Consider the following 144,179-nt stretch of genomic DNA (forward strand, 5'->3'; position numbering starts at 1 on the left):
GGAGGTGGCAGCCATGCTACCCGAATTAGACTGGCTGGCGACAGGAGATGAGGGTTTATTTTACGACCGTTCTCCAGGGAGCAAATAAGCCTTCCAGCTGCAATGTTTGGGACAAACTCCCACCTTGCTCGGCCACAGAGTATAAAAGAAGAGGGTAACATGCCAATATGGCACCAGTAAAACAAGAGGAATCTAAGCTGGTCCACACTTGTGATGTTCTGTGGGCAAAGCCCAAACTGGCCTTCAGTGAACTGCCACAAGCTAAGCTGTGTGCTCTTGCCCCCTGAGATGAGACGCGCCCCAGCGCAGACCAAGCATCAGAAACGAGCAGGCGAGGGCTCTGCCTGCGGTCTGTTTCCTGTGTCACTCCCATGGCCCTGATAAAGGCCCCTCATACTGATGTCTGACATGCACTTCTCCAACCAGACAGGACACTTTTGAGGACAAGAACCTGGATTCAAGTCTCCATATCCCTTAAACTGGCAGGGACTGTATTCCAGAAATCAGCATCAGGAAATACGCCCTTGTATGTATAAGTTTACTTACATGGTCAATGAGACAGAACGTTTGAAATGAAAACTGTTTCAGAAAATCCCAAGGGCAACACAGGTCCATATGTAATAAATATTTCTTCAATGGCCCTCAAAATTTTGTGAATTCATCCCTCACATCACAGCTGTTTGAGAATGTTTTTACTCTTCTGGTTAATATGCCTTTTCAAATCCTGTTTACAATTTAGGACAGAAAGAGAAGGAGGCATGTTTTCAGAGCTGCTTAAGGACCAATTCCAACCCAGCAGAAAGCTCGTGATCCCACAGATCTAATTTAGAAGAGGTAAGAGTGGCTTCCAGGGTTCCCAGACATACACCCTTACCCTGTGGAGCACTCTTTATTCAACAGAGCTGTTTGTCAGCCTGCCTTCCAAGTAGGGTCCAAAAGCAGGTTAAGGTTTTGCTGCTCCTCCAGTGGTGGGAGAAGCCCTTGTAAAGACTGGCTGGGTTGGGAGGCTGGAACAAAATCCCCAGGGGCCTATGTATAGCACAGAAATTGATTTCTCAATAGCTCCAGTCAGTGGAAAGCCATTTTCTCTGCCCAACTCCTGCTGTCCTTCTGAGCAGCGCTGATGGGATAATATTGCTCTTGGAGGCACAAAAGTGAACCACGAGCTCTTGCCCTTCCATCCACCCTGAGCCAGACTGTCTCCTCTCGCAAGGCTCCTTTCCCAACCAGCATCTGGTCAGCAAACCAAACCTTTCATGAGCTAGAGGCTTTCCTGCAGTTCCTCTTCCAGTTTCTAGACAAGGCAACTTTGATCGTTGCTAATTACTCGGACTCCCGCCTCACCGTGTGGATGGTTCCGTGTTTACAAACCCAATGTCTTCAAACATGATGCATCCAACCAGGGCCAGGACAGTGCCACAGTGGACTTGGACAGCAAACATGTTGTTTGTACAGGTGGGACAGCTTGTCCCAGCTGTCTCTTGGGACACTCCGCGCTTCGTACAAAACAATAAGGAACACTGTGTAGATGTAAATAAGAATTCCGGAGGTCACTGGAGGGAGGCAGGTACCAGGGGCAGGAAGGTCTGGGCAGCTGTGGATTGGGCAGGTGGCCCTTCTGCCAGCTGTCCTCCTCAACTGGCGCTTCTGAGTGGGGGCTGTTTGTCTGCATGAAATCCCAGTCCTAACAGCATACTACAGCCTTGTATCAGGAAGGCAACTTAAAGGAGCCTAGACCTGCTCTCCGCACATCACTACAGTGTTGCCTAGAATGTCCTGGATGGGCAGTGGGATGGTTAATTTTATGTGTCAACTTGACTGGGCGGAGGGATGACCAGGGAGCTGGTAAAACACTAATTCTGGGTATGTCTGTGAGGGTGTCTCCAGAGGAGATGAGCATCTGAATCAGTAGACCAGTAAAAGAAGATGGCGCTCACCAGTGCAGGTGGGCACCATCCAATCCTTTGAGGGCCTGAATAGAACAAAAAGGCAAAGGACAAATTTGCTCTCTTGGCTTGAGCTGAGATACCCACTTCTCCTTCCCTTGAGCATCAGAACCCCTGGTTCTCGGACTTTGGGACTTGGACCAATACTTACACCATTGCCTGCCTCTCCCCCCCACCCCCCAACCTAACTCATGGGCCTTTGGACTTGTACTGAATTACACCATCAGCCTTTCTGGTTCTCCAGCTTGCAGATGGCAAACTGTGGGACTTCTCAGCCTCCATAATTATGTGAGCCATTCTTATAAAAATACATATCCTCATATCTACCTCTCCTGTCTGTCTGTCTGTCTGTCTCTCTATCTATCTATCTATCTCCTATTGGTTCTGTCCCTCTAGAGAACCCTGACTAATACAAGTAGTCAACCTGAATTTCCTAGAATATTGGCAACCGGTAACTTCACCACGCAGCCAGCTAATGCTCAATTCGCTCTATTAACTTGAAATGAATGATGATGAAAGGTGACTATGGTAACTTCTCCTCACTTGCACGCTTCTTCAATCCAGCAATTACATGGAACAAATGCACTCATTTCCACATGACACTATTCAGAAATTTGATGACAGTTTTCGAATTAGCTTGTGCATCTCCTTTCAGAGACAAATAAGGCTATTTTTCTAATTTCTTATCTACATGATACAATCAGCTCTAGCATTGGCAACTGGATCAACAGGAGATCTAGTAACTATTTGGCTTAACCCCAAAGCTGCTTGGGCAGGTGTGTTCCACTTCATTATCTTCTGTATAGATATAAGAGCCTGTCCTTGGATGGACTCCTCAGGCCAAGGTCCTCACAGAATGCTGTGCTTTCCTTTCCAGGAGTAGACTCTGCTGAGTGGTCCCTAGTCTAACGGAGTAGCAGGGGTGGAAAGTCACTGGCCCCAGGGTTGGCAGGTCCAGAAGTGGATCAGTTTTGAATGACAGAGCACTGTGTCATTTATGTCAACACATAAATGTCCACCTCCATTGGATTTGGGAAAGACTCATTTAGCATGAGCTGAGGAACAAGCAAGCTGTGGGGGACAGAAATGTAAGGGAACTGCTGTGCCATCCATAGCCCACTCCCTGTAAGCACCATGACTAACCACAGTAACCCAGAGACCGGTTTTCACTGCCAAATATGATGAATGATGCTCACATGCAAGGTTCCCAGGAGATCAAGTGAGAGAATGCACACAAACCGGGCCACTCAGGACCTGGCACGTAGTCAGAACTCAACAAACTGCATTTTAATAGTGAAATTAGGTTTCTGTCCATCTGAACTCATTTTCACAAAATTTCAGATGGCTATTTGGAACGTCTGGGCTAAAACAGAAGCCACAAGATACATAAAGACAAATATGGGGTCTCTGAGATAGAACCTAAAGGAGGTGGGCAGTAATCCTACAGAGCAGGGACCTGAAAACTACAGCCTGTGGACCAGATCTGGCCTAACATTTTTGTGAATAAAGTTTTATTGGAACACAGCCATACCCATTTGTTTGCACACTGTCTACAAAGTCATAATTCTTCTTAAACCCCTCAGAGAACTGAGATTGCAGGGCACCAACTGGCCTGAATTCCAGGGGATGAAAAGGCAAATCCAGGGGAGGTGGAACACGAACTCTGGCTTACAAGGAGTCAGAGGGGTTGCCACGCAAGCAGGCACGTAGAACTGAGTCCAAAACGTTTAGTGAATTGCTAAAGACTGAGTGTGGAAGAGTCTAAGGGTTCAGAGCCCCCAGTGGCTGCATACTCCCACCAGCAGACTCTTTTCCACTGACCTCCACCAGGAACTCAGGAGAAAGTTGAGGGTGGGATCCTTCCTCAGTGGTGCAGGTCTGTAGAGGTGAAGTCGACACCATGGGATGGCACAAAGTCCTGTCTGAACTCTCCTCCCCTAAAGAATAAAGATCTTAAGATATTGGGGGAAGGGTAGCAGACCCTGGTGCCTCTTGAGTACGGATGTAGACTTTTGGCTAGAAGGAAGAAAAAGAAGACTTTGTCCATGGGGAAGCCTCAGGCATCCATCCCAGGCGCAGACCATACATAACAGGTCTCCTGATCCTAAGAGAGGGGCAGGGTCTCTGAGAAAGTCCCAACCTCCAAACCCAGGTTTCTGCCTTTCTAAGACTTGCTGAATCAGAACAGCAAAGCAATACCCTCCACCCCCAGGCTAGCAAGCACAGAGGAATAAGCAACAGCAATGCAAGACGGGGCAGGGGGAAATTAATGGAGGGGACAGTTTCCAAGGCACAGGTACCCAGGGGAGGTCCTAAAGTTGCAGGTAGAGCAGTAGCACTAAGAATAGCCCTCTGGCAAACCAGTCCCCACCTGAAGCACAAGGTAATGCTCAAAGAATGTGAAGCCAGTAACCATAGTAATAACAAAGCCCCAGACAAGCTCAACTCCTGGCTGGACTGGTTCAGTGCCTCAACATGAACAGCCCAGCAGGAGAAGGGTCTTGCTCTGTCCAAACATGAGTATAAACCAAAAGTTATGAGATAAAAAGACTGCCAAGAGACAAAATAATCAACTGAAATAGGCTCAGGAATGACTCAGATGTTGTAAATATCATAAAGTCGACTTAAAATAACCATGACTGATAAGTCAAAGGCTTTAAAGGAAAAAGAGGACAGTGTGCAGGGACAGATGGGTAATTTCAGCAGGGAGGATATAAATGTAAATAAAAATCATGGTAAAAGAGATGAAGAGTTTCTCAGATAAATTTATCAGTAGACTCAAAACACATGAAGGGGAAAATGAGTAAATTTGAAGACAGATCAAGAGAAACTGCCTAAACTGAAACACAAAGAGAAAAAAGAGTAGGAAAAGAAAAGTACAGAACACCTCAGAGCTGAGGGGCAAGATCAAAGAAGTACTTGAAGAGATAATGCCTGTGATTTTCAAAAACGTAATGAAATACATAAAACTACAGATTCAAGAAGCTCAGAGAATGCCAACCATAAAAAAAAAAAATCACAAAAAAGGAAGCCCTGGGCACATCATACTCAAACTGTTGAAAAACCAAAGAAACAAAGAAAATCTTGAAGGAATCCAAAGAAAAAAAGCACATTATATAGAGAGGAAAAAAAAAAAAAGAATTCAGACGACTTCTCTTAAGAAACTATGCAAGCCGGAAAATAATAGAATGAAAGCTTTAAAGAGTTGGAAAAAACTGTCAACCCAGAATTCTATACCAATTATAGATATCTTTTTGTAATGAAAGAAAAAAACCCGTTTTCTTCCAAATGAACAAACAGAACTTAGAAAATTTATTACCAGCTATCTTGCAGTAAAATATGTGTTACAGGAAGTTCTTCAGATGAAAGGAATATGGCACAGATACTTGGCTTTATGGAAAGGAATGAAGAACTCCAGAAATCGTTAAAATGAAAGTAAATATGAAAGACTATTTTTAATCACTTTAAAAGATAATTGACTACCAAAAATAAAAAGAGTATCAATTTATCATGGGTTTATAGCACACGTACAAGTAAAATGTATAACAAATATTATGTAGTTGTAAGTTTCTTACATAATGTGTGAAGCAATTCAATATCATTAGAAGGTAGACTAATTAATCAAAGGTGCATATTGTAGCCCTTAGGGCAGCCAGTAGGACTTTTATAAAAAGAGTTATAACGTAAAGACTATGTGATACAGCCCTGGTGTCTTTGCTATTCATACCCCAGGTGAACTGGTCTTCTAGAAAGAATTCCTGTAAACAACACCATTAAGTAACTCTTAACTCAGGTGTTTTCAAATTCTCTTCCTTTCCCTGGAGCAAACTTTATTGCTTCTTCACATGCCTGGTTACCTCTCATAATTCAGGCATGCTATCACATGTCATCTCATTAGAGAGGACGTCCCAAGCAACACCATCTAAATAGACCCCATCTAGTCATTTCTATCCCACTACTTTGTTTTACTTTCTTCCAAACAACAACTTTCTGAAATGATCTTGTGTATTTATTTCCGTTCTGCTTCCCACCAATAGGACGTAAGCTCCAAAGGGATCAGACTCAACTGATCTTTTAGTTTGTGCCCCTAGTGCCTGGAACAGTGCCTGCCGTAGCAAACACAATCAATCAATACTCAATGACTTATTGAAAGGATGAATGAGCTCTGTGCAGGGAGAATGAGAAATGAGGGTGACTAAACAGACTAGGTTCTACTCAGGACTGTAACAGGAAGACATGATAAATTTTGCAGGAACGGTTGGAAACCATGGATCAAATGTGGGTTAGAGCTTAGAGAACAGACAGAAGTTTGCTATAACTGAAATGAAAAAGGGGTATATTTCAGGCAAATGGGGACACTATAAATAAAGACAGGGAGACATGAAATTAAACAGTATGAAAGGGGGTTATAAGGACCCCTGGTTACAGAAACTTGCAACAAACAAGGGAGCAGCTGGTGTTTAGTCTGGACTGGGGCAGGTAAGGAGATGGCTTGGCTGTCTTGCTTAGGGAATTTGACATTGTCCTGGAGGCACTGGGGGATCATAAAGGTCTTTGATCTTGGATATGACATGATACGATCAGTGAGTCTAAAAGAATAATGCCGTGGCCATTGCAGAGGAAAGACTAAATGAACATGAGACCATTTAGGAGGCTCTTACAATAGCCAGGGTGGAAGAGGCTGAGTCAATGGGTAAAGAAGTGGGGAGGTGACATGGAATCAACATACTTCAGGGTCATAAACTACAAGGCTTGATGATTCATAAGATGTGGGCTGAGAAAAGGGATTGTCAAAGTTTTCTCAGAGGACTCAAGCTAAAAAGACTGGTGATGTTGCAATCCCAGGTAGGAAATTAGAAGAGAAACGTTTTGGAGGGGGAGGGTGGATGATGAGTTTGGGTTTTCCCGGAGGCTTCTGAAGTTCCTGTGCGACACCCAGACAGATGTGACCAGTGGCTGGTTAGAAAGAAGTGTTAGTAGTTAAAAAAAAAAAACTGCTATCTCGCAAGATATAAATGTGGGAACCAACAAAATTGAGGTTTCTATCATTGTTGTAAGATTACAGGAGATGACCCAGAGAGAGGTGGGTAGGTAAAGAATAGCGAATAGTATTTGCTCCTTTGTATTGTTCCCTAAACTGGAAACAAATAGATTTCTTACTTTCCCTCCAGCCTGTGATACTTTAATATATCTCTCCTTGCTCTTCAATAAGTACGTCACAAAGAAAACATGCAAATATGTCCACATGTAATTAAATATCTCCCAAGGAAAGTCGAGTTACCTTTTTATGTCATAGTGCCTTTTCTGCAGGCTGCGGTGATTGCCTCTTTCTTTTAAATATGGTTCATACTGTATCTGGTGCAACGTCTGTTCCTCAGTGGGTGCTCAGTGATGTTAGATGATGATAATTGCGTGCCTCACCAAAACAGCACTGCTGTAATAGCAGCAGCTATTCAATTCCATAATGTCAAAGTTTTAGAATACAGAAAGAGAACTTGTTCTTCCTTTATGTTATAGCACTGGGTCAGAACCACATGTTTCGAACTGAATAATAAAAGTGATTTCCTATGATGAACGTAAGGAGGATAATAGCATTTACTGAACACCTCTTATATGCCTTGCATTATATTGACATAGATAAAATATCGTGACATAATATAGAGATATAAATATATACCGTGTCGTTAGGTGCCTATCTAAATGGTGGGATTACAAGTGTTTATCCCTTTCATTTGATAAACTGTATTTCCTTTTTAATTTTTTTAAACAGAAATATATTGCTTTTCAAATAAATCTAAAGTCTCTCTCTCTCTCCCTCTCTCATTACAAGAGGATCTAATAGGATTCCATATCAGCATCTTCCAGCACATTCCACAACCTGAATTTGTCCTGGAAACATGATGGAAACTGACCTAAGATATTTGTGTTCTGCTCTGCTTTCTTGTGATGCACACTTGACTTACTTGGTCTTGTCTAAGACCTGTTCTTGATGGAGCTATTTGCCTAAAAGGATATTTAAGTCAAATACTAGGTTGTTTTTCCATCTCTTTCATTTTTAAAACATTTTTGCTATTATGAATATGACACATACAGAAAAGAGTAAAATTTTAAAATATACATCTTAATGATTGGTCACAATATGCACACCCAGGACACCACTATCCAGACCAAAGAATGGAATATTGCTTCACTGCAGAAGCCCCTTCCTGCCCCACCAAATCGCTTTCTCCCCACTCGCAGGAAGTAATTGGCTTTCCCATCTTTTATGAGAATCCCTTTCTTCCTTTTCTTTATAGTTTAAGCACACAAATATACAACTGTATCTATTACAGTTTCGTTTTTAAAATATTAGATACAAGCGTAGCATAGTTCATACTCTTTTGAGTCTGGCTTCTTCTACTTGATGAACAACTTCAGAACTTCCCTTAGTGCTGGCTTGGTGACGATGGGATCGCACAGTTTACGTTAGCTTGAAGATGCCTTTATTGCATCAGTATCACTACAGGTTATTATTTTGCTGGGTATAGAATTCTAGCCTGGAAGTTATTTTCTGTTAGTTCTTTAACACTTTTTATCTCACTGTCTTCTGACTTCTGTTTCTACTGTTGAGAGTTGTCAGTTTCAGTTAACTTGGGTTTTTTTGAAGGAAACTTGCCTCTTTTTTTCTGACTTTAAGAATTTAAAAATTCCCTTCACTTTTAGTTTTCAGAAGTTATACTATAGAGTACCTTAGTGTGTAATTTTGAAAAATTTACTACATTTGGGTTAGTAAAGCTTCTTAGATCTGTCAGTTTTGTGCTTTATTAGCTTTGGAAAGTTCCCACCAATGTAATGTTACTTCGGCCCAGTTTTCTCTCTCCACTCTTCTGGGTTCCAGCTACACATGTGCTAGTCCTCCTCTCAGCATCCTCAGTGTCTCTTCCACCCTATTCTGTTTGTCCCATAATTTGTCAGTTGATGATTAACTATTGACATTGACATCTGATCTATCTCTTACTTCACTATTCTTTCTGCATCCAACCTATGTTAAATTCATTGACTTGTTCTAAAATTTTTATGCATTTTTCTGTAATTTCCAAATGATTCTTCTTTTAATAGTTTGCCGATTCTTTGTAGAAATTCTCAATGGCTTCTACCTCCTTGAACATGATAATCATAGTTTTTGGCAAGTCCAACAACTCTCATTTCTGGATCCCCTGTTAATCTGTTTCTATTACCTGTATCTTCTACTGCTTCTTGTACATGTTGCCTCGCCATCTCAACGTGCTTGGTTATTTTATACAGTGTGCCAATCATTGTACATTTACAATTGTTTGTAAATGACTCAGGTCCTATTTGATTCAATTTATGTTTGGGATCACCTCAATCTAATTTCAAATGACTGAGACAATTAGACCTGGAGAGGCTGTAATGGCCTGTTGGTTTCTAGTTCACTTCAGTGATCGTAGACGAAAAGCAGCTCTTAATTTTAGCTGAATTTCCTTTATCTTATCCCACTAACTCTTCACTACCTTGTTAGCTTTCTGCCGTCTTCTTGGAGAATTTTTAATGTGTTGTATGCTTTTTCTAGCTGTCCTCAGTTTGAGGGTTGGCCTTTATTTAATCTTCCATTTAAAAAATGTTCCTTTATTCATCAAATAAATATCTGTTGAGTCCTACTATGTGCCAGGCACTACATCAGATTCTGGCTCCCCAGTGGTGAGCCAGAGAGAGAAAGAGAAGTCTTGCCATGTGAAATCAGTTGTCCAGTGTCCAAGGTTAATTACTGACCTTTGTCCCCATAGCACCTCCTAAGAGGAGATTTGAAACGAATCCAGAAAACACCATTGTGCCCCACTGATCTGTCACCATGAGCAGAGTCTTAGAAGGGTGCTGGGGTATCTTGCTGCAGATGCACAGACAAGAGTCCTGTTCATCAGATCTCAAGTGTGTGGCAGGGAAAGTGAAATACATCTTCTTATCCCCTCCTCTGGCAACACTGCACACCGACCACAATAACCACAGTTTGTCCAATCCCGACTAGTCCTACTTACGGTCTAATTGTGGGGAGAGGAGAGAAAGGGAGAAGTTGAAAGAACTTATTGAAGAACTATTTAAAATTTAAACACTGCTGATAGTCATAAAAGCCCCGTGGCGTTCTAAAGCAACATTGCTCCCTTAGAACTTTATTCCCACGTGTTTACACTATCTCTTCAAAGGCCCATTAGATCTAAACTCTTTGATGTACGACCAGCTACTTCAGTGGTAACTTTTTGTTAGCTCAAATCTATATCCAGTGGGGAAAAGGACAAATTGGCTCTTTTATCACTTTCCGTATCAACTCACAATGAATGGGGACATTTCCCTCCGCTTAAAAGCTACATGATGAGTTTATGAGCAGGACAAAGTGAATAAATTCAGCCCACGAGCTTGATTAGAAAACAAAGTCAGTGCTGCAGGAGCCAGAGCTGTCCACACAAGTCTCTTCAAGCTGAGTTTTTCTGACGTGCTCGCTCCCTGGGATCTGCGAGCACGGCCTGGTGAGAAGCCACTAAGCATCCACTGCTCCTCGGCCAGCAGGGAGGGCGTCTGGTGGAGGGTCCATGGTCCTGCGATGCTGCAGACATGCTGCCGAACAGAGTTTGAAAAAGCGTTCTTTTGCCATGTCTAGGAGGTGATCGTTACTGGACATATTTTTATGATGTGCAACTGAATGACCAGATCTCCAACCCACTTTATTTTCTCTTGGGCTAAACTACATGCTCACGTAGATGCTGCCCATGCCTTCTGTCGGGGGTCAGTGCTCTCCGAGCAGGTGGCACAGATAGGCCAGCAGATGTGCACTCAGGGAAATTCAGTTACCCAGCGAGAGCTGGCACCTCATCTCCTGGCCCTTCTTTGAAAAAAAAGTAGCATCCCTCTGAGACCGACTTTATCCACTGAAGAAGATTTGGAAGGGAAGAAATACAGTTCAAAAATTGGCAATAAAATAACCTACATGTCTGGAAGATACATGGGACATTTTGCTTTTTTAAAAAATCCTATTGTGAGAAATCCTTTTGTATTAGTCAGCTCAGGCTGCCCTAAAGCAGAACCACAGATTGGGTGGCTTACACTGCAGGCATTTCTTTCCTTTCATTCTGGAAGCTGGAAGTCCAAGATCAAGGTGTCAGCAGGGTTGGTTTCTTCTGAGGACCATGAGGGTAGGTTCTGCCCCAGGCCTCTCTCCTTGGCTTGCAGATGGCTGTCTTCTCTCTGTGTCTCCACATGGTCTTCCCTCTGGGTCTTTCTGGGTCCTAATCTCCTCCCCTTATGAGGACATCAGTCATAGTGAATAAAAACCCATCACCCCATTTTACCTTAATCACCTCTTTGAAGACCCTGTCTCCAAATACAGTCACATTCTGAGGTCCTGGGGTGAGGGCTTCATCATATGAAGTTGAAGAGGATACAATTCATCCCATAATAACTTCCTAAAATGGCACAAAACCCTAAAATAGACTGATAAATTTGATTGTTTGAAAATAAATTTTTAAAAATTCTACATGATAAAAATCAGCATTACAAAAAGTAAAAAGACAAATGAGAAAACGTGGAACACACTTGCTATTTATGCCACAAAGGGCCATTTTAAAAAAGTGATAGAGGGAGAGAGATGATAGACTGATGGATAGTTTTGGCCAGTTTTTTTTAAAAAAGTCCAGTGGAAAAATGGGCACAAAATACAGGGAGTTCACAGAAAATGAAAGACAAGTGGCTCTTAAGTGTATAAAATTTTGCTCGACATGAAACACAACTTCAAACAACCTTGAAATGACATTTTTTTAGTGATCACGTTGGCAACTTGACCAGAATTTGTGGATTAGATTCTTTCATACATTACCAGTGGAAGCACAAATTGATACGACCTCTATGTTGAACATTTGGCAAATCTATCAAAATTACAATTATACAAAACCTTTGACTTAGATTTCTTACTCCTAGAAATGTGTGCTAAAATGGAGTCCCACCTGTGTGAAATGATCTACGCACAAGGTCATCCGTGGCAGTTTCCTGCACTACAGCAAAATATTGAACACGATCTAAACATAAATCAATAGGTCTGCTTCCATGGAAATTTTCACAGCTTTTAAGGGGAATGAGGTAGCCTCATACCTTCTGATATGAACAATCTCCAATGTATATTCTGTGGGAATAGGCAAAGATAAGTCAATGTTTGTGATCAAATGCATTCCCAGTGTCTGCATTTGAATGTTTCTGAGAGCATACGCTGAAAACTGTTAGTCCTGGTTGCCTCTAGGGAAAAGGACACGGTGCCTGGAAGACGGGATAGGGACAGATAGGATGCCATATACTCTTTCCTCTCTTGCATTTTAAACCACGCAGATGCTTCAGTAAAGACATTTGCAGCAAATATGACAAAATGTTAATATCTGTTCAGAGGTGGGTGCATGGATGATCTGTTCTATTATCTTCTGTACTTTCATGCTTATTTGAAACGTTTCATAATTAAAATTTAAAAATAAAATATCACATCTTTTGCCTACTAAGTTCTTTTAAAAAGATTCCCACACACATACACCTAAATTTGTTCATATTTTTAACTGCCACATCTGTTTTATTCAGCACTTTCAGGGATGCAGGAGTAACACACACAACCCAATGGGCTTTAGCCAAACAGGGAGTTTACTGGCTCCCATTTCTGGAAAGCCCTGGGTGTCGCCTTCAGGCATGGTTGGATCTAGTGACCCAAATGATGTCCCTCTCACGTCTTCCTCCTTCTCTGGCTCTGCTGCATCGTTCTCTGGCAGGACCCCCTCTTGTGGTATAGACGGGCACAGTATCTCCAGGTTGATAGCCTGCTCATTTACTAAACTTTTGATAAAGAGTAAAACTCTTTCCCAGTAGTTCAAAAAAGAAAAAAACGTACTGGGTTCCCTAGGTCACATGACCACCCCTTTCCAGTCACTGCGAGTCTGGCATGGCCAGGTATGAGGTGACATCATCCTTGGTGTTGGGCTTGTGTCTCCTTCTTCCCAAAGCTAAGGATGGTGAGTGGGTGATGGTTGGTTCAGCAAAGGAACACAGAGGTCCCCTTACCCTCAAAAGGGAAAAGGGATGCGGGGGACAGGCCACAGTGGCAAATGTCCATTAAAAAATCTCTAGTCCCAGCCACTTCCCTGAGCACGAGGGCATAAGGATTAAAAACATACCATTGGCAGGTATCTGCATGTTAAACTCTGGTGTATTATGCCTACAGCTTAAGAGGGGTTGGGTGTTCCAGGCTTTCCGCTTTCCAGGAACCAGTCGACATTTACACATTGTTTTGGAGGCTGTTGTATTTAATTTGTCTCCTTTGTTCTAAACCCCCTCCCCCAACTCTTCGCTGCATGTTTATATAATGATTTTTCTGATACTATGTCAGATAGCTTTCAGAATGTCTTCCATTGTGGAATATTTGATTGCATTCTTGTTGGGACATTTAATCCTTTATCCCTGGATTCCCTACATTACGGTTAGCTGTAAAGTATTGATTAACTTTAGATTAAATGTTTTTTCAACAAGAACACTTCATGGGTGATGCTGTTTACTTTTTTTTTTTTTTTTTCAAGATTTTTTGATGTGGACCATTCTTGAAGTCTTTATTGAATTTGTTACAATATTGCTTCTGTTTTACGTTTTGGTTTTTTGGCTGCGGTTTTTTGGCCGCGAGGCATGTGGGATCTTAGCTCCCTGACCAGGGATCAAACCCGCACCCCCTGCATTGGAAGGCGAAGACTTAACTACTGGACCACCACGGAAGTCCCTACTTCTTACTGATTTTCTTTAGGAAGCATAGAATAGAGGCCTATCCTACCAATAGTCATGATAAATTTTACCACTTGGTTAAGCTTGTGACCTCAAGATTTATCCATGTGAATGTATATTTCTTTTTCACAAATAACAAGGAAAGTTTCGACATGTACTTTGGAATCGAGCAAATCCTTTCTCTGATAAGCTTCTTCCTAATGATCATAGCCGTCCTGACACTCCTGGGTGGACGATGTGACCGGGGACTGCAAAGGCACCATTTCCTAATTCTACCATTCCTTCCGCATCTATCTCCTGCCAGTTTTCTGTAAAGAGTCGTTTTTCTTATTAACTGAGGATAAACTGGTTCTGGGTAAATGCTTAATGCTTTCCCATTAGGTACCAATTTTCAAGGTAAGAAGTGGTTGTAGTTGTCACTTTCAGTAGTGGCATGTTTTTTTCTTTTATCATGTCACGATTTGGGTTCCCCACAATCTAATGCTGAGATGGATTTTGGGGTGCAGGATGCTCATTAGAGATCAGCCCCTGTGAAGGGAAGGGGGGCGGGATTGGGCAGAAGAAGAGATTAAACCACAGCACAGCCTGATGAAGCCTTGGCCAACGTCGAGGGGACTCTGGGACCAGCCCAGCCCTTCAGAATAGGGAACTGCCCAACCCACCCCAGCTGGATTGAAATGGCTGGACCTATACAGCCCCGCCTCGCTCAGCCCTCCTGCCCCCCACAGAGCATAACCTTGAGCCAGGCGGCTCCCTGAACTTGAGGCAGTCCTCGAGGAGCTGACAGCTGAGTGCCTGCCCTCTGCCGACTGCCGTCCCTGCAATGGGCTCTCAAACCCTTTTCTGAAAAGGAAGCCGGCGAGAGCCTCTCCTTCCTCATGTGCCACCCTCTCTGTTTGGGTTTTTTATTTTGAGTTTGTTCTGCTTTGTTTTGTATTTTAATAACATGAGGGACTCATGTATTTTATATTCTATATTTTACAATAAAAATGTGTTTGGGGGAATGCTCAAATAATCCCACATTTAACCACTGGAACTGCCTTTGACACATGGTAATATGTCTTTGAACCCTACTTCCTTCTAATGGAAGTGATTAGATCTGCGCTTGTGTGCTATTGCCCCAAGATATTATTGCTTCTAAACACTCTCACTGGAGAGAGCTAGGATGTGTGCGTGTGTTAAATCATGAGTTTTTATTACCATTTTCTATTCCAATTTAGCATGACAGAATTTATTTTCTTGTTTTTTATTTTATATTTTTATATATTTGTATACATTTGTACTAATAATATTAAGTTATTTATTCTAAAAGGTTCATTAAATGGTGTCAAAATTATGATATAAAAATTATTATAAAAAAAACACTGAGTGAATTTGAAGATTTCTCTGTAGTTCTTTTTATCCTTAGAATTATCATCACCAAGGATTTAGATTCAGGTTGCTGTTTTCAGAGATTACAAGGAATAATTTTTCTCTGTGTTATGTTACCACTTTGATATAAAATTAGGTTCATTTGTTTCAGCTTGTTTTCAGCTTGTAGGTTGACTTTTTCCCCCTTTGTGATTTACTTTTTTTGACTCTGTAAAGCATCTGCAGGCTTCAAATCACTCAGAATTCTTATTTTGACATTTTCCCCATTGAGATTCCTTTCTTCTTCCGTAGTTTCTGGGCATCTAAAACTGGCATATTTACAAATGTCTTATCTGGGTACTTGGCACTCTGATGTAGACAGGGAATAGAAAAGCATTTCCCCAAATGTGAATTATCAAACACCACATTCATGAGATGCTTCCTGAGAAACAAGTTTTAGAAACTCTGTGACTGCCCTGCCAGCCACACACACACAGATTCACTGGACACAATAGCAAATGAAAGGAGGTAAGAGTGCCTTCAGTAAGGAAGGGTGTTAAATTTCCCTAAATATGAAGTACTATGGAATGTTTGATCTTGGAATGGGTTTTGCATTACATATATTAACAGTCTATGGGATTAGTGCTCCGAGGTGTGTATATATATATATATATATATATATATATATATATATATATATATATTTTTTTTTTTTTTCCAAACTTAAATGCAACTTGTTCTAAGCAAAAATTAGAAATGTCAAGCCTTCTCATGACACCTTTATTATGACTCATAGGCCTTAAAGTAAGGAAAAAGCCAAAGTCATTATCTGTGTGTCTCTAAGAAAAGAGCTAATGCTTCACAGGCATATACTTGGAATATAAGCTTCTTCAGAGAAAGGATTTTTTGCTGCCTCTGCTGGAACAAAGAACTCGACTCCATATGGCACAACTTAGGCACCAGATGATGTTTGGTGTATGAAAGAATGAAGGGGCATTTGATGGGCATTTGTTTTCTTTGGGAACTAGAGCCTTCACATATGCTGACTAGGTAAAGATATCCTACACTTTTATTTTGTCACCTAAGTTTTTAAAAATACATAACTAAAAATATGCAAATAAGAGTCTTAATGATCATCTAAGATCTGGAAAATTACATAGGGAATTTCATAATGAATATCAAGCAAATTATTTTAACTTCTGATGTTCAAAACATACATATATAGTCTAATGAAATCTAGAAAAGAATAATGTAAAAAAGTATAGAAGCACATTTTAGATTATGGTATTATTTACCAAAACATATCCCAGGGAAAGCAAGATTCAGGTAGTGTTAACAAGTATCCACAAACGTCTTTATCCTTAAATAAGTTTAGGAATCTTTTTGTTGGACAGATTTGAACTAGTTTCTTTCCTGTAGAACTCTAAAATTAATTCATTATTGAATAAGTGCTCAACAGACTAATATCTAGTGTGAGTCTCTAATAGGGAATGGATAGTTTGTGTCATTCCCAAGTGTTTTATTTTTCCAGGTCAGTCATTTTACAGGACTCATGTTCCATTCGGCTCACTTTAGGAAATGTTTACAGAGCTAAACCACAGGGTCCAAAACACTGATAAAGTGGCAGACAGCTGACCGGATTTAGGTTATGACACAGATGTTGCGGATTCCTATCTGACTAGGAATTTAAAATAATTATAACTAGTAAGTCAAGGAAATCTGCAGATAAAATAGACAGCATGCAAGAATAGATGGGTAATGTAAGCAGAGAGATGGAAACTCTGAGAAAACCTCGAAAGAAAATGATAGAACTCAAAAATACCAAAACAGAAATAAAGAATGCCTTTGATGGGCTCAGAAGCAGACTGGAAAAGTGGAGGAACGAGTCAGTGAGCTTGAAGACATGTCAGAAGAAAACTTCCCAGACTGAAATGGAATGAGAGAAAAAGAACAGAAACCATAGGAACACCACCAAGAATGGAACATGTAAGATTGCTGGGATAATTTCAAAAGGTGTAAAATGTGAATATTTGGAAAACCAGAAAGAGAAGAAAGAGAGAACTGATCAAAAGAAATTTTGAAGTACTAATTATTGAGAAATTTCCAAAATTAAAGACAGACACCAAAACACAGATCCATAAAGCTCAGATAATGCCAAGCATAATAATAACCAATAAATCTACACCTATGCATAACATATTCAAATGGTAGAAAACCAAAGGCAAAGAAAAAAATCAAAAGAAGCTAAGAAAAATGGTGGATTTCTCAACAGAAAGCATGCAAGAAATAAGAATGTAGTGAAATATTTTAAAGGTTGACAGAAAATACCTACCCACCTAGAATTCTATATCCAGCAAAATTATCCTTCAAAAGTAAAGTAGAAATAAAGACTTTCTCAGAAAAACAAAAACTGTAGGAATTCATTGCCAAAGGACCTTCCCTACTTGAAATGGTAAAAGAAACTCTCCAAGAAAAAGAAAATGAAAAAGATCCAAACCTCAGATTACATACAGAATGGGAGCGCTTCAGAGAAAATATAAATGAAAATAAAGTATTATGTTTCTTATTCTAAATTGATCTAACAGATAACTGTGTTTAAATTAAATGTTAAATTAATACTAGTAACAAAAATATTGGGTGATTACAGCGTATGGACAGTGAAATAAATAACAATAGTGTCATGAAGGATGTGAGGGAGAAACTGGGAATCCTGTGATATAAGATACCTGTAGTACAGTGTTATTTGAAGGCGGGTGTAGATTAGTTAAACATGCATATTGTAAATCCTTTAAAATATCTTTGAAAAAAAATTTTAAAAGAAGTATAACCGATAATTTAAGAGATCAGATAAAATATAATCATATAAAATTCTCAATTCAGCCAGAGAAGAAAGAAAAATGGAGGGGATGTAAAGAAATAAAGAACAATGGCAACAAAAGGAAAACACATTGAAATATGGTAGATATGAATCCAAGTCTATCAGTCATTTTAAATGTGAATGGTCTAAATACATTAATTAAAAGGAAAAGGTTATTAGGGGGTATTAAAAAAATAAAAACCAAGACCAGACTACATATTGTCTATAAGATACCTACTTTAGAGAGAAACACTAGGGTATGTTCAAAGTAAAGAGATGGAGAAAGATATGCCTGTTAACACAAATAAAAGACATTTGGAGCAGCTATATTAATGCCAGACAAAGCAGAGTTCAGAGTAGGGAGGTTATTAGGGATAAACAGAACCATTATATAATGATAAAGCAATCAATTCTCCAAGAAGAAACATAGCTGAACCTTGAAAACATTATGCTAAGTGAAAGAAGACAGTTACAATAACCATATGTTGTATGACCCCATTTATATAAAATGTCCAGAGTAGGCAAATCTATAGTGACAGAAGGTACATCAGTGGTTGCCTAGGGCTGGGAGATGTGAGGTTAAAAGAGAACGACTGATATTAGGAACAGGGTTTCTTTCTGAGGTAATGAAAATGTCTGCTATTGATTGTGGTGATGGTTGCACAATTCTGAATACACTAAAAACCATTGAACTGTACGCTATGAATGGGCAAATTGTATGGTATGTGAATTACATCTCAGTAAAATGTTTAAAAATGATAGGGGAAATTGGGTGTGGGACATGGGGAAACTCTGTGTACCATCTTCACGTTTTTTCCATAATTCTAAAATTCTTAGCATAAAAGAAAAACATTTATTTAAAGAAACAAGTCATCCCAGCTCCGATTCCTGGCTCTGTGGTTCTCTTCTGCCTTCCAACTAAATGGCAGTGACAACAGGAAGTTTCCAGAGCTCTGCACTGGCGGAAACTGTCTCCGCCTGATTGGACTTCTTTTCCCAGAGAAGAAGCTTCCTCCTCAGCATTAACTGCTCTGCATTCAGATGGCGGAAACGTCACTGGGTGTCACACTGCATTGGGTCTCTGAGATGGAATAGACACCCGCGGGCAGCCTCCAGAAGTCGGTAGCTGAGTGAACGCAAAACTCTATCAACTATGCATCTGCACGAGAATGAAAGAGAGCAAACTGTGCAAAAATACATCATTTGCAAAAAATATTTTTATTTGCACCTAATTTTCCAATTATGCATGTGCTTGGAATCACACGGCATTTGCTACTTACAAATTGCTTCCTCTTGTTCACAGCCCTACAGTACATCAATGAAAAGTGTACCAAAACATAATTCTATTGTATTTAAGCTAAAAAAATCAAAAGGAAGACCTAATGTATATATATATCTTTCAGCTGGAAATTTTAATTTAATCGATTTCTCCAAGCCGAGCAAACGATGCATGAACACGTGTCTAGATTCAATGTTCAAATTCTTCAATAAAAAGGGAGGGGATGTGGGGAGGCTGTTCCAGATGAGTCCTACCAGAAGTGAAGAATTACGGATTCTGCCTAATATTACCAGGGATTTTCTCCCACTTTCTATCAAATTGCCAGACCTTATCAAATGGCAGGATAATTAAGCCAGCCCAAGGGAATCCTATGCGCATTGCTGGAAACGCCCTTCGTAAAGTCCAGACACAACTGTCAGCAGTTCTGGGGCCCAGACCGTTCCACTCGCTTTCCTTGGCAAACGCTAATCAATGACCCAGTCACAGTGGATCGAAGGCAGCCGTGATGAAATGCCACCTTATGAAGTAATTGGCTTCATGGATCTGCCCAAATGAGTCATAAAACTATTCATCAATATCCTCCATTGTGCAGTCCTGGGCTGACATGGTTAACTCGAGGGATACTCCGATCAGAAAAGCTTACTGTATGATTGCTTTGGCAACCCATTCAGCACCTTCACCTTCCAGGAGAAGAGGGTGGGAAAGAAACAAATACCATTGTCATCCCTAAACCGGAGCTCAAGGCACTAGTTTCTATGCCAACAGAGGTGCAGAATCTAAATACGCTTACAACAAGAAGAGAGGTGTCATTGTTTTCTATTTTGAAATTCGTATCTCTCCCAGCCTCTATTTAGTGTTGGCCATAAAAACCCAAGTGCATTTAGAAAAAGCAGTCCTATATGTGCCCCTCTTCTGCTGATGCCATTTTTCTGGAAGGTAATGTTGTCTGTGAGAGAAATTTCACTTGCCCATGTTCCTGAGCTATGAAATCTTCCTTAAGTATATTCTGAATGAAGCAGGGGTATAACTGTGAGGGCAAAGGTGTAGGTGTCACCCAAAATCCTGATGGTTGATGATTAGCCCTCGGAGACGCAAAAGCAATTGCCCAAACTCCACAGAGATCGTCCTTCTTTCCACTTGCTACCACAGACAAGCAGGTATTGTTTTTGAGGATTTTAAAGTGAGATCTAGTTGTCAATAGATTTTGCTTCAGAGGAAGATTACTTGAATTGGCACATCTTCGATATTTTAAAACACATGTAAATTCCACAGTCTACGACGCATATAGACAACTTAAATTTAACTCTGGAGTTGAAACACAGTCAGGTAGAGTCTGACTCTACACAGGTAGATCACTCCATTCATTTACTCTTCACTAATTCATTCCTTTAGTCAATGCCATGAGGCCAAAGAGAGTGGAAAACTAATACTTCTTGGTGAGGCTGGAGGGTGACATCTGGGGAAAGTTTATGGAAAATTGGTATTTGGTTTGGGCCCTGAGGATGTTTGGAAATTCAGTGACTGGTGATGGAGAGAGGGAAGTGCAGGGAATGAGGGAAGTCTGGGCACAAACATACTTAGGACAGACATATTGGGAGAGATCAGAAGTGGAGACAGTACCTTCTCAAGGGCTGTGGATGAGACCAAGGATGGACCCATGTGAGGAAGTCTTGCCCCCTTGTAGGTAGTGGACCTTAACTTGACGGCAGAGGGGACTTTGCGTGGACCGGCGCTCCCATGAGGCCAAGGGAAACTCTCCAGAGTCAGCGGCAGCAGCTGTGAGCGCCCCACACTCACAGCCGCTGCCGGAGAGGTACGTCGCTGGGGAAGGGGCTCTGGGCAGGGCCGCCACTGCATCCTCTATGACAGCTGTTTCCAAACTTCAGTGAGCATCAGAACCTCCGGGAGGGCTTCTGAGAACAGTGTGCTGGGCCCACGTCCAGAATTTCCCCCTCAGTAGCTGTGGGGTGGAGCCCAGGACCTCGCCTTTCTAACAAGCCTCCAGGAGGTGCTGGTGCTACAGGGATCACATGGAAGCCCACGGATCTGCAACAGGAATCCACTGAGGACACGCCTGGATCTTGTACAAAACCTAGATTAATGTTTGTGCATGTGGCTCCAGTCAGCCTGAAACACCCGCCGACCACCCTCTTAACCAAGTTTACAGTTATCCCTTGGGTATCAGCTTAAGTGTCACGTTCTTCTCGGAAGCCTGTGCAGACTTGACTGTAGAAAATTCCTCTTTGTGCACCTCAGAGCACTGTGAACCTCACTCTCTAGGGCTAATTGCAACTGTGATTGAATATTTACTTCTGCATTTTTGGTAAAGTCTCACTCCCCCTGGGGCTGTTAGTGACACAAGGATGGGCTTGGTGACACTGTAGTTCACCATCACATACCCAGGAGTGTGGAGACCTGGTTAGGAGCCCGGGATCTGGCTGGAGCCAGACTGCTTGGACTGGTCCACACCCGGCACCACCACCGCCACATACTTGGAGGAAATTATTCCAACTTGCAGTGTTTCATTTTATTCCAAATTATTTCATTATTTCAAATAAATTCTAATTATGCCCAATTATTTCATTATTTCAAGGTTTCAGTTTTCTCACCTGCAAAATGGAAACAAGGATCTACCTCCTAGGCTTGTTACGGGTATTAAGTGAGTTAACAGCTAGAAATCGCTTAGATAACCACCGCCCGACCCCCGCCCCGGCACACGAGTGGAGTTTGCCGCGCTGTGCCTGGTATGCAGTGAGCACTTATTACGTGTTTGTTGATCCGTGAATGAACAGTACCCATTCAAACGCTATATTCCAAGTAAAATACTGGTCAAACGAGTTTTAAAACTCCTTCCCTGAATCATGCCAATTACACAAAATTTCCCAATTGAAGCTTTGACATTTCTACTCCCTGGGTGCTAAAAATATCAGTTTCTTACTGGCATCCTTACAGGATAATCAGGTTGGAAAACTAACATTAAACTACTAAAAGAGTTCAGTTTAACAAACATGAAGTGAGTATCCAAGTGCTTCGTTGTTGATGAGAGTGAGGAAATGGGGTTCTGTTTTCAGGAGCCCTGTGTGGTCCGATGCTAAGGCCCCTCCCCATTCCGTGCCCCTCCCCCCCACACCCTCTCCTTTCCTGTGGAAATTTACACTTTCCTCCCTCAGAGTCATTCAGATCCTGGGGTAGCACTCAGCCTCCGGCAGAGTGGTGTTCTACCCACTTCTGAAACACCAGCAGCGGGAAGAACCCTCTGGCTCCACCAGGACGCCCAGCATTTAGACAGGTGGCATCCACACCTTGACCTGACACCCGGTTGGTGTGGGTCGCAGGTTTCAGAACCTCCCTCTGGAAGCCCCCAGGCGAGATGAACACGTTGTGTGGCTTGTGGATCTTGGAAGGAATTGCTCATATCTGCTAACATCCTGTTTTAGTGGGATTTAAGCCATTTTTCCATCCTGGCACCTTTTCTGCCCACGTCCATGTGTCCACCTTGAAGAGTGGCCATGAGGACTGGGCGGGGGGCACTGCACGTGGGGTCAGTGCTGGGCAGGTGTCCCTGGTTCTAGAAGCCGGCCTCATATCAAAGTCCCTCAGGGTCATGTTGGCCTTCGTGTGGACCCTTTCACAAATTTGCATCACCTTTGCTTCAAGGTTACCCTCAAAGGTTTTCACGGTTGCTTGTCCTGTGCATATGTGGTTTTGCCATGCTGGCTTTTATAATTCTACATCTACATTACTAAGTCTCCTTGTTAAAGCCATCCAGCAATTCAGACTGTAGGCTTCAGGAGGTTTTTCTTTTGCTCACGATCTGTCAATGGAGGTCCTCACTGCTCTTCCTGGCTTCGGATCACCCGTGGGTAACAACACGCAACAAGGCGGGAGCTGGATTAGTGCCCTATGGCTGCCATAACAAATAATCAAAACCTGGTGGCTTCAAACAAAAGAAACAGGAACGTAGTCTCTCACTGTTCTGGAGGGCAGAGGTCCGAAGGGCAGCTCTCAGCAGGTCTGTGCTCCTTCTGAAGGATCTAGAGAAGAATCCCTTCTTACCACTCCCAGCTGCTAGGGGGTCTGGGTGTTCCCTGGTCTGTGGCCATATCACTCCAGTCTCTGCTTCTGTCTTCATGTGGCCTCCTCCTCCTCTTTTTCTCCCCTGTGTCCACGTCTTCTCCTCTTTTGTCTTCTCTAAGGACATTTATCACTGGATTGCGGGCCCACTCAGGATAATCCAGGATGATCTCACCTCGAGAGCATTAACTGAATTACTTCTGCAAAGACCCCTTTTCCAAATAAGGCAATACTCACCGGTCCCAGGGGTTACCCTGTGGATGTATCTTTTGGGGGCCATCATTCAACCATGTGTAAGTCCCAAGACAAGATCAGCATTCTTATCTCATCAGAGTACACGCTGGTAGAGTTAGGTGATAACGCTCAGATTTCAATGAGATTTCATTTTTCCTGGAAATGTCTTAATTCCCCTTTGATCATTTTCTCAGTTGGCCTGTAGTCACAGGTTGTGATAATACAGAAATGGAATAATATTTTTTAAAAAAAGATCCTGCCAAAATGCACATAAAAATGAGTAATGCTGGCCTAAAAGATGTTAGCTTGGAATGTTTTCCAACTATTCCAAGTCGTTTTTATCCTTAGAACCATTTTACAAATAACTTTAGACAAATCAGAGTTATTATTTTAGAGCACATCTTTTATTCAACTGTCCAGACTCTGAGCTTCTTTCTGCATACCTAACTTCACTGTGTCTCTTATGTATCTCCTGGAATTGGACGTTAAATAAAATTAACACACTGTTTGCAAAATATTGCCACAATAAGCCTCCTGCTACCAAATGATCAAGGCTAAGGAATCACTAAGAACTTTTACGATCACTGGAAGGCTATCTGGTATTGAGACAAGAGTTGCTGAGAGCGACCATCTTTTCTTTTAGATCTTTTGACTTGACTTTAGCTGTGCTTTCTAAGGATATTTTAATAGGCTTCGTTGGTGGTTTATTTTTTTCCTTTGTACACGTTTGAAGATCCTGCCTGAAAATCTGAGTCTGCAATGTATTCACCATCTGCTCGGCTTGGAGGGTGTAAATTTCATCTTGAGCTTCGAGCGGACACCTGCCTCCCTTTAAGCTGCTGGTCAGTTCTAGTGTTGGACGGACATTTGCAGAAACACACGCAAACATTCTTAGCAGAAGCAGCCCTGCGTAAGGGCCACAGACTCGATCCTGCGTAAAGGTGAGCCCGCCCACTAGGGCTGCGGTGGGCACCACCTGGAGCGATGGACCCCAGTTCCCCCACAAACCTGGTGCTGGTCGTGCCTGGTAAAGGAAAACCAACAGCCAAAATAAGAGTAGGAATAAGTCCCAGGAAACCTCACTGTATGCCTACCGAAACATCATAACCTCTTTGAAAAGACAGAAATTTTCAGATTGGATCAATCATCCCCACCCCACAATCAACTTCCTAACACAAAAGAATCAAAAGGAAAGGATGGAATTATTTATAGCATTGACAAGAAATATGTTCTCTTACTTTTGAGCACAGATACAGAATCCTAGATCAAATGTCAGCAAACTGAATGCCCGTATGTATGTGCACGGACACACACACTTATGCACACACTTGTACACACTATTAAATCATAAGACACGTGTTCATTTACCATTTAATATAAAGAAACCTGTGAATGCAATTCAACTTACTAACACATTTCTAAAGAACAGTCATATCAATAGATACACAAAATTAGGTAATATAATTCAACATCCAAAGATGATTTTTTAAAAAGCAAGCAAATTAGGAATAAAAGGGACTATCCTTAACATGATAAAACCACAAGCAAATATCAGACTGTTTTGAAATGATTACAGTCAATGTCAAGGAAAAATTCCCTGCTTATTATTTATTATGTAAAAATAAAAACCCATGAAGGATTAGTTCAGGGTCAAACAAACTGGCCACTGGAACAAAATAGGGAGCCCAGAAAGAACCCAGACATATGGGGCCCTGGAATGAGACGGGGTGCCCTATAAGTCAGAGAGAAGGGATGGGCATTCTACAAATGGCGCCAGCATCTTCGCCTACCTGGTTGAAATGTGGACCATTATATCCTTACTTTCATCATACCCAAACGTAAATTCAAAGTTGACTGTAAACTTAAATATGAAAAAGTGAAACCATTTCTTTTTTTTTAAATTTATTTTATTTATTTATTTATTTTTGGCTGTGTTGGGTCTTCGTTGCTGCGCGTGGGCTTTCTCTAGTTGAGGCGAGCGGGGGCTACTCTTTGTTGCGGTGCGCGGGCTTCTCATTGCGGTGGCTTCTCTTGTTGTGGAGCACGGGCTCTAGGTGCACGGGCTTCAGTAGTTGTGGCTCGTGGGCTCTAGAGTGCAGGCTCAGTAGTTGTGGTGCATGGGCTTAGTTGCTCTGTGGCATGTGGGATCTTCCCAGAACAGGGCTTGAACCCGTGTCCCCTGCATTGGCAGGCGGATTCTTAACCACTGCGCCACCAGGGAAGTCCCTGAAACCATTTCAAACAAAGCAAAACGAACCCCGTAAGGTAAGTTATAACAGACTATTTTATAATTTTGAATGGAGACAAATTTCTTGATTTGGACTAAAAAGGCACAGACCACACTCAAAACAAGTGATAGCACATTTAAATTTAAAGTATCTGTAAAATACAAGATACCTTAAACAAAACAAAGACAGCCGCACTCTGGGGTTATGCACTGACAGCGCACATAACTGATGGGAGAGGAATACTCGGGTATGCGGAGCAAGGTCCTACAGAATCATAAGAACAAAACAAACCACTGATGGAAAACAGATAATTTACAGAAGAGGAAACTCAGATGAGCAGTAGACATGGAACACGAAGCTCAGACTCACCAGTAACTAAGAAAGTGCAAATTAAAACCACAGAGATGCCCTTTCTCACTCATCCATCAGAAGTAGAACCTCTGGCCATGGCTGGTGGGGGTGTGGCTGGAGGCGGAGAACAGCCTGGTGAAATCTGGTAAAAGATGCTCGTACCTCAATGTATTTATTCCATAAATTCCACTCCTAGGCATACAGCTAGAACAGTGCTTTTTCCTAAACTCAAGAAGACATATGTACCTTCAGGCATTGCTTGTAATGACGATAAAGTGGAAACAATTTAATAGTCCATGAGTAGGGAGATAAATAAATAATGATTTATTCACACAATAGAAGAGAACATAGGAGCTAATATGAACTGGAGCTACATATGCCAACATGGATAAATCTCAGAAATTTAACGTTGAGTGAAAAAAAGAGAAAGCTGCCCGATCAAATAAGCAGTATGATAGCATCTGTGTAATATTATAAAATCATATAAAATGTGATGCTATATATTGTTATGAACACTTATGTTTATGGAAAATATATTTAAAAACCACGAATGGATGTGATAGTCCGATTCATGATAGCCAGGACCTCTGGGGAGACAGAGGGGGAGGTAGGATGGAATAATGGTTCCAAACAGGGAACTGAAGTAAAGATCCCGTGTCCTGGGTGGCTGAACACGGTTGTACGGGATCTTACTCAGCACGTGGAGCTGCCCACATGGTCTGAGAGGGAAGGTGGGGTTGAGGCTGGACCCCACATCCCTCCTTCCTGTAGGCTTAGGTAGAGCAAATATTGGGATGTGAGCCTAGAGTCTGAAGGCCCCCTCATCCCTTAGCTCACAGCGTCATATTTGGGCTCTTTCGTTGCTAACACAAAGCCACTCAAGGCAGAGGGGCCCACACTGTCACCGCTAACCCAACAGCCGCTCTCAACCCCCTTCTTGCACACCTTCCATTAGGGAGATCAAAAAAAAAAAAAGCTTTCCCAGCCTTCTGTGCACCTAGAGATCGCTGGAGGATTCAGAGCTGGCCACAGAGGAAAGCTGCTGGGCACGTCTAGGAGAGGCAGGAGGCAGGGAGAAAACATTTCTCCTGCCTTCTTGGCTAAACTCTAGATGTGATTTTGGAGCTTCAGCAGCCATTCTGTGACACTGAAGTGAAGGCCAAGAGAATTAGAGAGACTGCAGGAAGTTCCTCAACTAACCCTGGGGCCCCCTCCTTCCATACATCTTCAGTAAGAGAATTAAACCTCTCTGTTGATTGTTTTCATTATGATAAGCCATCTAATTAATACGTTTTCTTTAGGCAGGGGTCATTTGTCAGACAGTTACCGAGATACCTATGGAATCCAAGTAACACTGAACAACTGGAGACCTCCACTGGGGAGTAAATGTCGGGCACTGTACTAATAATATGTTCTATGCCCATCTCTCTGGTTCTTTTCCCAGCACAAATTCGAGGCACAAAGGAATGGATGGGTCTGGGTTACTTAGTACAATCCTGACCACTGGAGGCTTTGAATCATGGGTGTCAGTTCAAGAGAGAGTTTGGATAGACACTCCAAGAAATGTCCACTGCAGACCTGACTCAGATTTTAATTCTGAGCACTTTGCAAGGCCTCATACACTCCCCATTTCCTTTCCCTCCCTCCAGACTCTCCAGGGACTGATTTTATGATATTCCACAGGAGAGTCAGAGCAGGGATCAACAGCCTGGAGCTGTGCAGCTGATGGCTATTAATTACGAATAAAACAATTATAAAAATATTCGCAGGACATAAGCTAATATTTTACACCGACATACTAAAAGGCTACTCCTAAAATCCACTTTAAACATCAATATTTTTGCTTCCCTTTCATTGTTAAGTACTTTTCCCCCTTATCTTTAACCTCGACATTATTAAAACTGCACCAGGAATCTATTTAAAAAATCTCACTGAGACATTTCTGCAAAAAAAAATAACCTTACCATTTTATAGGTGCTGCAGTCATTTGGCAGGATACAACAATTTTTTTCCTCCCCCAGTAAATTAACATTCTAAAAAATGCTTGTTTAAAGCTCTTTATTCGATTGTCATTTGTAAGTGGGCCAGTGCTTCCAATCACACAGAATGAAGAATGGCTAAATTGCAGACAATTTCCATGCTCAGGTGTCTTGCAAACTGTCTTTCATCTTTATCATGCTTCACATTTCATTTCCAAGCTGAGCTGAAGCCTTCACCGGGTTCAGAACCGTGTCTTAAGAGCTGAGGGTTCAAGAGATTCCACAAGCTAATGAACAGAGTTGAAAAGTGACTGTATGTCACTGCAGGCATAAATCAAACTTTTTTCCAAATGATTTGTGTTCTGCTTGTTCTTTCCTCATATTGCCTCTCAAAAAATAGAAATAGAGCTTGTTGAGTCCTTTTGTCTGCATCAGAAAACCACAAATGATGGCCCTACACTTGTCCATCGTCATGACCCACCGGGTGGGAGTGCCGATGGGGATGATGGTCATGCTGGTGTCACGGCTGCTGCTGCTGCTGCTGACGCTGATGGTGAAGTTCATGACGATGATGCTGATGCTGGTGGTGATGGTGAAGTTCATGACGATGACGACAATGATGCTGATGCTGGTGGGGATGGTGAAGTTCACGGCAATGATGACGATGATGCTGATGGTGAAGTTCATGAGGATGATGCTGATGCCGGTGGTGATGGTGAAGTTCATGACGATGACGACAATGATGCTGATGCTGGTGGGGATGGTGAAGTTCATGACGATAACGACAATGATGCTGATGCTGGTGGGGATGGTGAAGTTCACGGCAATGATGACGATGATGCTGATGGTGAAGTTCATGAGGATGGTAACAATGACGCCGACGCTGACAGTGTTGATAAAACTTGTAGCACCTGCATATTCAGGGCTGAATGTTTTTCTAGGTACCATGCTGGTCACTCTGTTCACATACTTCCTCTAATCCTCACAAGAGCCATATGAAGTATATCCTCCTATTATTACTATTATTATTAGTAGTAGTAATACCTCCATTGAATAGATAAGAAAAGTAGGCTCAGTGAACGGACACACACACAATGTACTACACCTCAGGATGAGGAAGTCACAAATGCTGTCCTTCACCTAGAATGTTTAGAAAGTTATTACCTTTTAGTCCTAAATGTAATATTCCTCCGTTTAGGAAGTGGAGGTTCCTGACTGGGTTAGTTATCTTGCAGAAATCCGGAGGGGAAAGAAGAATCATGCCAGTGTAGAGGTAGTTAGGTGCAGAATGGGCCGTTGTTAAGGAAACAAAAGCATACTTTTAATTTCTCAGAAAAGTGCATGGTTATGGAAGACATGCTAATCATTGCCTTTCTCCCAAATTCAACATTAAATCAACACTTAACAAATGTAGATGGAGCCATTACTCTACCCTAGATCCTTTGAGAGGCATGGTGGGTATCTCTGCTTTAAGCATCAGCCCCTACCAGCATGGAGCTTACTAGTAGAAGAAGCACATGAAAAAAACCACCCGACGCGAACAAGGGCAAATCTAGGGCTGCAGACTCCATCCCAAGCCCGCAGCTGAGTGGCCCAGGGCAGACCCCAGGCCCTGCACCAGCCAAAGTCTGCCTCCCGGATGGAAAACTGGGAAGGTGAGACCAAAGAGGCTTGAAGAGGCTGGTCACAGAGCTTCCCGGCTCGGGCCACTACCCTGGCCAGGCAACGCCACACACATGCAGGACGTTATGGCAGAGGGAGAATTCATGAAGGAAGCAGGGAGGAGCGACCTGGGGCTGTGGGGAGAGGGCAGGGGTGGAGGCAAACTTCCCAGCATTCCTCTAAGACCGTCGGTGGGGCCTGGCTGGAGGCTCTTTCCGATCTTTAGACCACCTTCCTTCCTTCCTTTTTCCTGAACTAGTTAGGGTGGATTTCTGTCTTACCTAGATCAAGAATCTTAGAAAAAACTCTGTTACTGCTGATGTGCTGCATAAAAATTCAGTATATGCATTTTTAAAGTCAAACTCATTTAGTTTTCCTTTTTCCTCAGTGATTCTCCTGACTTTGGCTGAAAAAGGTTCTGCTCTGAAATAAATGCTACGTTAGACACCGGAGAAAAAAAGATGGCTAAGTCCCCCGCTCCTGCAGCCTGCAGGCCGCTTGGCGGAGACAGACGGGCGGGAAGACAAGGAACCGTGGTAGCGTGGAGCTCGCGTGTGAGCCAACGCGGGCAGAGAGGCCCGAGACGCCCGGGCATGTGAGTGATCCCTGCGCAGAAGCCAGGCCCAAACGTCCTGGACAGACAGTCTGATGCCCACTAAACAAACAAAGAGACCACGTGGCACTCCCGAAATATAACAGAAACTCTTTCCAGATCAGTCTTGGGTACCACCACATCAAAAGGAATCATCAAGAACTCACACCAGGAAGTAATTCAGTAAAGTGTGCTTGGCCATCACAACACGGTCACGACTATTCCCCTCGAAACCTCGCTGGTTCCAGGTCTCTGTTTAAACACCATCTTGTCACAGAGGCGTTTCCTGACCAACCTTGAGCATGGCATCCTCTCCACCCACACATTCACGCTCTATCTCTTGGTCCCACTTTATTTTTCTTTTTAGCATCTATCGTGCCTGGGCTGCGTGATTCATTGTTTACAGTTTCTTCCCCTCTCCCAGAATGTAAGCTCCCTGAGAACCTGGCCTCCTTGCACCTGGGCGCTGTGTCCACAGCTCCAAGAACGCTGCCTGGTGCCCAGTGGGCTTTCAACAAACACCCGTTGAGCCAATAAATTAATCCTAAAGAAAATGTGATTGTAAGTCCACCAACGACATACAAATCCCAGCAACAAGAGGAATGCAGCCAGCACATCAACACCACCGATGCAGCAACAAATGTCGTTAAGACACGCCTCAGTCGACATGGTTCACATTTTAAACTTTACCTGGTCCGCAGGATGGCCCCATGAGCAGGTATGAGTGTCCTCGTTTCCAGGTGAGCAAATGAAAGCTCATCAGGTGATGTGACTCGTGACCTCCCACGACCCTGCAGTGCAGTCTGTAGCAGAAACGAGATTTCCTTCCAGGTCTATGTAATTCCAAACTACGAGCTTGTAGCTTTCCCTTCTCCACCTAGGGAGGGAAGATTTTAACAGATTCTCATGGTTTCTGGAATGGTTTCCACGGGCTTAACTGCTTTTGTGTCTCCATCCCTCCCCGTAACACGGCCACAGCGTTCCAGGCGTCCTACAGGTTCTGGGGACACACGCCCCAGGGACCTCTAGAGGACTCCACCCAACTCCCTCCACCAGCATCCGAAACAGCAGCCCCTGGTGAACACCAGACTCCGCCGGAGGTGCTGTTTCCATGGGAAATGGATTTAACAGAGGCATCATTTCATATCTGTGATTTGTTAACAGTGGACTGAATTCTGTGTTAAGATTTGATTGGCTTGACATTTCTGCGATACGGCTCCCAGATCCATCACACAAGACCCAGGAGTTCACTGCTTCTGATCTCTTTGTATATTGGGTTTCTGGAATGTTTCCCAGCAACACACTCCAAAGACCCTAAAGATATAGGAAATGTTATTAAATTCTTTCCCCCTTGATGCTAGCTAGTTAGGTTACTATTTTATCTTATACATATTAAAAAAACCACCTCATGATTTCAAACAGTTTTTGAAAAATGTGATTTCTGAGAAAGGTTTTTGTTTTGCTTTAGTTTTTACCTTGAGGGACACGGGGGTGCTAACGTTCAACCCTGGCTGTCCTCGCATCCATCACGCAGAGGGTAAGGGTCCCTCCACCGCCTCCCATCCTCCTGCCTTGGTCCCCTCCCACCCACTCCCGCTGCCCTTCCCCTGACAGACACACAGCCTCTTGGTGACCCGTAACTTCAGTCTACCAGTCTAAGGAATTTTCCAGGCCTTAATAGTTTCCTACTTCTCACCAGTCAATTAACCTTTTATGGTTAAGGTTTTCTCACCCGATGTTCCACATTTACTTTTCTCCCTGGAGAGCATGTAGGCACAGTGGTACTAATGATACGACCATATGTTCAAAACAAACAGCTTATTAGAAGCATTGTTGCCTGAGAAACATAGGCCAATGTGTTTTTCCACTCAATTATACTTTCCATAAATATAATTTTAACTTGGTTTTCTCCTAGGCTTAAATACAAAATAACCATCTAACTTACCCGATGCATTTCCAGAGTCAAAACGGTAGCCTATATCAATTTTTTATTTGGTTTTCCATATTTTGAGCTGTCACCTGAGGATAGATTCCCTAGGCTAATGAGCATGAAGCTTTACAATCCTTTAAAATACATTGACACACAAATATTATTTGTGGGAATGTAAAATGGTACAGCCACTCTGGAAAATATTTGGTAATTTCTTAGAAAACTGACCATGCAACTACCACACACCCCATCAATTGCACTCTTGGACATTTTCCCCAGAAAAATGAAAATGTATATTCATACAAAATCCTGTGCATGAATGTTCATAACAGTTTTATGTGTAATAGCCAAAAAGTGGAAACAATTGAGATGTCTTTCAGTGAATGAATGAGTGGTCCATCCATATTATGGAATACTGATGTGCACAAGAATTAAGAGGAAGCTTGAGGGTATTATGTACAGTGAAAAGAAGCCAATGCCAAAGATAACAGACTCCATAGTTCCATTTATATAATGTTCTTGAAATGACAGCATTTAGAAATGGAGAAGGGATTAGTGGTTTCTGGGGATGGGAGTGGGGGAGAAGGTTTGAAAGGACAGAGGAGAGAATTCTGTGCTGATGGAAATGTTTTGTATATCGACTGTATCAATGCCTACATTCTGATGGTGAGATTTTTTTTTTTAATTAATTTATTTATTTTTGGCTGTGTTGGGTCTTCATTTCTGTGCGAGGGCTTTCTCTAGTTGTGGCAAGCGGGGGCCACTCTTCATCGCGGTGCGCGGGCCTCTCACTATCACGGCCTCTCTTGTTGCGGAGCACAGGCTCCAGACGCGCAGGCTCAGTAGTTGTGGCTCACGGGCCCAGTTGCTCCGCGGCATGTGGGATCTTCCCAGACCAGGGCTCGAACCCGCGTCCCCTGCACTAGCAGGCAGATTCTCAATCACTGCGCCACCAGGGAAGCCCTGATGGTGAGATTTTACTATAGTTTTGCAAGATGTTACTGAAGGGTAACAGAATATAGCACCCCAAAATATGACACTTTGGCATAAGGATTATTTTGAACCGAAGGCAACTGAGAAGAAGCAGAAACAATAAAAGCTGTCTGTCCTCTTTCTATTTGCCTAAAAGCAAGACATAAATTTGTAAAGATGCTCACCTCCACCAGGAAGGCCAGAGGCAATGACCAGGGACAACTCTAGACCCTTAGCCCAGAGATGGCAGCAGAGGGATGTACATGACCAACATTACTATATAGACCTTTTCTTCCACTAGTTCCTCTATATATTTACCTTCCTATAATTTTCTGCTCCTAGAAACTCAAATTCCTTTTTCCTTTGTCTTGCCACTTCTTTACCAAGTGTATTGTTCTTTTGTTAAGATTCTGTAGAAGCCCAATTTCTAACCACCCTTTCGAGTTACTCACCACCGATTACTCCCCTGTGTACATGCCATGCACAGGTTAATAAGCTTCTGTTTGTTTTCTTTTGTTATGTCTTTTATTATTCTAATTTGCAGGATCCCAGCCAATGAACCCAAGATGGGTAGAGAAAGAGATGTTTTTCTCCTCGTTACCATTAGGGAAAACTAGACACAGGGTATGCAGGATCTCTCTGTGCTATTTCTTACAACTGTATGTGGATCCACAATTATCTCAAAATAAAAGTCAATTACAAATACATTGGCAAATTGTTTTCTAAAAGGAAATGGCAAATTTTCCTACCAGACAACAATTGAAAAGCCAAACTGTAAGACTAAGTCCAACAGCTTAGTTTCCAGGAATCAAATATGCATTTATCCACAGAAAAGCCTTCCAAAACCTACCCTTAAAAGTGAGGACAAGTTCTAACCAGAGATATAAAATTCTTTCTTGACAGTTCCACTTATTCTCAACTCTGCTCTGGGCCAAGTAACCGCTAATGTTAATTCAAATGAGGTGTGAATGTTTGATCTGAAGTCAAGTATTACCTCTCCCAGCTACTCTTCGCATTTCGTTGGAAAGTTTAAAGTTAACCCAAAGGAGAGTTTTAGTGGAAGCACAAGCAGGTGGAAATGTTTCTTTGATGCCCCTCAAGCCTCAAAGAGGTGACTGTCCTGGCTACCGACCCACCCCCATCTGATGCTGTCCTGTATGAACCCAGGATTGCTGAGGATCACTCAAAGTTGGGCCAGCCAGTTGCCTAGCCAACGGTACTGCTGAGATGCAGTGGGATTTGTTTCCTCTGTGACTTACATTTTGGTCTGTAATGTAGTTTTTCTCCTGGCAAGGCTGCTGTCTTCATTCCAACGTCATCCGCTGGGCGTTCGATCTTAAGGATCAGGTTGGAAGTTGATGCTTTGATTGTCTTTGATGTTTTCAAAGGGAGGAAAGGCTGTCAACTTTTCAAGTGGCACTCAGCTCTAGGTAAAGAATGTTTCTGATTTCTAGAGTGTCTATCAGATGCAATTATACGCTGATTGACCTGTTTGCCATTCAAATGTCTCCTAACACTTGCTCCCATATTGGGAAATGAAGACCTTATTTCTATTCTTCTACTCAAGTCTGCCTGTTTTGAGAGTTCACCGGAGTTCTAAACTTTGGGGATGAAAAGCACCAGATGGTTGGCATATTTTTTTTCTGCACAGCTGACATTTTTCAAAATCAATATTTTAAGCGCAACACAGAGAACACAGAATCTTGCCTTTATTTCAAAACAGGTATGATAAATAGCTAATCTTCATAGATACAGTGACAGGTGCTGGAGATACAAAGATAGAAAAAAGATGTGGATCTTGCCCACAAAGAGTTTATAGTCTGAATGTGTGGTAGTGGGGGAATGGGGGTCCCAAAGATAAACGTTTGTTACAACATACAACGCAGCATACGGAATACTGTGGCCGTCATATTCCCATGTCCTTGACACTTAGAGGTATTATCTTGAAGAGTCATTCGTGCAGAAAAGTGATGCTCCTCTTAAAAATTAATTTGTCGTTGATTATTATTCAGGATGTAGTTTTCTCCCACATTTGTATGATTCTACTGCCATCCTTAGCCTGCTTTCCCATTGGGGCACTTCCTCTTTAATTACTGCTTTATTTTGTAATTTTTAAATTCTAAATTGTGGAGTAGCTCAAATGTACCAAGACCTAGAGTTTTAACCTCTGCTCACATTTAGATTTGGGAGGACAAGAAATGTTGATAAGTATGTTACTAACATTCCCACCTTCACCCACTCATTTCTTTTCCTTCTCTCTCCACAGGTAACCAGAGCTCTGACATTTATAGAGACTTTCCTCCTTACGCTTCTTTTTCTATTTTTTTATATGTGTATGTACCAGGACATATAGTATTAGTATTATTTTTTATGTTTTATACATAACTAAAATAAAGTGTATCAGATTGTATGTATCCTTTTGAACCTTGCTTTTTCTCCCTTGCCACATTACAATTTTGATATTTTTTAGTTGTATTTACACCGATTCACTTTAGTGCTCTAAAGCAGAGGTTGGCGAACTTTCTGTTAAAGGGATAGGAGGTAGGTATTTTAGGCTTTTTGGGCCACAGGGAGTTTGCTGACAGCTGCTCTGTAGTATTCCATTGTAGGCCATAATTTGTATACATTCCCTTAATGATTTTTAAAAATCGCTCTCATTATTTTACATTACAGAAAAATGCAACACTAAGCCCATGTATACACTGCCTCCTTGTGCAAGTGTAAAAAGGCGGAGGGTATACATCTGGAAATTGCTCCTTTGAGTTTCCCTTCTGTGAATTGTGAGCACAGCCCCAGCTGCGGTAGGTGTCATGTGAGCAGAAAAATGAATATTATTGGCTTTATACTCACCAGTGCAATCAGAGCAAGGAAAAGAAACATTTTTTAATGCGTTGAGATGTCAGAGGTAATTTGTAACCATAGCAATACGGAGATTATGCTGAAGGATCTAATCCCTCAATCATTCCTTCAGTGGGGATCTGCAAATGTAAAACTTGTAGTTTCTGTATGACTGAGAAGTTCTTTATCTACCTTCTTTCTCAAATAATAGTGTATCTGGGTATAGATTGCTAGAAACTTATCATTTAGCAATCAGAAGCTTTCATTGTCTTTCCTTCTAGCTTATCTTGTACTTGATGAAAAAAAGTCTAGTAACTAATTGTTATTTCTTTTTAAATATTTCTTCCCTAGGATTGCTTTTGAGATTTCCTCGGTTTCTTTGGTGTCCTGCTGTCGCAGCACAATAAGATTTACTGGGATTTATATTGTTTATGCTGTTCAGAGCTCACTGAGCCTGCTGAGTGTGTAGGTTCTTGTTCTTCAAAGCTGGAAATTCCTGAAGCACTCTCCCTCTGATTATTGCTTCTCCTGCATTCTCTTTATTGTCATAGCTGAGAATCCTACTAGATATATTTTTGAATCTATTCATTTTACCTTCCTGGTCTCATAATGTCTGCCTCTTATTTTTCATCTCTATAAATCCCTGTAGTGCATTCTGGAAAACTGTCTAATTTGGGTGGCTTATAAGAAGGTAAAAATTAAATGCCAGTAACAAGAACGTGGGAGATTTTAGGAGGGGGTTATCAGAGTTGAGTTCTGAGGAGATTTTAGGAGGGGATTATCAAAGTTGTGTTCTTTGAAAGGATAATATACACATTGATTGACTTTGAAAGTTAAATATCTAATGTTAAATTTTTAAGAGTTACCAATAAAGGGAAAGAAATAGAAGGCAAAACTTCCAAATCTGATGAAAGGCTAAAAAAAAAGGAGAATGAAGGCTAGTCCATCAAACACACCACAGGAAGGAGAAAAGATTATACTATGATCGTATAAACTCATCCAAATATTTTTAAAACCACAATAAGTAAAAACAGATTATACTATGTAGTTAAAAGTAAGAAATTTTCAGACTGCATTTAAAAAAAGAAATCCAACCATATGCTATTCACAAAAGATAAATTTAAAATGTAAGGTCCCAAAAGATTCAAAGTAAAAGGAATTTAAAAACATACACCATACAAACACTAACCAAAAGGGAAAACTAAGGTAGCTATATGAATCTGACATGAGGGGCTTTGGGGTAAAAGAGATTATTAGGGATGAAGAGGTTATTACATCATGAGAAATGAGATGATTCACCAGAATTGCCACACACACACACACACACACACACACACAATCCTGAACTTGTGTGCACCAGACCGCACACACACACAATCCTGAACTTGTGTGCACCAGACACCATAGCTTCAAAATGAATTAAAAATAAATACTGACAGAACACCAAGAGGATGCCAAATCGGCAGTGATAATGAGAAAAGCAATGCAGGTTTCAACAAATGACAGATAATACAATTAAAGGATATGGAAAGGATACGGACACATGCCAGTCACAATTAGTGGAAACTAGATCCATGAACCCAACGTGAATACATTCTTTTCAAGTGCCCTGGGTGTATTCTAAGACACCAAGTAAGTCTTCGCAGATACCAAAAAACCAACAAAGTACAACCCCAGAGAGATTAAATAAATTTGTGTAAGTTTTGACAGCTAGCACAATGTAGAATTCAACTAAAAGAGATAGGTAAAACATTTAGCACAGGGTCTGGTATGTAAGGTCTGGCTGTTGTTGCACTGTACATATCATTTGTAAATAGCCCCAACGTACTTATCTTTCTTATTTGTCTATGTTTTTCTTGGCTTTTCAGAATAGGCAAATCAATCTATCAATCAGTCAGTCAACTATTGCATGAATTGGAATTTCCATAACAGTGTTAAGAGTACAGTGTTAGACACAGGGCATTCATTTTATGTATTAAGACGTTGTAAGTAAGGGGTGTTCTCTGCATATCTGGGATATTTTCCCCTAAACAGTGTTGACAGCTGAATTCCTCCACATTTTTGCACTCTCATCCTGGATTCTGTTGGGGTTCTGCTTCCTGATCTCATGCTAAAATATCCAGAAGGCTGAGAGGCAGCTCAATGAGAAAACTGGGCGCCATTGCTTTTCTGGTTTTACTGACGATGTTCTTCTTTTTCTTTTTTTTGGTTGAGTTGGGTCTTTTGTTGCTGCGCGCGGGCTTTCTCTAGGTGTGGTGAGTGGGGGCTACTCTTTGTTGCGGTGCGTGGGCTTATCATTGCGTTGGCATCACTTGTTGTGGAGCACGGGCTCTAGGTGGGCGCACTTCAGTAGTTGTGGCTCGCGGGCTCTAGGGCACAGGCTCAGTAGTTGTGGCACACGGGCTTAGTTGCTCCGCGGCATGTGGGATCTTCCTGGACCAGGGCCCGAACCCCTGTCCCCTGCATTGGCAGGCGGATTCTTAACCACTGCGCCATCAGGGAAGCCCTGATGATGTTCTTTGAGACAGCTTTTCATGTCCCATTTTCTGTCTGTTAGGTCTTCACTCCTGGTCCCTGAGCATGTATTCAGGCTCCTGGGAGACCGCTATGGAGTCAGGTAAGGACCCAACTCTCCCCTCCTCCGAATTTGGAGGCTGATCTCCAACCATCCCGGCAGCTCATCCTGAATTTCTGCAGCCCGCACAGAACCACCCCTTGGCACGTCCTGTCTTTCTCGGGCAATACTGTGCTTCAGCTCAGGCCCCAATAAACTGTTGGCTCTCACATAATGTCATCAGGCACACCTCGTTCCACTGCCCACGGCCCTGCACCACCGTGTCTAGATACCGGGCTGTGGTCCAGCCCTCGGTCTTGTACTTACACTGTTCCACGTGCACTGTATCCAGCACAAAGTCCTCAGCTGTGTGGCCTGTAGAGAGACCTTGCCTTTTCAATGCTGTTGTAGGTTTTCCTTCGTTCCTTTCAGTAGGAATTTGGTTAGTGGCACAAGATACCTACAATCAATTCTCCATTTTATCAAGATGCCTCTCTTTTACTTTATGATTAGATGTGAAACTGGATTTTAAAGGCAGACAAGGAATCAAATCCAAGATAATCCTTCTACCCATCATTTTGGTGTTTTTGGTTTGAATAATGTAACCATCATGTAGCTAAAAAGTAATCAGCAAAGGTCTCTGAATACCATGGAGATTGTTTCTGGCAGCAGAAAAAATACATTAGTTTTCCATTTCTATAAACTGAATGCTCACTTAGAAGAAAAATGGAGTGTTTACTCTGAAACTACATATCATTAGACAGATAATTTTGGACATTTGAATCTGAAATATGTTTGTAAAAATTCTGTACCCAGACATAAACCCATATGGCATCGTGGTTATTTGCTTTTGGCATGCCAATTTTGCAAAAGTTTTGTGTTTTCCTTTTCCCTTGAATTTGGAGTGAAGACTCAAGAGATTGCAGGGAAGTTCCCAATTTTTCATAAAATTAAAGACCCAAACAATTAAATAGTAAAAGGAATAATATGTAATCACAAGTTGTATTCTGACTAGAGATAAGACAAAGTTTTCTAACTAGGGGCTGTTTTTCCCCGGAGGGGACAGGTGGTGAGGTCTGGAGACATTTTTGATGGTCACAGCAGGGTAGGGGTACTACCGTCATCTCATGTATAGAGACCAGGGATGCTGTGAAACATTCTACAATGCACAACAAAGAATCATCCAGCCCCGAATCAGCCAATTACGAATAATGTCAAGGTTGCGGAACCGAGAATAAGGAATAGCTGATCTGACTAGGTTTTCAGAGATGCCAAAAAATATGTAATTCTAGAGAAGATATGTTCTCCTTCCTCCAAAGTAAGGTATATGCCTTTTCATCTTATGTGTCCCTCCAAGACAGGCCCCCGACCTAAGGCATGTCTTTAAATCTTGCAGAGTGAGAATGATTGGTCTGGCATTTGGAGAGCAGCCATGGGTCTTAAAAAGGACACTGGATTTAGGTGAAAATGGCTAGTTTCCAGCCAGCACTGCTACCTGGCTGTGGAGAAAATTATTTCATGTCTTTAAGTTTCAGATTTGTCATCCATGAAAGAGTTAATGACATTGACCACAGAGAATCATTTAGAGGAAAAATAAGATCACAGTTGCGAGAGCATTGTACACACTGGACATGGCAAACACATTCAAGGGATGAGTTTTAGTTTACAGTATTTCATATACTTTCTGTTTAGCCATAAATGTTTGAGCCTTCAAATCCATTTTTTCAAGTGTAGCTTTTTTTTCTTATGGCATACTAAAATAAAAAAGGCACCATATAAATAACCTATATTCTCTCCTGGGTACTTTTATCCTGCCTTTATTTACCGTTGTTTGTTTTGCCTTATCTGTTCCCCCAATTCACCTGCTGCTACTGCAAAGCAATTGAAATCAGAGCAAAGAAGAATCACTCACCAACAAACCCACGGCTGTAATCAAACCCTGTGAATGGTTCCATCATTCATATCAAAGCCAGGAAAGAACATGGTGCGATCAGAAAAGCAAGCAAAGTTAGACAAGGGAGCCCACTTAAATCACTGAAACTGCAATAGCATCGTCTTTCTTCTTGGGAAGTAAGAGCTAGAATTAATATTTTCAGTGGTAAAGAGGGGAAAGGATTGAGTAAAAATGAGACTGGGCATTTACCTCTGAAGGGGAAAATTCTTCCTTAGAGCCTGACCCAGATGCGGAAATCAGGAAGCGAGGCACACCAGCCACTGTGCTAAAATATTAGGATTTCTTCATCTGGCGCTTCTGCGTTCCTTTCCTCCCCCCAGTACAGCAAAGGGACATTTCCTCGTAACAAAGAGGAGAAGAGGCATGTGTTTAGCAGGCGAGTGTGGGGACGGTTTGGAGTCATTCACTTGAGTACTTCTCACAAGGGCACTGAAGGGTGGATTCCACAGTCCCCACTTCACAGACGGGAAACCAAGGTTTAGACAGATGAAGTGCCCTGCTCAAGTCCCGCACCCCTGAGTGGCTGATGAGGCCAGAAGCCACATGCATCTGACTCTCTGACCCAGGACACTTCAACCACGCAGTGGCCTTCGTGCTGGGAACCAGAGGGTTTATACATCCATAACACGTATCATTATGGAAATGATGTGCCACATTGTTTTTCAGCTCAAAAGGCCTTTTTATTTATTCCATGTTTTACCCATTAAATGATCAGGAATGAGAATACAACAGACCTTGGTTTTATTATTCTGAGACCGTTCTGAAGTCCCTGATTCCCCCCAAATACTGCATTTTTAGACTATTTCATTTTGGCTTCATTTTTATCCATAGTTTTAGCATCTGACTATCTCTTTGACAATAGCTTTCCCAAAGAAAGTCGTGAAGGCAGTTTTGATTGTAACGACGAATGCTCACCACGTGCCAAGCCCTGGGCAAGCATCACCACGTTCCACGCTCAGGACAAACACATGGAGGTCTGGGTCTCTCCTTTTTGCCCGCCACTGGATTTAGAGCAGTTGTCAGACCCCGGTGGCGGGACCCTGGATCTATAAGCTCCTTGCATCTATACAGCCTCTGGATTCTAGAGAGACGTCCCACGGGCTGTCGCACGGAGGACCACTGGGCTGTGCAGAGGGAGCCCAGCGGTGGCCTCGGAAGCCACCGGCTCTCATCTCTCAGCGTCCTGGGTCAGCGTCTGCCCAGCAGAATCGTGGACACCCCACTGCCAAGGCCGGCATGAGACCCAACTGCAGAGTGTTGCCGGTCCAGTAAGCACCCCGGTCATCAGCGCCTCAACCCCAACAAGGAGATGATCAGAATCGGCACTTGCTTTCCTTCTTGCCTTTACCTCGTTTCAAGAAAATCACTATATGACAAAAATTGTATAAAAAAATGTTTGAAAAGAAAAGAAAATCACTGTATGTTTCTTAAATTGGAGGAGAAAAGTGGAATTCGGGAGATTGGGATTGGAAAATTGGAAATGGGCTCCCCCGCAGGATCCTTTAATGCAGATGTGACCAGAAGGCCACACGAGTCCAAGCGGAGGCCGTGCCTGGCACGTGTAGGAAGTGGCTTTGAGGTTGTCCTTCACCGGCAGAGTTAATAGAGGTTTGGGGCTTCCTTCCTCAGCCATCAAGATGCAGAATGACTGTTTGGCCTTAATTGTAACTATTCTCTTTTTGAACTCATGCTGGGAGGGGTGGGTGGTGAAATCATTGGCGATACCTTGTACTGAACCTGAAGCCTTCATCTAATCATAAATCTCAGGGTGAAAAATTGGCAATAATGCGCAGAGCCAAGCAGCCTTGATTTGCTTTACATTGTCTTTTTCCCTTATTTGGCCAGAGTCTATTTTAAGAAAGGAGAAATAACAAAAGCGCTTGCAGCTTTCCAATCAGCTTTCTGAGACCTCGGTGTTGTTAAATGCCTACTGTATCTGTCATTACTGCATTTTTTTCTGGCGTATTTAGATAAAACCCTATACTCTAGTTAATTAAAATGATTAAAGAGATTAGGCTGCTTCAGGTCACCCTGCTATTACATTAGATAAGAATTCACCACACACGGAAAAGGGATGTTTTGGCTCTTTCTATTGGCGGCCAGATAGCATGCCCCCATTTTCACAACTGCGGTCGAGCTAAAAGGCTGAAGAATCGTACTTCAGGTGTGAAATAGAGGTTGTGCTGTTTAACACCATCCAGGGGAAAACTACATAAATGTATTAGGGCAGGCAATATGGGGCACGTTTGTACCATCTCCTGGAAGTGGGGTGACATTTACAGAGGAAAGAGTCTGAAAAGGTACCCTAGAGAGTCCTTGGCCATCTCCCCTGTACCGTCAAACTTTGCTTGGTTCTGCCCATTCCCAGGCAGAGCTGGTTTTACCACCGGACTGGCCTTTTGTTCTGTGCACATCGAGGCTCTGTACGGCCAATGTTGCTGGATGCCTGGACCAGTAATCGTGGTGATGGCGGCCATCCTTCCTGCGCCCTTGCTGTGTGCAGGGCTTTGGGCTGAGCCCTGCCGCTGCGATGCCCCGTGTGATCCTCACAGACTACTGTCATCTGCAAACCGCAGACTTGAAAGCGGAGGCTCAGAGGCACAGGCCGCCCTGCTGATGTCACAAGTCTAGGAAGTAGTCAAGGTTTGCTTGAATCCAGCGTCCTTGCTCCCAAGCAGCACTGACCGGTGACCCAGGATTCGGGATCTGCCGTCAGTCTGGGACAAATCCTGGTTTCTCCACTAACGAGTTCAAGGACCCTGGACACCTACTTAACCTCTCTGCACCTCAGCTTTCCTGCCTGCAGCAGGGAGAACCACCCTGACCTCACGGGGGTGCCGTCCAGACCAAGAGGTGGTGTGACTTGCCTAACTCTGCGCCTTCCTTCCCTTTCCCTGCATCCTCTCCTCCCTGAGCCTCTCGGCCCCTTCAGGAGATCAGGAAGAAGCAGGGACTTCTTGCCGGGGGCCTGACTGCTCAAAGGGGCAGGATTCGGAGACTTAGGGGAGCCTGAAGCCTCACGGCCAGTGAACGAGGTTGGCTGTGGGGTGACCGTGGCTCTGCCTTTGCACCCTGGTCCTGTCTCCTTGCACCAACGAGTATGGGCCAAGAAAAAACACAAAGTCGTCAAGATCTTCCATGAAGATCCAGGAAGTGAAGTAGGACCGAGTCTCTCAAAATGGTAGAACCTCCACCTTTCTCCACGGCCTCTGGGGCCTTACAGCTGGAAAGGAGCTTGCCTCTGGGTGAGCGTGACCCGTGCCCCCCATGAATGAGCAACCACACAGCTCGGAAACAACTGGCACCCCAGACAGGCTGGTTGCACGGGCACCACCGCAGGGCCTGCTTCCACCTTCACTCTGGATTCCTTGGGGGGCGGTGCTGACTGCTGAGCTGACCGTGTGTGTGTGTGTGTGTGTGTGTGTGTTGGAGGTGAGGAGGGTAGAAGCGTGGCCCGAGTGTGTGTGTGTCTGTGTGTGTGTCTGTGTGTGTGTCGGAGGTGAGAAGGGTAGAAGCGTGGCCCGTGTATGTGTGTGTGTGTGTGTGTGTCTCGGAGATGAGGGTAGAAGCGCGGCCCAAGTGTGTGTGTGTGTGTGTGTGTGTGTGTGTCGGAGGTGAGGAGGGTAGAAGCGCGGCCCGAGTGTGTGTGTGTGTGTATGTATGTGTGTGTGTGTGTGTGTGTCTCGGAGATGAGGGTAGAAGCGCGGCCCAAGTGTGTGTGTGTGTGTGTGTGTGTGTGTGTCGGAGGTGAGGAGGGTAGAAGCGCGGCCCGAGTGTGTGTGTGTGTGTATGTATGTGTGTGTGTGTGTGTGTCGGAGATGAGGAGGGTAGAAGCGCGGCCCAAGTGTGTGTGTGTGTGTGTGTGTGTGTTGGAGATGAGGGTAGAAGCGCAGCCCGAGTGTGTGTGAGTGTGTGTGTGTGTGTGTGTGTGTTGGAGATGAGGAGGGTAGAAGTGCGGCCCGAGTGTGTGAGTGTCTGTGTGTGTGTGTGTGTGTCGGAGATGAGGAGGGTAGAAGCGCGGCCCGAGTGTGTGTGTGTGTGTGTGTGTGTGTCGGAGGTGAGGAGGGTAGAAGCGCGGCCTGAGTGTGTGTGTGTGTGTGTGTCGGAGGTGAGGAGGGTAGAAGCGTGGCCCGAGTGTGTGTGTGTGTGTGTGTGTGTGTCGGAGGTGAGGAGGGTAGAAGCGCGGCCCGAGTGTGTGTGTGTGTGTGTGTGTATGTATGTGTGTGTGTGTGTGTGTGTGTGTGTCGGAGATGAGGAGGGTAGAAGCGCGGCCCAAGTGTGTGTGTGTGTGTGTGTTGGAGATGAGGGTAGAAGCACAGCCCGAGTGTGTGTGTGTGTGTGTGTGTGTGTGTGTGTGTGTCGGAGATGAGGAGGGTAGAAGCGCAGCCCGAGTGTGTGAGTGTCTGTGTGTGTGTGTGTGTCTCGGAGATGAGGAGGGTAGAAGCGCAGCCCGAGTGTGTGAGTGTCTATGTGTGTGTGTGTGTGTCGGAGGTGAGGAGGGTAGAAGCGCGGCCCGAGTGTGTGAGTGTCTGTGTGTGTGTGTGTGTGTCGGAGATGAGGAGGGTAGAAGCGCGGCCCGAGTGTGTGTGTGTGTGTGTGTGTGTGTGTGTGTGTGTCGGAGGTGAGGAGGGTAGAAGCGCGGCCTGAGTGTGTGTGTGTGTGTGTGTGTGTCGGAGGTGAGGAGGGTAGAAGCGCGGCCCGAGCCTCAGATTTGGAACCATCCAGTGGGATGAACTCAGGGGTGCTGGTGAGATGAGCAGCTCTGATTGCAGTACCAGCGCCTAGTGCCACCACCCGGCGTTTATCGGGCACCTGCTGTGTGCCTGCACCATCGCTGCCCGGACGGGTCGTGTACCAAGCACTTCACACGCATTCCATCCTGAGTCCCCAAGACGAGACGGACATCCCCATTTTATGGAAAGTAACAACTGCTCAATAAATATTTACTTTTATATTTATGATAATGATAATTACTCTTATGACACAAAATGAGGATTTAGGCAGCTTTATTGCTTGGAGAAAAATGCTGAATGATTTTTAGTCAGATAGGTGATAACTCAAGTACTCACCAGCAGATTGTCACTTTGTTAAATGTTCCTCTTCAAATTATCTCTACATCACAAGTTAGCCTAGCAAGTGATGCTTTTATGTTGTATAAAAATAAACTTGTTGTATCCTAGCATCAGTCCTGGTCACAGGGTTTCTAGACCTCAGTACCACTGACAGCCAGGCAATTCTCTGTTGTGAGGGGCTCACTTGAGCACTGCAGGGTGTTTGACAGCAGTCCTGGCCTCCATCCACTAAATGCCAGTAGCAACACCCTAAACTGTCTCCAAACATTGTCAGACATCCCCCAGCAGGGTAAATTTACCCGATTGAGAACTGCTGCCGTGCATCAATTATCGCAAATTGAGAAGGAGTGAGGTCTAAATGCTATGATAGATTTTTGGGTTTTCTTAGTTTTTAATTAAAAATTTTTTCCCAACAAAGAGATGTTATCAAAATGTCTAAAAATGACTTCTTAAAAACTTTTGCCTTCCTCTCATTCAATCTGTTTCCTCCGGATGTGATTCCTCTGACGTTTATGAGCGTTTATGGGTCAGGATGGATGGGGTAATTAATTGAGGTCCTCAAATCCTTGCTGAGCTGCTGAGGACACCTTTGCTTCGAGGGTGGTGCCAGGCAAGTTGTCTCATCTCGGGTGGACAGATGTTACCCCTGATAATCAGACACGTAATTTGATTATCTGCATGGAGAGGCTGTAGCATAGATAATCTCATCCTCTCAAATGGAAGAATTGTTGCCATAAGTAAGAAAAAGATGAAGCCGTGTCTGGCTGAAGGCAGTGCTGTGTGATAGAAATTAACAATGCCATCTGAGAAGATGGCTGGTCGCATCTTTTTCCTGCTTTAATGTTGTCTTAGGCATGTGTCTGTGCTAAGCTGCATGACCCCAGCAGCCGTCTGTCCTCACCTCTGCCCCACAGAACAGATTTAGCACAACTGATGAGATGCAGGTGCAGGCGCTCCCTTTATATGCTGGCTATTGGCCACTGAAAACTCACCTGTGCTCAGAAAGTGCTGAAATAAGGTTTCAGAAGGAAACAATACAAGCCTGAATCTGTTGCTCATCTATTTCACAAAACCCAGGAATTGCCAGGATTCTGAAGAACCAAGAAAGCTGGCGGATGGGAAGACACGAGTCCTTCAAGAGAACGCCTACACCAGTGTATCCGGCTTATTTTCTCCCACTGACCTCATTTGTGTGACATTTTCTCTGCAGATGCATCCAGAGCCCGTGAAAGACAATTATAGTCTCTGGTCACTGGTAGGGAACAAGCTGGAGAAGGCTCAGTGTTGGCAGAAATAAGTCAGCTCAACCTGGAGGAGTGAGTCTAAGCTTTTCCCCACTGATGAGAAAAGTGATGCAGAAAATGAATATCCAAATCACAACAGTGCCCAGCACCATCCTGGGAGCACAAAAGTAATGCCTGCAGCATGAATGAATGAGTGAATGAATGGGTGAGTGAGTAAATCAGTAAATCGCCTGTGGTATTCAAAGAAATCCATCTTATAAAAATAAAAAAAGACAATAATAATAATAATACATGTAACATTTATCATAGGCTAAGCACCATTCTAAGTGCTTTAACTACATTGACTCATTTAATCCTCACAATAACCCTATGAGTCAAGTACTATTATGATCCCATTTTGAAGATGGGAAAACTGAGGCACAGAGAGGCTGACTCACTTGTCCAAGGTCACAGAGCTAGTCTATGGCAGTGCTGGGCGTCTGTCTCTGGAGTCTGTGCTCTTAGGCACTTTACTGTATTTTCCCTATATTGTCTGATAATTTGCATTACTTAAAGGAGTTTGTGTTCTACACAAACATTGATTGATTAGGATTTCTGAATAGTGAGAGCTCCTCTTTTTGGTTTATCACAATTAGGACGGGAAGCAGAGTGAGGAAAAGTCAAACGCTCATTCAACCTCCCCTAGAAACACGTTTGGAAACACAAAATGTAAATGAATGGGAAAACTGGAGTTCAAGCTGCGAAAAGTCCATCAGTGAGCATTTGCAAATCCCTGAGTAAAATGATGAGGGTATCTCCCATGGGGGCACCACCAGGGTTCAGAAGGCTTGTCGGAGTCACATGACATGCTGGCTCAGGAATGAAGCTGGGCTTCTCGGCGAGCTCCTCTTTGGCCTCTCACTCGGCTGTGACAGTTGCTATAGAAATGCCCAGGTGAGATATTCTTGTGAGCACAAGGGGAGGTATATTAGGCATGAGCTTTATTACAAGTTGAGGGCTTCAGTCAGAATCAAGTTTCCGTAAAAAGGAAATCAACCATCTCCATAAAAGTTAAACCACGATTAAGGGAAAAAAAAAAAAAAAGCAGTATATTTATAATTATCTGAGAATTAGGAATGAAAAATAGCAGTCTTCTTTATTTAGCTCTTTCTCCTTAAATAATGCAGCAAGGGGAGAGATTTTGTGGGAATGTATAATTTAACATAATTGAGTAAGGGAATTAGAACGTTGCATCCACTCTATTTAATGACTGTTCTGGAGAGAGTCGAGGCCGCGTGGTAGAGCCGGGCTCAGGGTCCCCGAGAGCCTAGTGGGAAACAGGCAGGAGCACACGCGGGGAACAAAGGGCACGAACGGGAAATGTTTCATAAGTTCAAGCTGGAGACGGGCTGAGCAGCACGTGTGTGAAGGGCCCACTGGTGCTCGGAGTAGGAATTAGATCAGCAAACATAGACAGTGGCCCAAGCGCTTTCCCAGGAGAGGTCTACCCTGGGGCGAGCGGTTCTCCGCACTTCTCCCAGCCTGTAGCCTCGGGTTTGAATTGCAAGGCAAGACTGTTTACTCTAGGATCCTGGAGGATACCGCCCTCCTGCCCCTACCAGATCCTTTCCGCTCCTTATTAGTTACCTACTGTCACCTAACAAATTACCATAAACACAGCACTTTGAAACAAAACGCATTTATTACGGCACAGTTTCTGGTGGCAGCGTCCGAGCAGGGCCTCTCTGTGTCCTCCGCTCAGGGTTTTCCAAGGCTGCGACCAACGTGCTCCTGTGGAGTCGGCGTCCTCTTCCCAGGGTGTTCAGTTCCTTACGGCTGCGTAACTGAGGGCCCAGCTCCTGGACATCCACCTCCCCCAGCCATTCTCAGCGTGGCTTTTTGCTTCTGAATGTCCAACAAGGGAGTGTCTCTCTATGGGGAGACTCTGACATCGGGGAAGGACGAGACCCTCCTTGAAAAGTCTCCCCGACCCTCCACATTGCCTGATTAGGCCAGGCACACCTGGGATTATCTGTTTGATTAATTCATAGTCGACCAAACAGAGACTTTCACTGCATCCTTAGATCCCTTTACCTTTGTCATATGATGTAATGTGGTCATGGCAGTGACCTCTTGTCCCCTCTGCCATATTCCATTGGTCAGAAGCAAGTCACAGGGTCTGCCTGCCCTGGAGGGAAGGCGATTTGTACAAGGTGCGATGCATTGTGGGTCACCTTTGGGTGTGTCTGCCACGTCCTCCCTAGGCAGGGGGATTGGAGGAGACCAGAAAGGCGGAATTGTACGTGTGCCTTTCGCTCAGAGCTGGGGATTGTCAGCACCCAGGCCCTGGGGCCCCAGATGGTCCTTTTAAACTTCCCTCTGCTCTGCCTAAGTAGCTATTCCAAGGAAGCAGAGGCTACATCGCAAGTAGGGTGTCCAGGGCAGAGTGAGCCCTCCTGCGAGAGGGAGCCCTGGAGGCCTCTCCACCACACATTCACTCACTCATTCACTTCCCACAGCTGACTACGTGCCTGTAAGGCGTCAGTCTCTACACTGACCCGGGTGGCAGAGGTGGAGGGATCAAGGCACTGGCCTCCGAGTTGCTTACAATTTAGTGCGTGTGCGGAGGGGATCACAATTCTGCCCGCATCAGAAGTCCTTCAGTTTCAGTGGGCGTTTCCCACCGTGGACTCGCTCATGGAAAAGAGCAGTGTACTGGTTCTCACAACTCGGAAATCGAGGATGCGCTATCATCAGGCACAGCTGGATCCAGCACTTTCCTGTCTTGAAAGCTAATAAAAAACAAGCTCTTCCCTGCTCCTGTTCTGCTCTCAGACAGGCAGGCTAGGTCTCCTCTGTTCTAGAACCTTCCTGAACACCATACAAAGTCTATTATGCTCTTCAACACCCTGACTCCCGAAACAGAACTGGTACCATCCTCATCTACAGCTTCACTACACTGCAGGACAAACCTCACCAACTGCCCCGCATGGGACACATAATTTTCACTGGCCTCCTCACCACCTCACCTCAGCCAAGTCTGTGTTTTACACTCTATCACTTGCAATGCTCCACTTCAAGGTACCAGTTTATGTTGTATCTTGGCACTTTTAGGGACAGAAAGCCAACTCAATGTATTAGCTTGGTGACTAGAAAGACATGCTTCAGGCAAGACTGGATCTAGGCGCTCCCATGAAGTCACTGAGGCTCTGTTTCTCTCTGTGTCTCTGCTGTTTCCCTCTGTATATAATCCTTCTCTCCTCTTCCAAGTAGGTCTTCTCCCATAGCAAGGAAAGATGGCCTTGGGGCACAGGATCAAGGCCAGGACTAGGGTGAGGCAGGTGAGGTGCTTCGGACTCAAATTTAAGGAGGGGTTCACGCTCACGGCTGTGCGAGCTTCACCGCCCCCCACTTTGTGCCCCAGCTGCCCTACATGCCTCACTCTAGACCCAGCCCTGCCCAGGATCCCTCAGCTCAGCAGCCTGGCAGAGAGAGCCTTCACTCTCACAGCCTTCATAGACTATAAATCAGTTCCGGCAACAAGCTTCCTTGGCCCTGCTTGGGCACGTGCTCCTGCCTGAACCAGTCTCTGCGGTACTGCGGATGGAGTACCGCTGACTGGAGTGGATCCCCAGGGCCTGGGGGAACTAGAGGCTCTGATTCATGGTCCCCCGAGAACCAAATGGAATCGGGGAGGAGCAGCACCCCGAAAACGCAAGCTGGACAAGCAAACAAAACACCCAAACACAGGAGATCCTAATGCACGTGACCTCTGATTACTTTGTGCTGTGGCGAGGGGCACACCCGTCTGGCCCCTCAGTCCCACTCTGAGCTCCCTGAGCCTGAGACGACGCTTTATGCCCCCTGCCACCCAACACAGAGCCTCGCACGAAGCAGCGGCCCCAGAAACCTTTCTATGATCACTTGATTCTGCACTGGCACTGCTAACAGAGCTGCTTCTTTCTCTGCCCGGTGGGAAACCCTGATGATTTGTATCCTCCATTTGGTCGGGTTAATCCCATTGATGATGGGGTGGTATGGAGTGAGGTGTCCGGGGATTGCAGAAGGCTGTGTTTCTCAGGGATGACTTTCCAGGGGTCACACGTGTACACAGAACCAGGCCCCCTTGCGGTGCTGAGAGTGGTCGAATCCCTTTCCGGGAAGCACATCCTCTAGTTGCAGCATCCCTACCTCAGAAAGCCCAGTGCCTAATGGGAAAATCCTAGTGGGATTCAACCTTCGTCCATGGGAGCAACAAAGCTGGCCTTGTACACCCTGAGACATCCTCCTTTCTAGCCAGCAAGAGGTGAGCGCTCTCCGTCCCAGACACCAAAAGGCGTGAGCCCCGGATGGGCAGGGTTCCCTGCAGCACCGGCAGGCCTGCCCAGGCCCTGCTATTAACATGCCAGAGGCTGAGAAGCAGAGTCCTCTGACAGCCTCTCAGAACAAACACGGTGACGGTTTGCATTTGAGATGCATACGCTCGGTGGACGTGGCCCCCAATTTGGCAGAAGTGGGGTTAAAGGGGCGCCATCTAACGTGGAGGAGGCAGCAACGTTACAGGCAGCAACGACCAGAGCATGCAAAGCCAGGGAGACTCCAAGGGGCAGAGAGACGGCTCCAAGGCTGATAGAATATTCCATGCCCTGCACTCCTGAGGGAAGGAAGGATGCAACGGTGCCGTCTGGCTGCCAATGTCTTAGACATTTTTCTGTCTCAGAAATTCAGCTCAAATGCTCCTTCTTTCAATTGTTTTAAAGTTGGACAAAGTTTTCATGTGCTCTTTCTCATTTACGACGGTTTCTGCACACAATGGAGCGTCTCTTCTTTTGCAGGATAAGGCTTTCTCAAACCGTGTTGCCGGTATAACAAGGGGGTGTTGTAAGGTTTCTTTACCAAAGAAGTGCCTTAGTCTAAAAAGTCCAGGAAAAATGGATTAAATGGAGCGAAACAAGTGTCTCTCTTGCAGGACTTGTCAGGGCCTTTACTAAGTCACCATGCCCCGTGAACCTCTGAGAAGGGAGGGACATTCAGGTGTCTGCTTTCCATGGACACTTTTAACTACAGAAACTTCTTTCACAGAACATCCCATGAGACTTGGCAAAATGCTGTTTTAGACATTTCAATCTGGACGGCTAAGAAGCCACATCTGAGGGGCACCCGTGGGGACCTCAGAACGCAAAGACAGATGGACCTGAATGTAGGAATCCCTTCAGTTCATCAATAAGCTTATCACCATTTAGTCAAATATAAGCATCTAGCATTTTCCAAGTATTTCTGGCCTATTTTATGGTCACACTGCTTCCTGCTTCTAAGTAAAAATAGTCAGATCCCCTTTCAGATGGTTATTTCAGGAAAGATTTTTCCCCTTTTCTTCCTCTTGGCGGGGTGGGGAGGACTGAAAATCTCTGACAATTGCTTGTTTTGCTAATTTTTTTTTTTTAAAGTTCTGAATGTTTTCTCCATAATCAGGGTCTACTCCTTGAATCAGACCAAGTCTTAATTTTGAAGAAGGGAATGTGGTGCTCCTCCTCTTATTTTCGAGGCTGAAACACACGTGGGGTGGCGTGGCTCTGACTGGTTGAGGAGTGGAAAGACATCCGAGAAGACGGGACCTGACCGCACGCACCGTGCCCACAGCCGACGCCGATCAGCTCGCCCAGTGTCCACGGCGCTGCTTCCCGGGCCGGGCTCCCCTGTGGCTCTCCTCCGGGGACACTAACAACCTCGTGAGCGGCCGGTACTCGCTAAGCACAGACTGCCCAGCAGACCTTCGGTGCCGTTGAAACTTCGTTCCAATGTTATAAAGGAGCTGCCATCAAATGCCCGGGGCCGGGGGCTGGCCGGGGGGCCTGCCCGTGTCTGGCAGAGTGTCAGGCGCCTTCATTCAACTAGCAGTCCTGAGCGTCTGCCCTGCACCAGGCCCTGGGCTCAGCCCTGGGATGGGTGTGGACAGAGTGGCCTTGGTCTCGTGGGACTCGCAGGCGGCAGGGACGGCTGGCCGGGCAACGACTTACACTAATGTGCCCTTGTGCGTTGAGCGTCTTGCTGGGGAGGTGAGGGCTGCCCTCTAGAGGCAAAGGGCAGGGGCGCCCACAGGCCAGGCCCGCAGACGGGCCTCAAGGGGAGGTCCTGCGGGTGCCCACCTTCTGCGCGGGGGTAGGATGGGCAGGCCCCTGACAGCTCAGTGAAGGCACTGCCCTTAGCCCCGGAGCAGTGGGGCCTCCCCCGTGGCAGCCACTGGGGTTGGGGGCTGCGCTGTCCACCCTGAGGGTCACGCCACCCCTAAGCGGTCACCAGCTGCCTCAGCCCCATTCATCCTTCAGACACTCGTCCAGGAACGAGGCTGCCCCTCACTCTCCCAGACGCTCAGCTGAGGAAAAACGTCCCACGGGCTCACTGCCGCTCAATCCCCTGCCTTTCCTGTTCAGCCAAGCGTCTCAGAGCCGCTGGTCAGAAAATTAAAACAGTGCATGCCAACCGGTGGCCCCCTCTGTTTCCTCCCTGTTCTGCCTGCATTTTCGCATCCCGTCCCTGTACCAGCTTCAGGGCGGTTCTATCACACCCGTTTCACAGATGGGGAAACTGAGGGTCCAAGCCTGGCTTCCCAAGCACGTGGAGCAGGGGCAGCCCGGATCCGAGCCCACGGGCTCCGGCGTCACCCGCGCTGCTTCTCACTTTTGAGTGATATTTTTGCAGATAGAACCTTGAACCTTCTTTAATTCCTTTTTTTTTTTTTTAAGTAAATCTTTTCCAAGTTCTGATTATCCTCAGCAAAGCAAGTGGGACCGGCTCAGAGCAGATCCGCCCTGTGGATGGCCCTGCCCCTTCCTCTCCGAGCCAAGCCCACCCTGGCCTTCTCCACCGGAGGGTCACACGGTGAATCCCTTCGGGGACCGGCAGGACATCCGTCGGGGAACAGAGCAGACACACCTTAAGATGACACACAGCGATGGACAGTGGGGCACCACGGGCGGCGTGAGGAGGGTGGTCAGCTGGACAAAGCCACTCACCCGCCTGGCTCAGCCCCTTGCTTCCCCGTGCGAGGGGCCCCGAGGAAGCTGCATCTTTCTGTTTTTCTAGATAAACTAGAAATCCAGATTTTCACGTGAAATATCTTACTTTTAAAAAATACTACAAATAACTTAAAAATGCGACTGGCCTGGCATCAGGCGGGCCTGGAAAATCAGATCTGTGGACTTGTTTTGGCTCAACCGCTCCCGCAGGACCCTTGGCTTCAAACCTGGTATCAAGTGCAGCAAGAGGCCAGTCTCGCTCCACCTGGGGCCAAAGGTGGCTGGAGTGTGTCACAAGAAAGAAGCTTCTGACTTTGACGGGCCACAAGGCCAGCGCGAGAGCCTGTTTTCAGACTGCTGCTCTGTTTCTCTACTGAGAGTGGGCGAGGCGCACGTGAGGGAGAGAGGACGCGTGTCCCCCTGCAGGATATTGACTCTGCCGGCCGTGCGCCCGCGGGGTCAGAGTCGGCGGGGGTCGCGGGGATTCGTGTTTTACCCAGGCTGCCCCCCCCATCCGTAAGGAGAATCTACAGTGTTCTCCCCACCCCGCAGAACTGAGCGGATCTCACGGCAGGTCGGCCAGCACCCTTTCCCCAGCAGAACAGGGCTCGGCGCTGCCCACAGAGACCCTCCCGTTTCACTCACCATCTTTTATTTCTCCCCTTCCTCCAGAACACACTTTTTCCTTAGTGGTCCCTTCTCTCTGGACTGTAATGAAAAAGCAGTAGTAGCAGTAGGTTGTCTGTGATATAAGCTGGTTTTGTTTTCAGCCTTTTTATTATTTAACCTGCACCCGCAGGGGGGTAAACCGATACCCCGTCACCGAAGAGACACATGAATCCACCGAAAGGCCGGGGATTGTGCGGAGATGCCCGGGCAGGATTCGCTTGGGCTGCAAGATTTAATTTGCCAGACTGCTGGGCCCATCAAAAGTTTCTGCAGTAACCACTTGGGTCCTCATAAAGCCGAAACAGCAGAGGGGGAAAATGAAATCCTGGATCAATGTCTCTGTTTGGAGACCTTACCTTATGTTCAGTCGAAAAAAGGAAGGAGAGAAATCCAACCAGCCAACTGTACTTGTCACTGAAGATTAGCCAAGGAAACCGACACACCGGCTTGTGACATTTACCAGGAAAGCGGGGGCACTGTCTGTTTCGGGCTTTGGGAAGAACTCCAGGAAGGCTCTCTTCGTATCTTCTGACGGCCTCGCCTGCAAACTTGCGCCTCTTCCCCACGGGGTGAGGTGGCGCTGAGCAGCTTCAGGGATGTAGTGACACCTTGGGTGGGGGGCTGCCAGGCCAAGGTCTGCAGACCGTGTGCGCCTGGTGTGGGCATGAGACGGGCTTAAAGACCAGAAATGCCCGGACACCACTCTGCATCTGCCCCAGTTGTTCCAGGATCTGTTTCCCTGAAGCTGGAAGGATCCTTCCTCACTGAAGGATTCGTGCCACGTGCCCGCCCGGGCCACGGCCACTGCTGCCCATGGTGCAGGCTCCCGAGAATGCTCTTGGGAATTGAAAGGAAAGGGTTGGCATGGAAGAGGGTAGAGCGGAGGCTGGACATGTAAACCAGAAAACGTCGGCAGGGAGGGCCTGGGATGAGATCGAAGGAGACGGACTGACGTGGGACAGACGTCCAGTTTCCTTGGCTTAAACCATGGTCACTTGAGTGTACAGATTGGAGCAAAAGGGTTATTTGCTTATTTTCATATACTGTGTGTGCCATTCAGAGTTTAAGCAGAAATAGGATATTTGCATTGCTGCCCTCCCAAATATTTAATAATTGCAAAAGGAAAAGTAGTACGTTTTCGGGGAGAACCTGGCACAGGCATGTCAGGCTCAGGTCAAGGGCAGCATCACCAGGAAGACACATCGATGCCAGGCACCCTGACAGGACGCACTGGGGAGGACGCTGCTTCTGGGCGTTTCTCCCAGTAATACACAACCTCAGTCTCACCATGAGCTAACATCAGCAAACCCAAAATGCGGTATGTTGAATAAAATAACTGACCAATATCTTCCAAAGTGTCAAGGTCCCAAAAGATAAGGAAAGACGGAGGAATTGCCCGAAATTGGAAGAGACTAAGGAGACAGTATTGCCAAACACAGGATCCCGCAGTGGATGCTGGACCAGAAGAAGGGTTAACGAAAAACTATGAAATTCAATAGTTAGAGTATTATTACGTTAGAACGTCCATACTCTAGTTAGCAGGATTACAGCAAGAATAATTTCTTAATTTTGATAAAAACGACATTAAGATGTTAACATGGGGCTTCCCTGGTGGCGCAGTGGTTGAGAATCTGCCTGCCAATGCAGGGGACACGGGTTCGAGCCCTGGTCTGGGAAGATCCCACATGCCGCGGAGCGGCTGGGCCCGTGAGCCACAATTGCTGAGCCTGCGCGTCTGGAGCCTGTGCTCCGCAACAAGAGAGGCCGTGATAGTGAGAGGCCCGCGCACTGCGATGAAGAGTGGCCCCTGCTCGCCGCAACTAGAGAAAGCCCTCCACAGAAACGAAGACCCAACATAGCCATAAATAAATAAATAAATAAATAAATAAAATTAAAAAAAAAAAAAAAAAAAAGATGTTAACATAAGGGGAAGCTGAGTGAGGGGGGTATGAGTACGCTTTGAATTATTTTTGCAACTTTTCTTAGGTCTAAAATTTTCTCAAAGTGAAAAGAGTAACTCTTGAAAAGAAAAAAAAAGAAAGAAACACTGCCCAGAGGTGTCCTCACATCACTTGCAAGAAGGTATGATAATTTACACCCACGAAGACTCCTGACCTTTCTCTTTGATTCCTCATATGTCCTTGGGGCATGAGGAAATCATCAGTGCTCCAAGGACATATGACACCGGGCACAGCTGAAATCTCATAAATAAATTACCAAACAGATGCGGGGGGAGGGCTGCTACACTTTCCCGTGACTTGGGATCTCTGCGTCCCGTTCACTATAAATGCTGACCTGTGTCCTTGGTGAAGGCGAAGATCTGAATGGCGGAAGGAGATGGAGGTCCATGCCAGTCACTGTGGTGGTCCCCGCAGATAGAGGTGGGGATGGACCCAGGCCATTCCAAGGATGGCGGTTCTGCTCTGCTCCTCAGGTGAGCTTGGAGGCCTGCTGTACAGACGCAAAGGGGACTTAAAGGCATAAGCTCCATGTCTGTGTCAGAGCCCCTGTGAGGCCAGGTCTTAAAAGTTGTGAGATGGTTCCATGAATAAAGCAGGAGGTCACTGCTCTGCCAGGTAGTTCATCATGTGAAGGATTTCACCCTATTTTCATTGTAGTGGGGCTCCTTGGTTGGGAGAAAACACTGATTCCTGGCTCTGCAAACAAAGGGGGTATATGGTCAGCTACTGCCACAATGATGCTGTGTAATGAACTACCCCATCCCCAAACAGTTTATAGCAACCAGCCTTTATCTCTCACTCATGTGTCTGTGGGTCAACCTCAGTTTAGCCGACCCAGACTGGGGGGCAGGTCCAGGCTGTGAGTTCAGCCCAAGCCTGATGCCTGTGTGGACCATTCTTCTGGGTCCACCAGACATTGTGGGCAGGGAGCTATGGGGTAGGTGACCTCAGAGAGCTCTGCTTTTTCACTGTTAGTTTGCTTTGCAGTCTGTCTGTCTTATGGCAACTGTGCCCTCCTTGCCTTCCATTTGGGGAAACACCCCCTGCCCATCCTACTCAGTCCTGGTGGGCTTCGTTGCCCAGGGCACTCTGTCTCAGCCTGGCCATGGCATGGGGGAGGTCTTCTGACCACGTGCAAGCAATTAATGGGCCCCTTTCCCCGGCTATAGTCGTGGGCCCTGAGGAGGGCGCACTGACGGGGCTGGATGGCTGCCAAGCGGGAAGCACCGCCTGAGATGGTGGTCCACTTCCCTGGCCCCCGGCCACAGGATGAGGCCAGTGTAGATGGAAGCTGAGGGGCACAACGGGGAGACAGTGAACCCTAAGAACATCTCTGAGCCCCGCATCCACCTGGGCCTGAAGTTTCCCGAGTCTGATGCTCCCAGTTCTAAGCTAATCCAATCCCCTCTTGTAAGAATATGTTTTGCTCTGTTTTTTTTTTTGATACACTCGACCTGAGTTTAACCAACATGCAACCATTATAGAAGACAGAAGTGGCCTCCTCAGCAATGCACCTTTTTAAAGCATGTTTATTAAGATATCATTTACATACTATGAAATTCACCCACTTAAAGTATATACTTAAATGATACTTAGTAAATTCACAGAGATGTGCAACCATCACCACAACCTGAATTGAGACTGTTTTAGGAACGTACCTTTGCCCTGTCTTATCCCTCAGGAGGACATGTGAGTCCCTTGCCGTATTTCCCACACTGTCCTCTCCTGGAAGCACTGCTTTTCCTCGAGCCAAGACTCTGGGCCTGGGCCTGACCTGCCGTGTCTGGATTAGACTGAGCCAATGAGTCTCAGGACAGGATCTGTCCTCGCTCTGGACGGGATTATGTTGTCAGGAAGACTCTTATTATTATACCAATCTAGAAAAGAAAAAAGGTTAAAACATTGGCATTTGTATTTGAGAGGGAAAAGAAATTCCAGTTCTGGTCTAAAATTTGTCCATGGGAATTGGATCATAGGGAATTATTTGGGCTTACTGAATAACCTCTGGAGAGCGATGTTGGGGAACTTGGCTAAACATGATTTTAAATGAATTTCTAATGTGTGGTGGAATTTTGGACCAGGATACAGTACATCCTTAGAGTCCATTTGATCAATCAGAAAATAAATGCAGACTTTGTGTTCCATTTGCAAAGGCCCTTACATGGGTGGCCACTGGCAGTTCACATGCATGAAATCCCAGCGCCCACCACCAGGTAAGGCCATCCCCACGTCTGACTGCTCATCACTGAGACGAGCTGGTCAGTACTGGTTAGGACCCCTGTGGTCCAGTGTCAGGTGCGGCCACTGGGGCTGGTCCCTCAGCAGGACTGCGCTGGTGCTTCCTCCTTGGGGGGTCTACTACTGACACAGCAGGCTAGTGAGACCTGCTCCTTCGGCAGGCCCGGGTCAGGGCCCGTTCTGAGAAGGGGCCTGTAGATGAGCCAGGTCCTCCAAAACGGGCCGTGCCCTGACCTCACGGAGCCAGACAGACAGATGCTGCAGTGTAGCCGCAGCTCAAATCAGAGGTGATAGAAAGAGAAGCAAAGATAGAAGGACCCTGCTAAGAAGGTGATTTGGGTCAGACATTTCCTACCTTTGGAAAGTTGCAGAGCTTCCTTGTGATAGGCCTAATTCTAGAGATTCCTTCCTACGGACTCCTTCAAGATTTGAAATTAGACTTAGCTTCCTTTGAGGAGTTTCGGAAGATCTCACAAAACGCATGGTATTTCTGATGACGTCCAGGGGGGCACCTCCCTCTCCCCCTAAGCCCTGGGTGTGGGATACAGAAATGGGTGCTGCTCCCAACTGTGCCGAAGACCCTCCCCCAGCCTTGGCTGGGCCCAGTGGCTGGTGTCTGAGCTCCAGTAATGAGGGTGAGTGAAGCCCACCTGCCCTGCCTGGCAAGAGCTGGTTGTTAAATATTTAGGAATTCAGCAAGCCAGCTATTAAACCATCCGTGGCTTTAAATGATGGGATTATTTACACTATAGAAATGGGCAAGTACTAAAACCCACCCCTCCCATTTTTATTCCCCCAGAGAGCTGGTTTACCGGCACGCCACACACACTCAAGCCCTGTCTCAGCCACCTACTGGTTGCACCGACTACTTGTCTGCCTTTGGGTTAGTTGTTTGGCCCCTGTGCCTTAGTCTCTGCATCTGTACAATGGGAGCAACAATGGTATCTATCTCGCAAAGTTATTGTGAGACCTCCACAAGGTGAGACGTGTATAAAGCTCTTGGTACTTGCTCCACCGATGCTGTTTGGATGGAACTGCCAGCCACCACCCATTCCGAGGGGCAGCCCAGGAAAGTGCCTTCTGCAGAGACACACCTGCAGCAATTAAGAGAGTCATTCGATCAGGAAGGGGCAATTAGAGTGGCATTCGGGCCACAAGAAACAACAGCCTCATTTAAAAGGCAGAGCTTTCATGAAAATAGATTTTCTGCCTCTATGCTTCCAGAAAGCTCTCCACAAAGCCACAGAAACATTTATAATTGTGGTAACAAGAAATGAGCAGGGGCAGAGATTAGAGTCTTTTTCATTAAAGAATCACGGGCACGATGCTGTGTCCATGGATGGCAAAGTGTCTCTTTTTTAATCACTATGGTCCTTACAAAGATGCTTCCGAGCTCATGGCCAGGAAAGGCAGCGTCCACGTGTGGAGCCCCTTGGGTCACCAGGGAAGATGAGGTGGGTCCTGGGCAGGAGGGGGTCAGGAAACCCAGCAAGACCAGCCCTCATTCTCTGCCGCCTTTGGGGAGCACAGTGTCTAGGTGTCCAAGCTTGGGGGACGCTGGTGGCACCAGGTGCATGACGGGAGGAAGGTGAAGCTGGAGGTTTCCTTCCAGGAACCCAGGTGCCTGTCCCAGACTCTCACACTGCACACCTGTGCGCCGACTCTCCTCTCCGTAGGACTCAGGGCCCTCCTAGCGGTCCATCAGCTTGGGCAAAGCCGTGAGCTTGAATCCTGATTTGACCCGTTACAACCGCTTAGCAGCCTTGAGCGGGATTCCGTCTCTGAACTTCGGGGGATGACACCTGCCTCTCAGGCCACAGTGTTATTGAGAGGGGTGCCTGGCACGGAGCAGCTGCTCAGGGACCCTCACTCCTGTTCCTTCATCATTTTCTCTTCTTTTCTGAACTCCCTTCCCCTCGGGGCCATGACAGAAGCAATGAGAGACACACACAGCCGTTCTCCTCCCTCTCTGCCTTGTCTCCTGTCCACTCAGTGACAGGCATCTGTCCGTGGTACCAGGTGTGCAGCTCAGGGCTTGGGATCCAGTGGTGAACTCACCGGATATTTTTTCCTGGTGCCGACCTATAATTTGTCCTGACACCTGATGGTAATGGGCCTCTTCTCCACCATACAAATAAAAGATACTTCACTCACAGGTCCTTCAGTATGTCACAGGGTACACCCCATACGCGTGGAAGTCTCAGCAAAAGGATCCTTCTCAGGGTCTTGCCTTCTACTGATGCCTGGAGATTCTGCCTTTCCCTTATCGCCCTACAAGGTGTCTTTCTACCTGCCCTCCATTAAAGGATACTGGTTAATTCTCTGACTCTGGCCTAGTGAGAAATTAAAATCTGACCCACATGACTTTTGGCTCTGGGCATAAATGAGAGGGAAGACATTTTACTGATCGTGAGGCTGAGCTATGAAACGCTTGATACAGTTTGTCATTGACCCCTGGGCAGAAAGCAACTGATCTGAATCACACATGTGAAAGCCCTTTTTAAATTGTTCAGCTCAAACTGTGTTGTCTGCTCGGAACTTGGTAGAAACTGCCATTGCCAGGGAGAGCATATACCTTCAAAGGTGAGGGTGCACTTAAACTGATGAGCTGGATGCATTTGCTGGATGCCAGCAGTAACAACCGCCCCTTCATCTGCCTGGGGCTCCTGGAGGATGTATTATTTAGAGTTGGCTCAAGACGAATGGGCCCCAAGACCCATGGGATAAGGCCACATGGGATCCCAGGTTGAGGACGTCAATGCCGGATCAGGAGATCAGGAAGAAAGATAAGCTCTCCACAGGTCTGACGGACGCCTCGTTTGATGCTGAGGTTCTGAGAGTGGACACACACACACACACACACACACACACACACACACACACACGGAGAGGAAGGCACCTGTGTATTCACTGTGTGTGTGTAGCATAGCCATGTAGTAAATAAACAGACACCCATCAGGGGAATATACCATTTCAGATACTATTTATTACGCAGCTGCTTCCTGGGTAGCATATTTGATATCTCATCTACTCTACACAAAGGTTCTTGAAGCTGGGGATTATCATTTCTCTCTCGAGATAAGGAATCTAAGACTCAGCACACACTGTTACCTGATACATGGCCAAGCAGAGATTCAAACACAGAAGAGGATTCAAACCCTCTTCTCTTTGTTTCAGAGAACCCAAAAGTCTTAAACGATGGAAAGCTATGCATAAAATCTAAGTATTCTGGTTACAGCCGTGGATTTTCAGGTATTCTATCTTGATTCTCTTGAATCTTTACTTTTTTCCCTGAGCTTGGATATATTCTCATTTGACTTGGTTACGTTCAGGGTATCTTAAATTGCCTCCTTTGCATCTGTGATTGTATGAGCACCAGCTTACCCCCCAACCTCAAGTCACCCCAGAAGAGGCTGACAATCCTAGACTCTGTGGAATGGCCAAGTATGGAGTATTTTATCAGTGTGTCCCAAAACGTTCCACAGAAGATGAAACGGTAAACAGTGGGCTGCTTAGGAATTCTTCCTTACTAGGGAAATACATTTTAATGCCCGCTCTGAATTCAGCATCCCTTGTGCCACTAGGGGCTGAAGCTAGTTAGATAAATTTGTAGAGACATATGCACCCCCAGACACTAGGCTTATGGGGCAAGGATGTCTCTCCCGGTTGCTGTGAAAGGCTGCAGCCCATGGTTGCCTAATGACTTAGATGTTTTGTTTCCTGCACTCCTTTCAGAGTGTGGAAGGAGCGCCTGGGGAGCTGAGCCGTGCTCTGCTTTGCTGGAAGGCCCTCCGCCTCCTGCAGCTGCTTGATAGTTCTGGTCTCTGTGGCAGGTTTATATTGGAACCCCCCATCTGTCTGCAGAGCTCATTAGATGGGAGAAAGTGCTTCTAAAGCAGCAAATGACAAATTTTCTTCACTTACACGGGTGCCAAAGGAACAGGTCAATGTGGGTTGTTCTTGTTTAGATTAATCACAGGAAATGCCCGCTTCTGTGCCGACCTGTCACTTACCAACAACAGCTAAACCAGGCATTATTTAATCATGTAACCCTGAATACCAGCCACCCTCTCTGCCCACAGAAACATGACGATCTGCTTCTTTAACAAATATCTGAAGGTTTCAGCTGCCAACAGATATTGATCAATTTCAAATCTCCTTTCCAAAATCAATACCAGCAAGCAGCCAGGACTTCAGGCTCTGGGACAGAGGGAGTTGATGGTCTGAACCACCCTCTAACGGTCGGGCCGCCACAGACCTGGGCATCTTGGCAGAAAGATGCTCCCAGCCCATCCGCCTTCCCAGCTTGTCTGGCAAAGCGCTGTTTGCTTGGGGAAGCCAGAGATGCTCCCAAGAGGAAGTACATTTATGAACAAAAGGGAAACTTTTATCGGGCTGATCTTCATCTTCATCTTTCTTATCACCTAAGCGATTTTAAGTTGATGATGTTTAATGAGATCCATGTCGTTCAGATAGACTTCAAGCTGTGATCCAGCAAGGCAACACCAATTTAGCCTCACTAAACATCCCTCCCGACTTTTCTTTAAGTACTTCATGCCACATAAATTAGACTGCCATCGAGATAATTGGATCCTTGTGGCTCTTAATTTTTCACAAATACACTATTTTGAAAATAAATCACGAACCATCACCTTTGAATGTTAAAGTTAATTTACATTGAATATGCTTTCCTACTTCAAAGTATGTGTATGTCTACATCTTTAACAGGTACTTGACAGCTATGGACCCTCCCTTCATTGCCATCTAAACCACAAGTTAAATCTAAAATATTCATGTCAGTCCAAAGGAGCCAGAATCAATTGACTTTTTGTTAATCGTCTTTTCAGAAATGATTATGTCCAAACATTCGGCAACTTTATAATCGGTTGGAATTGTTGTTCCGAAAAGCATTATATTTTCCTAGGTATCACAGGAGTCCATCCTGCATTTGCACTGAGGCTGTGTGCATTTTGAATAGACAGAACATCTCCATGACCATTCAATACAGATGAATAGACTCGTCTGATATACAAAGAACTCGATTACATGTTTCAATGAAGAATAAAAATGTGCCTTTCTTTTTCAAAAAGATCTCTCTTTTTTTTTGTCTGTAGGTAGCATAAACATTACACAAAGAGAACAGCTGAGATGCACTCCTCTATAGATTTTGATTATAAAATGCAAAAGCGTACCCATCACAAAGAAGTTGCTCCACACCCTGAATTATCTAATAGAAAGTATCGATATTAACTAGTAATTCTAAATGGCCCCTAACCAAATGCATGTCAGGAGAGTGAAATAAAACACTGCATCCGATGTCAAGTGAAAACTCATTACCCCAAGTTCATTTCCTCTGCTTCCTACATTGCATCACCCCCATCATTCTTCAGCAGGCCGAGAGCACAGAAGGAGAGACACTCAATAAATAAAGTGTAAATGCATTTTGCAATTACAAAATGTTAAATAAAACATGGCTCACTGCAAGGCGGCAGCAAGGAGGCATGGGGGGGAGATGGCAGGCGAGCAAAGTAGAACTAGCCCACGTTCTCCCCAGTTTTTCTGCCGTCCTCCTGTTGGAAGGCAACGTTCTTCAAGGGGCTCTTTGGGAGGCATTTCAGTGCACGGAGTGGAAAATGAGGAAACGTGCTCTAAGGGGAGCCCCAAAATGACAGATTGGAGGCAACGCTTTGCCATTCATGGAACCACTGGCCTCTGTGGACTTCTAACTCATTAGCTCACGGGGTGTCGAGCTTGGGTGTCTTGCTGCTGAAGCAGAGGTCACTAGATCAGAAGTGACGTGATGAGGGCCAGAAGCCACACACGGCTCATCCTGGCTTCTCTCGACCTGCACAACAGCACAGCTGTTCACATTTTAAGGAGCACACGAACCACCCAGGGGTCTGGGGGTCAGCAGGTCCGGTGGGACCCTAGATTCTGCATTCCTAACAAGCTCCCCTGGGATGCTGCGGCTGCCGGCCCTGGGGCCTCATTCACAGGAGTGCAGCTCTGTAGTGCAAAAGGTTTCTGAATCTATAGAGAAATGAGGTCTTGCAGAGAAATGTTTTATCTTAGATCACACATTTTCACCCGGAGGTTTGTCACATGTTTTGTGAGGCTTGTAGTGAAAAGTGGGCACCACCAGTAAAGTAGCAAGACTGCACATGACACTTCTAAGGATTTAAGTTACAGGTAAATCAATGTCATCACCTACGTTTGATTTACTGTTTGTCAAAGAAGAGGGTGGATTTATAGCCCATGTCTGAGAATGTGTTTCAGGGACAGCCTGGTTCTTAACGAATGTGCATTCCTGGGAGCGTAAGAAGCAGATCCAGCCCCCTTTGGTGGGGATTTTCTTAATACTCTGGAAGGCAATGAGTCTCTACATTGAAAGTACCGTGGCCTGAGGAGGTCGGTAAACAGAAGGCAGCATCATTTCTACACCCACAGTGATTACACATGGGACTGAGAGCTCTGGTTGCGCATTCAGCTCTGAGATCCATGCTGAATTCAGGACCTAGAGCAGGCTGCCTCTCATCTTTTCTCTGTTTTCTCTTCCCAAAGCTGCTCTGGAAATGCTCAGCTTTCACTGCTTTGTCCTCTTTATAAATTATTCCTTTATTGCACACTTCATATCGGGCATCATCCTAAGGGCTTTTCAAATAGGCATCAATGTTATTCCCATTTTGCAGATGGGGAGACTGAGGCACCAGAAGTGAGTTCTCAGAGCTAGGGATGTGTGGTGGAATCCTGTAGTCTCACCCAGACTCCGTGCTCTCAGCGGTTTGCTAAAGCTGCCTTGTTCTTCCTTTGAAAGACCGGCTTACACAGAAGGAGCTAAGCCAGCAGGTAGAAGGCTCTAGGGAAGGGGCTCCATGGACGAAAACACAATTCTCACTGCCTCAGAGATGGAGAAAAGTGGAAAGTCCCCAAGTAGTACTTAAATCCATATACAATGAGTTATTGACCACGTAACTGGAGTAAATGCTCAGCACGGGAGGAGAAATTGTAATTAGGTCTCCGATCCCTCTGAATCCCAAGGAGAGAGAATCATGTGAACGCTGAGAGCGAGACTGCAGGATCAGACTTGGTTTCTGCTGACCATCTCCAAGTGGGGAGTCAGGGGGCCTCCATCCTCATCTCTCCTGTGGGAAACCCACTTCATCGCTGCCTTTACGAACTAGGTCGAGCCCTCGGTGGATGTAATGGGACTGTCAGAAGCAGTAAATGCATATCCTGTCAAGGGGAGGCTGATGAACGCGCTCTCATCATTTGACGCGGGCAGACTCAACAGCCACAGACGGAAGCCAAGTGGGCACCAGGCAGCCACACGATGGGAACGCAGGGCTGCACTAAAATCTATTAGCAAACATTCCACAAAAGCAACATGACCCCTCGTGTTCTTTCTCTTACTTGGAGCTGCTGTCCAGCCATTTTCGACATCGCCCCCTAGCCGCCACCAGCTCCGGCAGCCCAGGCAGGCGGCGAGCATACGGTGGGTGCTAAACACACGTTTCCCAAATGAATGGTGCTTATTATTCTGTTCAAAGGGATGCTGTATTGATTGTTCCATCTTCAAGAAGCAAGGAGGGGGAGCAGCTTATTAAAGGCAGCACAACACCTGAAGACATTTCTGTCTCCCTTCAGGCCCGCATTTCAAAGTCTTCGCTGCAAATAATACCACTATTTAAGCAGACAGCAAGTAGGAACAGCAGCTGCTCCCAGCTCAGCGGAAGCCGAAGCCCTTCGTGCGCACTGCACGGACGCTCAGGTTGTTTACACACCCAGTCCTGGTGTTTTCAAGGGGCCACATATGTATACATGTGAGCCCTTCTTCCGGCTCGTCTGCGGGTCAGTGAGGACGTGTCACGGGCCAAACCCCACCTGCCTCTGGTTTCCTATGACCTGCGAGCTAAGAATGTTTGAACATTTTAGGCCTTATTTTTTCATATAGTTTTAGATTTCCAGGATCACTGAGCAGACAGTGCATAGAGTTCTACATGCCCGCTCCCTTCCCCCCTCAGCCCAGGTACACACTTCTCCCTATTAACAGCTTACATTAGTGGTACATTTTCTACAACTGTGAGCCTTAATCCAAGTTCACCTTTTACGTTAAGGTTTGGTCTTTGAGTCATACAGTTCTATAAGTTTTGACAGACACATAATGGCCTGTATGCACCATTATTGTTTCATACAGAATATTTCCATAACCCCCCCCAAATATCCCCTGTGCATCACGTAGTCCAGAAACCAAAGGGATCATCATATTTCATGACATGTGAAAATGACGTGGAATTCAAATTGCAGTGTCTGCACACAAAGAAAGAAAGTTTTACTGGAACCCAGCCTCCCCGGTTTGTTTACATGTTGTCAATGGCTGCTCTTGTTCCACCCCAGAGCTGAGACCACGAGACCTGCAAAGCCACAGATATTTACAGCAGGAAAAGTGTGCTGACCTCTGGGGTAGGCCATCAGTTCTGGGAAGTCCGAGTTGTCACCTCTCAGCAAGTGGTGAGGGCATGTGGTCACAGCAGTTTTCAACTATACCCGGTCCTCTCAGAAATGTTAGCAATCGGTTCCAAAGCCAGCTCTCCCCCAGGGCCCTGGAACCCCTTCTGCCATTTTGCTGATGGGTCTTTATCACCCGTGTCTTGACTTTTTCAAATAGTGAACCTCCGATAGGAGATGTGCCGTAGAGGATCAACCTCGCCTCGGAAAGGAGTGACCTGTGCCCAGTTCCTGGGAGGTGAGCTCTCCTCGGGTCCTCCTGTTTAGTAAGAGTGTCCTTGTTTACCGGAGGCCTTGGGCTACCCCTGATATTCTATGCCAACAACGAGACGTGTGGTGGGGGCCTGGGGCCGTGCTGTATCAGCTCAACCCCTGGAGGGACCAGAGACCAAAGGTCAGCCACAGGGGTGGTCAGTGTTGCCTGTGTGTGTAACTGACCACCGTGAACACCTTGGACACGAAGGCTCGGGTGAGCATCCCTGGATGGCAGTGCTTCACACGTGTTGCCGGACACCACTGCGGGGAAAAGTAGACGCTCTCCACGACTGCGTTCGGGGCACACGCCTGGGTGCTCACGCCTGGTCTCTCCCAGGCCTGCCCTACGCATGTCTCCCGCCGGCTGACCTTACCCTGCAGCCTTGCGTTGTGATAAACCAGAACCAGGCTTTAACCGCTTTCCTGAGTCCTCCTAGGGAACTGTTGGACCTGATGGTGGTCTTGGGGATCTCCTGACCCACAAAAGTCTGTTGGTCTGATGGTTCTGTTGAAATGTGAGGGTAACAAAGCATGAAGAGTTACCTCTCCCACAGACGCCAAGGTGAAGATCCACGTTCCCTCATCCGTCACAGTTCCTCTACAACCACCAGCGTCTACGCTGTGAGAGGGAGGGTCTCTGACCTTTCCTCAAGTTGCGTTATTTCTGTCTTTGCTGTTTTGAAGAAGATACAATCATCTCCATTTCAAAGATGGGGAAACAAGGGCTTAGAGCAGGTAAGCAGCCCACCCTGAATTTCAAGGTCAGCAGACAGCTGAGCCAGACAAACCCAAGCCTGTTTTGTTTTTTTCAACTACGAATTAACTTCCAAAGTTTCCAGGAGTCTCTTAGATAAAAACTCACTTTCAGTCTTTTTATTAAAGATGTATTTGACTGAGTGTGGCACAGAAGGGGAATTTCAGAGAGGATCTGGAAGTTCACATTTGAAGAGGTTTGTAAAAGCCAGATAAAAATACAGGGTTTTCTGTTCCAATAAGAACTGAATGTTAGAATATATTGGTATCAGGTCACTGTGACCTGTAAAACTTGGCTCTTCTCTTTCTGTGAAGCTTTTTTTGTTTGGTTGGTTTTTTTGCTTGTTTTCACTGGAAAGACTTTTTCTTTTAAAAACCTAGAAAATGCAAAGGAGAAGAGAGAACGGAAGGCTCACCCAGGTTCCTGAAAGGCAGAGGCAATCAGCTGCACATTTCGGTGCATTCTGCCCAACTCTCAGGATGAGAGCTAGCAATTTAGGGTGAAGTTATTTAATTTAAATAAGGGTTCATTGGCTATTAGAGCTGTTGTCTGGCCGGGCTACAGAACAGAAGCAGAATCTCTGGGGGCGGGCAAACTCCCTGAAGACCTCAGCATGAGAACCGTCCTACTAGATTCTGCAGCACATCCAAGACCCTGTGATGTGCTTACATCATGGAGTTTTTCGAGTCTCAGATGGAATCTTCAACTGTTAAATTCATCTCTTACTGCACTAAAGTAGACATTTTGTAACACTTTGAAGAAAATGTGTCTAGATGGTGTATTTCATGAGCCAGTGGATGTCAGAGACTGCCTGGTGTCACCCACACACAGGGAAAGTCCCTGCTTGGGTCTAAGGTTCTCAGATTTTCCACTTTTTTTCATGAACTGCAGCAGCTGCCGTTATTTCCTTCTGGCAGGAGTGTGGTGGGGAGCGATCTGAGACCACACACATTTGTGTTTGTTTTTATGCAGCCATATCTTCTCCTTCTAAAACTGGTCTTTGCGTTTATCTTTATTTTATCATTTTAAATCCTTGCCGAAATGTGTCTAACTTTGGCCCATTTTGACTGATTTTCCTTGGGATATGGAGAACATTTGTCGCCTGTATTCTGAGATATTTATCACATTTCCAGCAATTTTTCTGTAATGATGTCATTGATAATTAACTCTGTTTCAGTAGTTCTGGTATTTTCCTTAGAAATAGCTATAATTCCTCACATTGGTTTTCTTATCTATAATTAACCATTTCATCTTATCTCTTCAACTTTTCCATCAGCATTGTGCAAGAGCTTCACAAATTCTCCATTTTTCTCTGTGCCTTTATGAATATCTTAGTGGGAACTTGAGAGAGTCTGGTTGGGGAAGGAGCTGACCAATCCCCACTGCGTGGCCTGATTTGGGAACTTGGGAAAGTCCTAAAGCATCTTGGCTTGACTTAACACTTAAAAAAAAAAAATCTTATCCTCCAAACAGCAATAAAAACCCAGGTTTAATTCTATAATAGAAAGATTATTTCCCGTATGCAAAATACAGTGTACTAATCATATGGTGTAAATTACTATCAACTGCCTTTGACAGAGCAGTCACTTTTCTAGTTCTTGGAAGAGAAAACAAAACGCAAAATCCCTGATCTCATGGGGGAGACAGATGATAAAAAAAACAAGTAAGTAAATTATGGAGTGTATCAGAAGGTGCTAAGTACTTAGGAACAAAATAAAGACGGGAAGGAACTAAGGTTCGGGGGAGGGTGTGTACACCACAGACTCCTGAGGTGCAAGCTTGCCTTCTCCTCTGGTAAATGTTCAGTTATTGACACTCAGGAACCAACAATGACTGCTCTTTAATTACATTTCATGTATAATTATAAATTTCATGCAAACTAGTCACTAGGGAAATTTTCCAGTTTAAGGCCCTGTTACATCAACACTTTTATGGTAAAGTGAATGATGTTCTGAGCAATTTCTCCTTCCCTAGATTATGGAATCACCTGGGAGGCCACCCTTCTAACTTTCATTGCTGTCATAATTCGTTTCTATGGGAATTTGCCTTTCAATGGTATAAATAATGCAACAAAAACATAAAACAAAAACTGGTTCCACCCAGTTCCTCTCCACGGGCAGGAAGGGTTTTTGCCTTTGAGCATTCCTGTCACTTCTGAATGTCACATTTCTCATTTCAGTGTCACTGGGAGCAGACTGGAGGATGGAATGAAGAGTTAACACGAAGTATTTCTAAAGCCTCTCAGAAGGACCCTCTGTTTCCCCCAGAATCTAAGACATGGCACCACTGCACGCCTTTTCCCCACGGGGAGGGTGGTGGGAAGAATAACGGCCCCCCAAACGTCCTCACCTTAATCCCTGGAACCAGGTTACCCAACATGGCAAAAGGGACTTCTCAGATTTGATTTAATTAAAGATCTTGAGATGGGAGGGTGTCCTGGATGGTCTGGATGGACTCAAAGTCCTCACGAGGGTCCTTAAGTGCAAGAGGGAGGCTGAAGGGTCAAAATGGGAGATGTGAGGACAGAGGCAGAGGTGGGAGTGACACCACTGCTGACTCTGAAGATGGAGGAAGGGGTCACGAGCCAAGGAACGCAGGCGCTTCCAGAAGCTGGAAAAGGCCAGGCAAGGAATGCGGCCCTGGAACCTCAAAGGGGACCAGTGCTGATGACACCCTGATCTTGCCCCAGGAGATCCATGTCAGACTTCCAGCACCCAGAACTGTCACATAACTAGTTTGTGTTGTTTTAGCTGCCAAGTTGGTGATAATTTGTTACAGCTGCCACAGGAGGCTGATACGGGGACCGCTGTTTGGATTCCCATCCAGCTGGGTCAGGGCCGGCCGAGGAGACTCATCCGATGGCCCTGGGTCACATTCCCCGTGGCTGTGGTCTCAGCCGTGGGTCCCATGGGGCAGGGATTTGGGTCTGCCTTGTCCGACGCTGTACCCCAGTACCCGTCACCATGTCTGGGATGCACCCTGTTTGTTGGATGACTTGAGCAAACCTGGTCCCACAGAAGCTCTGTGTAAGGAAAACGTGCTGGCAACAGCCTGCTTCATGTCTGACTTTATGCCGCATTCGGGGACTGTGCCCGAGAGAAGTCCTGAAGTTTAAACTGCTCCGGGAGGGCCCCTCTGCCAGGAATGTGCACTTCGACAAGCCACCCGAACCCCCGCAAGATCCTGGTGCCTCCAGAGGCGCCTGCGTGGGGCTCTGTACCCCAGCCTCCCCGATGCACGTGGGGAAGCTACGTTCCAGCGTCATTAGTGAGCCACCACTTCACATCTTCCCTTCTCCTTTTCTTCTTTCTGAGCAGCTGGGAAAACATGTATCTCAGGATGAACCAGGGATTAGCTGATCACAACCGGACCCTCTGGCTCATGACATCAGCTTAAGGTGCGAGCTCCCGATGGAGCAGCCCACAAAGGTAAGTGGTCCTGAGTTTATTGCAGACATTTCATTTCCATGAAAAGATACCACGTTTCCGGCATACACACCTTTCCTGCCTGTCAGGCTTCCTCCGTGTCGGAGCCCACAGCCTGTGTGGCTTCAAGGGACCATGGTTTAAAAATGGCCATTCCAGGTGAAAACCTTAGAAGCGGTGAGCAGATCGTCCAGACTTCCGGCCCCTCCCGGATGCAGGGGAAGAACCAAGATGCTACCATCACTGACCTGCACTCTTCGCCTCTACCCTTCCTGCTGCAGGGAACGCACTGGAAATTGCAGAACAGGCCAGCACCAGCCCGTCCCGACGGCTATAGCCAGATGTCCTTTCTTTTAAGAGTTAACCTTTGGCAAAAAGGGAGTAACACACCAGCTGTATTGGGGGGATTAAGTCTCTGTGCTAGAAGAATGATTTATGCTCCAATAAAGCCAAACAAAACCTAATTGGGTAGGATGAGACCACCAAAAATTACGTTCACAATGAAAAACAGGACGAGAACTAATTACCCGGGTGCAGTGTTCCATTTAGCTATAATTCTACAGTCAATTAGTATTCTGTTTAATTGTACAATTAATGAACATATAAATTAAATTCATAGTTTATTTCTACCACTAAATTACTTATTTGAATTGCCTCTCTTTGGAAAAATATAAGCGACTCAATGCACACATTATTAACATGACTCGGCATGCCTTAATTGTAAAACAATTACGCCACTATCATGGCTGGGATGCTGCTTGTGTTATTGGGAGCTGAATAATTTAATTTTCTCTTATCAAGTGAACAGGTGATAGTTTCACTGACTGACACGCAATTCTCCTGGCAGATATCAACTTCCATCGGCAGATCCCACCCTACCCAGCGCCTGTAAAGGCAGCACCGGAGACGTAGTGGTTTTAACTTGACCTTTGGGAGGCAGAGTCAAATTCCCATGGAGGCATCTCACTCTCGGCAGGTGGGGGTGAAACTGCTGATAAAGAGACAGCAGAGCTGCCTCCCCAGCCCTCACTGGCTACTAAGTAGAGGAGGAGAGACGATGACAACAGAAAAGCAATCCTCAGTGGCTCCTGTGGTCCCTTCAGTCCCTAGAACATCCCTCTGCAGGAGTACCTGAAGTCCACAGGTGGCGGGCGCTCACCTGTGCTCATGAGCAAGACTCCTCCCCCCAGGACAGCTGCCGCTCCGTCCTCGCATCCACTGAGCCTCCACTGGTGCCGCCTTATTTGTGCGGCCCTGGCTCTCTCCCAGTTGCTGAAGCACTGAAGCCTTTGACTTTCCAAGGCTCAATGATGTCCTGTCATGGGAAGGGGGATGGCTCTCTCCCCTTGTTGTTGCACAAGCAGAGGGGTCCTGAAGTCCTGCAGAACCCAGCGAGACAGCTGAGTTCATGGGTCCTGCCGTAGCCCATCCCTTCCTTTCTTCCCAGACAATACCCCGTCTGCCCTAGACACACAGTGCCCAGACCCTCCTCCAGTGCTTCTGCCAGGAACGGTCTCCGTCCAGCAGGAGTCCCCTTTGGTCCCTCAGGAGATTGGTTTCTGACCCAGCTGCCCTGCCAGCAATCTAGATATATCCCCCTGGGTTTACGTTCCCTCCGGGATTCCTACTCCACACAGTTAAATCCTTGCTACATTCCGTTGTGAAATCGTGCAGTCTGGGGGCCCACGCTGCCTGGGTTCACATCCCAGCTCTGGCTCTGTCCGTGCGTGTGACCTTGGGCAAGACCCTCAGTCTTTCTGAGCCTGGCTTCCTCATCAGTGAAGAGGGGTTAGCAGTGTTTTCCTGGGGGTCCTGTAAGATGAAAGGATAAAGGGCTTGGAGGGGCTCGGGAGCACGCTCAAAAGGGCCCCTGCTGGTGTGAGGCAGCTTGACTCTGCCGACATCGTGCCTCAGTGGTGCTGAAAGGCAAAAGCCCTATCACACCAAATGACGTAGGTGACTAATACAAAGCTGACGTCGGGGAGCTTGAAATTAGGCTAGCCTGGGGAAGAGAGTGCTCTGGGAAGCAAAAGGCCATCCAACAGTTCTCCTGAGATTTGCTGGGCCCAGTTCTGAGATTGATTCGGTGTGTTTTCCACGTCTGAACACAGTCTGAATCATCTGACACAAACAGAGGCAACCGGCATGGATTAACTGGCTGGCGCGCACGTGTTTACACACAGGGCAGCCGAGGGCTTGCTAGAGCGGCGGTCCGGGTTTGAGCAAATGCTCATCCACTGATGCCTGCAGACGTGTGTCAAAGTCAAACTGGCCCCAGACAGAGTTAAACAGGCAGGCGAGACATTCCTCAAGACTAGTGCAGTCGGGGCCGAACTCAACTCCACTGAAACCAGCAGTGGGGGCGGGCGGGGGGGTTAAGCCCTGGGGAGCCAGTGGAAAGTGCTGGAAGCCACCTTCGGGGAGGTAGCCAGTGGTGTGTGTGTGGCACACTGAGTGAACGTTTTCCTCTGTGATGTGGAAGTCAGGCTGCTCCTCTCCTAGGGAGACTGAGAGGTGATGCGCTAGCTCCTTCTCTGTCCACACTTCAAGGAGGCGGCTCTCAGGTCCTCGAGAAAGGTATTTCCTGGGTTGTTAAACAGGCAAGGGGCTGGGAGGACATCTGCAAAGGGGCAGAGGAAGAATTTACAATTTCAAGTTTTCTAAGTAAGTGCTCTAAGCAAGGGGAGGTGAGAAAACTCCAGCTAGGAAGAAATGTGTCTGACGTTTCCCCAAGCTGAGGGAAACGTTCAGGTTGTCTTGGTCATGGGTGAGTGGGTCCTGGGCTGCAGGCGGGTGGCTTGGGCACGCTGCTGGCACACTGCTGGCTGCCTCTTCTCCTGAGGTCTGCTCCACGGCACCAGGGATGAAATTTATCTCTCAGGCAATCAATTCCCCAGCCCTAAATGCCTGAGTCCTAAATTCCCAGCAATAATATACAAGATGTGCTGGTTCAGTTCATGTTATTAGCTGTCTCTTAATAACCTTTGGGTCAGGGGTGTTATTGATGCTTGAGCTTAATTCAAATTATAATGGGATAAATCATCTGCCGTCTACAATCCTTGTTTATTGAATTTCGTATGATCCACTTAATTTAGGCCCTCCCAACTCTGAAGGTTGAAGCCTATTGAAAATCCGTCTCTTTATCCTCTCATGACCTAATTTATGTTTTCCTCTTTAACTTTTCCACCTACTTTATTGCTGTCATAGCCTCGGCGGCTCCATGAAGCAGAAGGCAGGGCTGGGAAGATTAACATTTTTATTGCTTTATTTGGTATCCTAGCCAAGCCACCCAGATGAAAACAGACCTTTTGGGATTCTCTGCAGCCTCCCTCCCTAAGGCCTTTTGATTCTGTCCAGCAGTATGTACTTCCTTTGACCCAATAAACATCTCCTGAGTATCTACTCTGGATTTTAAACTATTTTTGAAAATACAGAGTGCTTTCAGAATAGTGCGGCAACCCCAGACAGGACCCAAGCAGGAATATTTGCACTCGGGGAGCACTTCAGTCAACTGGATACAGAAGGTCCCTGGGCAGAGTGCATTACTGCTGCAGCAAGTGCAAAGGAACCCAGAGGAGGGCCGGGTCTCCTTGGGGTGGGGAGAGGGAGGGGCGGTCACCTAAAAGGATGTGAGGCAGACCGCCGCCCGCCAAGCTTGGTTAGATTTGGAAAAGAGGAGGTCGGTGGGGCTGAGAGGAGCGGTGGTGGGGAGGGGTTTCTTGGCCAAGGCACAGCCATGGCCTTGGAGTGGAGAACAAATGCAGGGGGGACTGCAGAGAGAAGCACCTCCCCAGACACCAGCTGGGCAGCGCAAGAGGGCCTGGGCTGTGAAGACAGGACGCCAAAGACGCCAAAGAGAGAAACAGGGATCTGGTAGCATTACAAGGCGCCGACGGTTCGTAGTCGATGCCTGGAGCTTTGCTCATTAATAACTTGACGCCCTCAGCCCCACCTCGGAAGCACGGAAATCAAATAAGGGCTCTTTGGAAGCTTCCTCCAGCGCGTGACTTGGTGCTGATAAAACAAAGTGCTTGCTGTTTGGAGAAAGCAGATGATTCACGTAGGTGCTCACAGAAAGTATCCACGAACGGTGCCACTTGCCCTTGCGGTGAGGCGTGGTCCCCGACTGCCCTTCCGAGCTCAGGGGTGATGCCTGTCGCTGGGCGAACCGCGGCCCTGCTGACTCACACTATTTAATCACAAGCAATTAGTGTGACTGACAGCCCTAATTAAGCCCTTACCTGAACAGGCTCCTTCCACGGCATCACTGCTGAGAGCAGCCAGCCCTACCTTTGATCTCTTTGATTTGCTGCTTTCTCATCCCGGCTGTTTTAGGTCTCATCTAAATTTCCTCATCACCTTTAATGCACATTTTTATCCCATTTTTCCTAACGATTTTTAGATGCTGGTGCAAGGTGTTCTCTTAAAACACACACACACAGTTACGATATTGTCAAAGAGGGCTCATCAGTACAGAAAGAGGGATTTGGCATCAAAATTGCTGGATGCTTAGAACAGCCTGCAATACACCAGTTTTTCAAATACGACATTACTGCCAATTAGCTGCAGAAATTTCTGATGGCAAGTTTTCTTTTTCTACATTTTTAAAAATAAGACTATTTTTTGTCTTTGAAATACTTATACAAGCTAGACTTTTTGGAAGGGACTAATGGATGAAAATTGAAGAAAAAGTGACGTAGCATTTTAAAACATTTGAAGTTTTACTCACTTCTAAGATCAAATGCATTTTTAAAAAAACTAATGGAAAATGAAATCTGGCATAATTTCATTTTGACTGATGTTTGTGATTCACTCCAGTTCAGGGTTGTAAGGTTCTGAACATACACAACCATCTGGAGGGTTCCCCCCGAATCCTTTCTTCAGTCAACATGTATTTTCTTAACTGGACAGCCACATGTAAAAGAATGAAATTACAACACTCCCTAACACCATACACAAAAATAAACTCAAAATGGATTAAAGACCTAAATGTAAGGCCAGACACTATAAAACTCTTAGAGGAAAACATAGGCAGAACACTCTATGACATAAATCACAGGAAGATCATTTTTGACCCACCTCCTAGAGTAATGGAAATAAAAACAAAAATAAACAAATGGGACCTAATGAAACTTAAAAGCTTTTGCACAGCAAAGGAAACCATAAACAAGACAAAAAGACAGCTCTCAGAATGGGAGAAAATATTTGCAAATGAAGCAACTGACAAAGGATTAATCTCCAAAATATACAAGCAGCTCATGCAGGTCAATATCAAAAAAACAAGCAACCCAAACCAAAAATGGGCAGAAGACCTAAACAAACATTTCTACAAAGAAGATACACAGATTGCCAACAAACACATGAAAGGATGCTCAACATCACTAATCATTAGAGAAATGCAAATCAAAACTACAATGAGGTATCATCTCACAGTGGTCAGAATGGCCATCATCAAAAAATCTACAAACAATAAATGCTGGAGAGAGTGTGGAGAAAAGGGAACCCTCTTGCACTGTTGGTGGGATGTAAATTGAACAGTATGGAGATTCCTTAAAAAACTAAAAATACAACTACCATACGACACAGCAATCCCACTACTGGGCATATACCCTAAGAAAACCATAATTCAAAACGAGTCAAGTATCACAATGTTCACTGCAGCACTACTTACAATAGCCAGGACATGGAAGCAACCTAAGTGTCCATCGACAGATGAATGGATAAAGAAGATGAGGTACATATATACAATGGAATATTACTCAGCCATAAAAAGAAATGAAACTGAGTTATTTATAGTGAGGTGGATGGGCCTAGAGACTGTCATACAGAGTGAAGTAAGTCAGAAAGAGAAAAACAAATACCGTATGCTAACACATATATATGGAATCTAAAAAAAAATGGTTCTGAAGAACCTAGGGGCAGGACAGGAATAAAGATGCAGACGTAGAGAATGGACTTGAGGACGTAGGGAGGGGGAAGGGTAAGCTGGGAAGTGAGAGAGTGGCATGGACATATACACACTACTAAACGTAAAACAGATAGCTAGTGGGAAGCAGCCACATAGCACAGGGAGATCAGCTTGGTGCTTTGTGACCACCTAGAGGGGTGGGATAGGGAGGGTGGGAGGGAGACGCAAGAGGGAGGGGATATGGGGATATATGTATATGTATAGCTGATTCACTTTGTTATAAAGCAGAAACTAACACACCATTGTAAAGCAATTATACTCCAATAAAGATGTTAAAAAAAAAAAGAAATCAAGAAGAACTGCACACACAGAAAAAAACAACTATGTATTTTCTTTATTGACGCTGTTTTGTGACAGGCACAGTGCTCTTGTATCTGTCTGTTTTTAGGACAAATCAAATATGAGAGATACCCTTTCCTCAGCCATTGCACGCCCCTGAGGTTCTGAATTGTGGTTCATTCTTTCCCTTCTGCCCTACCTGCGTCTTCACTCCTCCTCTCCTCTCCCCTCTCACCGCCCTGGACCAGCCCCTGAGCCTCCGGTCGTGATTTAGTTTAACAGCCTCCTGCCCAGGCTCTCTGACCCCTGCCTGGCCCCATTTCCTGGGCTGAGAGACAGAGGCCGAACTCGTTACCCTGACGTCCTCTGTTCCAGTCCCATCCCAACTTCCCCGGGAGGCCGGCCTCACTGCCCCGACTTTGCCCGTCTCCCTCTGGGGTCCAGAAAATAGCCTTGTGTTCCCATCCCACCTCCAGGCCACATCGCTGTTGTGTCCCTCTACCTCCTGCCAGGCCTGCCAAAACACATGTGGACCTGCAGCTGACTGTGACCTCCCTCATTTCTGTCTTCAAGCAGCTTCGAACAGAACAATGACCTACATGCACAGAACTCAATGTGGACCGTGCACCTAACTCGTGCACAGCCTGCAAGTTAGGAGTTGTAAGTACTTTACAAAGGAGGACTTTAACCTGGGGCCAGAAAGGATCAAGTGCCAGAGGTCAAACAGCTACCTAGTGGTGAAGGAGGTTTTCCAGTGCAAGTGACCCTGGGACGGGAGCAGACACCTCCCCACTGTGCTGGCTCTATCTCGTGTTGGAATCACAAATACTCAGTGTCCAATTGTTAACATTTTCACCTGAACTGTGGTCTGCTCTAATCCTTTGGGCTTAGAAATCCAGAAAGCAAGGAAAGTGATCTGTGTCCCTGACCTGTTTTAGTGAGGGCTTTCCAGATGGTGGATCAGTGATTTAATGGCTATAGAAAGAATCACTTAAAAGGACATCAGCAAGTGGTACAATAGGAGGTCACAGGCTCTGTCCCCTCACAGAAAAAATATGATATAAACAACCATCCACGGATGAACATACCTTCATGGGGGCTCTGGACCCCAAGTGAGAGATCCCAGCATCTAAGCGGAGAAGAAATGAGGAAACACGTCAAGGGATGCATGTAAACGTCTAACTTCTCTGCAGATCTAGGCTCCAGGCCCTGTTAAAAAATGGACAAACGAGTTGAATAGATACCTTTCCAAAGATACATACAGATGGCCAACGGGTACATGAAAAGATACTCAGCATCACTAATCATCAGGGAAATGCAAATCAAAAACCACACTGAGCTATCTCCTCGCACCTCTTAGAATGGCTACTTTTAAGAAAAACAAAAGATAGCAAGTGTTGGTGAGGATGTGGAGAAAGGGAAACCCTGGAGCACTGTTGGTGGGAATGTAAATTGGTGCAGCCACTGTGGAAAACCATATGGTGCTTCTTTAAAAAATTAAAAATGGAACTACCATATGATTCAGCCATCCCACTTCTGGATATTTATCCAAACGAATTGAAATCAGTATCTGGAAGGGATACCTGCATCCCGACGTTCACAGCATGTTTTGCCTGTTCATTCACAGTAGCCAAGATACGGAAACAACATAAATGTCCATCCACCGATGAATGGATAAAGAAAATGTGAGCTATATTTGGAGTGGAATATTATTCAGCTTTTAAGAAGAAAGAAAGGCTGCCATCTGCAACAACATAGATGGGCCTGTAGGACATTGTGCTGAGTGAAGTAATCCAGTCACAGAAAGATAAATACTGCGTGATCTCACGTATATGTGAAATCTAATCTACTCAAACTCCGCAAGCAAAGGGTAGAATAGTGATTGCCAAGGTGGGGGAGGGAAACTGGGAGATGTTGGTCAAGGGGTGCCAAGTTTCACTTATGCAGGAGAAGTAAGTTCTGGAGATATTCTACCCAGCAGAGTGCCTAGAGCTAACAATACTGTATTGTATGCTCAAAATTTTCCAAGAGGGTAGATCTTACATTAAGTGCTCTTACCACAAAACTAATAATAATAACAGGGGCAGGAGGAAATTTTGGGAGGTGATGGATATGTCTACAGCCTTGACGGTGCAATGGTTTCACGGGACTATACTTATCCCCAAACTCATTGAGTCGTATACATTTAATATGTACTGCTTTTTACATGTCAGTCATATAGCTATTAAAAAAATAATGGTTTAAAAAAAATCCATTAGGGTATGCATAGTATAGAAATTAGCCAACCACATGTGCTGCTGTCTCCTCAAGCTGTTTGGATTTCAAAGGAAAAAGAAATAAAATGGCCATGTTTGGGCAACGTCTGCAAACTTGGCTTGTCTGATTCATTTTCTTAAACGTGGTTTCTGGGTCAAACCATGCACTGCAGACGCTGGGGTGAGACGGAGGACGTCGGGAAGGCTGTGCTGTGGATTTCTGCGGTGCTGAAATCCATCCATGTCTCAGTGTTCCCCACAAGTCTCTTCTGTATGACATCTTTCAGCCACATTCGTGTTGCCAACATGGTAGCTGTGGATAGTGGCCTTTGTGGAGGGGTCCAGGCCCGAATGTTGTTAATGATCTCTTTGCTTCCTAAAGTGGTTTTGTTGGGTTTAATTGATGTGTTTTAGGGGACAGGCATGAATCTGTCGCTTTCTCTTCTAAAGGGAGAAAATGAAGGGTTTTTATTCCCCAGCCTGGTATTCTTTGGGGCCCCCCCGGCCAAGGGGGAGGCTGTACCCCAACCCCTACCCTGAGCCAGTGGTGGGAGGACACACCGCCGTGCCGGCAGCCTCAGGATGGGTTAAAGCCACCTTCACGAGCACAGGCCAGACCCCGATGGAGGGTTTTCAGAAATTTTCACAAGTGAACGAGCTGGGAACCCGGCCAGGAAATCCATCCTTTAGTGGACCACACCCTGTTATCTTGAGGACCAGATTTACCACACACGGGCTTAGCTGAGGGTTAAGATGAACTGTAGCCTTGGTTTACTGAGTGCTTACTCTGCGCCAGGTGGTGCACCAAGGGATGAACACAGGTCATTTCATTAAACCCTCGCACGACCGCGTGAAGACCTGTGGCCTCTCTGGCTAAGGAGGGGAAACTGAAGCTCCAAGGACTCCAGTAACTTGCCTGATGCCCCAGCTCCCAGGCGGCAAAGCCCCGTCCGGGGGACAGCGGGGACAGCAGGGCCTGCACCACTAGTGAAGATGCTGTAATGGGACTCTGGACACTTCACGCCAGGAGGCTGCTGAACTCGTCACAGGCAGTGTTACAGCAATTGGGACGCGCTGGCCGGCGCTGCTCTGAACACACATTCCACTCCTGGGCGCTTGTGCCCGAAATGAAAATAGTCTCGGCTTTGCCTTCCCGCCTCTCGAAGCTGAAAACTGCTTTTCTCTAGCTACATTCATTCTAAATACGGGCTCCTCTCTAAATACATAGTCTAGAAAATCTGAACAATGAAGCAAAGCATGAAGTAAGATATCCTCTAGAATCCTGCCATCAGTGGGCAATTGCTTTTAGCGTTTCCTGAAGTGTTTACAGTTTCTGCAAATAACTGCCACGGACAGCCGTGCACGCACATTCACGTGGGAACCCACTCCAGTGACAGTAACGCGGACTGGAGAAGAGGCAGCAATGTGGAGCCTGCATTTTCACTTAATCATCTGTCCAGGGTGTTTGTCCACGTTGATGGGCTCAGCTACACACTGTCGAGTGGCACGGAGCATTCCAATCTGTCATTGTACCGTAATGTGTCTCTCCAGCCTCTTATCTGTGAACATCTACATCGCTTCCAGTGCTTCACTGTTATCAGATTTGATGGACACCCTTCTACATAATCTTTAGCATCTGTCCACTTGCCTCTTACAGGGAGGGCAGTGAATAACCGGGAGCAGTATGCAATCTGCCACAACCACTATGATTACATGTCATCAGTATTATACTTATCACTGCCAATCCACAGGACTGGAGCTTTGCAGTAAAAGAATATGATTGGTTTTTTTTTCATTCTTTCTAAAGAAGTTGCTTTAGCATTTCTTGTATGGCAGGCCTACTAGCAAGATGAAGGAGACATGACACTAATATAAGGTGGATGCCGGATTGACCCTGGAGGAGAAAGGGACATTCTTAGAAAAACTGGTGACGTGACTAAAGCCTGGAGTTTAGTTAAGAGTAAATATCAAGTTAAGTTCTCAGTTTCGACAAAGGTATGATGGCTACATAAGATGTTAATGCAAGGAAAACTGAGTGAAGGACATACAGGAACCCTCTGTACCATCACTGCAATTTTTCTGTAAATCTAATATCATTGCAAATTTTAAAAGTTTATTTAAAAAAGAGAAGAGGAAAGGGGGGAGGGATAAATTAGGAGTTTGGGATTAACATATGCACACTAATATATATAAAATAGATAACCAACAAGGACCTACTGTATAGCACAGGGAACACTACTCGATATTTTGTGATAACCTATAAGAGAAAAGAATCTGAAAAAGAATATATATATATAATATATATAACTGAATCACTTTGCTGTATACCTGAAACTAACACAACATTGTAAATCAACTATAGTTCAATTTAAAAAAACAGTTCAATAAAAAAAAAAAAAACAGTGGGCTTCCCTAGTGGCGCAGTGGTTAAGAATCCGTCTGCCAATGCAGGGGACACGGGTTTGAGTCCTGGTCCGGGAAGATCCCACATGCCGTGGAGCAGCTAAGCCCGTGCGCCACAACTACTGAGCCTGAGCTCTAGAGCCCCTAAGCCACAACTACTGAGCCTGTGTGCCACAACTACTGAGCCTGCGCTCTAGAGCCCACAAGCCACAACTACTGAGCCCGCATGCCTAGAAGCTGTGCTCCGCAACAAGAGAAGCCACGGCAATGAGAAGCCCACGCACCACAACGAAGAGCAGCCACCGCTCGCCGCAACTAGAGAAAGTCCGCGTGCAGCAACAAAGACCCAATGCAGCCATAAATAAATAAATAAATAAAATTTTTTAAAAAACAGTAACAACAACAACAAAAAAGAATAGAGCTCTTTTTATTGGGAATAAAAATGTTATTACAAACCAGTAAAAGAAAAAACACCTGGGTATAACTTGGTAACTCTTGGTCACCTACATCAACTGGACTTTAATGTTGAAAGTTAACGTTCTGAAAATATGAGGCGTGGGAGCGGGGAGGAACTTCTCCTTTGGAACGTTCTGCTGATCATGGTGCAGACTCCAAAATGCTTCCCAAATCCGACGCCAGGCTCTGGGCCCTGGGGTTTCCAATTTCTTCCCTTATTTGGGGTGACTTCACTCCTCTAAGGGGACCATCCTTGGGTTTGGAAGAATCCAAGGGGCGGATCGCAGTTTGTTCCAGAGGCTGCCCTGTCTGCTTCAATGATCAGCTGGTGGAGGCTGAGGGCGTGGACGCTGACCATCCACCCTGCCTGCGTCACAGTAACGGTGCTGCCACTCACTACCTGCTCACATGGGGCGAGTCACTTAACCTCTCACTTCACCTCCAAAACAGGAAGAAGAATAGCTTTGTTGTGATGACTGTATAAGTTAATACAAGAAATGCACTTGGAATAATACCTGATTTAATAAAGATGACCTTTATTACTGTATTAGTTTTCTTTTGGTTGTGCCGTGGCAACAAATCCCTCCCGAATCTCAGGGGCTGGCGATGACAAGGTCCTCTGAGGCTCTGCCCCCAACCCCGTTCCCTTTCTATGGTGGTGGGGGGGAAGGCACAGTGAGACTCAGAACCTCCCACAGGATTTGGGCATCGTTGTGGACTGATGCCATGGATAGGGGGATGGCATTTACCGTTTTCACTCACATTTAATTGGCCAAAGCAAGTCCAGTGGACAAGTCTGGTGTTAACAGGGACAAGGTCATGTAATCCTGTTACAGGGAGGGTAGTGAATAATTGGGAGCAGTATACAATCTACCACAACCATTATGATTACATATTATCAGTATTATACTTATGAGTGCCAATCCCCAGCACTGGAGCTTTGCAATAAAAGAATATGATCATTCTGTTTTCACTTTTCTTTAAAGAGGGTCCTCCTTTCCCTTAAGGCTTATTAGTAGGATTTGCAATTTACATAAAACAACATTCCTCTTCTGCATGCATTTCTCCATCCCATTGCTAGAGAAGATACACAACATTTTAGAACTGATTTCTAAAAGAACCATATCACTGAAACAAAATGTTAGAGAAGATCATTGTAAGAAATTTTCATGGCAAGGTGTCACGGTGTTTGCCTCAGAAGGAAAGGGGTGGAATGGAGACAAATGTGCTCCTTTACCCAGCGACTGTTTTCTCAAACCTGTTTTGTCTAATTAAAGGAAAATCAAGCAAAATAGTTCCAAAGTATCCTGGGGCTTCAGCTCACTTTTTGCACAGTGAGAATCTCAAACTTTCTCAAATCCTACCTCCAAGCTACACTCCTAAGAAGCTAGAAACTTCATCAATACAAAGACCAGAAATTTAAGCACACTGTACTTCAGTCTTTAAGGGGAAAGAGCCCAAGGGGAATTGAGAGATTTCCATGAGTATTTAAAATTTGAACAGTGCAGATCCAAAACCAAAAGCCACCAGAAAGGTTTCAGGAGAAATAATTTAATTGTAAATCCAAAGCAATAAATAATCAAGCATTGGTTCTCCAATGTCTAAAGTGCATCATCAGAGGATTTTATGTCTTGATTCACTGAAATGAACACAATAATGATCTCTGATTTTCAGGCTGGCCGTTAGGAGTGTTTGAAGTACCACTGTTTTCTGAAAGTGCGATAAAGAAGCAGCCATTCGGTAGCTACAGTCGCATTCTGTGTAGAACTCTAGAAGGCGCGGATATTCATTGTTCGTGGTTATCAATTTGACCTCTACTGAGTGGCCCAGATTTATGGGAAACTCATTAAGGAGTCAGGCGGTGACTGCACTCCCTCCCATCTGATAATTTACAGCATTCGGTGGGGAGCTGAGGGCTCCAAAACCGAACTCACTCAAAAGCTTTTCACTTACCAGAGACTGCATGTTTGGGGTAGAACGTAATACCCATTTTTTTCATCTAAAAGCTGGGAAGATGCTTTTAGCATTAGCAATTTAGACACAATTTACATTTATATGTAAATTTTAAAGTATATACAGACACACACAAACACACAAAGACACAGACACCCCACAGACACCCCCCCCACACACACACACACTTCTAGTCTTAGAAGTTCCTCTCTTCTCATCTCCAGCTGCCATCGTGTTGGGAGCCTTCATCTGCTTCTTGAGCAAGAGGAGATGGAGAACTAGGGCTGTCAACCAAAACATAGTGCAGGAAGAAGGATGCGAATAAGAAAGTAGTTTACTGGGGGTCTTAAGAATTGCAACTGGGAAGACACAGATTCCGGTAACCCCGAAAGAGTGTTCCAAGAGACAGAGTCAGGGGCTTATGAAGACAAAAGCCACAAGGTTGTTACAAGTTGCCGGCAGAGAACTGTGATTGGCTCTCACGCGAGTCAGAAAAGATCTGTCCTTACAAGTTGTTTTTGGGTAGGGGTCTGATAACTAGACTGTGGCGAGTCATTTTAGGGTAAGCGTCCGATAAGTATCTTGGGTTTACAGCAGGTGTTCTGGATGATTTCATCAGGCCCAAAGGTCAGATCCCATCCAGGCTGAGACACGCGTAAGTCACACTTCTTCTGTGGCCTCCCCACTCCACTTTAGAGAGTTCTCTTAGCAATACCAACTCCATTTTGATTTTCTTTCACCAGGCCCACTCTTAAGACATTTACCACTTTCTGAGACCACTGGGCAAGACTGTCAAGACCCCCAAGTAGCATTAGACCCAGAATGATGTAGAGTAATAAAAACTATACAACTTAAAAGTATGTGAAGATATACTAACTTTCTTCCAAGTACTTAGCTATACACTTCCACAAACAAAAGTTAATGACTTAACTTTTAGATCATTACAGTCCTTTGAAGTAGACATCATCATTGTTTGCACTTTATCGATGGAGAAGATGAAGCTCAGAGAGGTGAATCTGAGGTCATACGTGATTCTTCTGTAAGTTTTCATACTATGAAAAACTACGTGATATGCACACGCACATCTACATATCCATATATATGCAAGGTCTTTACATCATTGATAAAGTCAAAGGAAACTCAAGTAGATGCAGCAATTCCCAGGCATTGTTACTGGCTAATGCTGGTATGACTTCTTTTATCTGGTAGTCCCTGTCACATAATGCTTCTTAATACACAAATCAATGCGTATTTCCTACCCAACCCTGCTTGGTGGAATTCTTATTAAAGGTGACTTATTTTCGTTTCGTTATTAAAGCAAGTTTTCTAAAGGCTTTCTAGGAACAGAGGGTATTTGTTTCTTCCTTGCGCTCACCTAGTCAAGTCCCATCTGGTCAGATCCAACTCTGTTTACACCTGCACATACACAGCTGAAAGGAGCTGAAAGGAAAATGCAACCACCCTACCTGGCCTCAACCAGAAATCGTGAGCTCACCTCAAGAGAAGTCCATGCAGCCTCGCTGGACTCTAAGCTCCGCGACCCACTGGTCCTCAACACGTGGTCCCCAGCCAGCAGCATCAGCACCACCCACTGAAGCAGAGACCCTGCAGGGGAGGCCCAGCGTTCTCAGTTTTAACTGGACGTGTGCCCGAGTCTGGGGCTCACTCTCCCCTCCTCCCCCTCCTGGAGGGTTACTGAGCATCTTCTTTCTTCTCTTTGAAACAGAGATACCTCCTCCCCATCCTCACTCACAGCAGAATACCTTGCTTCCTCATCAGGAAGAACACAGAAGCAGTGAGAGGAGGACTTCCACGTTCTGCCACCATCACACCCACTAGCCTGCGTGCAGGTGGACGGGTGCCCTCCCTGTTGTTACTTTTGGTGAACTGCCTGTGCTCTCATCCAAGGCCGTCCATCCTCTCTGTTCTGGCACTGGATTTCTCGCCTCTGAAATATTCCAGGACCTACTTCAGCAATTCATCAGCTTCTATCACACCCTTGGTCATCTTTGTAATGAAAATCTGTTAGTAGTGTGATTCCTGCCTAAACTCAAGAAACAGACTGACATCTGAGCTGTCTTGATCCTCTATCTCTCGCCAGTCCGCTCGACTTTCCCCTTTATGTTAATCTTCTGCAAAGAGTTGTCTATACTTGTATCAAGTTCCTCTCTTTCCCTTGTCTGTTGAACCTACCCGTTGAGCTTGTATCCCTACCATTCACCAAAACTGTCCCTGAGAAGAACTCTAAAAGCTCCTCACTGCTAAGCCCGGAAGTCTTCTTTCAGTTCTCATGTTAACGTATTTGTCTGCAGCCTCTGACACAGCAGAGCATGGCCTCCTGTCTTCACTAGGCTTCTGATTGACTCTCCACTTCTTTCTTGATTCTCCACTTTCTTCACTGATACTCCTTCTGAGTCTCCCTTGCTGGTTCCTCCTCACTTCTCTAACCTCAAAATGTTGGGATGCCCAGGGCTCAGGGCTCAGCTCTGTTACTTCCTTACTTCTATTAGGTTCCCTAGGTAGTGGTTCTCAATCTTGGCTGCACATCAGAATCACCTGGAGTGTTGTGAAAACTTTCAACGCACCCTAGATGAATTCAATCGGAATTTCTTGGGGGGAACGGAAACATCAGTATGTTTTCGAAGCTTCCCAGGTGATTGCCATGTGCAGCCAAGTTTGAAAACCACTTTCCTAAGGGATCTCATCCAGTTTATTGCCAAATCATACACATGCTAATGGCCCGGACCTCAGAGTTCTGGCGAGTCCCTCTCCCTGACAATCCAGATTCCCACCCATCATCTGCAGTGAGATGGCTGAGATGCAACTCACACTTAAAATGTTCCAACTGGACTTTTAATCCATCACCCTAAAATTCAAGCAAAGTCTTCTTCACCTTAGCAAATGGAAAATCCATCTTTCCAGGTTCTCAGGCCAAATTTCTTGAGGTGGCCTCAACCCCCCTCTTCCTCGTGCATCCTATGTCCAATCTGTAGCAAATTCCCTACTGCGAAGTACGTCTGAATCTGACCGTTCCTCACCATCCCCACCGCCACCTCCCTGGACCAAGCCATCATCCTCCCCTGCCTGATTCCTGCAGCGACCTCCCCCCACCCGCTTCCATTCTCCCCCCTCCCCTTTCTCTGTCAACACGACCAGAATGGGTCTTTCAGAACACAAGTCGGTTCCTGTCCAGTCTTGGCTGAAACTCTCCAGTGGCTTCTGATTTCACCAAGGGTAAAACCCAAGGGCACCATTTTCTTTCTAGGTAACTTTTCTTAATCATTTTTATATCTATAGTCCATTTCATGCCATTGTTAATCAGAGATTATCAAAACAGATAGTGGAATTGTTCCCAGCTACAAAAATCTTACCTCTTTTCTACATGACAAGAAAACACTTTTAGATAGTTCTAGATCAGCATTTTCTAAACTTACCTAACCATGAAACATTTTTAAATTATAATATATTGATGGAACACCGAGAGGAGTTCATGAAATATAAATGTAGGCTTAGATTAAAGTAGACAGCACCAAAAAAAGTTTTCAAAGGTGAATTAATCACTTAAAGAAATAATAAAAATTTGATTCATATTCACAGAACAAAAAACAAATTAGAGGAATCTGCTTAGGCATAAGTTAATGAGAATAAACTATATCAACATAAAGTAATTTTTTTGCATGTGCATTTTTTAATAAAAGAAGACATGCTCCAAAAAATGTTTTATTAAATAACACTTTTTGGGATCTATTCTAGAACACACAGCTGCTTAAAACTTGGGATAATGTTGCTGAGCTTCATCCCCATATGAGGTACCGGATCAAATCTATTTCCACTTTTTGCTCAATTAGAGTGGGATATGAACATTCTGCTTCTCCACGCATGACGTGGCAAAGAAACAGACATGTAAACTACATTTTTCACGATATTTGGGAGCAACTGAATTAGGTTGCTCCTCAACTCATTCACCTTGATATTGTTTATTCATTGATCTGACCTTGATATTTCAGAAACCGAATCTGCATATGCTTCTCTTCTCTTCGAAGTTCTCACTTGAGAAGTTCCAGATAGTTTGAGAGCCTCACGAATTTGTGTGGTTTTGTCACTTTGCTGCTGTTTTGATAAAACTGCCTTTCCAGCCACAGAGCTGTGGGGAAGCAATTTGCTCGGTATAAATATTTCAGGCACCATAAATGTTGAATAATGCCGCAGATGTATGTTGAAATATTCAGCCAAAATACACAGCACAGAGCAGTGGCCAATCAGTAGACAACATTCATGTGAAGGGCAGTTGACAAGTGCTGCCTGGACACCGGGAGGCTTGACCTTGGGTATCTGTCAAAGGACAGAGTGTGGTGGTTTTGAGCTGGGTGCCTGGGTCCAAACCTTGGTTCTGCTCCTTAGCAGCTGTGTGCCAGGGCAAATGCTTTAATGCTTCTGAACCTCAGCTATCTCATCTCTAAAATGGGAACAATAATAGTCTTACAGGATTAAAGATGAAATATGAAGCATTAGAATAGTACCTAGCACATAAGAAGTCCTACACGAGCATTAGATTATTTTTCTGAGATTATCACATAGTAAGAGGAACAATTCTGTTTGCTGCCTTTTTACAGATATCTAAAAAATACCTTTTAAAAAGTGAAGGTTAGAAATATAATCCTCCCACTGCCCCAAAGCAACAGTCATGAATATATTCCATAGACCACATCTGAGGAAATATCTTCTTGAAGCAGTTGATACAGTCAGGCTTTTTTCCAGCCTTGCACACCATATTGAGCTGGAAATTTATCTGGAAATAATGATGATAATACGAACCATTTAATAAACACGTTTGGTCCAGACACTAAGCTAGGGGTTAGATGTGCTTCACTCCTGATTCCTGAATCAGTCCTGCAAAGTAGCCATCACCTCTGCCTCTTCCTGGAGAGGAAAATGTGTGGCAGAGACATTGACTGACTTGTCTTGACACCTTGGGCATGGCGAGTGGTGAGCCTGGAAGAGGCCCAGGCTGTCCTGTCCTAATACCAGATGCTTAGCCTCTGCCCCTCCATCACTGGGGATAAACAACAAGGCATAAGGCACACTAAGAAGAAATATGGACAGGAAAGATGGTCAGTTGGGGATGACCAAAGATCCTGTTAGAGCAAGGTCAAAGAAGAGTTTGTTACAGCTGGGGGCAGAGGTGGGTGGGAGGTTGGGGGCAGCCCTGGGACCCCCTGTGCACCCGAAGAGCGGGAAAGACTCCTGGGTTGGAGGGAACTTGCTGAGGGTCTCAGGGAGGGAAATCCCAAGTGCCTGGGGCCATCGAGGGGAATTGGTCGACCTTGAGTCCTTTGAAAGGTCCTCTGCCCTCACCTGTTACTCCATACTCTGTGATCTTTATTTTCTTGCATCCCCGAAACCCCTGCGAATGTGAACACTGATTTTCTTCCCCTCCAGCCCTTGACTCAGTCATTGATCTGCTTTGAACACATCAAACTTGTTCAACAGGTCAGACTGTAAACCTGCCTGTAGCTCCCACTTTCAAACACACCCCCATACACACTGCAAAAGAAAACGAAGCCAACTCCAGGCGACTCAGAAGTTGAGTCACCTCCTCGTGGTGCTTCTCCCAGTCCGTGCCTCCTCCCCGTCCCGCCCCACAGCTCAACTGGGGGTAAAGGCAGAAATGTCACTTCCCAGGGAGAAGTTTAACGAGGGACATGGTCAATTCTTCCCTGACATGAATGCCGCCATGCTTGTTTTGAAATTTTTTTTCTCAGGAATACAAATATTTGGTTATACACAGACACCAAAGTAAAATTAGAAGCCACCCATAGTCTCATCCCCTGTAGATTACTACGGACCTTGAGACTGGAATGGAGCATCCTACAGACACAGTTCCATATCTTTTTTTTTTTTTTTTAGCAAAACACCATGTGAATTTTCAATGTAATACTTATTTCTTCCACATTATTTCTAATGATTTATGATATGTTTCATCATAATACGATGTCCTATTGTAGTTAACCAACTTCTTAGTTAAGAACATATATGCTGTTTCCATTTGCTTATATTATAAATAACAATGCAGTGAACATCTTCTAGTATATGTTATATTTCTAAATTATTTTTTAGAGTCTCATCTTCAAAGTCAAATTTCTGGGTCAAAAGGTTTGGTTATTTTAAAAGATTTTAAATTTGTATTTCTAAGTGGTCCAGCAGGAATGTTATACCAACTTAAACTTTCACAAATAATTGTTAAGTGTGCTTCTCCTATATGCCAACTGCCTCAAACTTATATCTTATTTTTCAGTCTTAGGACAATAATATTTTATGAAGGACAATAGTATTTTAAAATATTACATTAATTTATAATATTTTATACATTTTAAAACAATGGTGTTGAAGATTATTTTTGTATTTAAGAAAGGCATTTGCCCTTTTCTATAATTATTATAGTCCATTTTCCAGTGCTCTATGAATTTATTTTTCAATTTACACAATAATACGTAAATACTCAGCATGGAAAATCCAAACAGTACAAAAAATAGAGAATAAACTGACATTCTTCATCCTCTGCTCTTATCCATCTTTCATTCCCAGCACGTAACCACTGTTAAAAAGTTAGTGTACTTTTTAGAGGGCTTTCTGGCAATTGGATGGCTCGGATGGAGCATCCCTACACTTGAAATTCTGAAACATATCAACAAATTGTCCCCCAAACGTGTGCACCAACTTAACTTCTCATGAAAGGTATGAGACACTGCCCCTTCAGATGCTCACCTCTACCAGATGGCTTCAATATTTAACTTGTATTGTCAACATATCAGCCAAAATGGCTATTTTCACCCATGAGCCCTGACGACTTCCGGAGTCGACCAACCACCTTGCATCTGTTCACATTTACTAACCAGGTAGATGTCTTCTCTGCATGTTTTTTCCATATCCCATACCCACGTCGGGGTGTGGTCAGAAACAATGGAGAAGGGGCGAGTGGAGAATTATTTTTAGTGAAGAAAGTCACTGGATATAAATAATAGAAGAGGGGTTTCCCTGGTGGCACAGTGGTTGAGAATCTGCCTGCCAATGCAGGGGACACGGGTTCGAGCCCTGGTCTGGGAAGATCCCACATGCCGCGGAGCAACTGGGCCCGTGAGCCACAACTACTGAGCCTGCGTGACTGGAGCCTGTGCTCCGCAACAAGAGAGGCCGCGATAGTGAGAGGCCCGCGCACCGCGATGAAGAGTGGCCACCGCTTGCCACAACTAGAGAAAAGCCCTCGCACAGAAACGAAGACCCAACACAGCCAAAAATAAATAAATAAATAAATAAATAAAATTAAAAAAAAAAATAGAAAACTGCTGTCTGTATGTATATTGGTGTGTGTATTCCTTCCATTCTATTCCTTAAGTTCTATTAAATTATATATGTATAATTTAATCTAAAAATATTAGAGTAAATATACAGTAACATAATAATGTTACATATAATTTAATGAAATATAAAGAAGGTAAAGAACATATTTAATTTCTTCCATTCCAATCATTTAAATTATAAACGGATAGCTTAATAAGACTGTGTACATACAACATATTTTTTAATTGAGTGGCACACTTGTCCAATGGCCAGGGTTGAGGAGAGATGGGGGGGCACCCCAAAGTTCCCTGACCACCTGCGGGAACCACATTGATTCAGGGGATATTCACAGAGTGCCTGAATTCTGCCCTGGGAGCTGGGATGCACAGCGAGGAACCCCATCCGGCTGCATTGAAAGCTGTGTTAGCTGCAACACTACAGGAGATCTCTGGCTGAATGTGTGACAGGAGGATGGCCCTGTTTCAGAGACAGGTGGCGAGGGAAGGAGATGATGCAACGCTCCTTTTTGCTCGGAGCAGGACACGGAGCTTGTGGAACAGAGGGGAATCCACGTGCTGAGCAGGGATGTGCGTGCACAAGCTACCCTTGCAGGATCCTCTGCGTGGACTTGGGGACAAGCAATGCTGAGGCCTGACGTCCAGTGACACGAGACAGGATATGAAGGAACAAGAGGCTGGACCATTCTCAACTGGGGATGATTCTGCTCCCGAGGCGGACTTTTCAATGTCCGGGAACATTTCTGGTTGTCACAACTGCCAGGTGGGTGCTGCTGGCATCTAGTGATGCTAGATGCCAGGCCAGGGAAGCTGCTAGACGTCCTGCAGTGCTAGGACAGCCCCCTGCAACAGAGACTTCTCTGACCCTAAACGTCAGCCATGCCAACACTGAGAAACCCCGGGCAAGGCTCAGAGAAACCGGTGTGCTGTGGGCTCACAGGGCAGCTGTCAGCTCAGGTGGCCCAAAGCTGAACTCTCTGCTCTGGGAACACTGTGTCAGAACACCTCCTGCGCTACGATTGTGGAGGATGAAACAGGCACGTTCTTCGTGCTTCGTTTATAATCCTCTTACCGCAGACTTTGTTCTGCAACACAGGGCACGTTAGTTCACGCAGATAATGAAAGATGGTGCCATTCGTTTCTCCCAATTCCTTCTCAAAATATTTACAATTGCAAATCTGATGGTGACTGAATTTCTACGTGAATTCAGCTCAGCCTGACTGATGGCATTATAATTCTCAGATGATGTCTTGGACCTTTAATCAACAAGAAGTGTCATAATTCCACTATGTAGGAAGAATTCCTCTCATGACAATAAACAATGCCAGCAATCAATAGATAATCTATGCCTCTGTTCCACGGCCAAGGTCTGGGTGCCGATTCACAAAGCAATCATGATGCCACTTGCAGTGGAATTCATATTTACGGAAGTAGCCTTAGTACTGATTTTAGTGAGATATATATTTTTTCTTTTATTTCTTTTTTTCCCCTCCTAGGCTCTAGTGAATTAACACTCACTGTTCACATTGAGTAGAGAGATCCATTTTGCTTCAAAGAAGCTTACACGTTTATAAGATACCAGCATATCCCACTTTAATGAAGACACAGTTACTTAAAACATAACACAGAACTTTCATTAGATTTGAAAAAATATATATGAAAATCTTGGTGGATATGGAGAAGATGATGGGGTTGAGTAAGAAAATTCAAAGCATCCATTTCTTCTTCTGTTTATTCAGCATGTAATTTATTAAGCACCTTCCATGTGTATTTATGAACCTGCGTTTTATATATTACAAGGTGTGCATTTTTATAACAGTTGCATTTATCACTTTCCAAAATTATCACTGTGAGGATTACTTACAAATAATTTCTTGCAACAGGATACCCCATTTTAAACACTTTCCAGCTGCAGATTCAATTAACAGACCTTTCCAAGGTTGCAAAGACAGAGCCACTGGGTAGGTCCCAGCCAGGTTTTGAGGCGGCTGGAGTTAAATGACTCTGGCCACGTTCGGAAATCAGAACTCAGATGGCTAAGAGATGGAACATGCAGCAAGTAAGGATCTTAGCCCATGAACCCCATGCAAGAAAGAGCAACTTCACGTTTCGCCTTTACTTCAACTTTAGCCACTCTGAGCTGCCCCCTCCCTCCTGGCAGGTCATCAGGGCTCTCCACTGCCACCCCCCAACCCTGCCAGCACTGAAGCACAGAAGGAGCCTCCCTTTATCCGCACAGTCCTCCCTGCTCGCCACCCAAATGCCCACCGTTCCAGGACACAGTCCTTGGCTGCAGAATAGCAGAGTGCATAAGATACAGTTGCTTGAGTAGAAGGTCAGGTTCAGATCCTATTTCAGCCAGTTACTAGTTACACAATCTATAAAATCAAGATGGAAAAAGAGTAACTTTCTTTGAAAACTGTTGTCAGGATTAAATTAAGTGCTGCATAGGAATTGTATTTCCATACTGTCAGGGCTCAGAACTGCAGAGCTGGTGTGAGTCTCCAGCCCTTGCGTACAAGGCTGGCATGTCCTGTCTGGGCTGGAGCTGGGAGATGCTGTGCTTAAGCACCTGCATCCCTGAGCCTAGGTGGTTCACAGCATCCCTGGACTGCCTTCCTGTCTCTGGTCTAGGGAATTGCTATGCTGCCCTCTGCCTGCTGTACCCACTCCCTTTTGGGCACGTTCACCCCGCACATCTAGTACAATTGTCTCAGGGATTTATTCTTTTACAAGAGAAGTGAAGAGCTGGCATCTTCTTGCATCGTCCATTTTTAGGTCTTTTCCAAGCCTAGAAAATAGCAAGGGTTTGGCTTCAGGTCAAGATGGATTCAGTGACTCCAGTACCTTCACACAGTTTTGATCTTATTCTCTCCACTTTCAGGTTGTGCTTTCCTATGGGCTAGTGTACTCTCAAACAGGTTGCACACTGATGATAGGAAGATGACACCAGCCTCTCTGGACACATGTGCAGCTTCCAAGCAATCCCCAGGGAACAAGACGAACCATGCCCGCAACCTCTCAGATCTGCCTTCAGCCAGGAAGTGAGTGGTCTCAGTGTCTGCCCTGTCCCTCGACAGGTGAAGTAGAAGGGGCTGCTAAGAGGAGGTCAGATGTTTCCAGGGGTGCAGAGTCAGACAGAACATCCCAGAACTGGGCTTATGCTCAGCAAGACCCTCACAGCAGAGCTGTGCTGTCGCTGCTTGCCAGAATGACGTCCTGCAGGAGGGGGAGTGAAGTGGAAGCAGCAGGGGCCCAGCAGGAGGAAGACGTGGAATTTGATCCGTCTCCATCGCTTATGAGAGCAGGCACCTGTCACTGGGTCTGAGTGACCTGAGCACCCGACATCCACCCTCTGAACACCACAAACCCCTGCTGATGAGATGTAATCACCACCATGTAGTGTTAGGAAGACCGAGGCTTGCCGGGAGGGGGAGCCCGGAAGCCTGTCCAAAGTTACCCGGCTCACAGGTGATTGGAGTATTAGCCCAAGTTCTGCAAAGGGATACAGGAGAGTCTGAGTAGCATTCAGTGGTTTAGATAAGACCACTTCAGGTTTCCAGGCCCAGTGCCTTGCTACCCCAGCTCATGGATTGGCCGTAGCCCAAACTTATAAGGACCGCACTGTGTCCATCATCAGGTGGACGTAGTGATGGTCCTCTTTACCCTGGGGTTTCTGAGACTCACTGCTGCCAGGTGTAATGACCTTCAGTGGGTGCTGCTTCTTAATCCATTAGCTTTATGTTCCTCTGACTCTTTCTAGTCTTCCTTACTTTCCCTTCACCCCAGCGTCCAGGTCCAAATGTCTAAAGTGCAAGCATCAAAGAGGACAACGGCACACTGTCACTGAAGGACCCACTGCTCCATCCCCCCAGCACCTCCTTCCTTTTAGAGCCGCTCCCCTGCATCCCACCCTCTCCCGTCCACTTGCTCCCCGACGCAACTGCTGTGCCCCTCTCAGCTCTCCCTTCCTCCTCAACACCCACCCAAGACCACAGGTGGTCAGCCTGGCAGCAGATGTTGGACACCAGTTGGGACAACCAGATTCCTCCCAGTAGAATCTCAGAAGAGACCATCTGTCTCATGGACTCACTGTCAAGTGCAGTAATATCTGAGATCAGCCTGTGGCCGCGTTCCCCTCCATTTGGAAGAAGCCAGTCTGTGGTGAGAAAGACTGAAGCCGAAGGCAGAGAGAAACCAGAGAGGGCTGGTGTCCGGGCGGCCTCTGAATCTTCTGGTGCATTTGCTCCTGAGATTTGGTTTTTCCCATCCTTCCCTTGTTCAACACTCCCTGGATGTACTGTAAACCTATACACTCTCCTCGTCAGTTAGCTGGTTGGAGCTGGGTCACTGCCACTTGCAACTAAAAAGTCTTAACTAACTCAAAACATCTTCCATAGGTAGTAATCTTCAACCATTAGTCCCTATGATATTTGTTTATAAGTTTAATGCTTATAACTTGCATTTCTATCCGTGGGTATAATTGTAAGTCTGAATGGACTAGAATGAAGCATCAATATGCACCCCAAGGGCAAAGACAGCACTAGTGCGTTCACTTATTCATTCACACATTCATTTACAACACTCTGAAGGGTTCAGAGAGCTTCTGGGTTGGTGAATAAGCTGAGATGTGGAGAAAGTAGTGCACTTGGAGGGAGCATGGAAACTCTGTCCCCTTCCCATGTTCTTTTCCCTGTGCATCTCTTCCATCTGGATGTTCATTTGTATTCTTTATCATATCCTTTTATGAAAAACTGATAAACATAAAGAAAAACATTCTCACTCCACGCTCCCTACCAGCAAAGCTTCCATTAGGACTGAGAGAAGACAGAGATGGACCAGGGTAGGACTGATCCTGAAGAAGCAGATGATAAGACACCAGCATAACTGGGTACCAGGAAAAATTGACAAGTGTCCCAGCAGAGGTGCACAGGAGGTCCCTTGGGAGTTCAGAGGAAGCAGGGGTTACTCCCAACTCACGGAGGGTGGAGCCATGCCTTAGGAAAGACTCCTTGGATAAGACTTAACTTTGTCTGACTAAGGGGTAGGGTGAGACGGGGAGTGGGGACACGGATTCCAGATGGGGTAGGAGCACTTTGGCATTCTCTTCCTTCCTGAATCATGCACCAATAAAAACCCAAACAGAAGCTAAAGAAAAGGGGAAAAAAAAAAGGTCACCTTCCTTACAGAAGCTTAGCAAGCTTGTGGGTGCCCACCCCTGAATGAAGCCTGTCTAGACGCAGGCCCAGCTGGACCACCAGCTGAAGCCCCTTTAGAGGGAGAGACACTTTCAGTGCATGACGGAGATCCGGAGTGACTGCAGAGTTTACCCCCCAAAGTGGGACATAATGAGAGTAGAAAAAGGTGCTGTTAGGAATTACACTGGAACGACAATTGAAAATCCAGACTGCTCTGGGGAAACAGAGAACAGAGCAGAATCTTCTGGCTGCAGGAAGAGAGGCAGATTCCACAGGGAGAAGAAAACTTCACTGAGCATGCCCAGATCCCTCTGCAAACCCAGCAGTCAGAGCTCCCTGCTCCCCTGGGGATAAGTGGTAGAGAGAAACCAAGCGTCTAGCTAAGCCCTTTCCTAGGTAAGCATCAAGACTGTAGAAGAAATAGTCTATTAAGCATGATAAAAATTTAAATATATTTAAATTTTATGTATAAATTAAATTAGAAATATATTTAAAGTCATATACAGTGAAAGCAGTTACAGTAGGAAATAAGATTAGATACAGACTGGGGAAGTAGCCAACTTGCAGAAATAAGCCATTGACACCATCACTGTTCACCTACTGTATGGCTTACTGTGGAAAGAACACCTCTGACGGATGTTCTGCAAATGGGGCTCACTGTCGTTGCCACTGGACAGATGAGGATACAGGTTCAGAGGTATCTGGTGACTCGCTCAGGACGACAAAGCTACTAAAAGGCAGAGCTGGATCTGGACCCAAGACATCAGCCTCCAAAGCCCAGGTGTCTTCTGCCTCCTGGACTGAAGTTAGCATCCCTGGGGATGCTCCTTCTCAGGCATGATGGGAATATCCACAGGAAAGGAGGCAGTAGAGCCCTGGACTGGTTCTTTGGGAAAGAGCCACAGCGTCTCTGTGTTCCTCAGGAACTTGCTGGGCTCCACCTTGGCTGCAGAGGGAGCCAGTGCAAAACGCGGAACACGAGCCCAGGCACCAAGCAGGGCGCACGCACCTGAGCTTAATTACAGGTAGTCAGCATGGACGCACCAAAGGAAAACCACGCTTGGTCAATCTGATAGAATTTTTCAAGGAAACAGCACAAAGAGTCAACAGGAGAAAGCCCGGCTATAATTTACTTGAACTTCAAGCAAGCGTTTGAAATAGTAGCATACAAAAGACTAATATTCTAGGTCAGCAAGGACGTAATGGAGAGGGAGCTGCTTGAATGGGTAAGGAACTTGTCAAGATCTTCAAGATAGAGAGGATAAGAGCCGTGCAAACAGCTCGGGGAAGGAAGACGTGACAGTTGGAATTCTGCCGACACCAGCACTCCGGCAAGCTTTGTTCATTTCCTGACTATTCTGTTAGCAATGCTGGAGTTAAGAGAAGGCCAGTTGGTTTCTTCTAGGGCCTCGAGACTGAAGTTTAAATTCTTTAGTCCAAGAGATAGTCCAGAGGTGCCGGGGGTCAGGAATGTTTTATTTGGCAGCTGGAGCTGAAGCAGCAATTTTCACCGAAATGGCTTGAGTGAATTTAGATTCTTCTGAGGATTTAAAACTGTCTAAGCATCAGAATGTTGGGCTTTCTTTGCATTTTGCTCTCAGCACTCCTTCTAGCAACCGTTTGGCAATTTCCCCCCGAGAAGCCTCTCACACTCCCGGCTCACACGCTCACAGGAGGTTTTATCCTCACCCCCAAAAGTGGGGTGCAGAACCCAACTTGGTTGGGGTGTCATCAGCACCTCGTATTCCCAAGGGCACGAATGGGGGTGGGCATGCGACGACCCAGGTTAGCCCAATCAGAGTGGACCTCAGGACTTGCTTGGAGACTTGCCCTTCACCTGGCGGCACCTTTGAGCTGGGACGTCAGCCGGCCCCTCAGCCCTTCCTGGGGAGAGACGGGGGGAGACGGGCTGGGACGAGGCGTTCTCGGGAGAAGGCAGAGCAGGGAGCTCAGATGGGGACCTGAGTCTGGGTGCAAGCCCAGCTGTCAATAGTTTCTTCATGGCAAGGCCAGTTTGGGTTGGGTTTTGTTTGCTTATAGCACAAGGAATCCTGACTGCATCAAACCTCCCCCAGTCCCACAGTGAGGTATCACCATCAGGGCTGTGGCCACAGACCGTTTGTGCCAGAGCTTAATATGGAAACCGTGACATGGGCCCTGCTGTGAATCAAGCAGCTGGGGTGCCCCTGGCGCTCCCCAGCCCTCAACTCTGGCCCCTCCGCAGGGCACACGGCCACATCAAAGTCTTGGGGAAAGAAGTAGAAAACCTTTCCAGGCCCACACCCCCATTTCATATTAGAGGAAATGGAGGCCCACATTGGGTGCTACCCACAAACCCTCTAAGATCCTGCTTCCAGAGCAATAGCTTTAACTATCTAGCATGAGTTGGGTTCTGTCCATACGATGCCCCTGGTGGGTTTATCATCATCGTCATCATCACCATCAGGGTCAGTGCCCTAATGATGTGCTGGACACTGTGTGAGTATCTCACCGGTGTTATCACGTGCCATCTGAATGAAGTCATCCTAAATGTTAGCTACAATCATCAGCTCCAGTTTACATACGGGCAGACCGAGGCTTAGGTAGTTCAATATTTACTTGGTCCACAGATATTCTTCCAGGGCCCATCATAACGCTGCAACTATGCTAAGCACTGAGACACCAGTGTCAGAAAACTGAACGCTCTCTCCCTCTCTCTCTCCATGGAGGGTAGAGACTGGTGTGGTTGGGGAGCAGTGAGCAGGGGGGAGAGGGTCCCGCCAGAAGCTGGAGGGACCAGCAGGGTGAGACTCTCCAGGGTCTTACATGAAGTGGTTAGAAATTTTGTTCTTTATCCAATGAGCCACAGAGAATCATTTATGGATTCCTTTTAGGAGTAAGAGGTGATGAGTCTTGCATTCTGAAAGAACAATTTGGAAAAGTGCGAGTTTGCAGAGACGAAGAGCACCAAAAAGATTTGAGAAATACCTGGAGGTAAAACTTTTAACATGTAGGGAACACTGATTAAGGAGGATAGAGAAGGAAGACGCCAAGGCTCCAGTTTGCATTAACCCACTGGATGGAGCGTGGTGCTAGGCACCGAGACGGGGACCACAGACAGAGATCTGTAGGGAAAACTGCAGGTGATACTGAATTCGAGAAGCATCTGAAATGCAGCACTGATGAGCTTTTGATTGGGTTGAGTGATCATCTGGGTGTCTTCAGTTTATAGACAGTGATACACTGAAGTGGATGAGAACCTCTAGGGAAGAATAAAGAAGAAGAGACAAATAAAAATCAAGATGAACAAAGAGTAAGACAAATAAAGAAAAAAGAGAAAGGCCAGAGTCTCAAGAATGCTGAAATGGAATGTGAGGTAGGCAAGGGTGAGGAAGGCAGGTCAGAGAGCTGGGGCCCATGCTGGGGGCGGGGGGAGGGGACTGACACGGAGGAACAGGCAGAACGTGGTCTGTCAGTCAAGTATTTTCAGCAGTGAGTCTGGATGCAAAACGGAGGTGGAACTGGGGTATAGCTTGCGGGGTGTGGGATGTGCGGGAAGGGACTGAGGGTTTTTTTGTTGTTGTTAAGATGGGAGAGAAGGATGTTTACGAGCTGGAAGAGAGGATGGCTCCTGAGAAATTGAGGTTATGGGAGGGAAGAAGTGTCACTGGGAACCTAAGCGTCCTATGAAAGCGTGGGATTCAGACCAGAGATGGGAAAGCAGACCTCACATGTAAGGAGTCAGTGCCTTCACAGTATGCGAGACAGAGAAGGAGCAGTGCCGGGAGAAAATACACCACCCGGGGTTCGACAGCCAGCACGTGGCAGGGGCCAGCCTCTCTCTCTGGATGGCCTCATACCAACATCCCTCTCCCTTTAAGTAAACTAACTGCCATTTGTTTCAACAGCCTTGTGACTGTGCGTGCAAACAGTTTCCAACAAGGTGACACACAAGACACTTCTGGGAATATATGCTGTTTAGCTGGGGTCTTGGGTGCCTGATTTTAACATGTCTGTAGTAGCCCTATGAATGCTGATCAGGGGTCTCGGGCTCCGTGGAAGAGCTCTTAAAGACTCGGATTTCCAAGCCCTGCCTCAGGGGATGGTGACTCAGGAAGTCGGCAGGTAGGCCAAGGGGAGATGTCTTCTACAAAATCTCCGTTTCGTAAGATGCTCGGTCAGGTTTAGGAACAGTGGAGTTAAGACATTATTGACAGTACGTGACACTTGATGTGGGTCCCTGGGTAGCCAGGTCTATGCAAATAGAATAATCAATGGTCTCCATAGTAGGCCCAGGATTCCCAGATGTGTGCAGAAATTGATTGTCAGAGTCCTGGGTAGATTGGAAACCAGTAATTCTCAACCTTCGCCACATATTAGAATCACCCAGGGAGATTTTACCAGCTACACTCCAGACCAGTTGAATTTGAACCTCCGGGTGAGGGATTCACTATTCTTTAACAGCTTTTCTGAGATATAATTTACATCTCATAAAGCTAACCTGCTTAAAGTATACAATTGAGGAGGCTTAGGGTATTTATAGAGCAACCATCACCATAATTACATTTTCATCATCTCAAAAGTTCCCTAGGTGATTCCAGTGTGTATCCAGGGTTGAGACGAGAAGTAAGAAGTCACTCATTGAGATATGCTTAAATCAAACATTGCAGATGTGGTCGTCACTAGCTAAGGTCCAGCAGGTGCCAGGTGCCTGTGTTCCAAAACTCTTGGTGTTCAGTACAGATGGATGAAAGATGCCATGTAAGTTACTAAAACCCAACATCTGTCTCAAAGCCCCTGTACTGCCATATCCATCCACCTCTCCATGCATTCATTAAATAAAATTTGATTAACTGATATATGTTGGTCACCCGCTATGCACGAACCACTGTTGTAAGTGCCGGAGACTCAATGAGGAACAAAAACACATATGGTTCAGGACCTCTTAGAGTTTACAGTAACAGGAATCGTGAAGCCAAGTATCACTTATCTTCTGATAGAACACACAATGTCCACAGGAAATCAAAATACACTGGCCAATACAAACATAATTTAAAAGTTACAACAGGATTTTTGATTCATTAGTTGCAGTTAACCAAGATACCACCCAAATTCACCAGAGGCGTTTCTCATCATCGTTCTGACATATCTGTTGTCCTTTATACATGGAGAAGTCTCCCTGGGCGGAATATGTTGAGAACTGACTCAAATAAGGGATAACCTGGTGTGGAATCTAGGGATGGCCATACACGTGTGTAGGATTAGCAAACGGGTGAACACTGGACAGAATCTGACGCAGGAAAAACCACCGTGCTGCCTGGCTTGTGGTTTTCTTCACAAACTTAATTGTCTGTGATGATCAATATAGGAGTGTGTGCTTGGATTGTGAGTGCAACTAAGTGAAATTTTGGCTGGAAATGTGTCTCTCATGATACCAGAGGCCTTGAGGAATTTAAACGTTAAGAGTGGGCATCCAAACGCATCTTCTTTTTCTAATTGTCATCAAACACAGGGACACACATTTTGAGATGCAAGGTGGACATACAACTGCCTTGGGGCACACCTTGCTCAGTGTTAAGGCATCCTTCCCCCAAAGCCCCTCCATGAGCCTGTTTCTGACTTGGGAAGCCCTGCCATGCTGGTTGGGTCTGGTGCCCGTGGAGACGTGCCTCACGGGCCAAGATGAGGACTTGGTCTATGCACTTAGGAAGAGAGGGAGAGGCTTGAGCCCATGCTCTGATTTAGATACCGCGAAACGCTTCCTCAGTTAAACAAGACTCAATTCTGTCCTCAAGACAGAATGGTCTTGTAAAGTCCTCCTCCTGCCCCCATTAGAGTCCTGCAACCTAGCTGAGAACGTCTGTCATCAGAAAGACCAAGTCACTCCCTCAGCCCCCAGCCTGCTCTCAGCTGACACCTCCCCATCCCACAGTGCCTGTCATGTTCCCGGAACAGCAGGGGAGACGGGGGCGGTGGCGGGGGAGCATCGAGCTGGGGTGAGAACTGCAGGCTTGTTATATTTTCCCTGATTGTCTTCTGCAAGAAATGACCAGCAGCTGGGCAGTGTGTGCTGCTAGGGCTCCAGAAATGATTCATGTGTTGATATGTTAATTAGGAGCAATCATTTTCTTGCAGAGCAACCCAACAAATATGACAACCGAATAAATCTGTGTGCTTCAAAGCAACGGCGGCATTTAATCTAGAGAGATGCAGCTCCCTTCAAGAGGCCCCCAGGGAGAGGCAGGTTCTGATTCCAAGGGAAGGAGTCCATTCCCTTCCACTGCCTGGACCAGGGAGCGGGGGCCCTGAGGGTGGAGGCTCTGGGCTTCTGGATGGTCCTCTGCGTTATGGTGCTGGAATCAATCGAGGGTGATAATAACACTAATAATGATAATAGCGTCAGATAATCTGTATTCCTCATTTCCTATGTGCCCGACACCGAGATTAAGAATGTTACATGTGATTAAAAGACTCACAGATTTGATCAGACTCCTCACTAATTTCCAGAAGAAGTGTTGAGTCTCTGGGTAAGTCATTTAACCTCTCTTCTGAGACTCTTTCGGACTCTCAGTGCCTGGCAGGGTTGACACTCGAATGAACACGGACCTGCAGGCACCAAATCTATGTTCCTATAGACACTAAGAAGGGGATTCCAGACTGACAGCCGGGAATCCAGCAAATGCCCAAGATTCTTCCCTCCGCAGAACATCTTCTCATTGCTGAACCTCTGCTTATCAAGGAGGCAGAATGATGCAATTGTTCCCCTTGCTGAGAATGTCTGTTCCCTTCGCAGGAACTCCTCTAGCCCACACCCCACGTGAGGATGCGCGGGGCTGGAGCGGAGTGAAGGGCCTTGGAGAATGCGAGCCTGAGGCCTTCAGAAGGAGCGAGGACCAGGGAGAGGAGGGGGGCCAAGGCTGAGACAGGCGATGGGATGGTTAGGGGCATAGGAGGAAAGACCCGGAATGGAGCAGACGGGCGGGGGGACGAGAAACGACATCCAGAGCCAAGATGCAGAGAGCAGGTGTGTGGGCACCTGCTGGGTGGATGGGAGGCAGACCGACACGATTAAACCGAGTCCTCTCCCTCATTTTGGAGAAGCCAGAGTCTCACCTCCAAGAGCATGTGCTTCTTCCCAAACCCAGCATCTCCACAAGTGTGCCCTTACAGCTCTGGTCATTAGTGATGGACACCATCCGCCCCCCCCGTACAAAAAAAAAGGATTTTCTTTGTCTAACATTTGAGACATGCATATTCACACCTCCCTTGAATAATCCAACTGCAATTGTTATGCTACAGACGCCACGCAATCCTGCTCTTTACAAGAAGTTATATAACTTCACCTAAGGCATAATTTACCAAATATATTGATTCATGATTTCTTTCATGAATCACAAACACCAACCTAAGGGTTCCACACTGGGCAAGGGTTCACCATCCCAGAGGAGTAAAGTGGTAATGTTGGGACCTTTATGGGGTTCAGGGCATGGAGCTGGGGGGAAAATTCCAGCACCTGGCCCAAGGTTGGCTGAAAGTAAAAACTTAACCTGGTCCATATTGCTCTGCTTTTTTCATCAAATTCAGGACCATAACAATCTTGTAATATCCTGCGTTGCCTTATACAGGCACCCCTCAGAGTTACTGCCGGTGTGGTTCCAGACCACCACAATAAAGTGAGTATCACAAGAAAGTGAGTCACACAATTGTTTTGGTTTCACAGTGCATACAAAAGTTATGTTTACACTAGACTGTAGTCTATTAAGTATGCGATAACATTATGTCTAAAAAAAGCAATGTACATGCCTTCATTAAAAAAACTATATTGCTAAAAAATGCTAACCATCATCTGACAACACAGGGAGGGTTTCCACAACCTTCAATTTGTAAAAAAACACAGTATCTGAGAAGCACAATAAAACAAGGTACAGCTGTATGTGAAGCAAACGGCATTGCCTTTGGCCTTAGAACATTTTTGCCTTTGATATTTCCCTGTTTAATTTGCAAATTGTATATAATGTGGGAACCTTTCTTGTTTCTGCGGCTGAGCATGGGGGTGGGGCGTGAGAGCTGTCCTTGGTGATAAGGTTCAAGAACTGTCCTTGGTTCCTGTTGGGCAAGGTCGCTTTCTGAACAGCTCCTGTGACAGGTGAAAGAGCTCTGATGCTCCTGTGAGGACACAGTGGGTCCTATAAGCTGAGAACCCACAGGGAGGATAGGAGATTGGAGCCAGCGAGGGAAGGTGCGTTCCCCATCGTCTCGGTAGCCTCCCTTCTCATAGGAAAAAGCCTTTATGCTCTGAGCTCTGTGATGGGCTTGCCTGTGCCAAGAGCAGCCCAGAGCTAAATTGGGGGAGGAATCTGGATTAACCTGCTGCGTAAGAAAACCGAGTGTGTGATCCTACAGCTTGAGTCCTGCCCTGTCTCAGTCCCTACAAACACTGACGAAAGTGTGCCAGAGACACAAAGCTCCTCAAGTGGCTTCTTCTGCGGGGAGGGTGAGAAACAGAGAAAGGGGCTGGTTTGGGCTTCTGGGTCAGAAGTTTAAAGAAACACCTCATGCAGAATGTTACAGCAACTTACCCCCCGAGGAAGTGAGGGCCCTGATCTCGACATGACTATGGGAATGTAAGCCCTGGGGCATTTGCAGAAATCCTGGGAGGGTTTTAAACTCCCACAGGGTACAGAATAGACGTTAGGAGTCCATGTGTCTACATTTCAAGAGCAGGAGGTGGCAGGGTAGGGTGGGCAGGGAATCAGGCCTCAGAATTGATCTCAACAGGCTGCCTCTCCCATCCCCAGCTGGATGCTCCCGGAAGGAGATGCATTGTTAGGGAGATGGAAGGGGACCATTAAAATGCTGTCATGGAAAGGGTAAAAAAAAGTTATCAAAATATTCTTTTTATCAGCTGGGCTCAAAATGTTGCAGTGCCCAGCCTGAGGTGGGGCTAAGAAATCTCCCAAGAGACTGGGAACCAGTAAGACATCGGGTTATCCTACTGCCTCCGTCACTTCTATTGCTATCATCTGGGGGCCACCTACCTCCACGTTGCATTAGTTTGAAGCAGAAATCAGGAAGGACCAGACCCTTTACTCGAGTGATGTAAATGCACTGCTTCGTGTTTAAAATCAAAACTGGCAGAATCTGGGTCATGATGAAACCTCCAATAATATCACCGAACATGGAGAAAAAGCTGAATTTTAGGAAAACGCAGGACTGCAAACTGCACTGCTACCCTGTACCAACCAAAAATGTACCTGAATGCAACCAGAATGTCAAAGGTAGAGAGGCCACTCTAAACTCAGGCAAGCACTGCTCTCAACTACATTCCTTTCTAGAGAGAAGCTACAAGGAGACCCCAAAGTGGAGTTACTCAAAAAAGACTTACTATTTTGAATCCCTAGTTTATTATACACAAAAACTGCACTGTGTAGATAACTTCAGTCGGATCCAAATTCCAACTCGAAAACCCAACATAAAGTGCACTCCCAAGAATGCATAATTAGACAATGTTTATTACAGCAGCCTGGGTGCTTAAAGTGTTGAATATGGGTTAATCTTGGATAAATTTAAAACACCACATGTTCACTTCTGTTAAAAAATATATTACAATTGTAATTTCAGGTTCACCGAAGTACTTAATCCTCACATATTTGGTTCCATCTTCTGAGTATGTAGATGGTCTCAGAGCACCTCCCGTCAGTGACAGGCAGCAAGCGGTCCCTCTACTGAGCATGCAGGTGTGGCTGCCAGAACAGGCCCCTGTGCAAAGGCCTTCCTTCCTAGGAAGCCATCACCTAGTCCTGCTCAGGACCAAAGGATCCTGTAAGCCCTACAAGGAAAAGGCTGCCCCAAGGAGTTTGGCGTGGAGCTGGCTAAGATCTTTCATGGGCTGTATTCAAGAAAGCCAGAGGCAACTGGCCCTTTAAAACTGTGCCCCTGCTTCTCCAGGACAGAGAGTACCTTCAACTTTCTCCATTCAGGAGAGAAAAAAATCAAAACAAAGCACTAAGATGCTTAAGGTTAATTCTGCATATGCCTTGCCTCTTCTACAAAGTCATAAACTTTTTTTAATGCCTGCGCCGAGGCATGCAGGGTATCTTAGTTCCCTAACCAGGGATCGAACCTGTGTCCCCCCCGCAGTGGAAGCATGGATTCTTAACCATTTGGACCGCCAGGGAAGTCCCTACAAGGTCATAAGCTTCTTGATTAAAGGCTTGTGGATGTCAGGGCTAGAGGGTAGTTTAAAGACATTTTGTTCAACCCCTGCCACTAAAACCAGAGCCAAGGGATCATCTTCAAGGTGACCTTGGATGGCATCGGAGCTGAGAGCCCAAGCTTCAGAGGTGGGTTGGCCCAGTGATTCACAAGTGGCAGTAATTCCACCTCCAAGAGGAGGTTTGTCCCTGTCTGGAGACACTTTGGGGTCATGGCTGGAGGGAAGCTACTGGCATCTTGAGGGTGGAGGCCAGGGAAGCTGCTGAACGTCCCCCAATGCCCAGGATGGCCCCTACTGCCGAGAATCACCTGGCCCCAAATGTCGGTAGCGCTGAGACCGGGAGGCCCTGTGTTATGGACGAATGTTTGTGTCCCTCCCAAACTCCTATGTTGAAGCCCTAACGGTGAGATGGTTTCTGGAGAGGGCACTTGGGGAGGTGATTAGGGCTAGATGATTTTGCTTTCCCACAAGACCCTATTTAACCCTGTTGCTACAAGACACCAAGCTTGCTTTCGCCTCCATCTACTCCTCTATAAAATGGGCATCACAGCAATACCTACCCCATGGCGGGGGGTCATGTGGTCTTCGATGAGGTCATCTTGTAGAGTGTGTAGAGGTGTGTCTGGCGCTAGTTAGCACCATTTACTTGTTGAATAACGCCTGTTGATGTCTCAGAGATAATAAGAGCGAAAGTGTGGCCAAAATCAAGCCAAGACCAGGAGGCTCTCGGAAGCAACCACAAAGTTAGGGCAGTGAGGTCCAATCAGGCGCCTCCCCCTCCACTGTGGACTTACTCCATGTCACCAGACACCAGGATCCACCAGTCCAGACCCCAAGGGACCCCTGAGACATCCTCTGGAAAGATGAGCTGGGTGGGGATGTACAAACGGGTCACCCTGGCCTGCCTCAGCATTTTTAAACCCACGTGACTTTTTTCCCCTAGAGACTACAAATGCTGCCTTGCAGGAAAAGGAATCAGAATTAAACCGAAATGGAAGAAGTTTAAGGTAGATTTAGGATATTATCTTTACAGGTCAGCCTGGTCATGCCAGGATTAAAGAGAGTTTTGTGGGAAAGCAAAATCATAATTTTAGTTTCCTCAAATAGACCAATTTATCTATAAATGGAAAAATCCCCGTAAAGTAGAATATTCTATAATAACATATTTTAAATATTTCTAAAGGTAGCCATCTTATACAGAGTTTATCTTGACTTTCTGTTAAGTATATATCCCAATGTTAATTCATACATTTTAAGAGGTTAGACTATGGATCAAAATGCAGGAAGAAGAAAGGAACTGAGGGGAAATGTTTTTCTATGGATGCACATGACAGAAGCAGGCGTGGAAAGGACAATCCTATTTCAGGGCCATGAGAACAATCTGAAAATGATTAGTTCTAGATCCAGATCTGCCTACAATAACAAGAGGGAAAAATGTTCCCTTTTGTGAAAAGTCTGAGTATTGTGCCAAAGTTCCATTTTTATAACCTAAAATATAAAATCCACTTGACTCACATCTCATGCTTTAGTGTAACTAAATAGCTTCTGGTGTTGGGTAGGAATTTGTTTACAGAAAGGTTAGTAGCAGTATTTTTGAGACAGCTGTACACTCCAAGGAATGGAGAATGCAGAAGTGGGTGAATCCTCACCAAATACTCAGCTTTCACGTTTTGGTTCTCAATCCAGAAATGTTTGTAAGACATCCACGTGGTCCAGAGATGTAAGCATCACTGCACTAAAGGTGGATGTTCTAGCCAGCTGGCCAGGTGCTCGGATGAATTGGCAGGTAGAGGTCACCCCAGGTTGCTGGCATTAACCGAGTGCCCAGAAGGGGAGAAGCACCATCTTAGCGGTTAGGGGGACCAGTGGTGACCAAAACAAACAGCGACACGGAGCTTCCCTGCCTGTGGGAGAAGACAGCCAGTCAATACTAACACGACATGTCAGAAAGTGATAAGGCCCATGAAAAACATAAATCAGGGCCAGGGGAAGCAGGAGGTCTGGGGAGGGGGTAGGGAGGGGCTCTTACCATTTTAAATAGCATGGTGTCTGTAGAGCACATTGAAAGGTGAAAATCTCCGCAAGTACTTGGGGAAGATGAGGGAGTGCGTTAGGTGGTTATGTGGGGAAAAGTGCTTCCAGCAGAGGGAATGTCAGTGACCACAGAAATGGAGGGAGAAGAAAAGGAGAGAGGCAGCTTCCAAAACATTTTCACTATTTATATTAAGTGATGAGTTCTTAATAATTAATTTTTCTGATACTTTTAGGGCAACCAAGTTTGGGCCATTCTAAAGAAGTTACTTAGAAGGCTAAACATGCCCTGCAGATATAGATTTCTCTACAGTGCTTAATTTTAGAAAATTCAAATCCAATGACGATCAAAAATAAAAATTAAACACCTAGAACTCTAAGGATACTGTTCTTCAATTATCTGAGTTAATTTATTAGCTTATTGGTGTTTTAAGTTTGATGCTCTCAAAATTTGTAAACTATTTATAAGAGAGTGAAGAAATGCCACACACAGTGTTGAACAATAAATCTTTTAATTAAGAACATGGACTGTCATCTAGCATCTTTGTTATTTGCTTTCATTTGAGCATGTCAAATGTCACAGGCTGGCAAGATCGCAGACTTCATTAAGTGCACGCAGAAGAGACAGGAGTGGTTTTTACCGGAAGCGATATAAGTGTGAAAGGATGCTCAGATAATTCTACCCATGTTAGTCAAACAGATTCCTGAAATATGACTGATGAATCATTTGATGCCTAATACCTCTCTGAAGAAATTGTGATAAGCAGTCATCAGTCACCTTTGGAGGGTGCATAATGACTGTGTAATGTTTTCCACTGGTACCTGATGATTCATACCTATTTCACAGCAGAGAGAATATTTATATCCTAAAACCAATCACAGATTCGAGATATTTAAGCTAAATTTTGTATTTCACTGAGGCAAATAAATTTACCGGGAATATAATTATTTATAACCTGGTTACAGATCACAGTAAATATTAAAATGGAACAAGCTTGAGAGAAACTGTCAATTGCCCAAATAAATTTCTGTGGTATATGTATTTTTAGAGGCAACCAAGTTGACTGTACTTATGAAATGGAATAATTTAAAAAACCATTTATGGATGATTATGAGGCATTTTAAGAAGCCATGTGGGTTTGTTTTCTGATAAATGATCAGCACTGAGCAAAGCTTAGCAACAATTCATACGCCCAACTGCCAATGAGTCACGGATGCCTACTCTCCTCGTTAATCATCCGTCCCCGGGGACCCCAGCCTGTCTTCTCTGAGGGTAATTTACCACGTTTGTGCTCTGAGGAAAGAGTCAACAGACTGTCCAAAGTCCCTAATCCTACAGAGAGGCTACTATCAGCTCTGAGAGGCTGGGATTCTACACACAGATCCACATGCCCACCCACTTACACTCCAAAAGATGTGAGGTGTGCACATGTAGGGAGAGATTCTTGTTGCTTCATTTTTAGATGAAATTGCATCACCAACCACAGTGTCTTTTAAGAGAAACCCCCGCGATGGCAGAGACTTTGATCAACGTGTTGAGTTCCCAGGGCTACACACCCTGGAGCAAGGCAGGCTCACAAGACACCCTCGTGGCACCACACTGAACACTCCAGCCGAAAGTCAATGCTTCAGCCAAATACCAATTAACCATAGTTCCAGTGCACGGACGCCAATTTTCATGTTGAGAGGCTATACTTCTCACTTTTCAACTGCGCATCTTGGCTCCATGCAGGGAATCATCTCAGGCTAGAAAAATGATCTAAATGTCCATCTGTTCACAAATGTGAGGCTAAGCCTGGGTATGAAATGTGCTTTGTCCACGTCTCCTTCCCATGACTGTTCGATCCCCTGATGGAAGCGTTCTGACCTGGGTGTGGAGCCCTGGCCAGCAGCACGCCCCTCTTCTTTCCCAGGTGAAGAAGCCTCTTGTATCTGCCCTCAACGCCTGGCCATGCTCACTGCGCCCTGTATACACGGCTTGTTTCAGTGCACTGAGACTCGCGTCTAGAGAGTCGGCTACTTCACCCCACGCTGCGCGTAGCACAAAAGCTACCACATCAAACACAGGGACGCTAATCACTGATAACCATTCTCAACTGCGGTAAGTGATGATTTTCCTGCTGTGCTCCTGAAAATTCAGCTTCTCATCCAGAATTCATCCAAAGTGCCTGCCTGTGAATTAACAACTCTGAGTGCTAACAGAGATGCTGGATTTTATTATCTTTTAGCTACAAGTTCAGGGATATGTGATTGAAGCTGACAATGTCTGCATAGACTTCTCCCTATTTTCTTAGCTATAATCTGTATAAATGTCTGAAAACACACACACACTCTGTTTTGGATTTTTTTTCCCCATTGGTGCTTAAGCCTTCCTTCCCCTTCAGAGGCTCTTCCTTCTTTGAGACTGACATGCAGTCCTTGCATGTCGATAGGCATGGTCATTGATTCATTCACTCATTTGTTCATTCATTCATTCAATAGACTTATTTATTGAGCAATTACCATGTGCTAAAAACTGTTTTAGGTGCTGAGTACACATTTGGAGCAAAATCACCTTCGCAGCACTTACAACCTAGAAATATGATGCTTTTGGGTCCTTGCCTAGATGGGGGAAAGCCAGGTGCCTCTGTCACAGCAGCTGACCAGGTGTGTGCCCTGTCTGCGGTGACTCCAGGCAATAATGTGCATGCCCGATGCACGCCATCTGAAGCACAACCAAAGCACCCCCAAAGAAGCCATGGGCAAACCACAGGGCTCTCTTGGTGCACAGTGGGGTACCAGGGATTAAAGCAGTATGAATGGATGCGGTGGTGGTTTTAAAACATCCACACATCCTTTGATAATCCCCTCTTGAAAAGGTGGAGCCTGATTCTCCTCCCTCTGAGAATGGCTGGACTTACTGATGCACTTCTAACGAATAAAACAGAAGTGATGGTGGGGACCAGGTGATAAACGGTGGCTTCTTGCTTGCTGTGTTTTTTACCGATCAGTCTCTAGGGGGCGTCAGCTGCCATCCCAGGAGGCTCTCAGGCAGCCCTGTGCAGAGCCCAGGTGGTGAGGAACCCAGGCCTCCCACCCACACCCAGGTGAGGGCGCCACCTTGGAGGCAGGTTCTGCAGCCCTACTCAAGCCTTCGGCAGATACAGCCCCACTGACGGCTGGGATGCAACCTCCCGGGAGACCCTTAGCCAGAATCCACTAGCTAAACTGCTCTTGGATTCCTGACTTTCAAAAATTAGGGGAGATAATAAATGTTTGCCGTTTTAACCTTCTAAGTTTGGGGGCAAGAGAGAACTAATACAGATGCCAACATCCTGTTGTCCTTTTAAGATGGCAGGTTTTACTTTATTATTTCCTGGAAATACAGCTATTTTTTAAATCCCACCTATATTCAACACATCAGCATAATGAATGAAGAAAGCCAATTTGAATGCCTATCTATACATGTGTATATTCAATACCTGAGTACACACATGTGCATTGAATTAGTTACACCTTAATTTGAAGATAATAAGTCAAACTACAAATTAAAATTATGATAGATTCCCCTCTTGCCCCCTTTACCACACAACAGGTCAGGTCTATATTTCACTGTGCCTCTGACCCCCGCATGCTTGCAGACAGATGGTCACAGACAGATGTTCACTCTGCAATTCAGGTTCCCTGTCGCCAACTGCCGCTGCCGCTGAGGATTTAAGCTGCTCTCTTTGTGAACAACGCAGGAAATTAACAGCACCTCTGCCACTCACCGTGTGGATGACAGGCTCTTGGTGCTCCAGCCAGGCATCAGGGCTGTGCCTCTGAGGTGGGAGAGCCAAGTTCAGGACACTGGTCCACAAGAGACCTCCCAGCTCCACGTAATATCAAACGGTGAAAATCTCCCAGAGATCTCCATCTCAACATCAAGACGCAGCTCCACTCAACAACCAGCAAGCTACGGTGCAGGACACTCTATGCCAAACAACTAGCAAGACAGGAACACAACCCCATCCATTAGCACAGAGGCTGCCTAAAATCATAATAAGGCCACAGACAGCCCAAAACATACCACCAGACGTAGACCTGCCCACCAGAAAGACAAGATCCAGCCTCATCCACCAGAACACAGGCACTAGTCCCCTCCACCAGGAAGCCTACACAACCCACTGAACCAACCTTAGCCACTGGGGACAGACACCAAAAACAACTGAAACTATGAACCTGCAGCCTGTGAAAAGGAGACCCCAAACACAATAAGATAAGCAAAATGAGAAGACAGAGAAACACACAGCAGATGAAGGAGCAAGGTAAAAACCCACCAGACCTAACAAATGAAGAGGAAATAGGCAGTCTACCTGAAAAAGAATTCAGAATAATGAGAGTAAAGATGATCCAAAATCTTGGAAATAGAATGAAGAAAATACAAGAAACGTTTAACAAGGACCTAGAAGAACGAAAGAGCAAACAAACAGTGATGAACAACACAATAAATGAAACTAAAAATTCTCTAGAAGGGATCAACAGCAGAATAACTGAGGCAGAAGAACGGATAAGTGACCTGGAAGATAAAATAGTGGAAATAACTACTGCAGAGCAGAATAAAGAAAAAAGAATGAAAAGAATTGAGGACAGTCTCAGAGACCTCTGGGACAACATTAAACGCACCAACATTCAAATTATAGGGGTCCCAGAAGAAGAAGAGAAAAAGAAAGGGACTGAGAAAATATTTGAAGAGATTATAGTTGAAAACTTCCCTAACATGGGAAAGGAAATAGTCAATCAAGTCAAGGAAGCACAGAGAATCCCATACAGGATAAATCCAAGGAGAAACACACCAGGACACATATTAATCAAACTATCAAAAATTAAATACAAAGAAACATATTAAAAGCAGCAAGGGAAAAACAACAAATAACACACAAGGAAATCCCCATGAGGTTAACAGCTGATCTTTCAGCAGAAACTCTGCAAGCCAGAAGGGAGTGGCAGGACATATTTAAAGTGATGAGGGAGAAAAGACTACAACCACGATTACTCAGCCCAGCAAGGATCACATTCAGATTTGACGGAGAAATTAAAACCTTTACAGACAAGCAAAAGCTAAGAGAATTCAGCACCACCAAACCAGCTTTACAACAAATGCTAAAGAAGCTTCTCTAGGCAGGAAACACAAGAGAAGGAAAAGACCTACAATAACAAACCCAAAACAATTAAGAAAATGGTAATAGGAACATACTTATCAATAATTACCTTCAATGTAAATGCTTTAAATGCTCCCACCAAAACACACAGACTGGCAGAATGAATACAAAAACAAGACCCGTATATATGCTGTCTACAAGAGACCCACTTCAGACCTAGGGACACAAACAGACTGAAAGTGAGGGGATGGAAAAAGATATTCCATGCAAATGGAAATCAAAAGAAAGCTGGAGTAGCAATTCTCATATCAGATAAAACAAACTTTAAAACAAAGACTATTACAAGAGACAAAGAAGGACACTACATAATGATCAAGGGATCAATCCAAGAAGAAGATATAACAATTGTAAATATTTATGCACCCAACATAGGAACACCTCAATACGTAAGGCAAATACTAACAGCCATAAAAGGGGAAATTGACAGTAACATAATCATAGTAGGGGACTTTAACACCCCACTTTCACCAATGGACAGATCATCCAAAATGAAAAAAAAAAGGAAACACAAGCTTTAAATGATACATTAAACAAGATGGACTTAATTGATATTTATACGACATTCCATCCAAAAACAACAGAATACACATTCTTCTCAAGTGCTCATGGAACATTCTCCAGGATAGATCATATCTTGGGTCACAAATCAAGCCTTGGTAAATGTAAGAAAATTGAAATCGTATCAAGTATCTTTTCTGACCACAACACTATGACACTAGATATCAATTACAGGAAAAAAATCTGTAAAAAATACAAACACATGGAAGCTAAACAATACACTACTAAATAACCAAGAGATCACTGAAGAAATCAAAGAGGACATCAAAAAATACCTAGAAACAAAGGACAATGAAAACACAACGACCCAAAACCTAAGGGATGCAGCAAAATCAGTTGTAAGAGGTAAGTTTATAGCAATACAATCCTACCTTAAGAAACAAGAAACATCCCAAATAAACAACCTAACCTTACACCTAAAGCAACTAGAGAAAGAAGAACAAAAAAACCCCAAAGTTAGCAGAAGGAAAGAAATCATAAAGATCAGATCAGAAATAAATGAAAAAGAAATGAAGGAAACCATAACAAAGATCAATAAAACTAAAAGCTGGTTCTTTGAGAAGATAAACAAAATTAATAAGCCATTAGTGAGACTCATCAATAAAAAAAGGGAGAAGACTCAAATCAGTAGAATTAGAAATGAAAAAGGTGAAGTAACAACTGACACTGCAGAAGTACAAAGGATCATGATAGATTACTACAAGCAACTCTATGCCAATAAAATGGACAACCTGGAAGAAATGGACAAATTCTTAGAAATGCACAACCTTCAGAGACTGAACCAGGAAGAAATAGAAAATATGAACAGACCAATCACAAACATGGAAATTGAAACTGTGATTAAAAATCTTCCAACAAACAAAAGCCCAGGACCATATGGCTTCAGAGGTGAATTCTATCAAACATTTAGAGAAGAGCTAACACCTATCCTTCTCAAACTCTTCCAAAATATATCAGAGGGAGGAACACTCCCAAACGCATTCTTCGAGGCCACCATCACCCTGATACAAAAACCAGACAAAGATGTCACAAAAAAAGAAAACTAGAGGCCAATATCACTAATGAACACAGATGCAAAAATGCTCAACAAAATACTAGCAAACAGAATCCAAAAGCACATTAAAAGGATCATACACCATGATCAAGTGGGGTTTATCCCAGGAATGCAAGGATTCTTCAATATACGCAAATCAATCAATGTGATACACCATATTAACAAACTGAAGGAGAAAAACCATATGATCATCTCAATAGATGCAGAGAAAGCTTCTGACAACATTCAATACCCATTTATGATAAAAACCCTCCAGAAAGTAGGCACAGAGGGAACTTTTCTCAACATAATAAAGGCCATATATGACAAACCCACAGCCAACATCGTCCTCAATGGTGAAAAACTGAGACCATTTCCACTAAGATCAGGAACAAGACAAGGTTGCCCACTCTCACCACTATTATTCAACATAGTTTTGGAAGTTTTAGCCACAGCAATCAGAGAAGAAAAAGAAATAAAAGGAATCCAAACCGGAAAAGAAGAAGTAAAGCTGTCACTGTTTGCAGATGACATGATACTATACATAGAGAATCCTAAAGATGCTACCAGAAAACTACTATAGCTAATCAATGAATTTGGTAAAGTAGCAGGATACAAACTTAATGCACAGAAATCTCTTGCATTCCTATACATTAATGATGAAAATCTGAAAGTGAAATTAAGAAAACACTCCCATTTACCATTGCAACAAAAAGAATAAAATACCTAGGAATAAACCTACCTAAGGAGACAAAAGACCTGTATGCAGAAAATTTTAAGTCACTAATGAAAGAAATTAAAGATGATACTAATAGATGGAGAGATATATCATGTTCTTGGATTGGAAGAATCAACATTGTGAAAATGACTATACTACCCAAAGCAATTTACAGATTCAATGCAAGCCCTATGAAACTACCACTGGCATTTTTCACAGAACTAGAACAAAAAAAATCACTATTTGTATGGAAACACAAAAGACCCCGAATAGCCAAAGCAATCTTGAGAAAGAAAAACGGAGCTGGAGGAATCAGGTTCCCTGACTTCAGACTACAGTAATGAAGACAGTATGGTAGTGGCACAGAAACAAAAATATAGATCAATTGCACAGGATAGAAAGCCCAGAGATAAACCCATGCACATACGGTCACCTTATCTTTGATAAAGGAGGCAAGAGTATACAATGGAGAAAAGACAGCCTCTTCAATTAACTGGTGCTGGGAAAACTGGACAGCTACATGTCAAAGAATGAAATTAGAACACTTCCTAACACCATACACAAAAATAAACTCAACATGGGTTAAAGACCTAAATGTAAGGCCAGACACTATAAAACTCTTAGAGGAAAACATAGGAAGAACACTCTATGACATAAATCACAGCAAGATCCTTTTTGACCCACCTCCTAGAGTAATGGAAATAAAAACAAAAATAAACAAATGGGACCTAATGAAACTTAAAAGCTTTTGCACAGCAAAGGAAACCATAAACAAGATGAAAAGACAGTCCTCAGAATGGGAGAAAATATTTGCAAATGAAGCAACTGACAAAGGATTAATCTCCAAAATTTACAAGCAGCTCACGCAGCTCAATATCAAAAAAACAAACAACCCAATCCAAAAATGGGCAGAAGACCTAAATAGACATTTCTCCAAAGAAGATATACAGATTCCCAACAAACACATGAAAGAATGCTCAACATCATTAATCATTAGAGAAATGTAAATCAAAACTACAATGAGATATCATCTCACACTGGTCAGAATGGCCATCATCAAAAAATCTAGAAACAATAAATGCTGGAGAGGGTGTGGAGAAAAGGGAGCCCTCTTGCTGTGTCGGTGGGAATGTAAACTAATACAGCCACTATGGAGAACAGTATGGAGGTTCCTTAAGAAACTAAAAATAGAACTACCATATGACCCAGCAATCCCACTACTGGGCATATACCTTGAGAAAACCATAATTCAAAACGTGTCATGTATCAAAATGTTCATTGCAGCTCCATTTACAATAGCCAGGACATGGAAGCAACCTAAGTGTCCATCGACAGATGAATGGACAAAGAAGATGTGGCACATATATACAATGGAATATTACTCAGCCATCAAAAGAAAGGAAATGGAGTTATTTGTAGCGAGATGGATGGACCTAGAGTCTGTCATACAGAGTGAAGTAAGTCCGAAAGAGAAAAACAAATACCGTATGCTAACACATATATATGGAATCTAAAAAAAACAAAAAAAGCCAAAATGGTCCTGAAGAACCTAGCGGCAAGCTGGGAATAAAGACACAGACCTACTAGAGAATGGACTTCAGGATACGGGGAGGCGGAAGGATAAGCTGGGACAAAGTGGGAGAGTGGCATGGACATATATACACTACCAAACGTAAAATAGAAAGCTAGTGGGAAGCAGCCGCATAGCACAGGGAGATCAGCTTGGTGCTTTGTGACCGCCTGGAAGGGCGGGATAGGGAGAGTGGGAGGGAGGGAGACGCAAGAGGGAAGAGATATGGGGACATATGTGTATGTATAACTGATTCACTTTGTTATAAAGCAGAAACTAACACACCATTGTAAAGCAATTATACTCCAATAAAGTTGTTTAAAAAAAAAAAAGATAGATTTCTTTACCTAGGGCAGGTAACATAATTTCTCTGATCTGGTTTGTCTGTAAAATTGGGCTGAATTAGAGCCACTCTCAAGCCGCTCTGATACCTGGCGCGCAGCAAGCAGCCGTGCGTCATCCAGCCGTAGAGGTGCATTCCTGGAGCGTCCTTAGCATCACCTTGGCCCAGCAATAAAGCACTGACTCTCTCCCTCCACCTCATCTACCATCGTGGACTCAGGTTGTATTAGCAATAACGGCAGTCATTGCTGAGGCTTAACGACATGGTATTCTCTGCTCTAAATACTGCAAGAGTATTACCACAAGAGGTAGAGGCTGTTCTTTTCATCATCCGCAATTTGCAGATGAGGAAACTGAAGCATTAGAAATGTAGATAACTGGGCCAAGTTCTCACAGGTCCTAAGTGGCCCGGACTCCAATACAGGCAATCAGGAATACGAATCCAAGACCCGTTTTACCAAACCAGGTTGCCTCGTGTGGGGAATCTGACTCCCCCTTGGCCGCCTAGGAGGACAGCACTTTGCAGGAGTGGCTCCCTCTTGCCCCAGCAGAGATGACCACATCCAGGGCAAGCCTTCAGAGTGGCAGGATGAGGCAGAGGAGGGCCTAGGTTCCCCTTGGGGTCTCCATGGGTCCCAGGAGGTGTTCAGAAGTGACGATATGACAGAGAGGTACAAGGGGAACCATTCAGCCAAGGACGGAACATGAGCCAGACCCAAAAGGGCCAGTGAGACCCGAGCTGGATCACAGGCCAGTAGGAGCTGGACACAAGGGGCAGCACCTCCACAGAGGCCAACCAAGACCCGAGAGGTGGTCCAGGGTCCACACGCCGCTCAGAAGCCTCCTCTACCCACTGCCATCAGCAGTGCCCCCGGCGGCACCAACTTCATCTGGGGAGACGAAGAGGGAAGAAGCCGGACCTGAAAAACTGGGCATCACACAGAAGGGGCGATCTGAGCCGAGGGCAACTAGTTAGACCAGGGAAAGCAAGGTTGTGTTCACTGGCAAGTCTGTTTCCGGCTGAGCAGCGGGTGGGGGGTGGGGAGGAATATGCTGATGAGCAAGATTCAATAACGTCAGTGCAAACTGAAAGCTGCGTTTTATTCACACTTCGTGGTCTCGTGTGAGTGCACGGCTGACCCGCCACCTGAGAAGGTCCTGCCTGGTGCTCCTGGCGACACAATGAATGTGATGAGGCGCAAAGACGTGAAGGGGCAGCAAGGGACCACGCTGGAGGCTGAATGCCCCACAGGTCCTTGCTCCCTGGGTCCAGAGACGATGTTATGGGGAGTGTGCTCCAGGAGGACACGGTGAGGGACCCTCTGATGCCGAGTTCAGACCTCAAGACGCCCAGCATCGCACACCCAGGCCCGCCCCCCCCCGCCCCGCCCTGGAGCACTGTCTCTCCATCTCTGGGTTAAAATAGCGCTTTCCAGCCCAGGCACTCACTCCACTTCCATGAGAGGTTCTCATACTCTCACACTCCTCTGTGATGGTGTGAAAAGTCACTGTGGCCATGGCTAAACATCAATTTACCACCAAATTTGTGACTCTTAGAATTGTGCCTTCCAAAGTAAGAGTTCCAGTAAAAAGCAAGTTTTGGTGTCTTACCTGAAAACCCTGTGATCTCAACACGATTCAGGAAACCAGAAAAATTTCAGCAAATGTGGCTTTTCTGAAAGAGTAGCTTCAAATGCTCCTCGTGCACCTAAAACACCATTTATTGTTCAGATAAACTTCGCAGGATATTACATTCCTTAAACAAAGAAGCTTTCCTAGAGTTATAAGCACATTATATAACATATGCATTGTCTATTGTAGACAGTGGGTTTTAAGGTAAATTTGCTAAATACATATGGACTCAAGGAAACAGTATATCTTTTTGTTCCTGATTTGAGTTAGATAGTAAAAACTGATGAGCTTTACGAAGCATTAACGCAAGACATTTCCAGGGATTAGAGCTGAGATTGTATTAGAGCAAGTCTATCTGATGAGCAGCATGATTTTTTCCCCACATGGCAAGCTTCTGAGACATAATAAAAAAGAACAGTAAGATATAAATCTAAGAGAATGTCCTTGTACCAAGTGGAAATTAAAATGAGGCTAGCCAGGTACTGTGTCACACCACTTTATTTGAATTTGGAAATTAATATGTGCCTGACTTTACCTTTTTCCTCCAGTTAATCACTAGGAAAAAAACCCAATACATTTGGCAAAGGGAAATGCACACTCCAGGTTTACAGTTGTAATCACCGTGGGATCTGTGCTGTTAACGGTCTAGGAGTCCCTATTTGAATGCTCCATTTTTCACATGAACTAACTCTGTGATAATAAACTTCGCCTTCAATTTGGAGAGTCACTTCTTCCTGCAAAAAGGTGGGGGTTTCCCCATGAATACAACTTAGATGGTTGTATTCTTTTCTTATATCCAATGCATAATAAGCAGAACCATCTTTTTCTTTGTTGCTTAATTTGGTATTTCCATGAGGGCTAAGTGAACATTCCAGCAGAGACTGTTGCTACTTTTCTTTAATATATCACTTTGCATTGAAAAGTAATATGCTTCATTGGTTTAATTTGGTGAATTTCCATATATTCTATATGCTTATAAGCACCTGAATTCTACATCTTACATATAACTTCTGTATCACTGGAAAGATTTCAGTGCATTTTCATTGTTTAAGTGGGAAGCTGTTTGCAAGCCTGGCTTTCAAGTCAATGTTTTCATTTGGGAACAGAAGGTGTAAAAGTGAAAATATGTCTCACTCTTTCCTTAAAATGGGACCTAAAAATGTTTTCTAAGAATGCAGCATGCAGATTTGCATGTCATTTCTCTTGGATTATCTAAGGAGGCATCCAGCAAAAAGCAAAATAATATCTGATAACATACCAGAGAGTATGGTCACATGGGTCTATGTTGATAAACTCAGGGCTCACAGGGGAAAAAAAGGTTATGTTCCCAGAGCTTTCTTATTTGTGTCCTTTTTCTCTCCCCAGAGAAATAAATTTTAATCTCTATTGCTAAACCAGAAGCAAAAGAAGCAATCAATTTAGGAAGTGTAGGGCCAGTAAATGTGGAAATAATCCAGCGCTGTGTCTCAAGAACTCTAAACACAGGTTTTTAAAAAATTATTTCAGTGATATACATCCTAGTTCAACATGTAAAGCTTCAATAAAAGCTGTTTCCCTGCAAACAACAATGTATTCAGCATCAGACCTTCATTTGACTTGGGGCACCCATGAAGATTAGCTGGAGTTTGATCCACTATCACATTTCTACAAGAAGAGGGCAACCAACCCAACGTCTGGAGCTTGATAACTTTACAAGAAGAAGATGACAGCTGCCCCTCAGGTCTTGGGAAGCCAGTGTCCATGTGCATAGGTTAGTGCACTTTTAGAATTCCCCTTTGCACCGTAACTATGACATTTCCAGCAATTTACAGTGGATCTTTAACCTGACAATTTGGGAAGTTTGTATAATGGAAATGGATTAAAATATGACAGTAAAGCTGTCCACTACTGTCCAGGAAAATGCTGGCACAATATCTTACAAAGAAAGCCACAATCGTCCAGATATATTGACTCTGCACTTTCCCATCTCCCTGGACGTGGTCACCCAGTGAACCACGGACTCCTGACTCCCCAGGGTTTCTGGGGGGTGGCAGTTCCCTACGGACAGATCCCACCACACTGCCACTGCTGAATCCATTTCTCTTCTGTCTTGAAATTCAAAATGAAGCTTCAACGGAATTAGCGCAAGTTATTCCATAGCTACTCACAAAGAGTTCTCTACTAAGCAGAGCAAGATATTAGTTTGCTAGGGCTGCCATAACAGTGGACCACAGACTGGGGAGGGGGGCTTAAACAAAAGAAATTTATTTTCTCACCTTTCTGGAGTCTGTAAGTTTAAGACAGTGGTGTTGACAGCACTGGTTCCTTCTAAGGCCTCTCTCCTCGTCCTTTAGACAGCTGTCTTCTCCCCACGTCTTCCCTCTGAGCATGTGTCTGTGTCCTAATCTCCTCTTCCTATAAAGACATCAGCCACATTGGATGAGGGCCCATCTACATGACCTCATTTAACTTAAACACCTCTTTAAATGTCCCATCTCCAAATACAGTCACATTCTGAGGTCCTGGGGGTTAGGATGTCAACATATAATTTAGTGGGGGACACAATTCAATCTATAATAGTTCTTATGTTCTGATCACTGATGAACTGAAGCAAAAGGAAAACAGCCTATTAATAAATAATTCCTGAGCATCGGGGGGACCCCCGAGCTTGAGCAGGTGCTGAGGCTGGGCAGTTATGATACCCAGCGCTGCCCTTGGGGAGCTTCTGGTTAGCAGACAGCAGATGTCTTACATAAAGGGAATTCAAAGATGAAATCTGGGTGAAGACCACCTTGAAATGAAAGTTTTATTCGTGAAACTTTGTCCTTGGACATTTTCACTTCTGTCCATTAAAAAAGGCATTCTTGGGCTTCCCTGGTGGCGCAGTGGTTGAGAATCTGCCTGCCGATGCAGCGGACACGGGTTCAAGCCCTGGTCTGGGAAGATCCCACATGCCGCGGAGCAACTGGGCCCGTGAGCCACAATTACTGAGCCTGCGCGTCTGGAGCCTGTGCTCCGCAACAAGAGAGGCCGCGATAGTGAGAGGCCCGCGCACCGTGATGAAGAGGGGCCCCCGCTTGCTACAACTAGAGAAAGCCCTCGCACAGAAACGAAGACCCAACACAGCCATAAATAAATAAAAAATAAATAAATAAATTTAATAAAAAAAAAAAAAAGGCATTCTTTTCTTTCTTTTCAGAGGCAACATTCAAGAGAAAGCAAGAATAGAATCTAACCTGGACATGATCCAGCCTGCCTTTGTGTGTGAGTCAGAAGTGCTGTTGTTTCTGGTTGAAATATTCAAAATGGGTGAAAATGTACAACAGAGGCCGTGAATAACATGATCACGACGGACAAGGATTCAATGGTCCTCCTTCCGTGTGAAGGCTATCAGGGTCTCAGACGTTACAGGAAGTGATTTTCTATTAAAGCCCAGTTTTTGTTACTTTCCTTTTCCCAGTGTTTGGCTTTCTACCATATAATGGGAAATTAGTAGAAACACATTGAAAACATCATTGTGAACAGGTGCGTGATTCAAGCGGGCGATGTTTAAGTGACAGCTGAAGCATGAAAGCGAATACTAGCAGATAAATGTGTGTGTAATTTTAGAGTTAATAATTATGTTGCATAATTTTCTTTGGAAGAAGGGTTCATAATAACATTTTCTAAAAGTGCCAAGCAAAGTAATTACACACTTGGCAAGCCATAAAAACTAAACAACTTGGCAAATGCCTCATTAGTCAAGTACTCAGGTCAATGCAAGGTTTTACGTTATTTAGAGCAGGAGATTTTTTTTTTTAAATAGGTCTTCCTTTTTTATTTTATGTTATTTTCTTATTTTATTTATTTCATTTTTCTTGTCATTACGACTTTACTTACTAATATGATGTTTTAAAATGCGATTCTTTTTTAAAAATCAACATGGTAAAAGTGAGGCGGACACCCCATTCATGGACCTCAAATGGAATGGATTCTAACAAAGACAAGAAACCCCCACTCTGGTTCCCGTTCACAAAGAGCTGGAGCTGTTATTTCCATTTCCATGCAGGCAGGACCTCACCATTTTCGTACAATGACGTTTTGGCAGGAATTTAGCTAACAGCTAAGGAAATCATTTTGAGGAGAAAGACATAATTTTGAGAGTTTATCCATATTTTTGGAAAGTACTGAGAGTAGTCCTACTTTCGGAGTTTTATTACTGGAAGGTCCTGAGAATGTTGAAGTTTAAGTAAATGATTCTTTGTATAAATTATAGGGATCTACCAACCCCTTTTCATGAGGCGTCCATTTATACTGGTACGCTTGCTAATCAATTCCAGCTGGGAGCCAATTAAGGCATAAGCCTGGGAACACAGCCCAAATGGACCAGGCGGGGGGGGGGGGGATGATTCAGATGGGTCTGGTTACCCTTCTTTTATTGATTCAGTTGGTTACTTACCAAGAGTGTTCTCATAGGCTTACATCTATTTTTAAATAAATGTGATGCATTTATTTAAATTTCTTACCAATGCCAAATAAATTAAAAACACACATAATACCACTACTTAAAATATGTGAAATAATAAATAAAAGTCAAAGCCACACACATGCAATCCATTCCCCAAAAGACAGTAATTCTTTATGCTTGATCATAACTCGCTTTCTAGTTTCTTCTTAGGTTTTATGCAATCTAGTCCATTCTTTAAAATATATATATAAGCTTATGATACATGTTGGATTGCAACTTGCTTGTATCACTTAGCACAGTAATTTAGAAAAATGTACATGCCAATTCACAAAGATTCTTCTTCTTAACGTATGTATAAAATTTTGATCTTGGGCAAACCATAACTTGTTTAGCTATACCTTATTGATGGACATTTATGGTGTATCCATTTTATGCATTTAATACTACAAAAAAAATCATTCGTGTATATATCTTTGTCTACTTAAACGTTATTTCTGTAACTTAGATGCCAAAAGTACATGTGTACATGTTTAATTGTGATATATTTAGCCAAATCACTCTTCAGGAAGGCTGAGCCAATTTATAGTCCTGTCAACAGTGTATGAAAGCACCCGTGTCTCCACCACTCCACCATCTCTGAATGTTATTGATCTCATTTCGATATACTGTAAGCAATAAAGGTATTCAATTGATGCTTTATCTTGCATTTATGTAATTATTAGTGACGTGTAGAATCTTTCCATGGCTATATTGAGTTTGGTTCCATTTCCTGGTCAAAATAAATGGAATCAATAGATTTTTTTCTAAGATTGAAATGATCATTATTAATACTATATTGATCATGATGATTAATAATACTAGCTAACAGCTAATCATCATGTTCTATGTTTTATCACTGAATTTTCATCAATGCTTATTCATTTACTTCTTCAATAACTATTAATTTCACATCTACTCTGCACCAGGCTGTGTAGTAAAGATGAAATGATGGAAGCAGGCCCAGAGCTTCATGGGAGTAGATGCTCCATCCCCTTCATGTTATAGGTGAGTAAACAGCAAACAGGTGTGCAGGAATGTACTCAATGGTACACAGCTAGCAAGTTGGAAAGTCAGCTATCAGAAACCAAGTTTTCAACATCCACATTCTAAAATAGATATGAACTACCACCTTTATTTTTCCACTGTAAAAACATTTTGTAGTCACTAGGTAGTCCCCCAGCCAGAATTAAATCAAAACTAAGCCCCAAAGTCTTCTGTGGGTTGGGTTGGTCTCTTACTAAGACAATTTTTACTATTATATTTCTATTCATCTCATCACTACCTTAACCATGCCTTGGTTACTGCATGTCCAATATGAACTACAGCAACTTCCTATTATAATAGCAAAAAGCACCAACAGGTGACCTCTGAAAATCACATTTGAAAACAGATAAGTGCATTTAAGTATAATTGATTGCACAAGTAACAACGCCCAAAGTGATTACACAGTCTAGTACTTACAAAAGTAATTACACTTCAGAAAATCAAAATTAATTTGTACACTTCTGATGCACTTTTAAGACTGTTGACATTTTATTGTAGTGCTTCTAATGAAATGAAAATTATTAATAATTGTTCCTACTTGAGTGTGACAAATGTCATTTGGCTGGAAAGGCAGAAGCACCACCAAGCATTGCCAAATTAGAATGCTGTTGAAAGTTGGGGATGGATATTGATATTCAAAATGGTTTTAGGCCTCTGTATTACTTTAACCACCAGCAGCTGATGGGCCATGTATCCTGAAATGGATGTGTATGGATGTCTACAGAATTCTCTCCTCCTCTTTAATGGCCAGTCAATTCTATTGGCAAAGGACCACACGGAATATGAGTGTAAATCATGCTGACACACCTGCAGTCTGAGGGAGGTCACTAAGCCAAATGGACAGGGACGTGGCAGGAAAAAGCCTCCCTTCTGTGTAACCAGCATCAATGATCCCGTTGGCTCTTCTGCAAGCTATATTAGGGGAATGACTGTTCCAATCACAGGCACCCAGTGACAAATGAAGACTCATCAGCATTCACTGTGCACTTATAAAATATGAAATTAGTCATTTTCAAAGGAAAATAAGCCAGGGGCTCACAGATGGGCTTTTTACATAAACAAATAAAATAAAAATTAAATTAAAGTAAGCTTCCATGTCCTGGCTATTGTGGACTCTTTTTGAATTCTGGTTTTCTGAGGGTGTATGCCCAGTAGTGGGATTGCCGGGTCGTATGGTAGCTCTATTTTTAGTTTTTTGAGGAACCTCCATACTGTTCTCCATAGTGGCTGTATCAATTTACATTCCCACCAACACTGCAAGAGGGTTCCCTTTTCTCCACACCCTCTCCAGTATTTATTGTTTGCAGATTTTTGATGATGGCCATTCTGACTGGTGTGAGGTGACACCTCATTGTAGTTTTGATTTGCATTTCTCTAATGATTAGTGATGTTGAGCATCCTTTCATGTATTTGTTGGCAATCTGTAAATCGTCTCTGGAGAAATGACTATTTAGGTCTTCTGCCCATTTTTGGATTGGGTTGCTTGTTTTTTTGATATTGAGCTGCATGAGCTGCTTGTATATTTTGGAGGTTAATCCTTTATCATTTCCTTCATTTGCAAATATTTTCTCCCATTATGAGGGTTGTCTTCTCGTCTTATGATTTCCTTTGCTATGCAAACGCTTTTAAGTTTCATTAGGTCCCATTTGTTTATTTTTATTTCCCTTTCTCTAAGAGGTGGGTCAAAAAGGATCTTGCTGTGATTTATGTCATAGAGTGTTCTTCCTATGTTTTCCTCTAAGAGCTTTATAGTGTCTGGCCTTACATTTAGGTCTTTAATCCATTTTGAGTTTATTTTTATGTACTGTGTTAGGGAGTGTTCTAATTTTATTCTTATACATGTAGCTCTCCAGTTTTCCCAGCACCACTTACTGAAGAGGTTGTCTTTTCTCCATTGTATATTCTTGCCTCCTTTATCAAAGATAAGGTGACCGTATGTGCATGGGTTTATCTCTGGGCTTTGTATCCTGTTCCATTGATTTATATTTCTGTTTTTGTGCCAGTACCATACTGCCTTGATTACTGTTGCTTTGTAGTATAGTCTGAAGTCTGGGAGCCTGATTCCTCCAGCTCCGTTTTTCTTTCTCAAGATTGCTTTGGCTATTCGGGGTCTTTTGTGTTTCCATACAAATTGTGAAATTTTTTGATCTAGTTCTGTGAAAAATGCCATTGGTAGCTTGATAGAGATTGCATTAAATCTGTAGATTGCTTTGGGTAGTATAGTCATTTTCACAATATTGAGTCTTCCAATCCAAGAACATGGTATATCTCTCCATCTGTTTGTATCATCTTTAATTTCTTTCATCAGTGTCTTATAGTTTTCTGCATGCAGGTCTTTTGTCTCCTTAGATAGGTTTATTCCTAGGTATTTTATTCTTTTTGTTGCAATGGTAAATGGGAGTGCTTCCTTAATTTCTCTTTCAGATTTTTCATCATTAGTGTATAGGAATGCAAGAGATTTCTGTGCATTAAGTTTGTGTCCTGCTACTTTACCAAATTCATTGATTAGCTCTAGTAGTTTTCTGGTAGCATCTTTAGGATTCTTTATGTATAGTATCATGTCATCTGCAAACAGTGACAGTTTTACTTCTTCTTTTCTGATTTGGATTCCTTTTCTTTTTCTTCTGTGATTGCTGTGGCTAAAACTTCCAAAACTATGTTGAATAATAGTGGTGAAAGTGGGCAACCTTGTCTTGTTCCTGATCTTAATGGAACTGCTTTCAGTTTTTCACCATTGAGAACGATGTTGGCTGTGGGTTTATCATATATGGCCTTTATTATGTTGAGGTAAGTTCCCTCTATGCCTACTTTCTGGAGGGTTTTTATCATAAATGGGTGTTGAATTTTGTCGAAGGCTTTTTCTGCATCTATTGAGATGATCATATGGTTTTTGTCCTTCAATTTGTTAATATGGTGCATCACATTGATTGATTTGCGTATACTGAAGAATGCTTGCATTCCTGGGATAAACCCCACTTGATCATGGTGTATGATCCTTTTAATGTGCTGTTGGATTCTCTTTGCTAGTATTTTGTTGAGGATTTTTGCATCTATGTTCATCAGAGATATTGGCCTGTAATTTTTTTTGTGACATCTCTCTCTCTGGTTTTTGTATCAGGGTGATGGTGGACTCGTAGAATGAGTTTGGGAGTGTTCCTCCCTCTGCTATATTTTGGAAGAGTTTGAGAAGGATGGGTGTTAGCTCTTCTCTAAATGTTTGATAGAATTCGCCTGTGAAGCCATCTGGTCCTGGGCTTTTGTTTGTTGGAAGATTTTTAATCACAGTTTCAATTTCCATGTTTGTGACTTGTCTGTTTATATTTTCTATTTCTTCCTGGTTGAATCTCAGAAGGTTGTGCTTTTCTAAGAATTTGTCCATTTCTTCCAGGTTGTCCATTTTATTGGCATAGAGTTGCTTGTAGTCGTCTCTCATGATCCTCTGTACTTCTGCAGTGTCAGTTGTTACTTCACCTTTTTCATTTCTAATTCTACTGATTTGAGTCTTCTCCCTTTTTTTCTTGATGAGTCTGGCTAATGGTTTATCCATTTTGTTTATCTTCTCAAAGAACCAGCTTTTCGTTTTATTGATCTTTGCTATCATTTCCTCCATTTCTTTTTCATTTATTTCTGATCTGATCTTTACAATTTCTTTCCTTCTGCTAACTTTGGGGATATTTTGTTCTTCTTTCTCTAGTTGCTTTAGGTGTAAGGTTAGATTGTTTATTTGAGATTTTTCTTGTTTCTTGAGGTAGGATTGTATTGCTATAAACTTCCCTCTTAGAATTGCTTTTGCTGCATCCCATAGGTTTTGGGTCATTGTGTTTTCACTGTCATTTGTTTCTAGGTATTTTTTGATTTCCTCTTTGATTTCTTCAGTGATCTCTTGGTTATTTAGTAGTGTATTGTTTAGCCTCCATGTGTTTGTATTTTTTACAGATTTTTCCCTGTAATTTCTATCTAGTCTCAGAATCACATAATTTTAAAGCTGTAGAATCTGGTGAATTCCAACCCATGTTGGCATGGTCACCACTGGGTGCTCCTAACCTTTAACTGGGAAATAGGAGGCCCTGACACCTCCTGGAAGGATGGGCCTTGAATTTGGCAACTCAGGTCAAGAACGGGAAGCCCCATGTTGTTAAGAGGCCAGTTTTGAACGCAAACATATGGAATCAAAGGCAGGGGCAGAGACGCTCCATCGCCCCTGAGGGCCCTGTTATTTTATGTGTCCTGTCTTAAGAGCCTTTCTCACCGGAGGGTCCAGCCCGAGACCTTCCAAACACCCTCTGATCTACTAGGTGTCCTGCTGATCACAGGCATTAGGTAAATCATTCTCCTGCTGAGACAGACCGTGGATGCACACATAGTAATTTGCTGGCTACTGATGGCTGGAGGGCCTTTGTCAGTGGACTTCACCTCCAGACACAGACACAACCTTCCAAATTCTACTCGGTAGGATGTTCTGTCTTCAAGACAGAGGTCGAGTCCCATGAAGGCCTGGGGAATCCACAGCATCAGGAAAAAATGTGGTGCCCCCACTCCCACATCCATCATTGAAAATTTAAACAGTAGACCTGCCAACTAGGGTGAAGGAAGTCCATCAAAAATTTGATTTTCCCATAAGTAAGACTTTATGCTTTTATGATATAGAAACAGATTTTAAAGCACTTTGCCCCCAAACCCCGCTTTCTCCATTGGGCTGGTAGCCCAGGCAGGGGTAGCCTGTCCATTGACAATTCCAGCCCAAAGCCTGAGCCTGAACATCAGGAACAAGAAAAAGCAGGCAGGCGCTGCTAGGGTTTGGCTGATGATCTCAGTTTCCCCAAATGTGACTGTTGTTGTTATGTTAACATGTGGGCTCCCAGGGCCCCCTGGCCTGCCTTCAGCGACTCATAAACTAGCCTTCTTGTGGCAGAACGGTCAGGAGGGCTGTGGTCAGCGACATGCCCCTTGCCATCGTGTGAGACTCAGGAGACCACGAGTGGTTCAGAATCTTCCTTCTGACTTTGGATCCCAAGGCTGCCCTTTGCCCTGGGTATGCCCGGGCAACTAGCCTCTCCGACTCTCGACTTCCAGATTCGTAAAGTGTGGATTTGAAAGTTAGGGTGACCATGCATCCTGTTGTCCAAGCTGCGACACTTTCAAGAATAGAAAGGCGGTGAGGTATAATTATGCCATGCAACAGGAAGTGGGACCATTGCAGTAAAACCAGGCCATACAGTCATTCTAATAACCACACAGCCCCTTCCTCAGAGGGCCGCTGCAAATACCCGACGGCGTGGCGGAATGGGTGAAAGCGAATGGTTCATGATGCGTATGAATAACATGTAATTATCACCAGTGTTTTTGTTGTCACACCATTAAATGCCAAATAGGCATCTTGTTTTCTTAGCTGTCCTTTCGTAGCAAGCAGGAAGAAAAGTCGTGGGGAAAACGTCTTTACGTAGTGGCAAAACCAAAGTTTGCCCCGTTATTAATACAGGGCCTGTGTCTGATTTATGGGGAAGCTGAGACTGGAAAGAGCAAATCGTCTGTTCCAGAGGAAGTGCGTTCAGGGTTCAGGGCTCATCTGCCGCGTCCACATCCTGGTCTCCTTAGCAACGCATCTTTCAACCCAAGGTCTCCATCCTTGGTGGCCTCAACCATGGGAGAAGGGGGTTCTGATCAAAGTCAGATCTCAGCCTGGGAATCTTTTGAGCTAGGAGTAACAGATGGAGAGCAGGGTGCCAGAATCACTCCTTTTCACCTTATTTTTAGTTTGCTAATCGATCCCATCGGGAATAACCGAGGGACGTGGCAATCTCGCAGCCTTCATTCAGGCTCAGCTAGACACTGAATTCCCCTACAAAGGCAAATTCTGTCTGTCTGCTTGATGCTAAACTTTCAGCTTTCTTTCAGGAGCTGTTCTTCTATGAGTTTATCTCTAAATAAACATGTTCCTGTAAATGTTCCTTTATGCTGTACAATATATGTAACTGTACACAACTGTGTACAATGTTACTACAGGACACAGTTATCCAATATTTGGCAAGTGACTTCTGTGCCGCGGAGCCCACTGACGTCCTGTGTGGCCAGGAGGTGAACTGCTGTGAGGAATGGCATCCATCCAGGGCTCAGAGGGATAACTGCCCAGGTGAGAACTGCAGCATGGGGACAATGACAGCTGTGGCTCAGTACGGAACCCTGGGCCCTCTTTCTTTCTGATGAACCCCAGTGTGGCCTGAGACAGTGAGGTATCAAGAAGAAAAGGAAAGTCACAGATGTGTGTGCTGCCCCCACTGCGGATGAGCTGCTGATACAAAAGCAATTACCTGGAAAACGAGCAGGCAGGCAGACAGCGTTTACTGAAGCGCTTATAATCAGTCTCTGCTACTTACACTGAATCCAGGGAACCCTGGGCCAAAACCAATGGTGATGAAAGTGCACCCAGTGACTTTGGACCGAAAAAAGTCAGATTTTCCAGGATCTCCTTTATGATCCCAGGAAACCTCCTGAACTCTCTAAGCCTCAGTTTCTTTATCTGTAATTTAGGCATATTAGCACTTACTTGATGAGGCGTGTGTGATCATTAAATGGTAAGATAATATGTGAAATCACGTTGTGACTGGCAAACATTTGTTGTCATAATTTTCTGCTGCACAGATGGAGGATAGGTTCAGAATGTGTTTGTTTCCAACTAGAAAGGGAAATGGCTTCCCCAGTTTGGAATCTCTCTGTGTCTCTGTCTCCCCCTCCCTCTCCTCCTCCCCTGTCTAAACACAAATATGGGCTGTGAACAGCTGTGCTTCCCAGGAGGAAAGCCATGATTGGCCTGCATCTCGTTTGTCTCACGTTCCTGGAGAAGCTTCCCCACACACTCTCCTGCTTGGCAACTCCTGGTTCTGAGAGGCTAATTAATTAGGAAGGAAACAGGTTATCAGAAGACAGCCACAGATACCATCACCTGAATCTAATTTTGCTTCTGGTTTTAGATGGAGTCATTCCTTTTTAAGCATGTAGTTTTTTGTTTTTTTTTTTTTAAAGTTTTATTGATTGATTTATTGCTTGATTGCTATGTTGGGTCTTCGTTTCTGTGCTAGGGCTTTCTCTAGTTGTGGCAAGCAGGGGCCACTCTTCATCGCGGTGCACGGGCCTCTCACTATCGTGGCCTCTCTCGTTGCGGAGCACAGGCTCCAGACGCGCAGGCTCAGTAGTTGTGGCTCACAGGTCTAGTTGCTCCGCGGCACGTGGGATCTTCCCAGACCAGGGCGCGAACCCGTGTCCCCTGCATTAGCAGGCAGACTCTCAACCACTGCGCCACCAGGGAAGCCCTTAAGCATGTAGTTTTAAAGGTTAATAATGTTGGCTTTGAGGCATGAATAATAATCCATTATTAGCAAAACAAAAAAGAGATTTGGTGTTCCTGTAGTAACACTTGTTCTGAATTTCTTTTTCCCCAAATTGGGAACACGAGTGGGGTGTTTACTGGGAACTTCAGAAACACCAATTTGCCAGTGATCCCATCAAGTCTCATTTTGCTTACAGGATTAACGAAACAGACGTTTTTGTCCTTGTTGTCTAATTAACTTTGTCATTTATTGAATTCAGGAATTCCCTAGTCAAAATGAAAGACCTTTTCCTAGTTATTATTAAACCATAATGCTAATCTCCATTTCAACACAATTAAATTTTACTCAAATTTAATTTTTTTTTTAAAGTAAAAGAAGTCAGGGTCTGAGTTGTCTTTAAAGCAAATGACTGTTCTTAGATACGAAGGTGTTGCTTGCAAAATACAATCTACATTATTTCCATGTTAAACTCCTGTTCTAAAAGGAGAATTCATTTAAATTAGAATAAAGCATCTGCCAGGAAGAGTCTCCAACTACAAGAAGTATAATACACATACATACTTCCTGAATTAGTTCCTGAGAGTTGAACTACCCCCCAAATACAAGGTCAGAATACATCGCCAATGAATAAACAATCCTTTAGTAATGAGATATGAAAACAGACTGCCTCTTCAGGATGGACAGATACGGGGCTTTTCCTGGCTTCAGTGGGTCTCCTCCTCTTACTTTATAAATAAAGTTTTATTGGAATGCAGCCACACAGTGTGTTTAAGTGATGTCTGTGTTCACTCTGGCACAATAACTGTGACAGATGAGCAGTTTCGATGGAGACCACATGGCCCCCCAAATCATGGCAGAGGCTAAATAGAAACTCATGGCATTGCTACACTTGAGTTCAAAACCTTATTCAAATGTGTTCACTATATTCAGTTAAAAAAAAAATAGACTCACCCCAAACACACACAAACACACACATGCAAACTGAGATTTCGAGCATCCGCTCAGTAAGAGAAATACAACACTGCAGATTATTCTTCCTAAGTAATGTTTCTCTGTGACAATACACATGTGCATCGTCCCGCCTGTGGCTCAGAGGATCTCCTGTCAGTGTGCATTTCTCTTTATTGACTCATTTTATCCTACAAAACTGACACAAACTTCGTATTAATCTGTCTCCAAAGGATCAAAATGCTTTAATAAATGTGTTTGTTCCTTTAGGTCTGGGAAGAAATGAAACGGTTAGTTAAACGTTCTGTGACATTGAGTGAAAGCCTCTCGTTCCCTCTGACTCGGGTCCCAGCTGGATAAATCCAGGGGGCCCATAAAGGAACCTACGGTGCACTTTCTTAATGGCCAATTAGGGCCCACTTTCCGAAAGCAAATCAATAAGAAAGATTTGGAGTGGAATTTGAGGTTTCATTAGTTGGCTAAATTCTCAGTGGGGTTGTGTACCTTGTATATAGATTATGGCAAAAATCCATTGCTGGGGGAAAATGTAACGGGGTGGGGGCAGAGACGGAGGAATGAAACAATCTCATCTTTCCTGGAAGGAGGTGAGGACTCACAGATGGGAAAGGGCCTTTCATCTAGTCCCAGAATCCTCTGGGGAGCTTGTTAAAGCGCATCTTCCTGGACCAGACCCCAGGAGACTCCTAGGCCCTCTGCTGCTGACTCGGCACTCTTCATACCTGCGCCTTTCCTGCAGAACACCTTGACAGGTACAATTTGCTCCAGCAGGCCTGCTGCTGGTTCCTCAGATCAATCGCCACAGCCTCGGGCCTCATTCTAACCGCTGGAATTGGAGGCGGCCCTTTCTGCTAATTATGGAGCCCACGAGCCCAGCCTTCCAAATGACACGTGGGGGGTTCTCCACTGAAAGCCAATGGTAGTGGCTTCCTTTGGACAAACCACAGTCAAAAGGTTCTGGCACCTGTGTCCATCGTTGCTTAGAGGAAACAGGTGTGAATTAACCTGCTCTCGGGCGGGAATCTTGAAGGCGATGTCGGGTTTCAGAGCACTCCTGTCTCAGTCACAGATCCTGGGTTCTCTGATGTCTTCCCTCTCCACGGTCACCCACCTCTTGTCACTGGCTTGTGCTCAGTCTACCTGTCATCCTGTCCCCTCTCTCTTCTCTGTTATGGAAAATAACATCTCCATGCGCACAGCCTTCTTCCTGTTCCTCCAGGGAGCCCTTGGGGATGTTCCCTCCGCTGTGAACAGATGCCTTCCAAGCCTGGGCTCTTCTCTCCCTCTGACAAGCGCAAATGCCTGCGGGACTGAGCAGGCTCCCAGAGCTTCCCAGCTCGTCACAGAACAACAGAGAGCATTCCCGGACTCAATCTCCACTGAGATCACACTGCCCGTACTGTCTGGTAACCGAGGACATGCTTTTTTTTTTTTTTTTCCCATCAATCTCTGAAGAACACTACAAAATGAGCTGAGGGATGGGTTTCCAGGAGCAATGAACAACAAAGGAGAGGCACGTCTGGCCATATCATATTTAGGATTTTCATGATTCAGACATGGTGACCAAATATCTGACTTCAGGACGGCTCTGTTACAAGGCACCCCATTTATCTGCCCCTATTTTGCCATGTTCTGGAAAGTTCTATAGCTTGTTCTTCTCCACCTACCTCTGTATTCACAATGTAAAACTCATCTTTAGGAATTTATTAGTCACGCATATCCATGAGTGCTTTCCCTCACTGCCTTGAGATCTTGCTCTTTGAAACAAGAATCTCCCCTGCCCCAAACCTTCCATTAGAAGGTAGAATTAAATGGGTCTCTACGTGCAGTCCAACCACTGAAAAGGTGATAATTGCGAGAAGTTGGGGTCTCCAGAAAACAGGATGTGAGGTGGAGATTTGTCCTTAGCGGGTTCACTAGGGAGTGGTCTCAGGAACAACCTGAGAGGAGGGGACAAGGAATAGGCACAGGGAGAAGGTGAACCCCAAGGGGACATGCGACCCAGGCTGCCGGGAAGGGGCGGGTCTTGGGCGAGGTGGCGGCCGTGGGCAGGGTCCGTGTCCAGAGAGGGACAGAGCTGTGAGGCATCCATAAGCACCCACAAGCCCCGCAATGGGGGGGTGGGGCTGAGGGTCTCGGTCCTGATGGGAGGATCTGGGCCACGCGCCATGTCATCTATGCATTCTCCTTTCACATTACAGAAGCACTGCATTCCTTTTTGTCTCAAAGCTCAGATTCTGCAGAAATGAAGACAATGTATTTCCTCCCCTTAATGACAGATTTATTCTCAAAAGTCAACCGTATCCAACCACTTCTCCCCACCTTGGTCTGAGCGGCCATTGTCTGCCCCTGGACGTTCCCTGAATTGTTCCCATGCGCTGATGTCCGTCCTGTTCTGGTCTGTTCACCACTCAGCAGTTAGACCAACGTCACCCCTCTTCTCAGGAACCCCCAGGGGCTGCTCATCTTGCCGGATGAGAAAGGAAGCCCCCGCCAGCCGTGGTCCACACACCCTGAGTGACCTGGCTGCCGACCACCTCTCAGCCCTCCTGCGACATCTCCCTTCCTCCAGTTGCTGCACTGGCCTCCTCATGGGTCTCTGACCTCCCGGCCTTTGCACGCATGTCCCCCTTTCTGAGGAATCTTGTTCCACGTGTGTGGCTCGCTCTCTCCTTCAGGCTTCTGCTCCTTTATTTCCCCTCACAGCACTTCTGCCCTCGGCCTCATTCTGTTCTGTGTGCACTGAGTTGTGTGTTTATCTGCCCTCACGACACTAAACGTAAGCTCCGCGAGACAGTGACTCGGAGTGTTCTCAATGGATGAAAAAATGAATTTCACTTCTTCACACAGAATCGGCCCCTCCACAGAGTGGCTGCATAGCAAGGTGCAAGAACACACTTTCTGGGGTCGCTTATTGTCTTTTTCTCCTTTTTGAAAGTTTCCTTAATGAATCTCAGCACATCGAGAAAGTCTTGGGGGAAACTGATCCTGGAGTCAACATCTTTCATCCTCAGGGAACCAGACCTGGCCTAATGTGGTGGCATTTTTGGTGCCCATGAGTCACAAAGACAGGGGCTCACCAAGCAATTCACCGGGACAAAGGCAGGCAGCAGAGCCCGGGCTGCCCTGCGTCTGGGGACACTGCTTGCACAAACCCCACTTGGTTTGCAGGCACCGCTCCTGCCTTGAGATCAGCCCAGCAGCCCAGCCCCTGCCGTTCCCGACATCCCAGCAGGCGCCGTCATCCCTAATGGTCCCTTGCGGCCCTCGGCACCTTTGCGTCTGACGGCCTGGAAAGCAAACAGGATAGCTCTTCTGAAGTCTCCTTAGTGGAGCTAGCAAGGCGCTAACTGGCCCCAGTCTCAGGTTCCGGGTTGTCTGGTGATCATGGAAACTGCTCCCTTGATGGGGGCCTAGAAAACGTCCTTAGAGGACGTGCGATGACCCCGTCCTGCTCCTTCCGGCGGCCCTTCCAGCCAAGGCGGGAGGACAAGCACAGGGCGGCCCACAGTGAGGTCCTCTGTGGACGCTCGCAGGGGAGGGCGAGTTCGGCTGCCCAACGTCGTTATCCCAGGAGCTGAGCTCAGGAGCTGCCTGCGCCCTCGGCCTCTCCTCTTCCAGAAGAGTTGCTCAGACCCCCTCACTCATTTCTTCAAGTACAGACTTCCGGTGTCCAGGCACCACACACAGGCGTCCGCTAATGCTTCACCCGACGTCACACACGTGCACCTAGTTTGCTCTCACCTTCCTCCTTGTCCGAGACTTCGGCTTTCCTGTCAGCAGAGGAGGGAATGGAGCCTCTTCTCCTCCGTCTCCAGCAGCTGCTTCTGGGAAGGAAACAGCTTCACCCACGCCCAGTCCCTCCAGCGCATCCACTCCCGGTGGGGCAGCATTTGCCCACCTGAACCGTGCCCCGTGACCAGACTTAAAGTGACTGTTCCAAGATATGCCCAGAAATGTTCAGTGCACAGTCTTTGAGGCACTGGGGGCTGGAAGCAAACTAGCCTCTGTATGTTGGGGTATGTGATGCCGTGGATACACACGTGCGAGGCTATGATGCAGTGAGAAGTAACAGACTAGATGTGCACGCAGAGGCACAGATTGTTTTAAAATGTTGTGTTGACTGAAAGATGTGAGAAACAGAATGAGAGTTAGAGCACAATGCCACATCACAACGACCCTCTGTATTTTATGAGAATACATGTGTATTTTATGGACCAGCATCAGTCACATCTGAGTGAGTCCCGAAAGGGAGAAGACAGATAGAGGTGGGGCTCTTGGGCAATGAGGGGAGAAAAAAGGGACTTTCACAATGGATAAAGATGATGTGCTATGAGCTGGAGCCTGATAAACCCAACCCTACATCTAAGGAAAAACATAAAGGAAGGAAGGGAGGGAAGGAAGGAGGCGGGGGTGCACGACAATGAGGCTGCTTCGTTCAAAACCAGCTCCCTTGGTCCCCACCCAAGGGGACGTGCCCCCATGTCAGCGTGACGTGGGGGCACCTCTGCTCACTGACGGGCACATCCATCCGGGGAACCAGCCCAGCCTCCGCTCTCAGCCACTCTTCCTTGTAAAGTGTGTGCGCCTGCCCAGCTTCCCGCAGAGCCCTCAGCCTCCTGGAGTGAGAAGGCAGCTCCGTATTTGCTCGGGATCCTTGCTCACCCCCTCCTTCCAGAATGAGGGCTCAGTGAACATTCACTAAGTGGAACACAGTCCATACAATGGCACTGGAACCTCAGTAAACATGTGTGAATTGACTGAGGACAGACGGCAAGTTCAGGGCGAGGTTTAAAAACAAAGACCCAAACAGTTGAAGGTAAACTGGAGCAGCGGTCCCCAACCTTTCTGGCACCAGGGACCAGCTCCGTGGAAGACAATTTTTCCACGGACGGGGTGGGGGTGGCGGGGATGGCTCAGGCGGTGATGCGAGCGATGGAGAGCGACTGGGGGCGGCAGATGAAGCCTCGCTCACTCGCCCGCCGCTCACCTCCCGCTGTGCAGCCCGGTTCCTAACAGGCCGAGGACCAGTAGCGGTCTGCGGCCCAGGGGCTGGGGACTCCTGAACTGGAGGATTCGGGGAGACGCTCCTCCTGCGTGGGCAGGTCGGAGGGGGTCGCTGAGGTTGAGTCCTGATGACCACACCTCCCCCGGCCCTGTCTACAGACCTCACGGAGACCCCCGGCTCGGGCACGCTTTCACAGACTGCCGCCTCCCCATCTGGAATGGATGGGGCTGTGTCTTCAGACCCAGAAGGGGGTGCTGGACCCTCACTTCTCACCCCAGGCACAGGCGGGCTCCAGGGGCGGCGGCAGAGGCTGATGACTCAGCAAGTGCGGGTCGGGAAAGGACTCGTGTTCAGAGCGACACTGAGAATAAACTGCTCCAGATGGTCCCAGCCACATCCCGCCTGTCCTCTGCACTCCCCGGGGGCCACAGGAGGAGCTTATCACACTCACTGCTCAGAGGCAGCAGCTCCTTCACTGGGGAAATGAACAGGGGCCCAGGCTCAACGGGGCCCCAGATGAGGCTGCTGAGACGGCCTTCATTGCCCCAAATCATCTCAGGAGCGGTCTCCACCACGCTGCACTCCCACTTTGCTGTGAGGTCACAGGCTCCCAACAGCCGTGATGTCCCCAGGAGATGATTCTGAAGCCTATGGGGGCATTTCGGTTCTAGTTCCATCGTACTGAGCATGTAAATATTGAATACCTCTTATTTTATTAACATTATGCTCCTCTGTTCTCCCCTATGTCACAAGTAGGGCTTTATAGTGAATTTAAAAAAATATATGTAATAGGTAGTGTGTGTTACTTACGGATTTCATTTCAGGATGAAGAGGAGGCATTACAAAATGTTTGCTTACAGAAAGACTCTTTTTCACAATCAAGGACTATGTCTAAAAACTCTGGCAAGAGCAAAGCCAGTCAGAGGAGGGCAGAAGCCACTGCTCACTAAGCTCCAGCCACGACGGTCTTGCCTTACCTGGAAGACGATGTCTGCTTCCTGCCTCGGGGCCTTTGCACGCTCACTCCCTTCACCTGCAGTTCAATTCCTCCTGATATTCAAAGGGTTGACCTCCTTTCTCTGCACTCAGGTCTCAGCTCAAGTGGTCCTTCTCTGCCTGCACTGTCCGGTAGGTCTTCCCTCCCATTTATTCCCCAGCAATGGCCCCACCTGGTTTCCTTCCTGGCATCTCCCATGAGCTAAAATTGTGTGACTGATTCATTTGCCTTCTTGTTTATTGTTGTCTTCCAAGTCTAGAGTGAAAACTCCACAGGGGCAAAGGTGCTTTCAGTCTGGTTCATAAATGGATCCCCAGTCGTACGAACCGAGTCTGTTAAACATGCACTTTTAAAATGAGAATAAAAACTCTCCTTTCTCCATGGGGTTGTTATCGGATTGTATGAGATGATAGAAACCATTGTTTTTTGTGCACGTGCCCTTTCCTGTGCTCTGTGGGCTCTGTACCACTCATTCCACCACAGCAGCCCAGTGAAGTGCCAGTAGCATGACACCCATTTTGCAGATGAGGACGCTGACGCACAAAGAGGGTAAGCACCTTGCCTGAGGTCACAGAGCCAGCAAGTGATGAAGGCGGGACTTGAACCTGAGATGGGCTGTTGAGCCCGAGTGTTTGCACCACACTAGCGTATCTGATGCAGCGTCGGTCACATACGTGGCAGCTCCAAGGGCAATGATGACGAAGATGACAGGGACGATAATTGTAACGCTGACAACTGGTTCAGCCCTGCCTGCGACCCAGCGTGGCCGGCTCTGGCTTCAGCTGCCTTGTCTGGGCAGAGAGGCAGGCTCCCAGCCCAAGTTACTGGGGAAGGATTAGCACCCCGTTCCCCACAGGAGTGGGGATCTCCCGAACTCCAGGCGGTCTTGACTCCAGTAAGAAGAGGTGGGATCACACGTCTTCTTCCAGTGAGAGTGGCTTCCCGGGAGGACAGCAGGCTGTCCACTTTCTCTGCCGCTGTCCTAGTTTGCATCGGGATAAACTCGGTGGATGAAGACAGTTGCAAGAATGAGGGATGCGGGCTTGTTCCTGGAAGAAGCGATGCATGCTATATTTTAGAAGGCTCTGGACGGCTCCGTGCTTCCAGGGCATGGAGTGTCAGGAGGACAGAGCTGGGCTGCTGTGGACTCTCTGAACCTAACTGCTGGCTGATGCCAGATACGGGCTTTGCTCTAGGATGCCTACTGCAGGCACATCTCGGCGTGGGCCCCAGGGTGGTCTTCCTTCATAGGAATGGGGAGTTGTTCGATGGGCATGGAGATTTAGTTATGCAAGATGAACAGGTCCTAGAGATCGGCTGTACACCACTGGGACTGGAGTTAACAACAGCATCATGCACTTAAAGATTCGTTCAAAAGTCATCTCGTGCTAAGCGTTCTTAATGTGCATGCACGCGCGCGTGCACACACACACACAAACTTGGAGGCTCTGGATATGTTTGTTACCTTGACTGTGATGACAGGACCATGCAGGCATGCATATGTCCAAACTCATTAAACTGTATCTGTTAAATGTGCAGTGTTTTTTGTACGTCAATTATACCTCAATAAATCTGTTTAAAAAAGAAAAGAAAAAACTTCCATAACTCTTTAAATGGGGGCCACCATCGGCAGGTGGTCTGAAGTGGGTTTGGTTCTCCCCAACTTTCGCAAATATACAAAATGCCACCACATCATTTGCTTTAAGTAAAATTAAACCTAATTCTCAGACACTGCTCAAGGTGATGCCTATATTTTTGAACGTGTAAAGCAAAACCATTTAGAATTTCTGCAAGAGTTTATGCTTAAATCACAAGGCACAGGCTCCGGAGGGACTGCCTCTCAGCAGGCCACCACCTGGGAAGTGACACAACTGAGTTCTAAAGAAAGAAGGGGGCTGGTCTTTGTGAAACTTTAATGTGTGGGGGACAAGCCACACGTCATCCAGGAATCCTCACTCGCCACGAGTGCACGATCGTCTCCTCCTGAGGATGGGGACATCGAGGTCTGACTAGTCAAAGACTTGTCCAAGATCTCCCGCCACTGAGTGTGACCCAGATCTGAGGACCCCAAGGCCCCCCTCAGCAGCCTCCTGCAAACCTCTGTCTGCGTGTGCTCATCTTCCCCCGCCAGGGACCGGCTCTTCCAGCAGAGGACAGCCCAGCCATTTGTCAACTTTGCCCATTTCTCTCCTTTGGAATCCCTGCAGCCCAGGGATTTCACCTGACAAAACTGCCCAGCTCCAGAAATGATGCGGCCTCACGTGTTTAGAGGCTGTGATGTTCCCCACAGCCTCAAACCTAGATTCCTAACTGGCTTGGAGAGCTGCTCACGGCAGGATGACTTACTGAGATACTATTTTGTGTTTTGCTCCCCATGTTTCCCATTCCTCATTCCAGGATGGTGGCCAGACCTCTGAACTCTGTGCCCTCACGGAAGTCTCATGATTTAAGGCCAGACGCAAGTTACTTCCATACCCTCTTTTCCTGCATATTATGAAAGGCCAAGCACTGTTTATAAACCCGAATGCCTTCACCTAAAGAAAGGCCAGCTTTTTCTGAAGGGCCGTCTCTCTCTTTAGGACAGCATATTATTCATCATACCTAGCATGTGTTGTTTTACTGATTTAAGTCTCATGTTCATTCATTCATTCCTTCATCAAATATTTATTAAATGTTACTATTAGCCAACCACTACTCTATTCAGGAATAGGGGGTGGGGCAGCTCTCTTTGAACCAGTCTGTCACCTTCCAAAATTTCTATGACCTAAACTCTGTTCGAGACAGTCATTCACTATGGCATTCCCACACCTCACTGTAGGCTGTGGATGGTTTGTGATTACTTAAAATCTCAAACAGATATACAGATGATCTTTGAATGGGAAAAACAAATTTAGAAAAAACAAATTTATGAAATATTACAAGTAGTTACCTTTGAATGTTGGGACAATAAGAGACATCTTTCCTTTTTTTTGGCATAATAAATTTTCTTCAATTAAAATGCTCTCTTCATCAATGGAACAGGATAGAAAGCCCAGAGATAAACCCATGCACATATGGTCACCTTATCTTTGATAAAGGAGGCAAGAGTATACAATGGAGAAAAGACAGCCTCTTCAATAAGTGGTGCTGGGAAAACTGGACGGCTACATGTCAAAGAATGAAATCAGAACACTCCCTAACACTATACACAAAAATAAACTCAAAATGGATTAAAGACCTAAATTTAAGGCCAGACACTATAAAACTCTTAGAGGAAAACATAGGCAGGACACTTCTTGACATAAATCACAGCAAGATCCTTTTTGACCCACCTCCTAGAGAAATGGAAATAAAAACAAAAATAAACAAATGGGACCTAATGAAAGTTAAAAGCTTTTGTACAGCAAAGGAAACAATAAGCAAGATGAAAAGACAACCCTCAGAATGGGAGAAAATATTTGCAAACGAAGCAACTGACAAAGGATTAATCTCCAAAATATGCAAGCAGCTCATGCAGGTCAATATCAAAAAAAAAAAAAAAACAAGCAACCCAATCCAAAAATG

At 45.1% G+C, this 144,179-nt stretch overlaps 1 protein-coding gene across 3 annotated transcripts; it reads right to left on the reverse strand.

Annotated features, from left to right (window-relative positions):
- Window positions 1–15,997: 15,997 nt before the first annotated feature.
- LOC309644550 (uncharacterized protein) lies at window positions 15,998–89,994 on the reverse strand. 3 transcript variants are annotated; one of them, XM_082428342.1, is made up of 4 exons: window positions 89,648–89,994; window positions 79,041–80,651; window positions 31,030–31,216; window positions 15,998–28,996 (listed from the first exon to the last, which is right to left on the reverse strand). In XM_082428342.1, the coding sequence occupies exons 2-4, from the start codon at window positions 79,044–79,046 to the stop codon at window positions 28,404–28,406; spliced, it is 786 nt and encodes a 261-aa protein (XP_082284468.1). In that variant the 5' UTR covers window positions 79,047–80,651; window positions 89,648–89,994; the 3' UTR covers window positions 15,998–28,403. The 3 variants fall into 3 exon arrangements, with proteins under 3 accessions (XP_082284468.1, XP_082284470.1, XP_082284469.1); XM_082428344.1 differs by lacking the exons at window positions 79,041–80,651; window positions 89,648–89,994 and adding an exon at window positions 54,924–56,476; XM_082428343.1 differs by lacking the exons at window positions 79,041–80,651; window positions 89,648–89,994 and adding an exon at window positions 54,544–56,476.
- Between the last annotated feature and the right edge of the window lie 54,185 nt (window positions 89,995–144,179).

This window comes from Balaenoptera physalus, assembly GCF_965194825.1.
Source record: "Balaenoptera physalus genome assembly, chromosome: 16".
NCBI classification, from domain to species: domain Eukaryota; kingdom Metazoa; phylum Chordata; class Mammalia; order Artiodactyla; family Balaenopteridae; genus Balaenoptera; species Balaenoptera physalus.

Coding starts and splice junctions, on each gene's coding strand:
- LOC309644550 (XM_082428342.1), bottom strand. Junction 28,997..31,029: donor GGGGCCATCCTGCGGACCAG/GTAAAGTTTAAA, acceptor CTGAATATGCAG/GTGCTACAAGTTTTATCAAC.